This window comes from Amphibalanus amphitrite, unplaced genomic scaffold (genome assembly GCF_019059575.1).
Source record: "Amphibalanus amphitrite isolate SeventyFive unplaced genomic scaffold, NRLGWU_Aamphi_draft 000624F_arrow, whole genome shotgun sequence".
In the NCBI taxonomy this organism is placed as follows: Eukaryota; Metazoa; Arthropoda; class Thecostraca; order Balanomorpha; family Balanidae; genus Amphibalanus; species Amphibalanus amphitrite.
Genome location: NW_024882118.1, coordinates 66,580 through 188,475, shown reverse-complemented (window position 1 = coordinate 188,475; position 121,896 = coordinate 66,580). Strand labels below are relative to the sequence as shown.

The 121,896-nt window shown below is 51.3% G+C and overlaps 6 protein-coding genes across 35 annotated transcripts; 3 read left to right on the top strand and 3 right to left on the bottom strand.

Annotated features, from left to right (window-relative positions):
- The first annotated feature begins 3,434 nt into the window (after positions 1 to 3,434).
- Positions 3,435 to 10,635, top strand: LOC122363500. The gene is made up of 4 exons (XM_043332839.1): positions 3,435 to 3,529; positions 6,899 to 7,022; positions 8,948 to 9,198; positions 9,477 to 10,635. Exons 3-4 carry the CDS (start codon positions 8,984 to 8,986, stop codon positions 9,658 to 9,660), a joined length of 399 nt encoding a protein of 132 aa, XP_043188774.1. The 5' UTR covers positions 3,435 to 3,529; positions 6,899 to 7,022; positions 8,948 to 8,983; the 3' UTR covers positions 9,661 to 10,635.
- A 4,157-nt stretch (positions 10,636 to 14,792) lies between these two features.
- On the bottom strand, positions 14,793 to 73,893 carry LOC122363498 (nuclear migration protein nudC-like). 3 transcript variants are annotated; one of them, XM_043332834.1, is made up of 8 exons: positions 73,803 to 73,893; positions 72,544 to 72,648; positions 72,177 to 72,254; positions 69,332 to 69,550; positions 68,187 to 68,354; positions 30,227 to 30,415; positions 21,007 to 21,209; positions 14,793 to 15,009 (listed from the first exon to the last, which is right to left on the bottom strand). In XM_043332834.1, the coding sequence occupies exons 2-8, from the start codon at positions 72,610 to 72,612 to the stop codon at positions 14,958 to 14,960; spliced, it is 978 nt and encodes a 325-aa protein (XP_043188769.1). In that variant the 5' UTR covers positions 72,613 to 72,648; positions 73,803 to 73,893; the 3' UTR covers positions 14,793 to 14,957. The 3 variants fall into 3 exon arrangements, with proteins under 3 accessions (XP_043188769.1, XP_043188772.1, XP_043188770.1); XM_043332837.1 differs by having other exon boundaries at positions 73,761 to 73,807; XM_043332835.1 differs by lacking the exon at positions 73,803 to 73,893 and adding an exon at positions 73,707 to 73,743.
- On the top strand, positions 53,541 to 64,491 carry LOC122363499. Its single transcript, XM_043332838.1, has 4 exons — positions 53,541 to 53,915; positions 57,401 to 57,616; positions 60,751 to 60,958; positions 64,046 to 64,491. The coding sequence occupies exons 1-4, from the start codon at positions 53,853 to 53,855 to the stop codon at positions 64,066 to 64,068; spliced, it is 510 nt and encodes a 169-aa protein (XP_043188773.1). The 5' UTR covers positions 53,541 to 53,852; the 3' UTR covers positions 64,069 to 64,491.
- A 261-nt stretch (positions 73,894 to 74,154) lies between the features above and the next one.
- LOC122363496 (sorting nexin-12-like) lies at positions 74,155 to 79,144 on the top strand. 6 transcript variants are annotated; one of them, XM_043332832.1, is made up of 5 exons: positions 74,155 to 74,380; positions 76,100 to 76,272; positions 76,456 to 76,551; positions 76,866 to 76,990; positions 78,302 to 79,144. In XM_043332832.1, exons 2-5 carry the CDS (start codon positions 76,108 to 76,110, stop codon positions 78,405 to 78,407), a joined length of 492 nt encoding a protein of 163 aa, XP_043188767.1. In that variant the 5' UTR covers positions 74,155 to 74,380; positions 76,100 to 76,107; the 3' UTR covers positions 78,408 to 79,144. The 6 variants fall into 6 exon arrangements, with proteins under 6 accessions (XP_043188767.1, XP_043188764.1, XP_043188763.1 ...); XM_043332829.1 differs by having other exon boundaries at positions 74,187 to 74,537; XM_043332828.1 differs by having other exon boundaries at positions 74,187 to 74,571.
- A 718-nt stretch (positions 79,145 to 79,862) lies between these two features.
- LOC122363494 (serine/threonine-protein phosphatase 6 catalytic subunit-like) lies at positions 79,863 to 90,179 on the bottom strand. Of its 17 annotated transcripts, none has more exons than XM_043332810.1 (8): positions 90,162 to 90,179; positions 83,596 to 83,713; positions 82,965 to 83,099; positions 82,577 to 82,745; positions 82,335 to 82,414; positions 81,807 to 81,912; positions 81,251 to 81,412; positions 79,863 to 80,991 (listed from the first exon to the last, which is right to left on the bottom strand). In XM_043332810.1, the coding sequence occupies exons 2-8, from the start codon at positions 83,659 to 83,661 to the stop codon at positions 80,801 to 80,803; spliced, it is 909 nt and encodes a 302-aa protein (XP_043188745.1). In that variant the 5' UTR covers positions 83,662 to 83,713; positions 90,162 to 90,179; the 3' UTR covers positions 79,863 to 80,800. The 17 variants fall into 17 exon arrangements, with proteins under 17 accessions (XP_043188745.1, XP_043188753.1, XP_043188747.1 ...); XM_043332818.1 differs by lacking the exon at positions 90,162 to 90,179 and adding an exon at positions 85,849 to 85,941; XM_043332812.1 differs by lacking the exon at positions 90,162 to 90,179 and adding an exon at positions 85,704 to 85,769.
- On the bottom strand, positions 86,970 to 90,223 carry LOC122363495 (alpha-aspartyl dipeptidase-like). 7 transcript variants are annotated; one of them, XM_043332824.1, is made up of 2 exons: positions 90,212 to 90,223; positions 86,970 to 88,197 (listed from the first exon to the last, which is right to left on the bottom strand). In XM_043332824.1, exon 2 carries the CDS (start codon positions 88,147 to 88,149, stop codon positions 87,436 to 87,438), a length of 714 nt encoding a protein of 237 aa, XP_043188759.1. In that variant the 5' UTR covers positions 88,150 to 88,197; positions 90,212 to 90,223; the 3' UTR covers positions 86,970 to 87,435. The 7 variants fall into 7 exon arrangements, with proteins under 7 accessions (XP_043188759.1, XP_043188762.1, XP_043188755.1 ...); XM_043332827.1 differs by having other exon boundaries at positions 90,197 to 90,219; XM_043332820.1 differs by lacking the exon at positions 90,212 to 90,223 and adding an exon at positions 90,188 to 90,210.
- Between the last annotated feature and the right edge of the window lie 31,673 nt (positions 90,224 to 121,896).

Sequence of the window (121,896 nt, the reverse complement as noted above, 5' to 3'; positions counted from 1 at the left end):
GACGTTCATAGTAGGTAGGTACTAGCCTTAGATACTTACTTATACTTACCTTACTTACCTTATACCTACTTACCTTACCTTATACCTACTTGACTTATAGTCGGAGTCGATTATGGAAGTAAAGCCGGAGCCGGAGTCGGAGCCACCGAAAATCCATCAACTTCGCAGCCATTCAAGATCTCGCAGCCTCGCCGGCCTATACATAGAGACAATTAATAATATATGCGCCGAACGAGAGGGGGATGGGGCGGGTGCCGCCCCCCCCCAAAAGTTTTTTTCGCGATAGCTCCAACCACGCCGGCGATAAAAAGCTGAAACTTGGCATACCTGATCTTTGGTTCAAGCTGAATCTTGTGACACCAACCAAATTTTCAGGTCAGGTCAAGTCACTGACCTATGACGTCATAAGTGAACCTCTGCCCGGTCCCCAGATGTCGCAACTTCACAACGCCCCTAGTGCCAGAGCAGCTTTCATAGGGAGATGAAACTTGCAGAACCTAGTATCCTGAAGAGGTCTCACAACTTGTATACCTATCTCGGATTTTTCCTAAAGGTCACGTGAGGTCAGGTCGGTCATGTAGCCTCGCCATTAATGGGAAAAAATGGGGAAAATGAAACCTGCTATTTTGGCGCCGGGAACGATCTCAACTCTCCTATCTCAAGCACATGGAATCGTAATTCCATGCACTCCGTACAAGGTCCGATGCTTAAGTTTTGCATTGCTGACCTTGCGTGACGTCCTTTATGACGTCACTAGGGTCATAAGAGCTTTTCATCAATAACTCCCGAGCAAATTGGGCTAGCAAGTTGGTAAAGCCAACAATGAACTCAGGAAGACTCGCCGAATTGAATGATATGCGACATGACCTCTTTTGACCAGCTTCGTGACCTGGGGGACTCTGACCTGACCTTGAGCCGAAGTCAGCACCTTGACCCTCGCCGGGTCAGGGGGTTGATGCAACCCCCTAAGGTTTTCGCAAATAACCTAAAAACGGCGACGCATAGCGCCGCCAAATTTGGCACGCCCTTTGGGCGGCCTTTTGGAATCTTCCCTGAAAATCTCAGGTCTCTGTCATTTCAGGTCAGGTCACCAGGTCACCAAAACCGGCACAATGTCAGGGTAAAATTGGACTACGATAGCGGCAACGGAATTGCTGAGCTTATCGTTAACAGCGTAAGAACCCAGTGGCGGCGGAAGCAGGGGGGCAAGGGGGGCAGCTGCACCCTAAAGCTATGGAAAGGGGCGCCTCGAAAATCTGTAGAGGAGGCAGGAAGTTAAGAGGTGCGGCAGCCATAAAGCTGAGCAGTGCGAGGCGACACCGCAACTGATAAAGGCACTTGTGACGCGAAGAGGGTGGCAATGACGTGGGAAAAGTATCTTTTGATATGCTGAAGAGTGGAGGGCATCCTTATCTGAAACAAAGGCAGATGCTGCCGACCCTGTCGAATATAATCTTGCCAGGCGATAAAGGCTAGGAGGGCGCAGCTACTCGAGAAGCGCGCCATGCGGAAGAGGGGCGCCTGCATGCGAAAGAGGGGCGCCTGTGTGTGGGACGAAAAAGAAACATTTATGGAGACGTCTTTGAAGGCGATAGCCTCCGAACGCCAACACGAACATATGAGGGCTTATAGCGTTGCAGGCTCCATGCGACAAAAAGGGGCGCCTGATGGCCGATATGCGAGAGGAAATTAGTTTGTGTAACATTTATCGGGGGCGGTTTGCCGTTTACAACATATGAATGTTAAGGGAGGTCCGAGATTGGGGCCTGTAAAATTGCACTGTCCGTATGGGCGGTTACACCCCTAGTGCTAGGGCGTATTTTGCGTTTTTTTTTACTGGGGAGATAATTATGACCAGGAATAGCACTCTGCAAACTTCTATGGGCGCCTGTATAGGGGCGAAACTGATTTTCCAGTGCAGGGACGGCCATCGGCATGGTAAGGGGCGCCCAGCGGGAAGGGGCGCTTCAATATCGTTTGCACCCCTATCCTAGAATACCTTCCGCCGCCACTGTAAGAACCGAAAGACTTAGGGCCACAATATTTCAGACACAGTTTGGGGCAGCCATTTGACACGTGACCTAAGGATTTAGTGACCTCAGGTCAGGTCACAACGTCACGAAAACCGGTACATGGTCAAAATGGCACTGAAAATATGCTATTTTGTCAATGAAATCTAGAGTTGTTCATCGATTTGATTCAAACTGGCAGGATATGCTAAGATCACCGAGTTGTAGTTAGTTATAACCAACATCCAGGTATTCAATGCTCGGTTGACCTGAGGTCATCTAGAGGTCACGACAAATTTAAAGCAAATTTGTCTGAATAGCTCCCATCGTACAATGTGCTCCATTTCAACGTTTTTGTGTTGTTTTAGGTCCATTAAAGATGAATTCGGTGTTTGCTTGCTGAAAAAAGACACTTAGGTCAAGTCATCTGAGGTCAAATGAGGTCAAACTACGTTTTTGCTAATAACTTCTCACACAATAAGGCTAGAGCTTCAAAATTGTTGGCACTGTGTTCCTTGTGATCAGCCGAATCGAATGATATGCGGAATGATGCAATTTGGTTAGCTTGAACTTAATTAGATGATTTAAGTTCACGATTGACCTGAGACCTTTAACTCTTTGGCCGGCGCGTATGTAGAAAACCAACAGGTCCGGCGAGGGATAATCCACCGACCTGACTGAGCTGCGAAGATCTGTAGCCAGAAACATATAAAACGGATAAAGAAGGCATAAGCAACGTTTTTGCGGGCGGCAGAGCTATTTCCTGTTTCCTTCGCCAGCATGAGTTTCTTCACCTTTCGGAGCGGTTCGTTTACCCTTTATGCAAATGCCGATTTGATGTTTCAAAGGGATTAAAATTGCCTGTAATGTAATATCCCTTAGCGCCAGCCCATCCTTTTCCCTGATCACGATGCCCTGTCCCCAGTTGACGACTAGTGCCCCGAACATCCGGTGAGGACTAAACCTGCCCCTTGATTAGTTAGCTGCGCCCACACCTCAGCAAGTGGCACTGTAACAGATATGAATACGGAAGATGAAAATTAAAATGCATTGCTATTTTCTTCGACCGTTACAATTACAACATATAGGTTCGCAATGGCGACCGTTATTCCATTGAATTCCACTATGAGTCAACGCCCCCAGATTTCGCATTAGCTTGAAGATTCTCCGGAACAATCGGTCATGCGAACACCATTATCCAAGAACGCCATGCATGTCGCCGGTACCGGTGGCATTTCCCTATCCCAATGGTATTGTGTAAATAGTCAGCAGTTCCTATTTCGGACGCCGATGCGCGTCTCCAAGTCGACTGCGCGGCGCGTCTGTGGGCGCGTGCAGCACGGGTGTCGGAGCGTTCTGCCAGCGTGGGAGTCGGCCGGCGCCGCCTGGTTGGCTGCCGCTCGGAGGCGGGGCTTATAGCTCGAGCAGTCATACAGCAACTGAGCCGGCCGTCAGCAGCTTAGTTGTCCGCCAGTTCTGCTCGTGATACAGCAGTCCGCTCCTCAGGCTTTGCACCACAGGTGAGCTGCTGTCCGTGTCGGCCGACTCGACCCCCGACGCCACTCGGTAGTAAGGCGCGCCCTGGGGACTGTTGTCGGGATTTTGTGTACAACTGTGTGGTAGTCAGTGGTAAAGCACACCCTGGGGACTGTGTGCCGGGATCTTGTGCACAATTGTGCGTTACTTGCAGTGGTAAGATACGGCACGGGGATCGTGTGCCGGCATTTCTCGTATACGTCTATCAAATTTTTAATTCAAGCGTTAGGCATGCCTGGCAGTGAAGCCTTGGCACTTTTGGTGTACTTGCTTACACCAAAACATCAACGGTCCTTTGTATAGGTTTAAATGTAACGATGTAAATTGAATGCCTTCGATGCATCTACCCAGCGATAGCTGATTGCCTGTTGCTGCCCTTTTAAGTTTCTTTCGTTGGTCTTTTCCCTTTGGGTGTGTGGATATAATTTCACTAGGTTTTGGAATGACATGATCAAGTTGGGCTGTGTTGACCATCGAGCGGTGCGCCGCAGCAGCTCTGAGCGTATCCCGTTGGGACGGAAGTGCCCCGGTGGGACAGGCCACCTAGCCGCTCAAGCGATCGCCCTGGATGACTGTGCCTCTGTATTGGAACTGCCCTCGCCAGTTGCCCAGGCGTGGTGACCGTCGGTCATGGAACAGGGAGTTGAGATCAAGGATGAAAATTGGTTAGAGTTATTTCATTTTTTGTTTATCTCAACACAGTTCTACCTCACGCTGCGGCCTAGCGTGTGGCAATACTAGACCGGTCTCGAGTATAAAGATGCTATGGATGCACGTTATTTAGCTTGATTCAAATATTTCATTTCTGACAACTGGTCATTTGCCTCATGCCATGTTCCCGAAAATTTAATATGACAATCAGAGGCGTATGAATGGCCGGGGAGACCGGGGCTATTGTATCTGCCAAAATATTTTCTAAAAGTACTCACTCTTCCTTTTAAACAAACTTCAGATACGAACAGATTTAGCTTGGAGAGTGAGCACAACATTGAAAAGAGCTTGTCTTGGGCGAGTTGTGTGCCTCTGAAAGTGAGAAAGTATGTTTATCTGATCCATCTAAACATCTGCCTATGTGATACATAAGTGAAAAATTAGTGTGCTTGTTGCATCGGGCTGCACTTATGTTTAATAATGTGTAGCGGGGTTTGCTCTTATTCGTCTGACCTGTGCAAGAGGCGCTTTATTCGCATCGATGAGTATATTGTCCAAATTACCTATTGGCGTTTGTCATCGCTATTGAGAATGTTATCAGGGCAGGCAAAGGATTTATTGACCAGCTATAAAACCAACTTGTCCATTAACACATTAAATGGTGCATTTGAATAGTGTGCGCACAGTTAAATACCGATTTAATCCCGATAAAGTTATGATTCGTACAACGAGAGCATTAGTTACGATGCCGAAACCATACCTCGATTCTTTACGTAACCGCTGTAAACGCCAACAATACGCATTAGTGTGCTGTGAAGATTTTCATGGGTTTACCCATATCTGCTTACCCGGATGAGACATCATTTTGCGTTCATTGCGAAGAGGAGTAAGTAGGTAGTAACAGCAGCTGATATACCCCTGTAAGAAATAGAGGTGGAAAAATGCAAAATTGCCATGTTTGTGGTTTAAACGGAACTAGAGACGGTATGGTTCTGAGGCTTTGGGAACCAAATGAATTCGATACACGTCTGAATTGTGACCGTGGTGCAATCCGAATCAAAGGCAGCGCCGTGTAGGATTTATGGTTTTATAGGGTATGGATAAAACGATCATCTGGATCTACACCGCATTGATTCAGGGTTCCAAACCAAATAATGCGTAGGTAGGTATGTAAATATTTAATTTAGTCATGTTTTTTAGAGGTTGTAGGTTTTCATTACGGAGCGAGCGAAGCGAGCGGAGTCTTACGTAGAATAACGGAAATTTCTGAGTATGAGCGGCCGGCCGGCCGGCCGGCCGGCCGTGGGGACGCTCTTCAAAAGCTAATATCTTAGGAACGGGACATCCGATTGACAAGCGGTCTTCTTTACTGAATGTCACTTGGACGTAAAAGTTCTGTGGTGTGATGGCCACCATGCGTTCTTGCCAACCACCGCACGTGGCGCGTGGTAAAGTTGGACATTTTTTAAGAACCCCCAAAATTGCAACCTCAATAACGGCACAACGGCTGGGCCGATTGAATTGAAACTCGGTACACAGTTAGGTCTCCATCAGATAATTCATCTGCATGTGTTAGGGTTGGGGTGCTGCTGCACGTGCGCACGTGCAGGGGTCGTTTCCAGATCTCGAGAACGGCTGGGCCGATGGCGCTCAAATTTGGTACACGGTTAGGGACCAGTTAGTAGGGTGCCGTGCACAAGTCAGTTGGGACCCATTTTGCACGTGCGCACGTGCAGGGTGCCGCTTCCAGATCTCTAGAACGGCTGGGCCGATTGTACTCAAATTTGGCACATCGCTAGAGACCGGTTAGTAGGGTGCCGTGCACAAGTCAGTTGGAGGTACCCCCTCGAAATTTCGCACGTGCAAGGCCCACCCTCTCGCTCGCTCCGTTAGTCGCCCCATAAGGCGTTATACTGGTTTGTAGGTTATTAGAACCGGTGGTGCGGTAATTACTTCTCAGGACCGACTTACGCCTAAATCAGTCGAAATTACTTTCATAGACCGGTTCTTGGCTGTTAAGTAATTTTATTCCCTCGGAATTTTGCCTTACATTTTGTTGCCTCAAACTTAACTCTACATTTTCTTGCCTCAAAGTCTACAAAAGCTTCATTTTGTTACAATTTATAAGAACGGATTCGGTGCACCGAAATATTAGCATATCTTACAGCTAAATTGTACATAATGTTCGTTTCAAGCCACCTACGCCTAATATTTGCTTATTCTACCAGAACAAGCCTGAGCGCCTCATTATTCATCTCATGATTCATGACCTCTTGGAGGAGTTCCTTGGGGCCGTCTATGAGCCATTTGAAACAATTGCTCATCAGATGCCGATCCTTGACTTGAGAGCAATGCATCGGCATCTTCCACGTCCCACGCTCGTTACACATCCCATCTGCTGAATTTGCCGGCCATGCTCCATTTGTCCGACCAATGCTGAACACGTGTGCTGAAACCCTCAAACCGGATCCGGTTAATCGATCGAAAGAGGCTCTGTAATGCATGAATGTGTTCGAATATTCACCTGATCGTGCGTATCTAATCATATGTAAAGCTTCATTTAAGACAAATAAGCATGACCACCGAAATGATTGCATGGTGGTTCCGCTGTCAAACCATTCGTTCTGACCCAGTCGGCGTATCATGTACCCGCCGTTATGCCATGCGTGACCTAATCAATTGAAATTGCCTTGTGTTCACAGAGACTGAGCAGATCCTCGAGAGCTTTTGGTGGAGGTGCCCTTCGTTTATCAACTCATAACCACCGGACAACTCAGAGCACCGTTACCATCCACCTTCGAGGAAACGAAAAGGACCGCTAACCAAGTAATTACGCATCATCGCCGGGGGTTGGACGACTTATTTAAAGTTTCAATGTTATTCGTCATCTCATTTACGAGGTTCATCGATCTCTTAACGTTTTTGTTTTATCTAGGATAAGAAGGTTGCATAGGTAGCATAACAGGCATCAATAGAATGTAACTACACCTGCTAAATAATTGGACTGCTTTCAATAGAATTTCAATTAATATTCACAAGTCTATGATTAGATACATGAAATTGATACATAGGCATATGCCACTAGCACAAAATACTAATAAAATAGAATAACTGCAACATTGCAATAACATGCAACATTATGTGCATTGAGTTCAATTGGATCCTGTTAGAACGTACGGCAATTTTGACACTGCACCGAACAGTTAGTTGCCGGTGTTTGATTTCGGGCAAAAGAGCTGGACCATTGCTACCGAGAAGCCGACTGACCGGTCAGCGGTAACATGCCCGTCCTCCGGAACGTGACCCTATTTCTGTCTGCCACGCTTCACTGACTTTATCACCAAAAAGCCAACTAGAAGTCGGACTTAAGTCCCAGATACTGTCCAGAGTCGGAAGGGATGGAGAAGGTGGAATGGCTTCACCGTCTCTTGTTGGGACCCCAAGCAAACATTTGCATTTTTGGTGATGTGTATTTTTTCTCAGAGGGCATTTATTGATAAGTTTGTTGGCCGAACAAACCAAACAACTTAAGGATGGACACAAAATTATAGGCACACCATTTACAAGCCGTCAGAAGAACTACATTGGCAAGTTACGAATCATGATACCAGATGGCGTTGGCATCAAACGCCTGAAGGTATGCTGTACCGCAATACACCCGCAAGAGACCGCTGCTCTGGAGCGCAGGGTGGGCGTATAAGGGCTTAAAAGACAGGCCAAAAGTGGCGATTTCCGTTCTAACAATCTCATTTGATACAAAAAAGAGCTGCCGTTTCTTCACTACCGGCCGATGACAACGTTGTGACAGAGAGTTAGAAGCCATTTGCCTGTTGGTGAATAACAGTAGTACCTAAATAAATCATCCAGTCCACTTGGTTACAAGAAGTTCATTTAAATCGGTCCTCTGATCCATGATATACTTTCACCGACACATATCTCCACGACCGTAACGTCGGTATTGAACTAAGTGTTACATGCGAGCTAAAACCTACCCATATTCACCTGTTTTTCACTTTCCTGGACCACTGCAACCAAAAACGGCCGTCGACCAGTATCAGACATCATAGTTGCCCTCCTGAGCTGTTGCTAGGTCATCTCGATTATCAAGGAGAAAAGTTAGATGCTGGCCATCTGGCTTCTACTAACCTCATCTGTATGGATTGAGTGGCCGCCAAACTAGTCAGAAACTAATTTGTTGGATATACATATACGTGACCATGTCGGTAGGCGTGAAGTGGTTGAAATTCTAACGCACTTGACACACCGTGCCAGAAGCAAGCTCGATAACAAGGCAGTTTTAAACTCAGCTGGATGTTCTCACGCAATAATGACGTCCAGTTATACTCCTTTTTAAGTAGCTTTTTAAGTATACCTGTAAAACGGTCTGTTTCAGCGGACACAATGCAGTATAAATCATATTAACTGGGACTTAAGCATTTGCTTCAATGGACATCCAGTGGTACGGTGTATTTTTTATAGTGTCCCTTTGAAGTCATTACTCCTGTCGCGTCTGTCTTCCTAAGAGCCCCGAGGCTCCTGACCCACCCGACCACCATCCCTAACCTCCCAGCCACCAATCCTGGATGTCCGGTCTCCCAGTCCCATCCTGACCAATACGGTCGCTGCTTGCAATGCTGCTGCCGCCCCTGACCCCCTCCCCCCAGTTCTGGCTCCTGATCCACCCAGCCGTCGCTGCTTCTGACCGTCCGACCGTCACTATTTCTGACCGCCCGACCGCTCTCTGTCCACAGACCAGTGTGCTCGCACGCCGTCTCGGCTCGAACAGCATGCGCTGCAGCTGGGTGCTGCTGCTCGGGGCGGCCCTGCTGATGATCTGCCTCGGCCACTGCGCCGCCAAACGGTTCGACTGCGAGAACTTCTGCAAGACGACCCGGTTCAGCGGCGTGATCGGCGGCTGCCGCTGCGGCTTCACACTCTTCACGTCGAAGCGCAGCGGCCACGTGCACATGCGCGCGCCCAGCCCGCCGCTGCCCCTGGCGATGTGAGTGTGAGCCGGCCCACAGCACGAGCTGACAATGTAACCCTATTGCGGGGAAACAGTGTTCAATGTACTGTATGTCATATTAATGTATTTTGGATATCCTCACATTGAAAAATAGAACAAGGTTAGCTTACATACCTAACTTACGAGAGTAGAGTGTGATTAAAATGTGTGGCAGAGAGACGCCCTTGGGCAACTTATCGGTGTGAAGCATGGCGTGGTGGCCATGTCTGCTTTCGTGGCTGGAGGATATACAATGGAGCGTTGTCGTTCGGCAGATCGGAGCAGGGAGAGCGGCTGATGGAGCTGCCGCGGCACGCCGCCGTCCGAGAGGGCGACCTCAACGTGCTGATGCCCTACCTGTTCTTCCGGGACGTGCGCAATAGAGGACAGAAGGAGGTCATGGAGGACACCGACTTTCACGGAAAGAACGACCTCGTCTTCGGCAACATGTACCAATGATCAGGCCCCACGGCCGCTGCCTTCTCTACCTGAGTAAATTGATACACAAATATTCATGTGAAGTTCAGTTTGGGCGTCTTTGCGCTCTGCTGCTTCACATTGTTGACATTTAAGGCTGAACTTCGGCTTGATTTGTTACGAGACATATATGAATCTTACGATCGAAGTGTTTTTGTTATATAAACATAAAACGGCATCTGTTTATTATTGACCAGTATTTATTCCCATGCGAATATGTTAATTGTGCATGTCAACTCATTCAAGAACTTACCCATAAGGTAATTTTCGTTTTTATTGGCGAATAATACTCATTGTACGCGTAATGTGGACGTCATGCGCAGAGTGCGGCCGTCCTGTGGTGTTTTGTGACCGCAGGCCCGTTGCAGAGACAGCTCCCCCATTATTCGATCCAATAACGGACGGTGCAGGTGCGAGTGTGATGTTATAATTTGTCACTCGGCTATATCGTGCATGCATGGGAGGAGCCTTTGTTTTATAACACGAGCTCGCATTGAGATGGAGGTCGAGCGTTGTGAGATAGTGACCGTGCCAGATAGTCGCAGCCCGCTGGCAACGATGCAAATCACTTCCCAAACACTGGAGACGGATCTGTTACCCGTCATCAAAATCACTACGAGGCTGGACAACACTAATCGACTGGGCGGCAAAAAGTCTGTTAGATTTGGCACGTTGCCAGCGGTGCTTTGCGACGCAACTGGGCGGCTCTGGTGAGGCTCGATGTGCGAACCACCCGAGAACGAGACGGCTGGACGGTGACTCGGTGGCGAGTCGGCCCCTGTCGGCGCGGGGCGTGGCTCCCCCTGCCAATGTTCCTGGGACGCCGCGCCCGGCGGCCGGACCGCGCCGGCGCACCACCGATACGTGACGAGTGCAATAGCCAACTCCGATTGTTGGGAAATATATATAAACCGGGATTTACGACCTATGTCTTGCTGAATAAATGAATGCGCGAAAGATATGTTTTAACAAGGCTTCAACGGACGGGCGTTGAAGACATTGGACACATAGTTTTGTCAAATATATTTACTTTTAGTTTTTAGTTGTTTTCATTTTATAAAGAATCGATGCTCATTGATTTAGATCATCCGAGTCATCTTGACTACGGGTAACGATGGCGCTTTGCTTCCTCGCGACTATAGCGGCGACATCTCACAAGTCACATGGTCGAGCGACAGTAGCATTGGAAGCAGCCTTCGAACCCGGAACAGGAATATTTTCCGCATTTCCAATACCATCTATGACAATGCCAATAATCAAATAATTCCGTGGAAGGATATAGTTCCCTCGCTGGGAAGGATCGACCATGTATCTTCGCTCCATTTGAACTCCAAGTAAATATGAAAGTAGGCAAACACAGCGGTGCACCATAATGGGCGGCGAGCTGGTCTGCAACGAGAATTCACCAGTAACTGCACTGCACCATTGCGAAAGTAGGAGGCAATCATCTTGGAAAGCAGTAACGCCGTCTACTCATTAGCAAGTGACGCCTTCGTTGTCACTGCCGAAGAGACAAATGCCCACAATGCACGTGTCCAATGCATTTACATAGCCACACAGTCGATACAGAGCCGTTCATTGGCGGTACAAGGTGCCACTGCCAACGTACTCGTAAGTCACAGCGAACGAGCGACCATCTTCCAACGCAGCAATCGATACCAAGTAGAGGGATATTTGTGCACTTCATCTACGCCTCGGATAGCCGGCATGCACGTCCATTTTCCGTGTCCCAGTCCCAATCAACTCACGGAATGCAGATGCCGCCTTAGGGTTTCCCCGCCGACGTGACAGGCACGCGACTATCATTATAAGCTAGCAACCAAAACCGATCCACATAACTTCCACCAAAAGCGTCGCAAGCAACATCGGCCGGCTTTTATGCCTTTAATGAAGAGTCACACATGAGCAATAGGTGCTCTGCGCTATCGATGAGGGGCGGGCCCAGCGGCGCAGGCCGTTAGGGTGTTTTCCTCTCAGGACACGCACAAACCATCCTCTCGGAGCCACACCACCAGTCTCGGACAAAAACCAGCCGCGGGCGTCTGAGAGGCGGCCGCTAACCGGTACAAATCACCTGTCCCGCCATCAAATGGCTCGGCGAGAGGAGAGCAAAACAGCCGCCGCCCCGCCGACACACCAGCCAAATAAAACATAATGCGACCGTGCAAAGGACGTAAGGAGTTATCGTTTTTAAAACGCTCACACATGATATTAAGTGCTTCTTTGTTATTCAAAACATGCAAGCTTGACATAAGTGATTTCAACTTCGCTCTTTGGAGACGTATATGCTTGCTTGCTGTCCCCGGGTTATTCATTTGTCAGGGATGTAACATCCTTGTATTGACAAAAAGAAAAGAAAAAAGGAAAAATACAGTTCGCAATAACAAAATCGATTTCTCATTAAATGCAGGGCACGCAAATATTTGGATAATCATTAGATGTTTTGAATAAATTGATAGCTCTGATTACTAATGGGATCAAACAACAGTAACGTCGTAAGGAAGCTGTTCGACCACATAAGATAAGCTAAACGGCACTTATTCTAAACTCTGTCAAAAATGGTCGATAATTGCCTTCAGCACAAACGAAGGGATAAACCAGCCGAGCCTGCAGTGAGTTTAGGCATCATATTGCTCTTGGGATCGTGGGCATCACTGTAAATCAGGAACCCCAAAATGTCGTGTGTCGGCAGCACAACCAGAGAACAGCCGCTGCTTAGATGACGGCCATTGAATAGACCAATGTCAGTGAAAAGCTCAATTCACATAGTTTATGTACGATAAAAACAAACAGGAATCGATTTGGAAGCCATCACCCTCGGGCAGACGGTTCAGACACACGAAATACCAGTTCTTCTTCACAATGAGTGCTAAAAAGAGACACTGAGTCTATCAAATAGAACGAAATGGGTGAAATAAACCGTTTGATCGCATACGCTCCCTCATTCAGGGAGTTTAAAAATAGACGATCTTTCGATGCTTCAGTATTCAGAGGAGCTGAACCATTGTCAGCTAAAGAATCAGTCAATGAAGACTACCATTCACCATTCACCATCAGATCATGTGCTTGCTTTTGATGGGAGTGGGGATATGAATTATGACTAGTAGGGAACTATCTGATGACCGGAAATGTTCATTTAACGTGCGAGACATTGGAGCGAGTGATTCGCATCCGAGTCAGTCGCTGGGAGACAATTGCCATTAGAGCATTGCTCTAAATCATCAGCGCTAGTGCTTTGTATCAACGCCCCATTTGAACACAACTTGAACGTCAGCTGTAAGAACACTAATACAGGCTCTTTACGGATTTCAACGTTTTATACATTGGCAAGTAATAGCACATATCTTATATGCACATTATGCAATATGCATACAATTAGCGTTAACACTAAAACATTGTGACTACACGGGAGCAGCGAAATGTGACAAGGAAATCCCGAGTATCCGGAATAAGGCCGGTACAGCTCTCAGCGGAGTTAGTCAGCCGCGTCCACCTGTAGGTAGGCTCGCCGCGCTGGCAGACAGTGCAGCACAGTGCACTTTCTCATACGTGTACATAGAGATCAAGCCAGTTCGGCCCACCGACAATGCGTTAGAGCATTAGCATATGCCCTCACAGGCGTTCTCAGTCCGTATCAAGGCCAGCCAGCCCGCCGGCATTGCGGTACAGTATACCTTACCAGGCGTTCTCAGCGCCAGCCAGCATGTCGGCATTGCGGCACAGTATACCCTACCAGGCGTTCCCAGAGTCTGAGTCCGCCCGCCGCGCCAGCCGGCACTGTGGCACAGTATACCCTACCAGGCGTTCTACACGCCAGCCAGCCTGCCAGCATTGCGGTACAGTATACCCTACCAGGCGTTCTCAGCGCCAGTCAGCCTGCCGGCATTGCGGTGCAGTATACCCCACCAGGCGTTCCCAGAGTCTGCCCGCCGCGCCAGCCGGCACTGCGGCACAGTATACCCTACCGGGCGTACTCAGCGCCAGTCAGCCTGCCGGCATTGCGGCACAGTATACCCTACCAGGCGTTCCCAGAGTCTGAGTCCGCCCGGTGCGCCAGCCGGCACTGCGGTACAGTATACCCTACCAGGCGTTCTCAGCGCCAGCCCGTCAGCCGACGATACGCTCGGGTCCGGCGATACGAAGGCAAGTGGGTTGTCAAAAGCTGTACGATAAAGATATCTGAAGCCTGGTCGTTGCAGCTCCAGCTCCAGTGCACTTACGAAGTTGGCGTCATGACAGGGACAGCGATTAGCGCACCCGGTACCTTTACAATAAAGGTGAATGTAGTAATGGTGCGTGCCTTTGCGGTGGCTGATCCAGTAACAGCAATGCGAGCAATGTGGAATTGAGCTCTTCGCCTGGTTCTTTCCTCCAGGCTCCAGCGTCCGTTCATATAATGTGATAACCTGTGGGATCCATGGAACAATAATGTCGGGAAGGAAAGATGAGGCAGACGGCTACTTTGCTGCCAGCCTGCTAAACACAACTGAATGCATACATAAATGGAAGATAAATTCACTGGGACGACCAAGACAATCGGAGGCATTGAAGAGTAAGGTAGTGCTCTGGGTGCCAGCTGATCATATCCAAAGTCCCCCGACGAAAAATGCCGGGCAACAGGGCACATAGGCTTCTCTACGTCATCTGCGCCGTAATGTTGATATCTTTTAACCGAAAGTCAAATTAGTCCAGCCATAGATACAGTGCACAGAACCATGCACTTTTCACCATCTATCTACTGATATAACTTCAATTTGTGGTCTCGACCATCTTTCACAGTGTCCATTTTACAATAAAAATTTTCTGAAGAATTCGGTTCAATTGCACATTCGCATTCGCTCTCCTTGTTCGTTCAGTTGTGAAAACATCGATCGATGCGAGCCAGCGCGGCCATCGTCATTTGCCGTTGGTAGAGATGCAGCCATGTGGTCTTCGGCCAATGGAGTCGAATAACCGTCCACATGAAGCGAATCTGGGCTATGTCACCTTTTTATCCTTCAACTTAAGCTTAAAATGTTATTAAGAAAAGCTATTTCGCCATTTATTTCCAATCATTCCCAGTTCAATTCAGTGATTACCCATGGAGATGGAATGCGAAACGCAAACAAACCCAATAATAGGTACATGTGGAATCGTATATTGCAATGAGCAATGACAAAATATAAAATCACAATGTGCGCGTAACTGGAAACTGAACACGTGAGTCATCACACAGTTCGAGGTGTCTGCGTCTTCACGCTCGTGCTCAGGCAGCTGCAGCTCGACGGTTCCGTCCCGCCCTAGTTGAACTTGCATTTGGAGAAGTCCATCTCGGGATGCTGGGCCATGAACCTGCACGACAAAAACGCAAAACGTCAGATCACTGCAGAACACGTGCTCAACTTGCAATCACGCTCGTCAGCTATACCAAAACACCAGTCGTCGCATGATTCCATGTCCACTCAGTTCCACCTGCTCGTCTGTATAACCACGGACGCACCTGTGTCCCACCCGCGATAGCTCCCAGCAGATTGCCGATGTAATTTAATCGCCCACCCACGGACCAATTCTGTTCGCCAATCCGCAGTGGATCCGCCGTGTCATCCGCCGTCAGACTCGCCACGGGGAGCGCCGGCGGCTCGGCCGACAAATTGACAGCGGCTGCAGACCGAATCCACTGCCGTCACGGTGCATTTGGCGCCGCGGCCACGGAAGGGACGGGCTGCGTGCCGGCCGGCCCCACTTTGTAGCGGAGTAACTCGGGTCGGTGTGGGCCACAGAGGCGGTCTCCAGAGGTGATCGATAGGCCGGGCCTCCGCCCAAACCGCGGCGGCCCGCTCGCACCAGCCACCCCAACTGACCGGCCCGTGAACCGGGCTGCCGCTCTCAGAGTCCCACCGGACCCCTCCGTCCCAACCCATCGATTACATCAGCCGACCGACCCCTCTCAGTCATACCAGCCGTCACAGCCCCGAGTTTCCGACCAGCCCGGCCTGCAATGGCGCTCATTCAGCTCGACAGCACAGGGAGTTGCAGATGCCGGGGGACAAAGATGCTGTCCGCCCACAGTCGGCGCATCCTCCTGTATCCATCCGACAGAGATAGGCATTGCAACACCAAAGGATGACTGCGACCGGTATGAACATCAATCAAACAATCCAGCACAATCCAGCACAATGCTCGCCAATAAAACGCCTGAAATGTTTCGGAAGCGTCGATTTCATTACGCGCACACACGCATACACACAGGTGTCGATCGGTGTTCGAGAGTGGCTAATACAGGTGAGGCAGCGGACTGGAAGGAGCAACGTCCGGGCCGATAGCGCAGTCATACGGCGGCATACTGGCGGCAGCGCGGCGCGTGGCCGCCAATCTCCGCTGGCACGGCCGATCGCATTCCGTGGAGAGCGCGCTGAACCGGCCGGGAGGGACGCGTGCCACTCGACGCCGCGACCGAGTACCTCCACCGATCGCGATGGCGGTGATAGCGGGAGCTGCCACCGTGTGGAACAGAGCACCAAAGGAATGGTCCAGCCCAGATCCATGATACAGAGGAGAGCTCCTACATTTTTTCTTTTAATGTTTGTGAATTGCAACTCATTTGAGCAAATTGCTTAATTAAGTAAATTTCTAATGTTGATATACGACAAACAGTCATGAAAACTGTGTTTCATAATTCATCACCATGATCATAATTCAACGACACATTCACTCGTATTTACAACTGAATGGTGAAGACCATGTGTTACTGAGTGTGGTTTAGAAGATAGAAATATCGTTGAAGTTAGGCGCATGATCAAATTCACAAGAAATAAAAATGAAAAAAAAAACAGCATATCCTTAGTGGAATGAAAGGAGACTTAACATCCAGAAGAGGAAAGACTGAAGAGCAACTTGCTCATTTCCCGATTGCACAGTCAAACTTGTGAAATAAGCGGCAATGTCGCAAGACACATATCAAGCAAATGATGGTAAAATTCCAAGTGGCTTACATGACGTCAATGTTATGAAATCTGGTGTCTGGCTCCAGCCTGAGCTTTACCCAAAGGTCAAAATAGCGGCAGTAATTCATGGGAACAATTACAAGGCATGCAGTGGACAGGTAGCAGTAACACAAATGTAGTCCTCGACAGCACACAAGCTTGTGAATGAAACACATCTACTTTAGTCTAACGATAACTGCTGTTGCTGCTACCCGCTCATAACTAACATGGGCAGGAGCAGGAGCAGCCGGCACAGAGCTGGTGAGCCACAATGAGCTCCGCGGGCGTTAGACCAACTGTTCACAGCTCGGCCGTCTGCCACCTCCCGGGGAGGGCCAGCGACCCGGTACTGTCCCGTCCCGTCGCCGCCGGCCTCTGTTCAGCCCGATCGGGCGGCGGCGCAAGTTTGACGGGCGGCCACGGCGCGGTCTGACGCCTCCACCCAACTGTCAAACTGTCAGCCGAGCGTGTGTCTGCGCGTCTGTGTGTGCTCGCCGGCCGGCGTGTCGCCTCAGTGAGCCGCCGGCGTCGACAGAGAAGCGGCCTCTCGACAGACACGGGTCGGAGACAAGAGACCGACGGGGGGGGGGGGGCCACACATGAAGTCGCGATCATCAAAGCGCCGCGCCGCGTTCGATTGTGACCGCAAAACACAGCACGCCAGCTCAGTTATATCATCTCAAACACGGAACATCCCAACACTGTAGTCATGTTATACCGCCCAACCATTCACACACAATATCACACGAGACAAGCCACAACATATCAAACGAGACACTCCCACAGCGTCATAAACAAACACAGCCAGCCCCACATTCCGCACCAAAACACAAACAGCGAGGCGCCACCAAACCCTCCCCACGTCCCCGGATTCGGTTCAGAGCCGCCGCGACAGACCGCCCCGCCGCGCCCGCCGATGGCACTCAGACAGGGCGGCGCTAATGGCCGGCACGAATTGAAATGCATCGGGCGACAAACTGAATTAAAGCGGGCCTACAGACCGAGCGTCACCGCCGCGATTGATTCGGCCCGACATTGTCCAGATAGATACATGCCAGACAAAACAGTGGGTGAAGAGGCATGACTGCGCTACAGTATTCTATGAAGTGAAAATAATTGCAAGCACCACAAACTTCTCTCTTCAAAGGAAGTCTGTGCGTATGCATAAGAAATATATGTTCTTATCTTCAGGAATGAAGAGGCGACTTATGTCGTGAAGAAATAAGTCACCATACGAACCAGATCTATAGATTGCAAGGAGTGTCAGAACTCAGAGTAGCGTCAACAGTTCCCGAATTTGCCTATCATGCAGCTACCGGCAGCACAGAAATGCACGGGGTAGCTGGCTGCTAGGGCAGTATTGACGAATTCGCACCGCAGCAGCGCCAAACAAGCGCAGGAAATTATGATAATAAGTGGGTAGATTAGCGAGCAGGCACTGAAAATACGAGTTAGCCTTACTGCAGATTGACTTTCAAAAACGGTTCATCACATTCACAGGGTTGAACAGAAGCGCTTGTTGATCGTGTTTCTTTGCGACGCTCGATAACGTACTCATCTTGTATCAGTATCATCGCAGTAATAGTGAAATTTGAGTTGATTGTTCACTAATCGACATAAAACGCATCACGTTATTCATTTTTGATCATGTTTGTCTTGTGTGTGCGAGCTTTTTAAGGTCGTTAGCATACCCGTCCGGTGCGGTTATCTTTACTACCTGGCGCGATCGTTACACGAGGCCCGTTCGTACCGTACAAACACCCAGCGGGCGGGTTCGCCTTGTCAGGTCGCTCTACCAACGCTGGGTGACGGGATCTGTCAGGAACAGTACCATCCCATCCGGTACCATTCAGACAGTCCGATTTTAGTTGCGCGGCACAGCAACGCCGCTCTTCACAGAACAAACCCGCCCCCGAGCCAGAGTACTGCATACCTGTATCAGGCGCATCAGACGGCTTTTACTTTGAACCTGACTCAATAAGGCGAACCTGGTAACCGAAATAAAGGAGCTTGCTAGAAAGCTTCTGAGCATGGTATTTCTAATTATGGGCCTTAAAACAAGAGTACGCTTGCCTTTTTCAAAAGCCCTAGATAAAAATGAGCCGGCTCTCCCGGCGCGCAGACGTTCGCCGGTCCCGAGTTGAAACATAAGTTAGGATTGTAAATCTGAGTAGCCAAATAATGAAAATACAGGCTATTCTAAGCAAGGAGGTCACGATGAGATGAGGTCCATCGCCTTATTCTTACTGTAAGATGCAATTGCTTATTGATTCAAACAATGAGCTTGCAATGATTCAGTGTTCAATCGGTTGTCATATACAACAAGCAAGAGAGACGAGAACCATGCAAGAAAATGAAACACCAGTCTAAACACAAGACCTTGAAAACAGTACACCAAAAGGTCAACTATAAAAACACCAGCCTGTCGACAGGATCGGTTTCCATTCCGGTGCCGTCTGAGGCCCATGGGCCAGTCGTACCGCAGTCGGCCGGTATAGAGTCACGCTGCCATTTCAGATTTATACGACCGCCATCGGGCTGGCAAACGAGCTGGCTCGCGGCGCGCCGTCGGCCGCCGGACCCGACATCGCTTACGGCGGCGTCCCGGCGCGGCCGCCGCCCGTCGCCGATCTGTTTCACTAAGGAACGGAGCGCAGCTTTCAATAGCATGAGCGATCGCGCTGTATCGAAGTCAGACAGGCCCGACGTTTCAGCCGCCGGACGGTCACGGCCGGTCACCGGGGACAGCCACAGGAGGCCGACAGAAAATATACAGATGACACGGCCGCGGACAGATTCGGACGGCGCTCTGGGACGATTTTATGGGGTATAACAACGAGCACGGCGAGAGGCACCGGAAACGACGGCATGGAGAGCGGGCGGTGCAGCGAAAAAGATCGCAAATCAATCCTGAAGTGCCGCACAGCGGCGCAGTCGCCAGCATTCCCAGTCACACGAGATACCGGCTATGTCCGCCCTAGATCGCGCCGTAGTAGGCGGCGCTAAACCGTAGTCCGGGTTCGGGTAGGAGGTGTTTCCAATAACCTGAATTTTACGCAGCAGTCAGTTCAACACATACCACGACTTGAGTCTACATACCTACCGAATTATATTAAAATATCGCTAAAATCCTCCCCGCACACTGAGGCCCCACGTCGCGTTGGCGGTCTGGGGTGGCCGGATATCGAGCGATCGGCGGTCGGCCGGAGCCTGCGCCCATTGAAAAGTTTGTCCTCTGATGCATGCAGCCATGCCGTGACCGAGCTGCTCCATCTCCCCCGCTATCGAGCTGGCAGATGTTCCCAGCTTTCGGGTCGGCCATCTTCCCTGCTCTAAGGTAGGCCCATCTTCCTTGCTTTTAGGCCGGGTCCATACACCTCTGTCGCATCTTCTCGACAAAACTCTGACAGACACCCATCGTCCCAACAGAACATTGGCACACACCGACATCCCAACAAGCCTCAGAGGCACCGATCCCTTCGACATTTATCGCATTTCGGTAGGCCAGCCTCCCGACATATTCACACATCCCAGACCTGGAAATCACAGACTATTTCTGACGCTTAGGCAAATCTTTGTCAGTCCCTGGAAAGCCGACAAACGCCAGACAGCTTACAATAAATCGCCAACAGATTCAACCCATTCGACACCAGTTCACATATCTAAGCTCCCCGACAAGTCGACAAATCACCGTCGAATTCCAACAATTTTACAGCCAGCGGGAAACAAATGACTTCGCGGCGCATGACGTTCAGCACTTCAAATAATGGAATTGAAGCACAAAGAACAACACATTATCGGGTCCCATTGGCCGGCCGGCCATTTCCAGTTACGATGCGGACAATGGTCGGAGATTTCCAATGGAATATTCCGATCGGATTGCGTCATGTTTCCGGTTGCTAATGTGACGAGCATTCCCGGCCAGTATAGAGCACTGATAGCTTTATGACAGCATCTCAGCGAGAGGGAAAGGACCGGCATTGCTTCGTGAATGGGATGACATATGGCAATGAATAGGGAAACGGCTAGCATTTAAGTACAGGCGATGGGAACAGAACGTAAACGTGTACGAAAAGACAGCTTTTAGTGATTTGGTATAGTGGGGGACCAATTTGCGAAAAGGAGGGCCCAAGGAGTATTGGGGTACAGGGGAAAGGGTCGGATTAGAAGACCGAAGCTTACAAAATTAGAAGTTAAGCTACAGGTTGGCGGAGAAAGAATAATGAAGCAAAATAACTAGCATAGCTGAGGGTGCCCCAGGGCCCAGATACAATGTAATCGTGACGTTACCCAAAGACTTCGGTAACCAACGTGCCAGAAAATCCCGTATCCAACCCAGCCCCTCTGTCTCTGTCTCCCGACTCACTTTTTCATGACCTCCTGTTTCTTTTGGTCGTCGCTGGTGGGCAGTCCCATCTCCTTCTGCCGCTGGTCGTACATCATCTTCTCGACCATGCCGCGCGTCTCGCCGTCCAGGTCGGACAGCTTGGACGACTCGGGCTGCACCTTGCGCGTGTTGATCTCGGGGTCCGTCTCCACCAGCCGCGACCACCACTCCATCTGGTTCACCTGCGGGACGGAGCGGGGACAGGGGTCAGGGGACGGAACCATTCTCCACCAGCCGCAACCACCACTCCATCTGGGAGTGGTGGGGCCAAATAAAGCCATTACCTCACCTGAGGGACGGAGCGAGGGCGGGGGTCAGGGGACGGTCGGAGATCCAGGGATAAGTCTCTACCGATCATCACACCATCTGGTCCGCCTGGAGGACGGGGCAAAGGCGGTGTTCAGGGGACGGTCGGAGATCTAGGGGTCTGTTCCCACCGATGACCCTCTCCATCTAACTCTGTCTGTTTTACTGGATGGACAGAGCAGGGACGGGGGTCAGGGGACGATCAGGGATCTAGGGGTCTGTTTCCAACAGTGACACTCTCCGTCTGTGTCTCGTTTACTTGGTGAACAGAAGCCAGCATAGAGACGGCCGGGTGACGATTAAGTCTAGGGTGAGTCAGAGGTCGAACGTATGAGTAAAAGTACCAGCCAAGAGACAGCAATGCCAAATAAAGCCATTACCTCACCTTTAGCCCACTTATGTAAGTCATGCAGCTCATTATAGTAACGATATTAACAGCTCTGTAATATGTTTCAGAAAACACCAGATATATAACGGGTCCATCAAAGGTCGACCCATCACGCAAGGTTTCCAATTTTGGTGGCAGATGCTTCATGCTATCAGATATTTGATATTGACACCCAATTTTAGAACTTACTTACACCTTCTTTAAAACATTTGCGTTTGATGATTAGATGCTACCAGGTGTGTAACGTGTGTACTGCTTCACATTTCTGTTGTTGATGGGAACAGACCTTTTCGGTCTAATAAGATGCCTACAGAGCTATATCCCTCGCCCGCACATGCCATTTTCCCATCCTAGAACGCACATGGGGGGGGGGGGGGTGGTTGCCACCCCCGCGCCATTTCGTTCCTGTTGGAGATAGAGCTTAGCAGTAAAGACCAAAAAGATTCTTTGGGAAAAGACGAATCCAATGATACCCAGTTTTACCTTCTCAGGTCAGTCATTGACCTTCCAGGTCAGGTCAAACTAAAAAATGTTGCTGTTTTGGGTCACCGTTGGATATCAAGTGCGCTGCTTATCAAATACCGATGACGATGCTGTTTTCTGGTGCCAAGCCAGCTAGAACCTCTTTGTCACACTATCCGACCAGAATTTTGCTGCTGAGGTCATTTCAGGTCAAGTTAGGTCAAGGTCAATTATATGTGTTTGTATGTCTGTGTGTGTCTGTGTGTATACTGATGTGTGCACCGATTGTTTTTGGGTCCATATCACATGAAATCATGATCTGAGAAGCTTTTACCAAAAATGCAGTCAAAAAACTTCACAAAAAGTAAATTCAGCTTGCCTAAAACGCAATTATCTTAGATGACCTAGGTTGACCTTGACCCTGACCTTGACCCCTGTACATCGTCGAACAACATGTTCCATGATAGGTGGGAGGTAAGACTGGCAAAAAAGGCCGAAATCAGGGTGTCAAAAGCTCACAAGGCCCATGGCAAACGCAAGATGTTGAGAATTGGCCATTTGGGTCATGACATGACCTGAAAAACAAGGTCATATCTCCGAAACCAAAAATCACAGAAACTTGAAATTTTCAGTGGACATCAAAAAAGGATAGACGAGCAGCTATACGAAAAATCAGCGTTCTAGCTCTAAAAATGTTGAGTGCAGAGCAGAAAGACTGCCTGGGGGGGGGGGGTGGCAACCACCCCCCCCCATGTGCGGGCGAGGGATATGATAGAGGGTAGGACGGATAAATCTTGTGTAAGTACCTAGGTACTTCAGTGTAGTCTTGTCCTGGAAGAACAGTAGCGTCTTCTATTCACGACATTTTGTCCGTTTAATCATGTTCAGGCAAATGAATTATCAAGATTTACCAGCCAGTCAAAAAAAAAAAAAAAAAAACACAAAAAAAACAGAAGCATATACAGGCTAGCACCTGACCCTGACAACTCATTCGTCCCCACCCAATATGCTGCCACCTAGCCTGGAGCACTCCATGTTCCGAACTCCAGCCTCACGTCGGCCCGTAGAGATGGCGCTGTCGTCCAAGCTCCGGCGCGGAAGCCAGCCACAATATTCGATCACCTTGCAAGATACATGGGTGCTGCTGATTGGCAGCCATGTGAGACGCCATGTGCCAGTGCGCCAAGGCCGTCAGACAACGTTTCGAACACGCCAAACAGGAAGCACTCCTCCCAGGCAACCGGTCCTCGGAAGATCCTGGCTGCCATTGACCTGGTTCTTAGGCTGATCGACAACTGCAAGGACACTGGTGTTTCGACGAACGGCAATTCATTACGGACTTTTGCAAAACGTTTTGGAATGATGTCAAGCCAGGCATCTGAGTCTGGTAGCCAAAGTGCGCCAGGCAAAATACCTAGTGGATGGTTATCGACAAAATATTAAAGCACCGAACAGTCCGTGGATGCAGGCCTTTCCAACTTCTCTTATAAACATGACTTTATTCAGAGGTTACAGGGCCTAGCCCAATGTGCACGGTTCCCTGTGATAGCTTCCCAACCAACCAGCACTCAGTGTGCCAGTCTGCAGTGAATTACATTATCTGCCGCCGCAATGAAAAAGCGATCTTGACAGTTGACAAAGGCACGCAAAAAATGATCCAATCAAACCACAAAAGAGCCAATGATGGAGACTACTGCCGTCTGAGGCACCGTCAATGGCGGAGAGGCGTTTTTCACACGCTGCTGCAGAGATTAAGGCGGCAAAACTCTGCGAGACATTCCGGGAACGGGACCTGGCCGCGCCCGGTCTGGCGCCAGTGGGGCGCTGCCGATCAGCTCAGTAATGCCTCTACACGCAGAGCCGAGATCGCTGGCGGCGCTCTGCGAAGGAAAATATCACGATTCTACACCTGATACCGGAATCACTACCACGTACTGTGATATAACAGCATAAGCCAAATGCCAGCTTCAGATAATTAGACCAAACTCCCAATATCGATATCAGCTGACCAGAACACTAAGATTCTAAGCAATACCACGGAACAACATGCAGTACTGTAATGTGATACAATGAGTTTACAGACCAGAGTGATCTAGACATGGCTCCAGACTTCTCGACTCGGTACCTCCGAATACCATGATTCCGACAATGATAAACAATATCGGTCCGGAGTCACGACAAAAAGGGGAGAGCGGACCGATCAGTCATGAGACCGTGGCGGTCGGTTCGAAATCCGGCTGCACACCTGTGCCGGTGCACGACTTCCTCTCGGCGGAGAGCTGGTGCGTGAGTGGGCGGGGAGAGAGCTGACGGGCCCGCCCCGGGTCAGAGTGGGACCGGGGTGAGCCCCCACCCACACAGAAGACAGGGAGAGGCAATTCACGGCCGACCGCCCAGCCGGTCACGAGGGACAGTGGACACCCAGTCACTGTTGAGTCGGACAGGAGCACACTAGCAACTTGAGTACCCGGACGGGCTGTCAGACGGTCACAACTCACAAACAGACACCGCCGCTGGTCTGCAGTCTGCACCCGTTCAGCGCCCGCCCCCGTGCTCAGCTCCGGTCCGGGGATGCCCGAGTGTCCGCCCCTGTATTCACTATTCACCCCTGGGCCCGGGGGTGGCTGTTGCCGAGGCCGCCAGCCGCGGTCACCACCCCACCAGGGTCGAGCCGAGCTCCAACCACCGACACGGCTCAGGGGCGCCACCGGGGCACGGCAGGCAGCACGGAACGACCCGTGACACCGCGGGCCCGGCCCCGTGACGGCCGTGTCATATGCGGTCACAATTTATGGATTCATACTTCACAGGCGGCTGTTTGCAACGGTTGGAGAGCATTTAGGCATACGGTTAATTCGCAGCTTCCGCCATGAGTTGTAAGTTGTAACAATATGCCTGCACAGTGCACACTGCACAGGGCATAAGCACTATACAAAGCAAGGGAAAAACCAGAACAGAAACAATATGCATTGCAGCAACCATGGATGTTGAATAAAATATTGTCTTAGTTGGACCGTGGTAGACAAATGCGTAAGAAAACTCCATCCTGTAGCGAGACGGAAGCAATACGGATGATTAGAGTTCTCTGACGTAATAGACGTTTGAAGGCGCCACTGAACAATCGGCTGCTGTCGTAATGTGTCACCGTCTCACCAGAAACACTTCCGAAGACGCCCACACGGTTGCCGAAGAAATCGTTTCTACGACAGGGTAATTGGCAAATTGCGCCCCCGAGCAGCATTTTACCGCGTTGGTAACGTCAAACGCGGCGGGCCCGCATCCGGCGGACCCGGCGTTACGCGAACAATTACTGAACGGGCAGAAAATCCAGCCACAAGCCGATTGCTCCCGTTCTCGGGACAGCTTAAACCACTGTCTTTGTTTGTTTTACTCAAGTAGATATGATCCAGTTGGCAGTGAAAATAATCTCAACCACCTGCCGTTCTCAGATCAGTCAGCATGAGTAGCATCTAACCTGATCTTGAACATCGTCACAGGTCGCAGCATTCCGTTCGTGAATCCGACCACTCCTGGTACCGAGCCCCGAGTCACTGACACTCCGCATCCTACACCCATCCCGGAGCCTTGACCCGTCCGACGGCACGGCGCCGGGCACAGGTATGGAAATGCCCCCTGCAGGCGGCCGGGCCGGGGGCCGACCCCCGCCGGCCGTCACGGTCCGGCTGCCAGCCGACCTCGCCGCCGCCGCGCTGACCAAAACACAATGGCACGGACGCCCCATGGCACTGACGGCGGGCCGAGATAGGCGCAGATCTGTCGCCGCCCTCCGCCGCCCTCCGCGCCGGGCCGACAGGGGCGGTGGAGCGCGGCCGACCGACCGAGGTCCCAGCTCTGTCCTCCAGCTGACGTAACGCGGCCACGGGCCGTGACAGGGACACCGCCGCCGTCAGCGCAGACGAGTCGCCGTCGTTGAAGATCCAATGCTAACCCATCGTTCACACAGCGGTGCTTACGGCCGGTGCAAAGCTTCGCACCGACGGATCGCACATTTGCGGCGGGTCACGACCAGTCCAAGATTCGACAGAAACATGACAGAGGTAAATGTCAGCACCTCAAGCTGGACATAGACATGTCAGTAATGATAACGGTCTCACAAAAACACGAAAACATGCACTACATTTAGGCAGTGCAGTGGTAACGTACCTTTAAGGGCATCGATAGCACAAAATACTCGTATACGTACTAGTACACGATGCACATTCTAAACAGAGAAGGCACTGAAGGCTAACCAATATATTTCCGCGGAACTGCCGATAGTAAGGACGAGGTCACTGAAATCGAAATGTTGCGCATACATGTTTCACCAACAACCTGTCTTTGTTAAAAGCATGTGCGCCATTTATTGTGTGCCATGTATGTGCGCCATAACATCCCAACTATTTGCTTATGCATTCAAGTGATGACTTGTATCTTGGAAATCGCTACCATTAGGGGACACTCCGAGCATATAAAGCGCTGAATACAAATTCCCTCTTGTAACTGTTATCGGTAATAAATCACTCTATCCGCTGCCAAGCCGTCGATGCCAAATATTTTCCTTCCATCGCATTCGTAGGAAAACGGCAGTAAGTCCGGTTCCAGCAGCAGGTCAACCGGCCACTTTTTTAGCCTTTTGCGAGAGGTCACGTCACCAAGGCCGTTACGTGTGTCTCGGGTCATTCCGACTGACTGCTGCGGGCGCTTAGGCCGTCTCGAATGGCAGGAACGGCCCTGGTCAATCGCCGCTACCGGACGCCGTCGTGCTCAGCTCAGCCGTGACAGACGTCAACACAACACTCCAACAGGACATAAAGGCGCCGAGCGCAGCTCGCGGCGCAGTCGAACACGCGACTGCTAATTCACTGTCGGCATCCCAAGGCGACTGGTAAACCCATGCGAGCCCAATCTGCGTTGCATTCGGTCAAACCAGTCAAGGCCGTCAGGAGCCGGCATTTGCATCGGGTATGTGCGGTCCGCGCGCTGACCGGCCCCCGAGGCTGCACACGGATGTCGTCCTGTCCCTGAAATCACACCGATACTCGCTCCGTGCGCCAGGGGTGCCCCGTCCGACCGGAACGACCTCACGTGTTCGAGCGTCGCACACGGGCGCCGACGACGCGAGGGGCGAGACGTTCCGAGAACATCCACCCGATTCTCGCCACGTTCGGTGATCGCTGGTCTGACTTTCAAATTGCGGGGTGCTGTGGAGGGCGCTCAACACCGGGGAGGTTATGCCTCGGTGAGGGCCTCTTCTTCCTCTAGTCACGTCACGTGCTCGCATCCCCTCCCCCACTCTGACACGTGGCCATGACGACATGCGCATCACACGGTGGCACGTCACCACGCGCCGGCCCCGTCCCATCGGCGGGCGCTCACCATTTACCTGCACCCAGCGCGCACGGCACGCACACTACTACCCCGAGACACCGCTCACGTCACGTCAGAGGCGCCCGGCTCACGCAACACTCCTCCCTCCCTCCCTCCTGAAGCAAGACCGCATTAGCATCTGCACGAGCTCGGCGGCATTTCCGCGGCTCGGTTACACCAGCACCGGCGGCTGACCTGCACCCTGTCAGAGGCGGACGGGCGGAGATCACCTGACGCAACTCGTCCGTCAGGATGCGGTCCGGGGCGGCGCAGCAGGACGCGGACACAAAAATACCGGTAAAACCCCGGCGCGGCCCGACGTGATCGGCTCTCCGCCGGCTTTCTGATCGGAGGGGGACAATACACCGGCCTGCCCGGTCGGTGTTGACTCAGTAGCCCCACTGAGGCACTCCAGTGGAGGGTGGAGAAGGAATAAAAAGGAGTCCGTCCGCCCATCCGCGTGTCATCGCAGGTGGCGGATGGGCGCCGGGGGCACTCCCGTGATAGTCTGAGGGGCGGCGGAGTGGCTGGCGGTGCCAGGTGACCAGATCTGACCGTGAGCTCGGGTGTGAGTCGGCACACCTCGCCGGGTGTCTGCGCCGTGTCCCACGGAAAGCCAGCCGGCACGAGCGGCGCACGCCCAGCGGCACGACCGGCCGGTCACGCGGGGCACGGCGGCGACACCAGCCGTCAGCGCTGGGAGATCGCTGTCAGACCCTGCAGCAGCGCGGCCGACCGCCGACGTCCCGGCCCTATCAGTGGTAGTTATTCAGCGTGCATAGTTACAGCACCGGCCGAGTACAGATGACGAGCGGGGGGAGATGGCCGGCGCTACGTCCTTCCACTAGAGGTCATCTCGCTGGCCGCAGAGGTCATCTCACTGACCACAGAGGCCATCTCGCTGGCCGCAGAGGTCACCTCGCTGACCACAGAGGTCACCTCGCTGACCGCAGAGGTCATCCACCGCTGCAGGAGGGCACCAGGCAACTAGGCTTCTCCGGGCGGAAGAAGTGCATTCCTCTGGTCAGACACGGAGGGAACTGCGGACATCGAACCGAGTAAAACCCCTCGATGAGTCATCCCGCCAAACAAGGTTTGATCATACCCGAGAACAGTCTGAATGTTCGGAATGGCAGCGGAGAATGACCCGGACTTTCAGAATGGCGAGAAGTTGCTCAAGAGCGGTGGCTTCCCGAGTTATTTGTGGCCGATCTCGCTGCAGTCTGCACTCAAAAATGGTGCTTGGTGTTTGCAAACGAGCCAACGGAAGTTCTTGCTTTGCTCCCCACGCAACACCAGACTAAGTCGATCTGGACATATGCACTGCAGTCTGATAATCACCAGGAGACTACGGCTGGTCACTTCTGGTCTGCCCACACCGCTGCCACTGCGAGTCGACACAGAGAGACACTAACTGGGTCCCATTACCGGCCACCGACCGCCGCGGCCGGGACCGATCTGCCGCCCACCTGTCATCGTTCATCACTGGACACAGCGACGATAGAACAGGAATCCGAGAGCGGCAGCTTCGGGGACACGGACGACGACTTTGAGACGGCGGCAGCTCCTGAGGAACCTCAGCGCCCTGTCGTCCTCGCATTCCCTGCGTCAACCGTAACTGGAACTACTGAGGATTGGGCAAGAGTGCCGAACGACCTCCGTAATTATATGCAGCTGCGTCTGAAGACATTCCAGCTGACGGTGCAGGACGATACGGCTAGTCCTATCACGTAATGGCTACTCGGGGAGCAGGCAGGCTGCAATCGCATTACTGAAGTGACCTTCTGGCATGGAAGCCGAGACGGAGACCGATGACCCTGCGCGAGGCAGGTTCAAGGGCAGCATTGACGGTGACGCAGTTATGTCAGGTCAAACCGGAGTCAAAGTCAATGGTGTCTGGAGCCAGTAGCACATTCGATTTTTTGTATAATTACCAACAACAATATCGCCCTAGACAGTAGACAGGGAATGCCACAATGGCAAACCCAAGCCATAGTACAGATAGGCATAATTTACAGACACCAGGCGCATCTTGAGCGACATCACTTATAGGTGGTCGGTTATTGAGGATAAGAGGAAACGGGGAAATTCCCGGCAGAACTGCGCGCTGTTCACAAAAACCACAATGTTCGTAAATCACTGCTCCATTAGGGGACATCAAAGATTCGTGAGCCCGTGAACGCTCGGTTCTAGCGATACGAATTGTCTGGGGGCAGAGCAAAAACTCCCGACAGCGTCGTTGGCGGTGGATTTCACGTCAGACACGTTCCAGACAGTGTGTATTTCTTGTGTTGGCGGAAACCGCAGAAAGGGGAGCGACGTCCTCTGTTCGCCGTTACCTCGTGTTTAGAGGACGCAGCCGAGACGGTCGGACGAGCAAAACCCCCGCGGTCACTTACGGCAAAATATCCATCTATCTGACGGGGGAAAGCCAGCCGACTAACAGCCGAGGGATAACCACGGGGAGAACTGCGTGGATAGGGTGTTTCACTGTTCAGCCAGCAGTGTCTTTGTAAATGCGAATACATTTTAGAACTAGCCACTGTTATCTGTGTTATCTGTGTTATATCTGTGTTACTACTGTTATCTGTGAACTAGCGTTTTGGAGGAAATTATTACCCTATCACACTACATCGGCCCGAACAGAACACCTGTCTCAGTTCCCAGCGGACCCACCTTCTCCATGTGGATGAGCAGGGAGCGCTTGTCCTCGAGCAGCCAGGTGGACTCCTCCACCTTGATCTCGTGGTCGAGCCGGCCGTCGATGATGGCCGGGTGGCCCTTCAGAGAGACCTTCAGGTGCCGCCGCTGCATGTCCACGATCAGGTCCCGCGACTTGCACACGATCGGCAGAGGCACGCGCAGCTGCGGGAAGAAGAACAAATACGGTCACAAGACGTTCACAGTTACACCGAGTCAATCAGACAGCAAATACCATAACAACCAGCGCATTACGATAAAACAATATCAAAAGTTACATACATAATTATAAGTGTAATAAGGAAAAAATTATCAGCGGCTGCTTCATCACAACACTACTTTAAGCATGATTAGTGATACATATAAAAAGGATCACCGACAACTTGGAGCTTCCTTACATGTCGTCATCAAGGCGTTGGTTAGCCTAACCTAACATTAAGTGGGTACCCTCGCACGTTGCGGCGAGCCGATTAACCCGGAAAACCTTTCCGATGCTCGTGTACAAGTTTCACAATGACACGTGTCGGAGACCGCAGCCCTGAGGCAGGCATTAAAATGTACAGGTCAGGAATGCTGGAAGTAAGTCCCGATCGGGCACGATTCATTTCACCATTCTGCGGAACCCCGTCAAATATGCAGGTGCCGACTGGCAGACATCGAACTAAAAGAAAACGGCTAACGGAACTATCGCTACCGAAGCCGATCACTAGGACAAGGTCGTTGTGCGTCATTGTATAACGGCAGGAGCCAGAGCGGAGCGGCGCCCGATCCCGTCGAACAAACGCAGGAATTCTCCGTGAATGCGTACATGATCGCGCGGCATTCGGCGAGGCGCCGGCCGCGTACACGGTCACCTATTGTTCCTCTCTGTCCTCCAGTGGAGCGTCTGCCGTCGACAGGGCGACCTCGGCTCATGGGGGAGGCATCCCAGCCACGCCAGACCACCTCATGGGTGCGGGGGTGGGGCGGGGGAGGACACAAAAGCCACATAGTTCTACAGAAGAGGAAGCAGTAGTCACTTGCACACGACACAACGGCATTCCTCAATTTATGTAACACCCATTGACGATACTAAGCAGGTGAGTAAACATCACTCACAGCTGCCGTGGCTGAAATTCGGCACCGTTGGACAAGGTCGTAACGGACCGCTCAATGCTTCATTTGGACAAAGCCAGCTTCCCGTTCCTCCGACAAGTTTTAGGAACTGCTTTTCCGCCATAATGGTGACAAGGAACGGGCAGTTACGCCACGATCAAATGGTAGTCGTGGCTTTCCACTTTGCTGAAAGTGAAACTGAGAAGAATGTGGCGCATTTTTGCTGGTTAACCGTCAGCTATATTTGATAGCGTCATCATCGTAAACGACCAGAGATAACGATCATCATTCCAGGAAAACTCTGTAGGCAATATCAGGTATAATAAAAATCACTGGACCTGTTGGTAAAAAGTTTATCGCTGACGTCGACCACAATGCAAGCGCCTCAAGTCCCAGTTCAATATATAAAAAGGAGACGATGACATGGTGGCTCACCTTCAAACTAATAAAAAACAACGTTTATTTTGTGTCTTCTCTGGATTGCCAGCACATCCACAACGTCGCTAAAATACAAAACCAGGTGAAGGACAACGGGAAGCAAGTCTTAAGCCAGACAGGGAATGCCACTTTCGCCAAAGTTTGAGGAAATCACTTGAAGCAGATAAAACATCGTAAGCCTGATGCAAATTCGTCACCAATGATAAGATAAGCTGGACTAGACGTGTTTGTGCCATAATAGGTAAGTCGGCTTTGTAAATGTCAGTGCAGAAGATGAAGGGTTGTGTATGTTTTGTAAGTTGCGGGTTGTAATGCAATAGCTATCCACTGTGACATCCATAGGGAATTAACGGACGCAACCAAATCATTTGACCCGAGCGCATGAGCGTTGTTTTTTAGACTAGCAGAGGTAGTCACAGTCACCACCGTATTCCATCCAAACATTCAGCACTCAGCAGTGAAGCCTGCTATGGTCATGGTATCAGCCGCCTGAGCCACACAGTCACACCCCAAATGACCATGCTTCCCAAGCGTGCTCGTCCCTTTGAGGCCGGGCATTCCGGTGGCGGCGTGCGTGCCTCTCGGACCGAGGGAAACCCCAGCACGCCGGAATCCGTCCAGGATAGTCCCGTCGACCGCCGCGGGCGTACCGAGCTACGGTAACCACGGCCCGGCGGCGGTCGCCGACACGGTGGTTGGGGATGATGACGGAGCCCCCAGCCCCTCAGGGACTGCCGGAGAGACTGCTGACGGAGGTAGCGGCCCGAAACAGCGGCCGGCGGAGCAGCTGAGAACCCGGTAGGCCGGCGGTAGGGGAGCTGCGAGAGGCAGCACGGTAGCTGGGTCGGGGAGCACTGGAGCCAGACAGGTCTGTGAAGGGAGCTAACCCAAAAGGAGCGAGCCTCAGGAAAGCGAGCGCTATGAGCTACATAGTTCAGTTCAAGGCGGGGCAGTATGCAAATAATAAAAAGCTGGACAGTTACAAGCCATTACCGGCACGATCCATCCTATCTCACGCCCCGTAGTTGGACACTCTCGCTGCCTATTATCACCGTAACAGCGTAGTATTCAGCACCGCTCGGCAGGCGGCCTACTCCAACGTGTCGGCGTGCACGACTCAATACCGGCTGACGAGCTCTGAAGACAGCCCTCGGCACCAGTCGGCGCCCTTATCTGAGGCTATCGATGAACGCTTCGACTCTTAGCGATGATTTAGACGGGGTTGTAATGAGTCGCATCAGCACGAGTGCAGAGAGACCACTACGGTGAGACCACTACAGCAGGAGTGAGCTGCAATCTGGTCAAGGGTATGTGCTCAATCAGCGCTATTGAATTCAGAGCATTTGAATAGTGGCTACAGGAAAAGTGCACTTCTTCACTCTTACATTTCTGCAGTGAAATTCAATGAAGCAATAATTGGGTGAATCGATCGCGGAAGTCGGCAGCTATCAGGATTTCTCACGATATCGGTAGGCATGATAACGTCCATTATAGACAAATTGATGAACCGCTTTGACAATTAAAGATAAATTGAAGCGTCGTCGCCTTTTGATTTGCTTGTTCAAGCATATTGATGATAGAGCTGTAAAATGTGGCACTGAGTAATCGGCACATCTGATATGAAAAAGTCACGTTAGTTTGACATTTGACTACAATGGATATTGATATTGTGCATACCCAATGATTTATTGCATTTCTTTCCGGCAGCCGAACGACCACGGCACGGCATGGAACCAGACACGCCAAAGAATCATTAATGAATTCACGACTCGGCAAAATGCACCACCTAACCACAGTCCAATCGACTCAGACAGCTCCACTTCCAGGTGACCTCCCGGGGCGTGGGCCGCCCTCAGTCGAAGGGCGAGGGCGGGGGCGGGGGCGGGGGCGGGGCGGGGCGGTTCCGGGAGCAAACGCCGACCTCTGGCTGTTGGCGGCGGCGGCGCGGGACGGCCGAACCGCAGAACGGGCACCGGACGCAGTCGGCGCCGCATAAGGAGACAACACACAAACGGGGACTGATGGGCGCCGCATACTCGTAAGGAGACAACACAACAACTCGGGGACTGAGGGCGGGCGGTCGCAGGGTCACAGAGCGGCCCGACAGACAGACAGACAAACAGAGACATTCCACATTGACTGCGGCCAGCTCACGGAGACAGATCACAGCGATAAGGTCAGATAAGCCGTGATCTATCAAAAGTCTCATGAGATAACGTCAGTTTGGTCGATCACGAACTAAAATTCTGACCAAGCTGGTAACACATAAACATGAAAATTTCCATATCGTATTGTAACGTTGCGATGTAAATCATGTGATTCAGCAATTATGTCAAGTAAGAACTCCAGCAGATAGGTTTTCTTTTAAATAATTACCATGAGCAAGATATCTTGTCCGTGGGAAGGCGCTAGTTTGAACGGTGGGCTCGTTGTCGAAACAGTTATGCAAAACGTAAATTTATCATCGAAGCGGTTCAGCCACTGCAACATTTTCCCACCGCATATCACCGCCCTGTCATATGCCCGAGTCAGCACGCGACTCAGCTGTCCAGTTTTGGCACAGGAGCCGACCGCGGCACACCAGCCGCCAAATACGGGTCGGCAGGCCGGACGGTAGCGCGGCGCCTTACACGCGCTGTTCGCCGACGGGACTCGCGTTTCCGCGCAGGCGGAGGCCGCGGCCGTGGCGACGTCTCGCTCCGGTGTCCACCCCGAGCACCGAGTGGCAGGCCAGGTGCACGGCACGGCACGGCACAGGGTGTGCGATGGCCCGGGGCCTTGAGGTGTCACCGCCGGACCGAGATAACGCACTGAGTCAGTGGGCCGAGGACTGGCCGTGCACTTGCATGGATACGTGCAATCAATCCGCATTCACCAAGGAACAATTCAATCAAGAAACAGCGCTCGTTGTCCGGTGCATAATCTGGTTGTTGAGTGAGTGCTAGATGGTGAAGGCGATATCAACATCAGGCACACATTTACAAGCGTCCTGACCCCAAGGACATATGTTGGCAGTTTCTGTATCGACCAAAAAACTTCGCAGTTCTGTGATCGAAATCTCAGTTCAGGGTCAGGTCAGGACGAGACGCTCCAGCACAAACATAGCCCGATCTATTGTGACGGTGAAGGACCACCGAAGGAACGTCTCACAGACGTATCATTATCTCACATCCTGGTCGCAGGATTGGGAGAACGAGAGGGCGGCGCTCCGAGCTTGTCAACGCAAAAATTAGTCTCCTGGCACACCTCCGACGGACACTTCAGGGCCACGCGCGGCGAGCCGTCAGCTTTTGAAGCTCGAACATCTGAGCTGAATAGAACTTCAAGAAGCGTGGGTTCACCCGGGCCATGAATGAAGAACCGGTAAAATGAACTACTCGAGCTGACGGCGGCGGGAGCCGCCCCGTGACCCCGACCGGGGCCAGGGTCACGGTGGGCTCGGGCCTCCCTGGTAACAATCACTAGTCGGTGGCAACAAGTCAACAGGAGCGTGAAGTGGCTGGCAGCCGACACTGTGAAAATATGTCTCAATCATAGCTCAAAGAACAGTCTCGAGGTGAACGTCTTAGCGAACTCCTCAATTCAAACAAGTTCAAATAAGCTTCAATTGTGCTGCACTACTGTCTGCATGGTAACACCAGGAGCAGTCAGCTCTAACCTCCAACCAGAGCCGTGTAATTACATCTTCTGTTAAAAACATCTGGCAGTGGCGGCCTTCCCAGAGTCAGTACGGCCAATTAACATGCTAACTGGAAACGGTTCCACGCTACAGCAGTCTGGTGAAGTCCCTTCTAAACCACCAGGACTCGCCGCCACTTCGAATCATCCTAAACGTTCAGCCGCGTGCTACTCGCATAGTAACCATCGCTACTCTAATCGTACGCAGCCATCTTTCCTACATCTCCACTGTGCAAAGCGCAGGGCGCAGCAGCAGCAAGGTCAAAGATCAGCCCCGGCTCCAGGCGCGGCGCCAGACGCCAGTGACCGACAGGGCCAGCGACCTTGCAAGCCGCTCCACTGCCTTGTCTGAGTCTCCCAGTGGCTGCGGACGACCAGCTACGAGCGGTGCTGCTGCTGCTGCTGCTGCTGTTAGACGCGACCTCCGCAGTGTGGGGACCGCGGAATGGGACCATCGACCGGCAGAAGACCGGAACCACCGGCTGGTCAGGGACAGTTGGTCCGCTTCGCTGTTCCAGCCGCGAGTCAGTGTTCGCTTAGAGGGAGTTGATTTTAGAGCAAGGGGAACTTATAAAGTATCGTAATTCGCAAGTCTGACAAAAAAGTCGTCGAAAGAAGATAAGACCGTTTGACTTCTTCGGACCATCTGATCGACTGAGACTAAGGCTGACGAGCGGGTCATGCTTGCTGTACATATGTCTATGACGATAATAAAAAGAAAAGTGAGCTGTTATTTGCCAAAATAACGTAACTTACTAAAACGGCAAACCTTGAAGCTTTCAAAATTACGTGGCTCCGCTAAATTATGTAATCGAACGACTGCCGTCAGCGGAGCCATTCGGGTTAAAGTGCAGCCTGCTGCCAATCCGTCGCTGCCGAAACACTCAACGGCATACGAGCCGCAGCCCGGGCGGACGGTGGCCTTCGCTCCCATCCCCATACGGTGTCGTCCACTCGTGGTCCATGGGGTTGCCTCATCTCTCCCGGCGTGACCATGAATGAGCAGACTGCTGAGAAGACTGCATGCACCTGGTTGGCGTGACACAGCCCACGAATCCCGTGCATCAAACGGGCACGATAGCGTCAACACCATAAGCTATGCTAATCTTTGTTCTGTGAATATGTATCGATGAAAGATGACCCAAATGATACGTCGGACTCAGTCCGGTTTTAATCTAAACACAGGAAATTCATGACGTTATACAATTTTTTTGGATACAAGTCAAAACTAGGTCGAAACGCAGTGCCGTAACTGAAGAACTCAGAGACCAAAGAATTCAACTAATCTTAGCGAAAAGCTGGTTCATCAATTTTGTACGCTTGCTTTCGTCAACTGAAGCAAACAAAACCATTGAAACTCTTCAGCTCAGCCTTCAGCGGCGTGACTCACACACAACGCAAGCGAGACGTCTTTAAACTGCTCATCTGGCATACCTGGGCTAATGAGTACCTAGCACGGCTGTTTTTCATCCGGTCACCCGCGGCGCCTGCCAACAACAGGCCGATGACGTCAGCGGTGGGGGTGACGTCAGCGGCGGGCGGGCGGCGCTCCGGTTATCTCGGGACGCACATTTGGGCTGATGAGCGGAGCAGGAGCCGGCAGATCCGTGTCCGCAGCTGAGCCGCGGTCGGGATCGGCGTGAGGGCGGTGAACTGGTAGAGGCGGAACGGGAGCAGCGGCCTAGCCCGGCGGTGCAGGATGTGCCACTCCGACTGCCGATAGATTGCCTCAGATCAACACAATGCCCGGTGCCCGGGACCGTAACATCAGTGCCTCTGTCGAGCTCAGCTGGCCACAGCCCCAGTCTCCACACAAGTCACACGCAGATCACTGAAGAGTAAAAACTCGTGACAAATGATCATCCACGAGACCCCCAAACTACGTGATGGTTGATGCCTCCGTGTGAACCAGCAGAGATCGCACGTTTTTCTGAATTCATGGCGGGTCTGTCCCGACACGTGAGCTGTGCCCGGGGCGGAGCGGTCCCACGGGCCTGTCCTACAGCAAGGCTAGTGCGCCGAGGTCCCTCCGTAACCGTCAGTCCACGCTCAGTGGCAGGCCATAGCGGCAGGCCAGGGCCTCCAGCTGCAGCAGGTCAACGAAACGCAACGAGCAGAAGTTGATCTGCAGGCTCGTCAGTCATCACGCCATCCCGAAGCTCTTACATAAAAACCACACAAAGCGAGTTTCTAGTAGATCCGGAATGTCCAAACTCTAAGCTATGGGCACGGTAACACGCTACGCGCCAGATCAACATAAGCGCATTATTAGTTATGCAATAGGCGGTTCATTGCTGATATCTGCGTCGACATTCCGCACTTGGTTCTGCGAAACGCCATGTACCGAGGTCAGTCGGCGTAATCTGCTAACGCTCTTCGCTACATGTTTTCCTGTAACCGCTCGTTCCATCCACAGACAAGTTTGCTGACATCATAATACGGAAGACGATAGCATCCAACAACAGGCATAGATCTGGGTCATCGATGGCAGAGAGCCCAAGAATCCGTGGATAACACGCTTGTGTGGACGTAAGCACATGCATGGCACCATTCCACACCTGAGGGTGGCACGCCGAGCCACCTGCGTGCCGCGAGTAGTCCAATCCGATCCCCAAACCGAACCATCATCGCCTGTCGGAGGTCCACCGAACGGGACCGGGGAAATCCCAGTCACTACCGTCGGAGCCGGCGGGTCGCCCCGGGTCGGCTCCGGATCCGCTCCGGGTCGCTGGCCCCGTTAGAAGACACCGTCAGCTCTGACCCCGCCCACGCCACGTCCCACTGCCCGACCCACGGCTTTTCCATGGCAACGTCAATGGATCACGACCAGCCGAGCCCAGAGCGCGTGAGAGCGATCAGCAGCCTCAGTAGCACTTTCCATTCACCAGGCACGTCCGGCCGACACAACGGGCGGAGAGGGCCGGACAGAGGAGAGGAGAGGAGACATCACCGAGCGGCACAGAGGGCGGCGCCCCCGCACATCGGACCCAGCAGCGTCCTGGGCCACACGATGGCGGCACCCGACACGGATGCCCCCAGGCTCGGCCAGAGGTGCCAGGAGGCGGCCTGTCTCGGTCTCCCCCACCCCTCCTGGACAGAGGTAACACCCAGCTGGCGCCGGCTGCGGCCGCTGACCCGTCATTACCTCCACAGCCACACGGCTTTACCGGCTATCCACCGCTGCCATCACCGTCGCCGCCTCAGTGGCGGCACTTACCATCCACGGGCGAAAGAGCGGTCCGGCAGTGATGACAGGCTGATAACTTCGCCACCGTTTCAAAGAACGGACACCAGGCTCAGAGACGCCGTCGTTTATAGTAATGACCAGAGGCAAAACACGGGGAAAGGTGTCCCTTCTTTCCAGAGTAATGTCCTGTGATTGGTGAATCACGGAAAGGACATCCATGGTTAACTTATAGATGCTTCACAGCCCACGATATCTGTGAGCCAATAGAAGCAAGAATAAATGCTCGGGTCGGTTCATGACTTTACATGGGACTAGCCTGAACAATTTAGGCCAATTTGGGCACGATTATAGATCAACGGGATCGGCCAGCGCCAAGCAGCCTATCTTATCTCCGTTTATCACATAATATGAACCTAATATCAATCCATCATGGGACACCCTATGAAACCATCCGATCCGCCGGCGCTTAGCGCGGCTCGGGGAGGGAGCTGCGATGCCGACAGCCGCCGCTCTCTAACGGAACACGTGCTGTGCGACCCGGTCACGAGGCTGACCTGAAAGGTAAACCCAACAGACGACGGGCTCTTTTCACCCGGCGTAGTGATAAAAAGCAATCATGAATTGAATGAAATGCTTCAAAGAAGTCCAGCGTTTGAATGAAAAAAAGCATTTTCATAATAACGCCGTGCCCTTCGAAGTAAGCGGAATAAAACATCAAACAAAGCGGCTAGAGGCCAGCGGCAATCAAGCAGCTGATTTCAGATAGACCTTTTATCGAGAGACAACATAACAACCACCCTCCATGATTAACTGCGCCTGGAAGGCACAGCTGCCGGGCCGGCGGGACTGCGGGGGCGTCAATGGCCAGTGAAGGTCCCGGTGCTAAGTGGGGCCGCGGGCGGCTGGACTCACTGAGCCCCCATCTCCGCCGGCGGTGTGTGCCAGCAGGAGTGCTGTGGAGCGGGCGGGGGAGACACGGGCCGAGGCGGGGCCGTCCTCGCCGCCGGGCCCGCCACCACACCCGGAACCCGGCGGCCACAGCACCCGGCCCGGCCGGCGGCGGCGCGTGGCACACGGAGCCTTCACGGTCTGCTGACGGCGGGGCCACACCGACCGACGCCCTCAGAGACACATGAAACAACGGGGTCTGTGTACTGTCCGGTTCTGAGAGCCATTTCTCTGACATTTATACGTTGGAAAGATAAAATTCTGCAGCTTGTAATGCGACAAAAATTAGACGAGACAAAAGGAAACATGAACATGACGGTCGATAATCGTATTATTGGTTTTGCTAAGTGACCTTCACGCCTTTCTTCCTTACGTACAGGTGCAGGCAGTGGAAGGACCTACACCAACTTATTTAATAACCTCATGGAACTTCCTGGTTACCTGTCGCTAACGCCATTTCACTGCCATGATAAGCACCAGTAACAAATCAATGACGATGAAAAGGCCGCGAATGCGGTGGCGTGGACAAGTTTCCGTCACCAGTTGATAAATAAAATGCAAGTCACGTCTCTAAAAAGTCGGCGGACGGCAAATTGCGAAACTCTATTTGCCGTCGCCTCTCCCAGGTTCGTCTCTCCCTCTCCCTCCCTTCGTTCCCACCAGATTATCACGCCCACTCACATTCACTTCTGGGAAAACCGTGATGATTCAATCGCCGTTCCCACATTCCTCCTTCACGGCCGTTCATGCGCCTCCGAATTCATTTTTAGCCACCGTGCCAGTCCTGCCGCGGGTCATACGCCCCTGTCCGGTTCCGGATTCCATCCGAGGCCGTTGTGACGTCACGCGGAAGTGGCTCCGCCCGCGCCGGGCCGCTCCTCCGTGGGTTGTATGACCGTCTCATTGGGGCCATCGCGGCACCGTTAGCAGCGAGCTGCTGCATCCGGCCAGCAGCCGGCTCCGCCCACACCGTAGGACGTCACACCGGTATGACGTCACACCGGCCGCGGGTCGGGCAATGTCAGCGGGTTGCCAGGAGCAGCGGGGTCCGTGCTTCTGCCCTTTCACCCAGCACGCGGCTCAGACGACCACGATAAGATCATGAACTTTCTCAGGAAAAGGATCAACTGCTACCAACGAATATAGGACCATCTCTAAGGGCGCGTGCCTAAGAGACGTCACACCGCTACCACATAATTCCCGATAAGAGTCAGTACATTCACCTACCGGTTCAACACTGCCAATTAGGGTGCCCAAAACTCGAAAATGGTACCCTGTGGCCACCAAGCGGAGCTGAAAAAAGATACAGGGTCCGGCCACAAAGGTCAACAACTTTCAAAAACCATCCGCTGAATTACTTGGTTTTGCAGTTTCCTGTGAAAGATTTCAGCACGCATGGATACAGCATAGGAGAAATGCATCATGATACATGCCATGGTAATATGCTCACTGTTATCCACCTAGTTAGACCTGCACTGCCACCGACACATCCAGCCACCTTTGGGCGTCGCACTCAGCATCCCTAACAATCACCTCCCGCGGCCAGTGCACCTGACCCAAGCAAACATGATTTTACCACATTGCTGATGAACTTATAGCTGCACTCAGCTGTTTTTAATGGGACAATAGAACGTTGGAGCTGCGATAAGGGTTTCGACACCCAAGTGGGATATAATGTTACGGAGCGATCCTGGGTGCGATCAGCGTCCACTTGACCTGTCTCAGGGTACATAACAGCTAATCGCTGATACAGGTAAACATTAATGGAAGGCTATTCAAAGCTATTCCTAAGACAACCGCGGTGACACAGCCGGTTGTCTTGGATGACTAATGACCATTGAGCAGGCCTCAGCCACTGACAAGCTATTCATGAGAATATCTTCAATCTCACTCCAGCATCTAGAAAATAGTTTTAATAGCCTGTTTTCACTGTTGATGGCAAATTGTAATCATCATTGCGGACCCCCCCCCCCCCCAATAAAAACTGCGGCTAAGTTCAGCGGCATTTGGCAAAGTACGGTTCACCCCAATCGCGACGCTTGGTTTTCATTATCGGAAAATGTAAGGCTTAAATTACTATTTCCTAACCATTCCAAGTAAAACAATCGAACGCAATAAAAAGCTGATTGGGCCCAATAGGACAGGGACGAGCATCAATTCCTAATTTTAAGTCCAAGGACAATAGCTAATACTAACGAAAACAACTGACAGCATTAGACAGAGGCCAGTTGCGCAGTGTGACCTACTAAGAATAGCACAATAATCCCAGCAGATAATGCTCCTCGGACAATGAGACCTCTGGCTGGCCAGCCCCTCTAGCGACCACGCGTGGCCGAGGCCCACCACGTCACGGAGACCTCTGACCGACCCTGTGACCCAGGGTCATATGTCTGCGACCCGCGGTGACAGCCGAGGATGACGTCATCGGCCGGCAGAGGCGACAGTTTCCTTAGAGCGCGTGTCATCATTCGCAGAACTCGGGACACGGTGAATCACCAGCGGGGATTCTGCCATCATCGAGAAATCTCAGCATCCACATATGTACCTACCGACCGAGTCATCGAAATTAACATGGGATATTTACATTGTAGAATACCGAAATCAACCGTTCGGGTGGTCTTGGATGACCAATGACCATTGAGCAGGCCTTACCTAGCCACTGACAAGCTTTGGCTACTACGACTTATTTATGAAGGTTAAACTAGTCACCGATTATTAATTCCCCTCACATTTTCAGCACAAAAAAGCTAAATAGAAAACTGGAGCCATTGATATCAATGCCTAGCCAATCAGAATAGCTAATGCACGTCCTCGGCTGCACGACATTCACTGGGTACCTCGAACATGGGTGGCAGAACAATTGGACAACTTTATCAGTTATCGGCCTATCTCCTACAGTTCAGGACAAGGTAAATCGGCTCGACTGTCGCTGACGCACTGGACGTGGCTTTCCAGCGCTGTAACATGCCACGGCGCGCACCGGTTGTCTCGCGTCTTCTGCACGGGAGGGCGCCGACAGAGGTGGGCAGCGAGAGGCGCGGTGACTCCAGCCGACAGCATGGTCAGCTTCCGCACACCATGCTATCGACAATCAGTCAACGGGTGACCTATCATCGACAGGAACGGGTAAACGCCACTGAAAAACACCGGCTATTGTGAGCGGCGTGGGTCAGCGCAGCGGTGGCCGACCGACCACGTTACGCGCACGCACCGATCGAAACTGACCGAAAATCAATCATTCAATAGGAAATAGCGTGCGTAAGGAGTCACTCAGCAATGACCCCGTTACACAGTGCCGGGCGGAAATTTATGATCACCCATTAGCGGAGCCGCGCGTTTCCATTAACTTACCATTGCTCTGTCACTTTTTACAGACTTAATTTTTATGTGACTGTATTAGCAAGCCAGTCATTCATTACCTTCACTCCTAAAATAGCAGCGCACTTTAAAGATCGTATGTCCAATGTTCAGTAGATAGGAAATGGGGTCAATGGGTATTATTTTGATCATTATCCTTGTTTTATTTTCGCGACAGATCACTAAATCACATACATCAAAGGTAACCTGATATCCTTAGTCCTTACCAGTTACCATGTCATTGTTCCTGTCTAATATGAATTTCACACTAAAACTAAGATTTCACGGCTCAGATACTTACCTGTAAGATAATCTGTTTCACACCGTATCAAAACATTTGTCAGGTAGGTCGGCTCACCAGCCTATCACGGTCTCTGCAGACGGGACCGTTCAGATCTCTGGGTCACTAAGCACCCAGGGACACCGGTATTCAATGGCAAAGACAGGAGTGTGCCCTGGTGTCGCTGTCTTAGCAGCATGGCAACATGGGCGACACCGCGGCAACGGTGGGTTCGCAACTGACCGCTTTTGCTCAGAGTGGGGTGAATGTAATGACGGGTCAGGGTGATAAAATGATGCATCGATGATCAAATGGCATCTGTGCATTGCATATCCTTTTAGACACGCTGTACTAGCTATGTACTTACTTTGCATAATGCGAAAGATATGAAAGTCTACTTCATGACATGTAGCCTGTTCCGAAACGGCCATGAGCCAAGACTGGGCTTGCATCGTCTGAGGTAATTTTTTCGCATCCCCCTACAAAACTCATCGCGGTTTTCAACACAATGTAAGAAAGCCGCAGGTGCAACATCGGGCAACATTACCCTTTTCCCAGAGATCGAACATTTCTGCAGCTCAGTATACAGCACAACAACCAAGGACGTGCCAATCGATGGCTGACCCGACCGGGTGGCTTTCTCGACGTCTTGCTAAGCTATACCATCACACCACCAAAACACCTTTCAGCCTTTTGTCGAAGACCAACAGGCGACAGCTAAGCTCTGTCCAGGCGCGACTGTCCCATTCCTTAGCACCTAGGATCGATTGCCGGTACTAGCGGAGGAAGGGCATCAGGAGAACCCATAGCGCTGCGCCTCACCATCCGTCACGCGCCGCGCGGCCCCCGACCCAGCCGTCACCGGCTGGCGGAACAACGCACAGCGCCGGTCGGTCGGTCCCCGGTCAACGCACAGCGCTGCTTGGTCGGTCCCCGGAACAACGCACAGCGCCGGTCGGTCGGTCCCCGGTCAACGCACAGCGCTGCTTGGTCGGTCACCGGAACAACGCACAGCGCCGGTCGGTCGGTCCCCGGTCAACGCACAGCGCCGGTCGGTCGGTCCCCGGTCAACGCACAGCGCTGCTTGGTCGGTCCCCGGTCAACGCACAGCGCCGGCCGGTCGCCGATCCCGCTCCGCATCATTTACATCCGACCGACGTACCGCGCCGGGCCGACGACACCGCGGCGCCACCGCGCACCGTTACGGCTCATTCTCCGCGCGTGTGACGGCTGCGCAGTTCACGCACACACGCACACACACAGAGGCCGGTAATGGGCGTCACTCGGCGCCGCTGGCCACCAATGCCGACCGGCCGCCGCTTGTTTACGGCAGCGCGGTGCGCGAGCGGCCAGGTTATCCACCTTTACCAGCAGCCGGTGCCCGGGGAGGCGGTAAAAATTGCGGCCCCGGGCCACCGCCGCACGCAGGGTCACTGGCCGTGTGCGTTACCGCAGTCCGTGGGCTAGTGGAGATGTCACTGATCGCCTCACTACTGGGACAATGAGATGCGGACATGCTGGTAACGGGACGGATAATGAGGCTGTCGACCAGATAAATGAACTGTGAACTTGGCGGAGCGGAGAGATAAGGTGCTCAGTTGCGAATGACAACAACTGCACCTCGACAAAGGAGACCTACAAATGACTGCAGGACTAAAGCTCAATTGCGCATTTAATTACGAAGATTGAAAACCAGAAATTTGCAGTGTTGCGCTGTCGAGCTAACGATTTGTAAGAGGGGCAGCCGGTGTAACTGAACATACCAGAAGATTCTGCAGCCGACACGGCCAGTGGGCCGACAATGCAAGGTCACTAATCTAGAACTTCCTGCAGATCCGAACACTCACGATGAGAAAGCTTCCGATTAAGTCGATTATTACCGTGTTACTCATGCCGTCGCGATTAGAATTACGCTGCTCGCCAGAGGGAATCCGAGCCAGTCTGATGAGACAGGCAGCCGGCCGTTCAAAAAGTGGCCGCTAGCTCTGCCAGCGCTAATTGGCAACCAGCTGCGTAATTTTTTAAAATGGCCCTGGAATGCCGAACAGCCACACAAAGTATCATATAAAATATTACATAAATATATTGTTAACTTCCATGCCGGAAATTATTCACATTCTTCCCAAAAAGTTATCAATGGGAGCTCAAAACGCAGCCGAGGGAACTCAGGCACACCAACTGACTAGGTAACCAGACCCAGATTATCAGCAACTAATGCGATTGTTGCACGCGACGCCGATCGTTCAACGGCGAGCAGCAGCGGCCCACTCGCCTGCACACACTCTCAGTCAACAGCGGCACGCACACGCACTGACACGGGCACGCACACGCACAGGGCCGAGAACAATGTGAACCAGAAAGGGTAAGCACTGCTACTCAGGGAAAGTGGAGGCGATTTGTCAAACTAAATGTCCTCCGACGGAAATGGGCCTGCCACCGCTGAAAACTCAATCGGCGGCCGAGGCTCGCCTACGCCTCCAGTCCACATTATACCAGGGTTTCCGGGTAGCCGTCAAGACAGTGCGACTCTAGATTCAATAGTTGACGCAACATATAATTGCTCACAATTTATAACTGAGGTGGCAATGTCATTTTCATAAATATCATTTCATTAAAACACACGCTAAAATAATCAAAAGTACGAACAGTAAAAAAAAAAAAACACACAGCTATGCAATAGGTTGCATCATGCTAGCAAGTCCCACGCGTACGGCGAGTAATATATCCGAGACGATAAATAATTCATTCTGACTGGGATTCCCTCCATAGACACTCAAATAGGGAACAGGGTGCCGATGCTACCCGATAATGAACAACGAACTAGGTATAAATTAACATCCAGCTAAGGCGAGGTGAGTTTGTAACATGACACAGGCAGGTCACTGCACTGGTCAAGGCGCCCCCGTCCCCGATCGGGGCAATGGACAGGCGGCCCAGTAGGCGCGTATGGCAGACGAGGACGCTGGGACAGTTCCGCCCTCGACTGGCAGCTGACGAAAAGGCAGCGATGGGGGCTTTACCGTGTCAGATCACCAGGTTACATGTCGTACTGAAATCAGTAATTTGCTGAAATGAGCGCCACCCGAAATGCGGGCGGCCGGTATATCAAAACTGGCACAGGCCACACCGGCGGTATTGCTCCGACTGATTCCAGTACTCTGCAGAACTGCTCGTTGCGGCTCACTTGCAGCGTGCCTAACCTCCTAGGCCGCGCCGCGCCGCCGCGAGGAGCCCGCCTCCCGGTCAACAGGGCCCATTCAGCAGCACAAGGTCTGACTGGTTTCTGCATTCTGCAGTGGCCCCGTCCAGTCCCCTTAGGAACGCCCCGGCTTGTGAAAGTAAGGCCACGGCCTGTTGTGCCAGGGCACACCACCCGACGAAAAGGGAACTTTATAATTAATCCCCCAATGCAACAAGGGCAAATTCTATACGAGTCCGGGCCTCGCCAACTTATCATAGCACGCTTTATCCGGCCGAGCGTAATCAGAGTTTAGGAGACATAAGATGGCATTGGACAGATCAGTCATACGTTGTAAATTTTCCAAACTACATCATGTTGGCCTAGATGTCATTCTGCAGTCAGCATTGCTTAGGAAATCCAGAAAAACACGTTATCTTTTTAAGAATGAGCGGCCTATAACTTTTTTTTTTTAAGCCGGGCACGGTGTGGGGTCAGCGTACCTGGCACAAGATGTAAAGACAACAATGGCAGTGCCAGCCTAGGAATGTTAGGGCACGGCTAGTGATGCACCCACCGGGGATGCCCGGATGGGTGTGGGAAGGAGTGGGCCGGACCAAACCAGGTGCACATACCAGCTCAGCGCTAGATGCCCGACCACCTCCTCCACCCGAACCATATATGGTGTGCTGCTGGGGGGAAGCCAGCGCCTTACAGAACGGAGGGTGTCTATTCAGTGCCGTGTTTGTGTACCCGAGGCTGATACACAAACACGGTGGTCTGCCAGGTTCACGGACAGAGGTGAGACCATGGTCAGTGGGAAGGGTGCAGGGTCGGATCGACCTCTGCTGGCGCGGCTCACGACTGGCCGCCGACTCTGTAACCTCAGCGGCCGGTCAGCGGCACCCCCTGAAGCCGGCCAGTCAGCGGACGAGCGGCAGTCTATTCCGACGAACAAGAGCCGCTCACTGCTCAGAAGGTAGAAGAACGTTCGCACCAGCAGCCCGAACTTAAGGCAGATAGCAGGACCCAGACTTCTAAAAAGGTGATAATATGACAAAGCCAAAGATAACAGAATATGTACCTATCGGATAACTCTTAAGAGGTTCCATTGTTACGGAGCGAGCGAAGCGAGCGTAGTCTTTCCTTAGCTTAACGGAAATTTCTGAGTATGAGCGGCCGGCCGGCCGTGCGGACGCTTTTGCGAGGCTTATATCTCAGCAACCACTTAACCGATTTACATGCGGTAACTTTTGTAGGGTAGCTTCATTCCTTCTACCAAGTATTGGACTATTCCCGATGCATTTTGGTGACCCCTTATGCACGTGCCACGTGCAAAACGAAGAGGTGTCAGTTTTTTAATTGTTGCAATATCTCGGTAACTACTTGGCCGATTGCGCTGAAAGTTAGCATGTAGGTAGGCACCCACTAGGCACTGCATAGTGCATATCCATGTGCCAGAGTTGGGGTGTTGCTGCACGTGCGCACGTGCAGGGGTCGTTTCCAGATCTCGAGAACGGCTCGAACGATTGCACTCAAATTTGGTACACAGTTAGGGACCGGTTAGTAGGGTGCCGTGCACAAGTCAGTTGGGACCCATTTTGCACGTGCGCACGTGCAGGGTGCCGCTTCCAGATCTCGAGAACGGCTGGGCCGATTGTGCCCAAATTTGACACATCGCTAGAGACCGGTTAGTAGGGTGCCGTGCACAAGTCAGTTGGAGGTACCCCCTCGCAATTTCGCACGTGCAAGGCCCACCCTCTCGCTCGCTCCGTTAGTCGCCCCAAAAGGCGTTATACTGGTTATAACAAGCACGATAATGGCAATAAAATACTTCATTACTTCATACTTAGAGAGCTTACAAGGAAAATGTTGACTTCGGTTGCGCTCAGTAGAACTACTGATCTCAGCCTACGTGCCAAAATGAACATTACCGTTATAATGCGCATTGCATTTGAGAAATGATAAAAAGTGGTAGGTAACATGCATACACCTTACATAACACCTCTATGCGGTCTCAAAACACCTTCCAAGGCTCAAGACAGTGTCGGGAAATAGCTGTTTGGTAAAACCGAACGCAAGATAAGACGCAGAAATCAAGATCCGTGGAGCATGAGCCCCTCCGGAAACGGAAGGGAATGGTCGGCCAAAATAAAAAGACAGACAACAGGATAACTGAAGCACGCCCTGATCTGTAACCACATGCACACAACCTCCCGTTCACCGGATATACACCGGCCTAATCCCGGCTGATCTCTCGGTACACAGACACGAGGGCTGACATGCCCAAAGTTGCAGAGCCTTGTTTTCCCGATAAAAATGGACAGGATGAGGAGAACGCTGGCTACAAATTCCAGTAGGAGAGCCCATAGCTTGTGTCCTTGGTCTCTATGTGAAGCTGCTTAGCTTCATACTCTAACTAGTAGCCATCTAACATGAACACAAGGACCTGCTGAACGCACGCCAATCATCATCGTGATAACGATTTGGATTTGAGCGCGCCACCATATCAGAGTTGGAACGGTACTCCTTAGTTAATCGTTACCAATACCAACTGAGACCCACCCGACGACTGTAGGCATCTAATGACGGCCACTCCCGACACCCCGTCTCACGCCGGTGCCAGTCACGGAAAAACCGTGCCGGAGACACGGTCCCGGCCCGTCCCCGTCCCACCGGGTCACGGTTTGACGCCGCCGACCGCCACAGCCGTGGTTCCGGCGCGGCGCCGACACGACAGACGCGTTATAACAGTCTCAACCAGTCATCCAGGAGTGGGATGGGTGATGTAAGGTTTTCATGAGGAGTTGAGGAGTCGGTATCTATCTCCACTGAGTGATCTCGGAGCTCCTATACCCTTCTGAACTCTCCGTTTAAAACACATTTATTCTATGTTTTATTTTTTGTTCGTGTATTGGGTCTTTGGGGCGCGCCGACTACAAAGGTCGTTTTGCGCCCATTCGATAATGTCTCAAGTTCAGAAATATTTTAGCTGTCATCTCAATAATAGCAACATATTTCAGCATTTGATAGCCTGGTGGAGGTTGCAGCCGCAAAGACTGGCGAACCTGTGATTCAGCTCATGGCAGCCCCACCGGTCTAGGGAAGACACCGACACGGCTCGCAGGTATGACTCGAGGATCCGGTGCAGGAATATCTTGGCGCATGGCGTCCATGTCATTTCGCAGGCGCTCCAATACCCTACACTTCTACAGTGAGAACAGCTAAAAAACACTAGTTTCAAAAACAAAAGCAGCATACCATGCAGAACTATTATTTCCTTGTAGATTTCTAATGACAATACCGGCGAAGGCGGAGGAAAAGAACATCCCCCAAATAACAACAAAAAAGGCGAAAATGGGTCCACTGTCATCTTTCATAAAACTTCCCCAGGCATGAAATACTGATTGAAATGGAAATGCAACTCCCATCTCATCAAAACACCGGTGAAACAGCGTCACTTAAACGTCGGATATAACGTGCGCATCACTTTAGCATATTGAAACCATCATGCCGTTGAATCACGAATTTGCAGGTGATGTTGTACGACGTCCTCGCTCGGCGGTCACGTAAATCTCATCAGTCCAAGCTGCTAACCTCTTCCCTTCAGCCAGCTTAGCCAACAAATGTACAAATATAATATCGCAGCGATCTAAGATCGGGCGTGGGTATCACGTAGTTGTGCCTTCATATTCTACTTGCAGTGCGCTAAGTATCAATACTGGCGCTCGCCATGCCTCACTTTTGTCCTGAATAAAATCCCTCTGCGCTGCGCAGTTTGCACAAGCCATTAGTTGCTGCAGCATACCTACCTCACAGTGATGAGTACGGAGACACGTTAATTTGATGTAAAACTACGCACAGGTATCTGACATAATTTCAGCATCACTTAAAATAGCATCAGAAATTTAAATACCACATCTTAGCCGTGTCGTCGTCCTCTGCAGTAATTTTCTATTTAAAATTATTGCCCTCGATAAAAAATCGCCCCGATCAAAATGTGGTGAAGTGATTGCATACCACATACCTGTTCATTGTTAGACATTCTCTCTGCATAATCGAGCGCGTCCAACTGCAAATTTTCCGGGAAACGAGGGATCATCGGACGGGAAACGCGCCGTGCTGTCTCTATCGCTCCTAATCCGCACGCTCAGTGCCCACCCTCAGTGACCACCGCCCGGCGACTCTCACCAACTCTTCGTTGCCACCCGGCCGGAGCGGAGAACCGGCCGGTGGCGCATGGTCGGTATGTGCGTGTGTCGGCTCGCACCATCCCCGAACGACGGTAATCCGCCCGCTGTCAGCTGCTGAGAGCCGTCGACAGCCGGGCCGACGACTCGTCTGGTGGGAATCGGCCGCGCCGGGTCGACGACCGCCGCCGGAGACCCGCTGTCGACGGCACGGCGGCCGGGCGAGCAGGCAGACCGCGACACCGCGGAACGGGGCGGTCTGCGGAGCGCCGGCTGCCGCTGTCAAAGAACAGGGATCATCGCTACAGCCCGAGATGACAGTGCCGCCTCTCCGAGGCCACAAACGAGCGCTGGAAACGACTGATCCAGACAGAGTGGACAGAAGAGTTATCGGCTTATCCGCCGTCAATGCTGCAAATGGGTCACTCAGACCCAGACCAGTAGCAGAGTAATCCGCTCAGGAAAAGACGTCGTCACAGGAAGCGTCAGCTCACCACTCTGCGGGGTGTCAGCTCACCACTCTGGGCTCTCATGGCGGTCCGGTCCGGGCCGGACAGGCTCGGTCCGTCGCCGACCCCGGCTCCGGGCGGAGACAGAGGCGGGGAGCGGAACCGGACGTGTCCCGCCGCGGAAGTCGGGCTCACGGTGCGTCAGCCGACGGAGCGAGGCGTGGTCAGTGAGCCGCGGGGAGGCGGCACACAAGGGCGCCTCCAGCCGGCGGCATACTAAGCCTACATGACTTTCTGACGGACAGTCAGCCAGCGCGCAGCCCGCAGCGATCGGAATGAGGCCCCTCACAGGACCGCTGCAGGTTACTGGGGCAAACACGGCCACTTGACCACCCGGGCTGGGTGGTGTTGTGCAACACGCCATGTGCCACGCCAAGTGACACGCTTTGCCCGGAAAGTGCCATGGTATCTGCCCTCGTTTCAGTCAACACTGCGGTCCGCCCACTTTCAAGGAAATCTAATCGCTGCTGGAGCGGTTCAAATAATCCACCCATTGCCGGATCGGCCTCCATCAGATATCGGCTGCAAACACTGGCGGTGGCAAACAGCGGCTGGCGGTCGCAAAGGCCGCCCAGGTCCGGCCGGACCGGGGCGCGGCGACCGACACCTGGTACAGTCATCTCAGAACGGCCGCCGCCCCGGCAAATCCGGCCCGAACACACACGAACATACACACACACGCGGCTCACGGTCAGCGCGGGCCGGACACGAAAGGTCACTGTCAGAGCGGGCAGCGGGAGGGGCGGTTCAGACCGGGGATAATGTGGGCGGCTGACCGAGGCTGGGGGAGGGCGGCTCGGCAGCAACTCAGCCGGATATGGCACAGCGTGGGCCCGATACCAGAGAAACTGAAGAACGGCACAGCTAAGCTGCAGCATGGAGACGATGTTACAAGGGTTTGTGAGGTACCTGAGTTGCCACGACAGCTACCTGGGAAAGGTCAGAGCTGGTGGGTACGGCTCAGGAGGATCAGCCCAAACCGCCCGGATTACGGTCAAGCAGGCCGAAGGCTCTCCGATTCATGGACACGCGGCGACGTTATCAGAAACGTGCCTACTTGCAAAATAACCGGCGGACGAGGCGCAAGACAGGGACAGGCACGACGGTGTAGGTGCTACGGCCGGCGGCTCAGAGAGCGACCAGACTGGAACGCAGATAATGACCCCGCTCAGACAAAACGGCCAGTCATCACACCGAGCCAAAAACTTCACATGGAGCCGTTCCCACGCGAACGGTCAACGGACAGCGGCGCTTTATCAGAGTTATTGTACCGGCCTGCTGCGGCGAGCCACGTGCAAAAAGAAGCGGTGAGTGAGTGCACCTTGGTTGCCAACTGCCAACGGCAAGGACAACACTAGCAGCCACTAGTGTGATATATTCGGCCAAACACGGACTAGAATCAATCTACTTAGCACTATACTAACATCTAATCAAACTGCCGAGATAGCTATTAAACAGCTGTCGGTAAAAATACAGATTTGCTTTATTGGCGGCCTGACAAAAAGGCGGATGAGCCGGGACCCCGTCCTCAGAAGGCTGTCGGCAGAGGGGAGGGCTTTCCGTCCGAGGCCGCTGGAGATCGGCCAGCTGGCTGGCGGGGGCACGCTGCGCAGAATCCGCCGTCCTGCGCAATCGGTGCCTCCCGGCAGAGCTCTGCCGGGGACAAGGTCACGCCGACCGGCCGCGGAGGCGGAGGCTGTCAAAGGGTGGTCAGTGGTCACTGGTCCTGCAGCGGCGGCCGGCCGTCCCCTTTGCCGCCGGCGGCGCCGCCAGCAGCGGACGGGGTGCAGGGACCGGTGTGATTACACGGCCGGCGCGACGCCCCGTAAGGCCCCTGCTCGTCCCCCAGGGAGGGCCCCGACCTTGGCAGGCCGGCGCCGGCTCCGGTTGTGACATCGCCGCCACCCGACCCGGTGTCGGCGCGGGACGCCGTCGACGCAAGGTCAAGGTGCGCCCCTGACTGCCGGCGGCCCTCTTTGTCACGGTGTGTGTGTCCGTGCGACAGCCAGAGCAGTGTCACAATCTGACCTTGTCTCCGTGACCGGACATGGCGGTCACGGCGTCCCGACTGACCGACGCCCCAACCGCCCCTCACATCCTAACCGACTCATCGGTCACGCTTTGACCAACACCTCGGCCGCCAAAGAACGGCATGACGTGCTAGTTTGGCCTATTCACCGTGCAACAGCGCAAAATGTGCAGTGCGCAGCAGCCACGAGCCTGCATAATGAGTCTCAAACAACCAACCAAACAAAAAGACCTAGGGGCGCTACCCCCGTGCCCGGTCATCACCGGGTGACGCCAGTCGACCGTGACCTGTGTGACGCCACCGCTGGGTCAGCCGGAGGTCGGCCGACCTCCGGAGCCCGGTGTGAGTGTCCTGGTTACCGCCGGAAGGCTGCTGCTCGGTCAGAGGGGAGGCGTGTCGTCACGGTCGGGTCGCCGCCGCCGTCCGGGCGAGAAGGCTGCTGCCAGGGGGCGCCGCCGGCGCGGGTCGGGCCGCCCGGCCGGCCGGCCGCGCCGCTATGCCAGGCGGTGACGGCGGAGTTCAGCGCCAGTGTGCGCCGGACGGCCGACAGCGGTGGTTGGAGCGTCCAGCGCCGGACTTTGTGCGCGTGCCAACGTGCTGATTGAGAGTTCACTCCGAACTGCGATAGAGCACCGACGGAGAGGCGGCACGCCAGCGCCGACCGCCGAGAGGAACCCAGGACACACACGCACGCAGACTGACGGAAGAGCAGCATGGACGGAAGGGACAAGGCACGCAGCTCTCCCAGCAAGGCGTGGACCTCACGAGAGGGAACGGTGAGTGGCTGTTGACCCCTAGAAGCAACATAAGCGCCACAGGTGTGATCGAACATCTGGAGCTTATACCGAACGCCCATGTCCGATACAAACTTAATGGTTTACCAAATTTGTACGAGTACTTAAGGAGACTTCGCAACTAGGCATACAAGCAACGACTTCATGATCTTGGCCAATATGCTTGCCAAATCAATAAATCACTCGCTGATACAAAGACCTGTCAAACTCCGTATGTAATGTCCCAGTCCAACAAAGTAAACACTCCCAATCCCAAAGGCCCTAGGCCCGGTCCCCTTGCGACCCTTCGATGGACCTCTATCGCGGGACACCAATAGCGAACCCCAGGCTACAAAACGTCACATCAACAACAGCGCGAGAGCTGAGCCCCGCCACCGCCGCTGCCGTTTCTCAACCGGTCGGTGGCAGGTCGCCCCGAGCTTTCTCCTGCGGCAGTCACCGTGAGCACTCGGCTCCAGACAGGAGTGGCCACCAGAGGAGAGGGTCAGCACGCGGCCGGCCCGCCCCCGCCCGCAGAGCGCGCGCATTGTGCCCAGGGGCGCGGCCAGCCGCCGCCCGGCCCCACTCCCGCCACCACCACCCTCGGTGCCCCGGTTAACGATCGCGGCCGGCCGGTTGCCTCATCGCCCAGTCGGCTCGCACGCCAATTCAGAGCAATCAGCCGCGGCCGCACTCTGGCCCAGTCTGGGCAGCCCCGGGCCACCGCTGGCCGAGCAGTTATCGTCACGGTCACCGGCGACACTGAGCTGTCACGGCACGGGGTGATACTCGACCAGCTGTCCTCAGTCGGTACTCTGATCTCCAACCGGAGCCGCCCGCCCCGCCGCCAGCAGAGTCGCCGACGAAAGTGAAAACGGTGGCCCGGCCTTGACTGTGCGGGTGCAGTCGACGACCGCGGCCGCCGTTAAAAAACACAGTTCTGCTCTCGGTACACTACATACCGGAGCCGATCAATGCAGCCAGGCCGCCCGGCCGGAAACGCTGCAGAACAATCCCAGGCTGGCAGTCGGACTCGAGACGGATCGGACAGAGTGGGGCCGAATGAGGAAAGCCAAGTCAGGCTCGGGACAGTCGCCCAGCTGTGGACGATATAAGTAGTTCTCCATTAAGCACCATAATAGCGAACCATCCGAGCCCTACGCAGGCCGCCGTCGGCTTTCCTTGTCGATAAGCGGTACCCGAAGGCAGCCATCCCCGTTAGACGGTATTCCTGCGAGCAGGCCAGGTCTGGTGCAGCCGAGGATAGTCGGCCACACGGCAGCGCGGCTGACTGAGCGACTCGTCACCGCTCGGCAGAGAAGCATGTCAAGGCCCGTCCCCGAGCCGCCGTCAGTCGGGCCCCCACCCGGCCGGCGGCTCCCCCAACTCGCGGCGGTGGCCCAGCGGCGGGGGCAGTGCGCTCGAGGTGAACGGGGATCGACGCCAGCGGTACAGACGTAGATCCGAGGGTCCCGGCGACCCGCACACACAAGGCGGCACGGAGTTCCTCCAGTCGATATGACGTGTTTCCAGCGTCCTTCGCCCATCCCCAGCTTTATGGTGAAAACCGAGATTAGTCGACCTTCCCAATTTGGTCCAGCCTTGAGCCGAATCCAGTGTGTCGCCGGTAGCGGGCTGCTGTAGACGGGTTGGGGGACCGGTGGGACCGGCAGGGGCCAGTTTTGAGCACCGTAGATCCGATCCGGGGGAGGGTTCCGCCTTCCCAGCATGTCAGCTGTGAATGACAGGCAATCTCACACGCTAAAAGTTCCATCAGCGGATGGTGAAAATGGAATTGGTGAGGCGGTGTCAATCGGCCGCGCGTGGCACACCGCGCCCGCCCCGTGCCCGTCCCCGTGATACGTTTCTGTGCTACGATGGAGTTCCCGGTGCTAGCTTTAGTTCCACCAATGTAGTCACCGCGCCGCGCCGGCGACATGCACTGCGGGACAGTCTACCTGTCCAGCAGTAGCAGCTGGGAGCCCAGGCCCCAGTCCCGCTACCGAGTGTCAACTAGTCCCAGACGTTCACCTTCGGAACCGATCAGCCCAAACCGTCGTCCAACTCAAACGTCGTGAGTCGAATTCGTCGCGCGCCGCTGCATTTCACAGCCGAACATGTTTTCGTGGCCCCTGACCCGAAACGTGCCGCGGTATTTTGCTAGCTGCGCGAGAAAGGCACAGCTAATTCCCATAAAGCGGTCGACCCGTATTTTTCATCCACCAAATGTCAACAACCCTGTTAGGCGGCACGAGCAGCAACTATCTAACTTGACAATCATTGTGACAAATAATATTGGCGCAACAAAAGGAATGCACACCCACGGCGCGCGGCTGCAACAACACGCTGCAGCGGGCGGCGGAGGCGGCTGCAAGAGCGGTTCATCATCTCCCGAGGAGGCGGCCGCTTTTTGCAGGCCCCGGTTGGCTCTTTGTTCGGGCAGGTCGGCCGGTGACAGATGCGGCCGTGCCGGGCGGGGACCGGCACGGCGGGGGGCGGGGGGCGGCCGCGCACCGACCGGCTGCCGGGGGCTCACCGCCGACGGCAGAGGCCGCTGCCTCGCCCATCACCAGAACTCGAGGCACCGTTACTGCCCGGTCAACAAAAACCGGCCGGCCCGCCGCTGCTGCTGCCGATAACGAGCCTGTGTCGCCTCTCGGACGGGTTCGGAGCGGGCGGTGCAGCCCGGCCCGCTGAGCCGTGGTGGGGGAGGACCCCCCCCCCCTCCGCTGCAGATGAGCCACGGCCGGGGCGGGTCCGAGCCGCGGAGACAAATGAGACCACGCCCCAAAATCAGATCAACCAGCCTTTTTCAGTAAGATCATTCAATACCCTACCAGTCAACTAAGGTAGGTTTCCGAGACAAACTGATATCTCCAAACCCAGCATGGCACACCTGCCAAAATGCCTGGGATCAGACCATTAGTCAGAACACTCCCGTTAGCGCGGTCTTTCCCACTGCAGCACCACGCGCCCAGTCACGGGATCCGATGACCCTGAGACTTTTTCACGTTAACCACACCCGAATTGGCGGCTCTATCCTGGTACCATATCCTGCCTTCATCACGCACACGATCTGTTGCCAGGCTACCGAAAAAGTCCACATATCCAACGCGATCCAGACACCCTTATATAGTGTTCCGTTCAGCGGCTCTGGACATTTTTCGCGATTCATATCACCGTGTATTCCAACATCTCCCGCTAGAGCTAACGACAATTTCACGTCCCGTTTCTATGGTGGAGAGTATCTGCCTGAACCCGCAAGTGAAATAAATCGATACCAATTATGGAGTGTCGCACCAATGCTGATCTCCTGTCCCCCTTATAATGGCCCGTTTATCTGATCTCGTATGCTGCTGTTGCCAGTCCACTGTCTGTGCGTCCCCATCCCGTCTGAGCCGCCGTCTGTCAGTCCCCAGCCGCTGTCTGCATGTTTGTCCCCTGTCAGCACTGTCTCCCACCCTGACCCGTCGTCTCTCCATCCGCAGCCTCTGCGCTCGCTGCCCGGTTTCACAGTACCGACGGTGGAGACGGCGCCGTCGGGCCGGCCGTCGTTCTACCTGAGCCACCCGCAGCTAGAGAGCGCCCAGTCGTGGTTCGCCGCCGGACCGCGCTCGGCACGAGACTATGACGCCGAGAGCGGCGGCGCTAGCTCGGGCAGCGAGGACGCCGACTCCATCTCGTCATCCACCGGAGGACTGTTCGTAAGTGAACGGGGAGACGTGGGCGGAGGCTGTTTGTGCTGGGATACGAGCGGTGCACGCCGCGCAGGCATGTTTGGAGCGATATTCCTGAATAGCTCGATCGTAGGATCGATTATTTCGAATCTGTCATAAAGATACATGCAGTCACGACGGCCATATAACAGCATTAGTATTGCTGAGCGATCTCAGTAGACGACATTTTATGTCGAGTCACAATGATTGACGTTATTGTGACCATAGTTCAGTTTTCAAATTGAAGAGCGACAGCTTGGGAAAACAAGTTAGAGTTGGAGCCAAGCAGGTTGAACCCAAACCCGGGTGGCAGTGAACTGAGATGGGTCATCGCCCCACGAGTCAGACACTCCAAACCATGGGCGTGCCCGTTTCAGACCCGTTTTACTCAGAATTGTGTCCCCGACAATCAAACCAAGGGCAAAAAGGACGCCGACCACCGAAGGGCGAGCGTCCAAGGTTATATACCAGGTGTGAACGCTCACAGTTCGGCTTGCTAATAAACAACCGCGGTCGGTTAGTTCAGGCCAGACGGCCGCCTCATGAGATACATCGGTCACAAGTCGCGGGTCTAGTGAACCTTGACTGCTCAAACTGCAACCGCTAAAGAAAACGGCTGCGGCTGACGGAGCTCGTGCCGTGGCCGGCGGCGGTCCGCCCTCGCCGCTAATCACCACGCCATGACTGGAGAACCGCAGACGGTAACATACCTACACGAGGGCGTCAGTGAACCCCATCTCCGGCGGGCGCCACCCGAGCCGCCGCAGCCGCCGGGGGCAGCAATCAGCACGAGCGCCGGCGCCGACAGGGTTCCACACAGGAATCACCAACGTGTTAACGCCCGATCACCGCCCGCGGCGGCCGGCATCGGCAAAACACCGCCCTAAATCAGCCACCGCGGGCGCTGCGCGGCCGGCGGACACCGGCACCTGCCGCGGGGAGCAGCACGGCGGGCCGCCAGACAGCAGAGCGAGCCACCAGACAGCCCGGCAGGAGCCGCCGGCCCGGTCGGCACTGCAGACTCCACCGGAGAAAAACAGTCGACCAGGAGCAATCGGCGGTACTACACGCGGCGCGGATAGCCGCGGCACGCAGACGGCGTGCGTAAACAACTCCTCGGGCCGACAACTCCCTGGAGACCTGACCGACAGACCACCGGCTGCAGCCGCCGGCTAACGGGTCTCTCGCTGCTGTGAGACACTCCGCTGCCACCGCCGGCCATGGGTCCAGCAGGGTCGGCGTCACAGTGTGCGCTGCCAAGGCCGTGTCGGCGGAGGCAGAGCTCGGGTGTGGTTCGCCGGCTGGATTCACGGTCAGCGTCGGCCGACCGTGGCCACCGGTCACGCTCCGACGAAAACGTCACTCAGCGGGGACTGATGAGGTCGGTCTGAGTGACAACTGACCCTCGCCGGCAGCAGAGCACTGCTATGTGTCAACGGAGACACATATTGCAGCGTGTCGCCGGACCGGTCGGTTAGTTAAGCCCCTGCACTCAGCCACTCCGTGTTCTGCCGCTGCTGACGGCGGCTCATGTCACCGGCTGACGGATGGCCGCGCCGGACTGCGGCTGACCCAGCGGTCCGCGGCCGTGGTACGCGTTACCCAAGCCGGGCAGGGGCGAGCAGGGCGCGCCGGCAGACCAGCCCGCAACGACCCCCCAGCCGCCGGCGGCCGGCGCAGTTTCTTCACCCGCGCGTGGTGGTATGATGAAGCAATGCCGCTCTGCACGGAGCATCGCTAGGTCAAGGGTGCGCCCGGCGCACCTCAGGCCGCCTCTGACCCGGGCGGTGCCGCAGGGTCACCCAGGTCACAGCTCGCTCCCAGGCAGGTTGCAGCTCGGGTCACATTCATTGGATGAACGCGGTCAGGCCGAACCATCAGTCATTGCGTATCAAATCATAACCCGAACTGCATTGCCAGCCACATTCTGTGAAGATGCTTGCCGACATCTAACTGGTAACCCCATGACCATAATATTACACTGCACCCTTGCGTAAGATCGGCATCGGCTGACTACTTCCATATCAGATATTAGCAGCGGGCCGACTGGACTGCCACCTCTAATCTTTGTAGTCGATCATACCGTTCTCGGACACGTCACTGTTATTGTCCGGCCACGTGACTGCGTGTCGGCAGCACGCGCCCGGTCACGTGACCGGCCGAGACGAGGCCGGCCGGTTGGCGGTCCGGAGGCGGCTCCCGAGGGTGGTTGTGGGCGCGACCTTGTGGCCCGGCCCGCGAGCGCTGGTTACAACACGCGCCGCGGACGCCCCCGTCATAGACGGTATGTCCGGTGACCGTCCGACCCGACCTGACCCTGCCCGGCCTGCTACCCTTCCCGGAGCCGCCGGACCTCTAACGTGATCTGATCAGCTGCCCGGTCCACCGTGCCACCCGGCAGCCCCGTCTGTCACACTGACTGGGGTCGGTAGTTAGTGGCAAGAGACGGGGATCAGCGGACGGAGGACGTGCCGCACAAGGTCGGACGGCGTCACCAGTGTCACCAGCCGGCAGATAGTGTCGCCGTGTGTCATCATGCGTCACCATGTGTCATCGGACACGGCTCGCGTGACGTGGGACCAGTCAGAGCCGCCTAAGGCTCGGCGAAGGTCGCATTCCGAACCCTCGGTGGACGATTCGACCCCATCGCTCAGAAGGAGAGGAGCTCAGAAGGAGAGGAGGGGAAGAGTGGAGGGGAAGAGATGGAGGAGAGGAAAGAGACTGGGGAGGAATAGAGCTCAAATGCTTGAAACCCCAAAGCGCTTAGTGCTAACAAAGACGCGCATGCATCCCTTGAGTAATACGTAGAGCTCAAGAAAACCTGAAAGCAAACGTGCGAAGGTCCTCCGAATTAGCGAATCCAGCGAATTACTCTTACGTCATAAATTCGCTGATGACACTTCCGTTCCCGGGACCAATGATAGCCAAACATTTCGGTCATCAGCGGCCGCCGCCACTTGTCCCGTCCGGTTTCGACACTCTCCAATAACACAAACTACTCCAGTGCCGCAATCGCTGTACCAGCCAGCCAGATCTCGTGTGTGCGAACTGTGAGTCTGCCCACGCCCCGCTGATGCTCTCCTCTCGCCCCCGCTGACACCGCTCTCTCCCTCTGCCCACAGACAACCATCAGCGTGCCGACGCCGAAGCAGCCGATGAAGAAGTCACTCAGTCCGACGCCGTCCTTCACGTACATTGACGCTAAGGCGGCAATGGCGGCGCGCAAGCAGACCGTCAGCTGCTGTGCCTCAAAGTCCGTGCTCAAGATCACGCTAACGTTCTGCGTGTCCTTCCTCCTGGGCATGATTCTCACCGTCATCTATATGGAAGGTGAGTGCAGACTCGGGTCACGCCTGTATGAGAGGTGACGGGTTGAACGTCCTCAGTCAGTTGATCATCACGATGTGGGTTATGTGAGCGCGGAGTGTGCTAAGGGGGCGGTTTAGGGTCGCCTGCAGTGGGTTGTGGGAGGCTCTCACGGTGATCACACGCGTATGCTATATCTGGCGTGGGGACCTAACAATTTCCCACATTTGCCCGGTTACTCAATCGTCCCTCGGGAGTCAACGAGCCAAACAACAGTGTTCGGCCATGACCGTGAACTCCAGTCACAGCTGGACGTGCATTCAACACCATCGGCGCTACCGTCCAGTGATACACACATCAGGCCTTCCAAATACCTCAGATGAGGTCAGAATCGTGCTGAGCCCGGCACTCACGTACCGCTACCTCTCCCATCCACCCCGGTGGTAAGGGTCACGTTCCTGCAATACGCCCCTCCCTCTCGCTGCCCGGTACGGCCGGTCTGCACCTGGCCGCCGGCTGCTGCGTGCCGCCGGGTCGGATGTGCCGGCCGGCGGCAGGGACGGTGACGCCAGCGATCCGCTCACTCTCAGCCGGATCGCCTCCATCTCACGCAACTCCGGCCGCACGGCAGCGCCGCCCTTGGCGGAAGCGGCCGCTTGGGCGCCGGGTTGAGCGGATCGTGGCGGCCCCGCGGCTCCGCCCAGCGGCGCCGTGACGTCGTGTGCGGCCACCACGGCGCTCCACCCCCGCCCCTCCGGCCGTGGGCGGTCGTTGCATCACCCTCTGACCGTCTCGGCTCGGACGGGGCTGACCGGCGCCGTCAGCAGTCGGTCCGTGCCCGGTCCCGGCGGACAATACTCGGCGGCGCGCCGCGGGGAGCGGCCGAGGCTGGGTCACAGCGACAGCTGTCTGACATGACCGAGGGACTGAACAGCGGATGGGACAGCGCGGCCAGTTGCAGGCGCCGCCGCCGCCGGGCCTGGCCACAGCTGGTGGACTGATGGGCTGGGCGGCGGGCGGCCCCAGGACACCTCGATCATTGTCTGCCACGGCTTGGAATAGTTACAGCCACAGTACCCAGTGTCAGCCGCAGATAGATAGAGCACTGACAGACGGATAGCCCGTGCGCCTCTGCGATGTTCTGTCCTCTGTCTGGGCAGGCCGAGCGAAGTGTGCGGCCCGACAGCGGGCGGGGCCGGCCAGCCGCGCTCCGGTGACCCGGGTCGGCCGTCCTGTGTGCCGCCAACTCACCGGGGTTCCCACCAAACACGCCGGCCGGTCAAACACGGCCCACGGCGGCCAGCCCTGACCGAATTGGGCCGGCCGCTGCGGCGCAGGCTGGCACGGCGGCCGGCCGGCGCCGGCGGCGGCGCGGACCGACCCTGACCGAGCGGCCGCCGCGCCGCTGCGGGCCCACCGGCCGGCCGGCTATCTCGCACCGCGCCGCGCCGGTCCGGTTTCGTCAGGCGGAGGAGGTCCCTCCGGTGCGACACCGACGGTGACACGCACACCGACCGGTGCGGCGCGTGCGCACCGCCCACGCGCCCACCAAACTAGACCAAACACATACACGGAGATACGCGCACCGGCACACGCGCGCCGTCCGGTCCCAGCTGACCGTGACGTCACGGCGAGGATGACGTCACGGCGGCCGTCAGTGCCGGCTGGTGCGGCGCGCCATGTCCAAGGCTGCGACCCTGCCGGCGGCGCTGGGCCGTCAGGACAGGCTGGCGACGAGCACAAGGTGTACGACCCCGCCAGGCAGGCGACCCCGGCTCGGCTCGGCGGGGAGGCCGCACGGCTGCAGCCCGCCGCTGCACGGCTGCCCCAGCCGCTGCAGTCGCTGCAGCTCCCACAAGCTCAGAGTTCCACGGCCTTGAAGTGGCTTGAACACGAGTCCAGACGTGACCTCAAGCGGCACAGTGCGAGTCGAACCATAACGATTCGGTTGCAGCTGTTTCATCACACCGTGGGATTTTATGGGTATCTCAAGCATCCGGCTAATTTGCCTGGTCCACATTGTAATGATAAACAACCACACCGCAATGGTTACCACAGCCAGGTGTGCGGCCTATTTGCAGCGTGGGCTTATCTACTGCTGTGAACCACACTGCGCGACCGCAGCGGAGCCGCGCCGGGCCTCATGGCATTGACACTGGACACCGCTGCAAACAGAGTCCCATTGGCACCGCAAAACAGCTGCGTGCAAATGCTTGTCAAATGCACCGCACAGCAGCTGAGCGCAAAAGACTCCGCTAACAGTGAGCCGACTCCTAAAAATCAACTGAAAGAGACACTTATCCTCCCATTCGGCTCTTCTCGCGTCGATATGACGGCTTCCCACCGATGTCGATCGGAGCGGATTTCACCGGTGCGCCGCTGTTTACAAAGCCGGCTGTCGGCAGACAACCCGCTGATCCACGCCCGCTCGACAAGCACAGACCGCTTCTTTGAGCAGCGCGCTGAAGCCTTGGGCGCCGCCCATCTGTGTCACTTCCTGGCCGAGCTGCCGAGAGTCGCGCGTTGAACGGGGAGAGGTGGGCTGAGACCGCCATAAGTCGGCAGTCACTCAACAGTCAACAGTGGCCCGCAGTGCTTCAGAGGCCGCGTGTGCCGATGGCTTTGTTAGGACGTTAGTGATGGCGGTGTTATGACATTAGGTCGACGTCATGGCATGACGCGACCTCCGCCAGTCCCAAGCGGTGGTCTGGATGGTAGGTAAACCACCCGCTTCGGCGCTCCATCCGCTCAAGATGCCATGACCCTGGCGCGCCTGACGCCCTGCCCATAACAGGGCAGCTCCACGGGTCGGGAGATGGGCGGTGCGGGATCAGCATGGCTCAGTAGCCGCACCTCGATCGGCGCTGCTCGGTTCCTGCGCCTAAAATGGCGTCTGTCTGTAGTCAGAGCGCAATCACAGCCGTCACAACCGGCACAGGTCCTCACACTCGGAGAGACAAATTGCCTTCGTCGACCTTCACCACGATCTCTGGTCAAATCAGCCGCCCCACAACACCTACACAGCCAGAGATGCCCCGAGCGATGCCCCGACCTGACCGACCTAGCAGCGTCTGCCGCGGCCCTGACCTGACCCCGCCCTCTGCGTTCCAGTGTATCTGTGGCGGAGGAGATGAAGCGCTGGCGGTTTGCCTGCCGTCTAGCGCGCCCACTCCGCCGCGCCGGAGCCCACGCGGACCCAGTCCGCGACACCGACACCGCCGCCGGCCGGCCACCCAGGCGCCACCGCAGCCAGCCGGGGCGCACCGACGGGCATCGACACAGCCGACTCGACGACCACGCACGAGCTATTTATTGAGGGCGCTCGCGTGCGACAGAGGGACGAGCCACTCGCCGCCGAGCGAGGCGACCCGTGGATGGCCACACACTGCGTGTCTATATATTCATCCCGTGATCAGTGGTAATGCGAACTGGGACGGACAGCGTGTGCATCCCGGCGTAAGTGCGTCGAGATGAGACTGTATGTGTAAGTAACGACCTGAGCTTGCTCGCATTTTCTCCGAGTGTATGCGGTCGATGTAAATAAATCACTCATATCTTGGGAGACAGTGTGGAATGTCAGACGTGCCAGACATAATATCAGCCGGGGAAAAGATCAAATAATGTTACTTAGTTGCCAATAAGAAGACAGCATTTGGACAAGGAGCCGAATAGATAATGAGACTAAACCAGAATGGTCCGTTCTCAACAAGTATTCGTAATGATAGCCTAACACCGAATCACATTACACATCACACAATCACGCATAGGTAAAGGGATGATAAACACGGAAATACTGTGAACATGAAGAAGAAAAAAAGATAACGTGGAAAGTAAAGACAATATAATAGCTAAAAAGCACGGGGCGAACAGCTTTCGCGGGGAGACAGCAAACACACCTGTGTTTGAATGTACACAAAATGTATCTGTGAAGTCAGGACGATCACAGATCGCATACACAACAGGGGTCACCAGAGTACACATACAAGACATATGGGCAGGGTGTATACCAGTCACAAAGGAATCCATTTCTCCCAACGGAGTTGCATACCACACCACCTTCACAAAGGAACCTACGAACAACTGCGAGGGTCGATTTACTGTTTGCATCTGTGGGTCGAACGGTGCCACAGCTGGTCTTCTCAAGGCAAACGCGTACCAGTTCTGGTCGAACTAGTGACAGCGACAAAAAATAACAGAATGAGATACCTGAACAAAAGCGAGAGTCTAACAAAGGCAATGTTTGATCAGCGTCGCTCAGTCAAGAGCCTCGATCAAATGTGTACGCAAAAGGGCGTGACGCGATGAGTTATGTAACCCGACTCGAAAACGGTGGTCGGTTGGATTCTTCACCACGGCATTGTTTTGGGGCAGCTTTAGTTTGTCTTACGATATCCATATGTCTCGGTGAGGTCCGATGAAACTAACACACATCAACATGATAGTGTTATCAGTTATATGATAATGAATGGTGGACGGGATCGTATCAGCCATGCCCAATGCCCATACATCGGTTAGGTTTAGTAGCGATTTGCTTTTTTCTGAGACCGTTTTCAGTTCTGTCGAGCTTCAGTGGAACGCCCAGCAGTCTACCTCGATATACCTCTCTACCTAAACATCTCGATTTACAAACGTTAGTTGTCAACAATGAAATTACTTCAAGAGCCAAATATACGTGAAAAAGTGGCTGGCCTTTACACAGCGAAGTCCCTGGCGCTGCACTGTGGGGTCTTTGCCCCTCCTAGCACGACACTACTGCGGCGGCACGCCGCAGTCAGCTGACCGCCGCGGCGCCGGGCAGCGCGGCGGAGCGCTGAGAGCCGCGCGACATTTTCTGCTTTGATGTCTCGTAGTAGCTGTTTGGGCAAAATTGGGCAAAAGATAAGAGTTGGTTCCAATGCAGAATTTATGGGAGAATATTTTGATATGTGTTTCCACGCGTAACTCCTGCGGCGGTACGCCGCAGTCAGCTGACCGCCGCGGCGCCGGGCAGCGCGGCGGAGCGCTGGGAGCCACGCGACATCTTCTGCTTTGATGTCTCGTAGTAGCTGTTTGGGCAAAAGTGGGCAAAATATAAGAGTTGATTCCAATGCAGAATTTATGGGAGAATATTTTGATATGTGTTTCCACACGTAACACCGCGTAACTCACTTTGTAAGGCTATGATTTGCTGAGTCAAATCTCCGAGACAAGTGGCATATTAACATTTTTTGTATTTCATTCAAAAATCATACCTTTGGATTATTTTTCGAACTTTTCATGCATATGCTCGTATTCCTCATTAAATACATATTATAAAAACATGTCGCAACATCGAATTGGTGCTTGATTAAACGAGTGAGCAGGCGTTCCGTTGTCATGTAATTTTTCGCCTTATCCTAGGAGCACGGTGCTAGTCAGCGCAACCCTTCACTTTGTGACGTATTTTGATGTGTAAGTCATCATTTTTAAAGCGATTTAAGGTCGGATTCGGATACACTGGACAATTCTGCGTAGAAAGAATATAAAGAAAGAGGATATCAAAATACTCGTATTTGCCACTTATGTCGTGCTAGGATCGCAAAAGTCCCCACGGTGCGCTGGTTGGACAGAAGAGGCGTCCATTGAGACGAAGTCACAAAACAAAATGAAGGTGCCCATACTTAAAGCGCTCATCAAAGTTCAGGTCCCCCAAGTGGTTTGCAATCAGAGTATGTATGTCTCACACCGTGCACAATATCGTGCTGGCGATTCGTGTTGAATATTGGACGCCATCGGCAGGGGGCGGTGCTTCAGGCGGCGCTAATCGTCGCCGCTCAGACATAATCGTCTCTACGCTGTCGCCACGAAAACACTTAACGTTTAATGGAGGCTAAGGGCGATTAGCACAACACGATAATGGGGAGCCCCACAAGGTCATTCCCGGCATTTGCGGTTTAGACAATAAACAAAATGCCGGCAAGGTCTAATTCACAGTGCCAGGCTTCCAGGGGACTTCCCGGCTACAAGACCAGATTCAGTGAACGTCTTCCAACAATCAGCCATAACCTATGGGTAAAAAATATCACTTCATGTAAAAAGTCCGACATTCATCAATTCATACTCTTAATCTCTAATAGGGACGCAAAGAAAACGGACGCTTTATGTTTGAGCATCAGTAAATAATAATCAACCTCACCATTACTGTTATCCGCTGCGTGAAACGAATAAAATCTACGACTCCTTGTGAGTAAGCCACACCGGACCAATAGACGGGCGCGCGGCGCTGGCGGCTTATATCTGCCGGAGCACCACCTGTCGCTCGGCGCCCCGCCCGGTCCGATCGGGGCCATTTAATGAGCCGTTACGTGGCCCGCTCAATCCCCATCGATAACCTGATCTCGGTCCAGAGAGAATTCATCACTAATTATTAGAACACCCAGATTCCTACATAGTTTCGGTAACATTTTTCACAACGCCGCATAACCGCCTGTTACGTGACGTCGGCTTTAGAAAAGTGATAGTAAGCAGTTAAAACCATGGAGCAGGGCGTGCTGATTTCAAAGTTCCATGTTTAGAAAACCTAAGTAATACCAGCATCAATGCCAAACCAGTTTCCATATAAATGGTAAGCGTCATGAGTTTGCCATAACCAGTCCCAAAGTCCGTCATCGGGCACACCCTTGACTGGTACCTGGGGGACCGTGACCGGCGGTCCGCAGAGAGCCACCAGATGGCCAGCCGCCAGCGCCGTCCACAGGCTGACGACCTCCCATTGTATCAGAGTCCAGCGGCCCGGGGACAGGCGGCGCGGCCCGGCACCAGGGGAGGAAGAGGAGGGAGCACGGGAGTGACTCGGTCTCGACCCGGTGGGTGGGGTGGGACCGCTCAGAGCACCGCAACACAGAAACCCGGGAATGACGTCAAACGTCATGTAAAACTCTGCACAAGTGACAGAGGTGATCGTTGCCATGCTCAGTGACACGGCAGAGGAAATTCCAATCGTGCAGAGCCGTACAATTTCCTTCACCGCACCGCTGGAAGTCAGGTGATCGGACACTCAGCTGATGCGAACGATTTTATACCGCAAGCTTCAACCCACAAAAATATTGTTCAGGGTCTTCTTTAGACCGCAAAAGCGGCCCACCATTCACCTGCAGCAGAACTTCGCGGTAGCGAACGACGTAACCACGGTGAACGGTAAAAAGCGGTTGTTGGATCTCCCATCGATGTGCTGCCATCTGCAGATAATGCGTCGAACCTCTGTTTCGAATCCCCGCCGCCCTGCGGCACTTACCTCGACCTCCTGTAGCGTCTGAGTCCACTGGTACTTCTCCAGGTCGCAGCCGTTGCCAGCGTTGGGCTTCATCTTGCCCTTGGAGTCCTCGTCTTCCTCTTCGTCGTCAGCATCGGCCTTCTTCTTCTCCTCTTCTTCTTTGGCAGGCGCGTCACCGGTAGCCTTTGACTGAAAGCGGAAGCCGAGCGGGCGTTAGTTCGAGAAACAATAGTTCGGGTAAGAGGCGGACATACTAGGTGGATACGGACAAGCCGCAACTCAGTGAATCAAAGTACTGTACCTACTTTGATTAACTTATGGCACTTCAGTTACACGCATTCGACTAAATGAAAAGCAAGTCTACACTAGCTGAAAGAATTGCGTTGAGAGAAAGGTAGTTTGAGTACCACAGGAAAACGTTTTCTCGGATCTTGAATCATCAGGATATCAGAATCATATGCGGTTTCTGAGGTTTATTTGACCGTGACCCAGGGACAGTGCAAGATGCGTCATTCCGTCCATACGCAGATTCCCAGCACGGCAAATGTAGGTCACGGCGCCAAGAATGTGGTCGATGCGTCTGACGCACTACACACGTAACACGTTAACGGGAAAAGGCTGCCTGCAAACTGCCCATAATTTACCCTATACAAGCATTCGTGCAAAAAATATTGTTCACCTGAAAACCGCAAAAACATAAGCTACGGAGAAGGCTGGAAACGCATGTGTCCTCTGTATGAGACATATTGGAGGCGTCACAATTGTGCTTTCTAACGGACAATGTTGCAAATCAGGCAAACGTACGGATCAAGCAAATAAAAGTGATTCTGTTACAAAATCCTACTATGCTGTCACATACCTGTACCAAGCTGGGATATGCTATTTCTAGGATGTGAAGCAATTGCCAAGTGACTCAGTAAATGTAACCAGAAAATCCCAATCACAGTAATTCCTAACGCGCCCGCCTATCAGCGTATGGAGAAAGGCACCGATGCTTTTAGGAGCATGGGTCGATGTGAAGGTGAACAGAGTAGGATATTGATGCCTTGCGACTGATCATAGACCTGCATTTCAATGTCCTGCGATACGCTACTGCGCGTGTACTGGAACACCTTTACGCGAGTAAGCGCCGTCGCCCTCCCCGTCGGGTCGTCTCCCCGTCTCACCTTCTGTTCGATCTCCTTCTGGATCCGCTCGGCCTCCTCGTCAGTGACCTCTGTGATCTGCGCCTGCTGGGGCGGCGGCGGCGGCGGCGCCTGCTCCTGCTGCCGCTCGCGCTCCAGACGCTCGCGCCGCCGCCGGTCCGCCTCCTCGTTCCGTTTCCGTTTCTCGGCCGCTGCGTCCATCGCCTGCCGCCCGTGCTCGGTGAACTTGTCCAGGACCAGCTGGGGCGCAAAGAACAGAGGTCCGTGTGACACGCTGACACTGGTGGCTGGCAGAACACCAGTACGAGAGAGGGTTAACACGAGCAATAGCTTGAAAACGAGCTTGAATGCTCCAAAAAGCAGAAAAAAACGACCTATAGTCATGGATTGTCGACATATTCCGAATCCCGAGTCAAAACCCGACATCATCGGAGTTCCGAGTCGGAAATCGACAGCGACTCCGCCTCCGGCAAGATCTGTCGGTTCCGATCAAATCCGACTGTGCAAACCTGTTTATGCCACCTATCTTCATAGCAGCTTATTCTTATGCTTTTGCATACACATGTTGATTATCTATGCCATTTCTAAATTGCCTAGAGACTATGAAATGAAAATAATACTACCAAGGGGAATAACATTCTCTAGGTATGTATTAACCCGCGCCCCGTAGGGCTACCGGCGGACCCTACCACCCGTAGGGGGGGGGGGGGCGTTTCGGCCCCCCCCTAAGATCTCGGAAAGTTACCGGCCGATTTTCAAAATTCAAACGGCGTTCGATAGCCCCACCCGGGAACTACCTTGTGACCAAATTTCATTGACCTAGGTCAAACCGATGACGTCACAGGTCAGGTCAAAGGTCAGATTTTCACCGTTCACAGGCAATTTTCAAGAAATGTGCTGTGAAAGCGAGTAAATTGGTAATTTATTGAAAACCATCGATGGTACATTGTTCGTTAAACACATACTTTGCTATCTGAGGTCACTGATACCAGGTCAGGTCACAGCGAGGTCAGGTCACCGGGGGTCACAATATGAATGTGTCGTGTGATACATGTTTTATGGTCCATTTTACATGACAAATGCGATTATGTGGGTTAGGCAGCCTTTGGGGCCAGCCTAGGTCACGTTTTTGTGAAGGTCAGGTCAAGGTCAGGTCAAATTAGGTCAAATTTCAAAGTTTATATTTTTGCATAAAATGGGTATCGATTCGATGCAGCTCGTCACGGGGAGTCTAATGGTGGTCTTCGTTTTGCTCTACGAGTTCTAGAATTGCCAAAAATTGAGTTTGAAAATTTGAAGTCATCATTTTTGAACAGTTTTTTCGCTATAACTTGGCCAAAAAACGAGGTATCGATTTGAAATTTGGTATGTAGATAGAAGATGGTAGGCACTATCACATATATTCCGTTTTTTTTCGAAACTAAAAAAACTTTTTTGATTTTTTGGCGAATATATCCAAAAAAATGCTTTTTTGATTTTTGGGGGTCAAAACTCAAAAATTTTAAAAATTCGAGATAGCAGTTTTGTAGCCCTGTCAATTGTACACCTTTTATGTCCTGATCATTTTTCTGTATCTTCAAAGCTGTAGTCCTGACAGGTCTTCTCGCGAAGGTCTTTTTTCGGTCGAAAATGACAGAACATGACGTCACTCTGACGTCATTTGTGGCCAACCTATCATAGCCTCTGGAAAAATTTTTGGTCACAATGTGTAAAATTGATGCCCGGAGGGGTCCTGAAAGTTTGGTGGCGATATCTCTAGCCGTTTAGGAGATATCGACCGAAAAGGACAGGGGGGCCGTTTCGGCCCCCCCTACGGGGCGCGGGTTAACCCTATTCCTGGCGGGCTCCGCCGGGACAAGAAACTGGCGGGGGGGGGGGCCGATTCGGCCCCCCCCCCTGAGATCTCGAGAACGAAGCAAGATAGCGACAAGCGGTAAACGGCATCGGATACGCACGGTCAAGATCTACAATTTTTACGAAGGTCATTTTCAGGTCAGGTCAAAGATGACGTCACAGGGGTCGAAAAAGTCAAAATGGCGGCGCTAGATATGGAGAGTTTTTCTCGAATAACTTTCGAATTAGTCAAGATAGGAGCAAACTACGGGCATCATCGTGATCCTCTCATCAATCCGCATCGAATGATATATATGTTGACCTCGAAAGGTCAAGGTCAAAGGTTGACCTCACGTCACGTGACCTCGAGGTCATCATGTATATCATTCGATGCGTCTTGACGAGCTGAACACAATGAGACCATCCGCGCGTCTGTATCTTGTTCCTGTACGGAGTTATTGGCCAAAAACCTTTGGTGACCTTTGATGACGTCACATGACCTCACAGCTGCCCAACAGCAAAATAGACCTCAAGGTAGTGAAGGTTGATCGTATATGAAGTCATGCATGGTATATGGGGCCATTCCGACCCGTTTTAGTGGTAAAAACAGGGAGTTGATTTTTTCCCCATTGACTTATAATGGGGAGGTCGCGAAACTGACCTGACCTTAGGTCACCGATATCAAAATTCCGAGATATACAAATTGCACATACTGGTACCCTAACTAAAGCCTGAAGAGAAGAAATTGATCGGTCAAAAACTCTAGCTCTGGCGTGATTGCAAACTTTTCTGAGGTAGGGTCACCAAACCGCCTCTGGTGACCTGACCTGAGGTCAGATCAACTCAAAATTTTCAGACATGTTGCGTAGAAGCCTCTTAGGAAAAGTCAGAAAGTTTGAGCTTCCTAGCTCAACGCGTTTGGGAGAAATAACCAAAAAACCTCAGGGGGGGGCTCCTGAGGCCCCCCCCCCCCCGCCAGGAATAGGGTTAAGGGTTTGAACACCCCCAAAAAAAACTTGTCTGCTTGACTCACCTGTTTGGCAGTTTCTTCACTTACACCTGTGTAGAAGTCTGTCTTCCTGGCCAGAAAACTGAACACAGTGTCCAGCAGCTGAAGTGAAAGCAGAGCCAATGAGCAATGGATCAACATCATTGTGGTGTGTATATGGTAGCTCCATCATCATTGCCAAAAGTATACCCAGTAGTCAGTACACCTCATGCTGTATCAAATATGTCATGAATAAATGTCACACTCTTGCCATTTGGTCCAATATGGATCATTGTGAAAATCAAATCCAAAATGAGACACTTGTTATCCCTGACAAACATGTGTGATTGAATCTTTAAATTTGAAGATTGGAGACACTGATAATGAGCTGAGTGAATGCCACACCACTCACCTGAGGAATGCCCCCCTCATGCTGCTGAGCCATTGCCAGGAGCATTCCATCAAATTTTTCATTATCCATGGTAATGTGCTTGATGATTGGACTTTATGCTCAGACCTGAAAAAAAAAAACAAGAAAAATACTAGGCTGCAATGGAAAATAGCAGAACTGGCATTCTGCTAGTCAAAACTTATCAACCTATCTATCATACTCAGGTGAGGGGAAAAAATTAATGCCAGATAACATGATGCATCTGATCAGAACTACATAAGATACTTTTTATGACATAAGAAGTATATCATGAGGAACAAGCTGCTTCATGACACTTGTAAACACAATTTTTCCAGTGACTGAATTCAGCCATTACAGACCAATAATGTTATAGTAATGATAAAAGCACTATGATTGTGATAGCTAGAGTAAACTAACATCTATCCAGCTATCAAATACTGGAATGACCTTTCAGTCTGTTTCATCCTCTATGCCTCAATCAACAAAACAACTTAACTATATCCTCACTATAATAATGCATCAATTAACATCCTAGTTGCAGTCCAGGACTGAAATGCCATTAGGCAGGAGCTCAATGCGATTGAAACAACAAAGCCCAAGCCCCTAGTTTGGCTTTCAAAACCTAATGTGTGGAAGGGAACAGTGGGGTGGGATAACACTACGGAAAGGTGCCAGTACTAACACCTCTTAAAGAAGCACATGATAGATGTGGGTTATAGGTTAATCAAAAGAAAATGCAACTGGAATAAAAAGCTTCTGAAATATATTACTTTAACTTCCGACAAACACAACTCACAAGCAAACTTTTTGGGCATGGACTGGTTGAAATAGGTATGTAGGAGGTCGGTCAGGGTAGAACGATGCATGTCAATTAATTCTACTCGGTGGTTGCCGAACAAGTCCTACCATTCATCTATATTGCATTCATCCTAGCTAACAGGAAGAAAATTTAAACATCAATGAAACATTATAGGATAGCTCAAGCAGCCAGGCACAGGTATCACAAATCATTAGTGAATTGGAATGTCACAATTTGCATTGTATTTTGTCAGTATAGTTTAAGATTTCCGACTCCGCTCAGTTGCAGTGCTCAGTCCTTCCAAGTTCCAAGTTCCAGCTAACGACACTGACTGTGACACTACAATCAATTTCAATTTAGTCACTTTCTCGCTATACATAACAATAACATAAAAACAAATACGATGGACGCATGAAACCGTTCTAAAAATTCAGAAAATCCGCGAGGAACCGGCACCCACACTTTTGCCAGACACCACGCGCGCGCCCGTGCTCCAATCCGTGCACAAATTCCGTGCAGTGCCCGGCCCGTGCCGTGCCCGAGAACATTCCATGTTCTTTACTAATTACTGACTGTTGATGTAAGTTTTCTGCGTCATGCTCTTCATAAAGTGACGTCAAATCAATAGCTTTTTCTAAAAATTCATCACTTTTCTAAGCCTAATTAATATTAAACACTTTTTAAAATGATGAATATGATATCAAAAGATTTTTTAGCAATCTAATTGATTACATTCATGCAAATTTTCGGTTTAATTCTCATACCTTTCCTGCTCTTGATAAACGTAAGGTCATTCTTGAACACAAATGCTAATTTGATGACATTTGTGGCGCAATCATAAACGACGGAGTTTTGTCTGTGTTGTGTTGGGAGGTTTTGCTGCAAAATTCCGTATTTTTCGATATTTCTTTTTTGTCATCTGAGAGATCTTTACATTCTTGGTACATATACACCATTTGCTGTCTGCTCCTTTTCTTTCAAATCGTGGCTTACGTCACGGTACTGTGAAAGGTGGCTTCATCATCTCATTACAATTAGGTTGGTGGGGCGCAAATAAAACTCATCGATAAGTTGGACACGTTTTGTATTTTAACATAATATAGTCACCCTATGAGTTATCAAAAGTATTTTATTGTTCTTTCATCCACATTCCTCTATTTTACTGTTGTACTCTCGTCTCAGCTTTTAAGTGTAGGTAGGTTCCGTCCTACTCAGTAGGTGGTCAAAAGGTAGGTCTTAAGGAATGGAAACAGAGAATAATGTGTTGTGTGACATGCATGCAAAATTATGTGAGAGTAATGATGTGTTATCCTTTCTTATTCATCCTCATTCATTCCTAACATTCATCTCTGTTAACATCATGTCTGATCTCTGTTTCAGTTACATGCGCCTTGACATTGTCTATTGCTCTTGACAGATGACTTGTCTTGAATACAAACTGAGTGACAAATGGTCTTCATACCTTTCTACAATCCATGTACTAATCCAGAACCTAGGCACTCAACGAGATTAGGGCCTTCCGGCATAGTGCCTTTCAAAATCCTGATAAGTGTAGGTAAGGTAGGGTAAGGTATGTCTGATATTATTGGACTGCACCATGGTCTTGCTGATCAATCTGGTGAACATACATCATATGGTAACCAATCAGTCTTCTGCTGTAGCTCTGTTAATAAATGTTTTTAGCTCCATTAATAGATGGTTGTAGTTAAGGCTCATAATGGCCAGTGTATGATGCTTCTATGAGACTTCTGACAGGGATGGTCTGTGGTTGGTGGGTGCAGTGCAGTGACAACTCACAGCCAGTTGAAGACAGTTGTGTGGGATGGGACATGCTTGGTTTGGTTTTGGTGGGCACCTACAATTAACTGTGGCTAAACTTTTTCTGATTCATCCTGACATTGTCTGCTTGGTCAGTGTGGGGTCAGAGCCTTTTCAACAAGCTTTTTTAAGCATGACACATGGCTTTGTCTCATTGAAAAGTTTGCATCACTGCTAAATGTTGTCATTAATCTGTGAAAGAACCTTCTGAGCAAAAATGTGACTGATTGCAAATACTTGGCTATGTCCTTCTTCACCCCACTCAAGACAAGCTGACTATAACTGAATACATGAGTTACAACACTCAGTTCTTTCACAGATTTATGACAACATCTAGCAGTGATGATGTGAGTAGTACGTATGACCTCAGGTCACATGCATTAAGAATCACAAGCTATTGGAGCTGATAATATTGCACCCATTCAATCTTCAAAGTTCAAAACTAAAGAGATGATGACAGGACAAATTGGTTTTGGTTTTGTTTATTGGTTTTGGTTTATTGGTTTTGGAGGCAAGGTTACCAAACTAGAGCTGTTGAGTTGACCATTAGTGTACTGGGATGGGGGTGGGTCTAATAAATGCGAAGACAGCACACATAGGTACTACACAGCTGTTGTGCAGCCACTTCCAATGATGTGAAATATTTTCACACAAAAAGAAGTTAAAATAGGTAAATAGGTGAATGAACAATGCTCATGGTCTCTTTTTGTACCTAACTTATTCATCCTTATAGCTACCGCTTCAGTACACAATGCTTCTCAATCAATTACACCGTCAAGTGTCAACCATAGTGCACAATACCACACAATACCTACGTACCTACGTTAAAATGATAGCAGCCATGTGTTAAAAGTATTCCCTGGACCTTTTTCATGTGCTGTTTTGACCTTGTATTTTCTAAGCTAAGGCTAAGCTCATACCATGTCTTACACTCTGCAGGTGTCACGATGACCGACAACAGTTTGGATGCCACGCGGCGACTGGCAGCCAAGAAGCAGACTCTCGATGACGCGTATGCAGCGCCAGCCAACTTCCTGGAGATTGATGTCGTAAATCCAATCACCCACGGACTTGGCACCAAGCGGTACACCGACTACGAAGTTCGGATGAGGGTAAGCAGCCTTTATGTTCTTTTGTTGCTGCTCGGTTTTCGATTATAAACCTCATCATGCCAAGTATTTTCGCTCTATCGTTTCGTAGCTTATAGCGCACTGTCGTTGGTGGTTAGTCATACGATGTCTGATATCACGGCACTTGTCGCTGATCTGTGTAATGTGTATGTCGTTATGTTGCAGACGAATCTCCCCGTGTTTAAAGTGAAGGAGTCGAGCGTACGCCGGAGGTATAGCGAGTTTGAGTGGCTGAGGAGCGAACTGGAGCGGGACAGCAAGGTGAGAACATAATATACCGGAACTGTGACGAATGCTAGCGGTCACAACAGCTCAGGCATTGATGAGTTAAGTAGAGTGTCTTTGTCGGTAGTGTTGGTCCTAGGTAGTGTTACCTGGTCTTCTTGCCAAGGTCTATCAATATTTATTCACGTTATATTTCTCGTATTTCGTGTATCTTTCGCCACATAAAAGTTGTGACATTTTCACGCATGCGATGGTCAGCGTTTGTTGCCTTGTCTGGGTCACGTTCGTTCTGCGGCCGTGCCGCTGACGCTCGCCGCCGGCCTGACGCGGTTGTGTCTGTGTGCCCGCAGATCGTGGTGCCGACGCTGCCGGGAAAGGCGCTGAAGCGGCAGCTGCCGTTCCGCTCCGATGACGGCATCTACGAGGAGGGTTTCATCGAGGAGCGCCGCACTGCCCTCGAGGTGTTCATCAACAAGTGAGTCGGCTGGCTATTGATCCGGTGGCAATCTTCCTTGCTAGTGGCATTTCTACTGCCCGAAATATCGTCCTTGACATTGAAAATGTATACCAAAAGGCGTTTAAACTTCAGTTATGAACTTTTTCACAGGAGATGCTTATTTGACTGTGAAACAGAGCCTGGCTTTCACCCTGTCCTACGCTCACTGTTAAAACTGATTCTAAACTCAGTAAACTCTAGTCCGGACCATCTGCGGGGCCACTCCGCGCTCCAGACGCACGACGATCGATGCTGTTCGCTATGTTCGTGACTGTTTATAATTGAAAGCAGCCATCGAGCCTCCTTATTCCGACTGGGATAGGTAAGCGGTATGTGGCTGACAAGTGCCGTGATGCTCCTAATGGAATGATGCCCTTTTTATCAGTGTTTGCATTCGAAGTGTTGTTGCTTTACGTGGCATGTTGTGTAGGTACCCAAGTGAGCCCCACTGCCCGATCGTGAATCGTATGTTTATTGATGCAAGCTAAACCATTTATGCAAATGTCACTGTCCATTTGTTCTAGAAACTACTGCTATTGATAGGAAGGGTACGTTGTTTCTATCAAATGTAAAATAGTTGGAGCCAGGACGATTTTAACTCATTGTTTCCTACCTTATTTTCCTTATAAAAGTTCAATTTTATCTGGATTCGAGAAGCCGCCATTGTTAGCGGTGTTACCGAACCTCTTGACCCTTGCCAAAACTTTTTTCTCTCTTATTCCAGTGTGATGTCTGTCTTTCGGCATTCTAACCATAGTTACATTAGTGGTATGGCCGACCACTGGCCATGCCCTCGGTGTGTACTGGCAACTGGCGTCTGGCTGGAATGTAAACATTCCCCAGCCGGCATCCATTTATCCCTTGGTGACGAGCGTATGGTTAGCGCGGAGTAGAGGAGTCGGCTTCACAGAAAACTGGCGGCACCAGCCGTTTCTGTCAGCAAGGCCTTTTTGCTCGAGATCTTCATCAAGTTTCACAAATGTTCAATTTTTCACAAATGTTCCGTGGAGTTTTTGTTTCTTAAATCATCCGATTTTTAGTATGATTCCGTCCGTGCCTGCTAGTTCGCCGCACCAGCCATCCAACAATGCTCCGCTAATATGTCATCGGGATCAGCCCGTTGCTGCCGCCAGCTGTTCGGTCCCTGGTCCGGGCGCACCGGTCTCTCGGACGGCGGTGACGCCGGTCGTACCCTGACCGCTGCCCCCCCCCCCCCCCCCTCGCACCGCGTCTGGTCCCTGACCGCAGTCCTCGTGTCGGTGTCTGACGGCCGCGCTCTCTCTCCGGCAGGGTGGCCGGCCACCCGCTGGCCCAGAACGAGCGCTGCCTGCACATGTTCCTGCAGGAGCCGGTCATCGACAAAAACTACGTCCCCGGCAAGATCCGCAACATGTAGTGGGCAGCAGGCCCAGCGTCGAGCGCAGAGCTCTGGACCGGGGTCCCACCGGGCCAGAGCCAGTCACCACGGGAAGGGGCTGCCGTCAGCGGAGGAGCAGCTGCCGTCTGCGGGCAAAGGGGCGAGCAGCTGCCGTCACTGGGCAGAGGGACGGAACAGCTGCCGTCAGCGGGCAGAGGGACGGAGCGGTGTCGCCGGGCAGAGGCGGGCTGCCGCTGATCTGAGGGTCTGAGGACAGGCCCGGGTGGCGTCCCTGCCGCCCCTACCGCCATATGTGGCGCCGCGCCCCGTGCACTGGGTGTGAGAGCCGGCGGCGCCGTGCCCCGCACGCAGGGTGCGCCGGCGCCGCGCCCTGTTCGCTGCCCCGCACGTCAGCGGCGCGGCAGTCCTCCCGGCCGTGTCCAACGGTGAGTCGGCCCGAGACGCGGCGCCCCGCCCCGCCGGCCCATCTCGCAGGCCGTGATACCGTATTCCGCAGTGTGTAACCCTCAGTCGTATCCGTCACTACGTAATCCTTCTCTCGTGCGTATGCAGCCGGTTTACATTCGTTATTCGCTTGGCTTGGTTGTAAGTGCCGGGTGTGGCGGCGCGCCGGTCAGCGCGGGCACCCACCCTCGGCCACCGCTCGCCGGGTTCGGCGTCACATGACCCGCTGGCTTGGTGGAATGCTCTATTTATGTAAGGAATTATGCTAAGCAGTTGTTATGGTTGCATGCGAATACACTATGTGATAAGTACTTGTACGTAACATTTGGTCAGGCTTGGTCACTGCTGAACGCCACAAATCATATTGAAACCCGAGTGTATCGTGATGCACTGCACTGCTCACACCAAACCAGACGAACAGTCAGTGTCACGCCATTTACAATTTCGACCATTTTTGCATTGTGGAATATGACGTCTGCTTGCGCCTGGCCTATTGTTTATGTAAACGCGAGAAATTCTCAAAAAAGGATTGCCTATGCCCAGCTGGTGCCATTTGTCCTGTGGGTTGCAGCTCGGTCACTGTCGTGGTGATTTAAGTTCAAATAATTATGATGCATGATTTTGCAGTCGGAGTGACAGTTTCGTACTTGAGATTGAAATGTAACTTCAAATGCTTTCTGGACTTAGGACCCGATAGAGGCGATTCCGATTACAGGCTAATGCAACCGCAGCCCAGCTGGGCTATCATAAACAAATAGTTCATGCTGTGCTACCATATAGGTAAAACCAGGACCACGGCTGACCCTATTGCGCTTCTTCATTATCGAGCTATTACATGAGTACCTTATCTGCGATGGAACGGTTTATGCGATCCGATATATACGCATGCATCTATGAGTACGCATAGAATTCGATACCTAAAAAAATGTCTACGAACCCTCCCATATACCTGCCATAGATAATATTTCCCACATTCAACGCCTCTCAAGCAAAGCAAAATGAACGGGAGACCTGCCCATCAAGTCCGGGTACAAATTATGGACTGTATTTCTGCAGTTGACAGTGAGCGTCCCGGCGTCCCGCAGCAGCGAACACCGCGTCAGCAACTAACTAATAACGGTCCTGTCAATAAAACGGCGCCCGGCACAGCGCCGCGGGGCCAGGTACACACGGGTCAATCTCGGCGCAGGAGACTTACGTGGCGCAATACGACGCCGCGCACCACAGAGAGTACACATATAACCAGTCGATCGGCTCCCCGGTACGTACACGGCCAAACAGCACGGTACAGTGTCACATACTAACAGTTCAGTAGGGCACACGGGTGCGGCTCTGTAATCCACGTACGATTACAGAGCCGGGTGCGGCGCCCCGTGGTGGCAGTTGCCTCGTGCTGAGCGGAGCCTCCCGACCAGCCTCCACTCACCCAGTACAATGGATTATGAGCGGCATGCTCTCGCTTTGTTGTCACATCACGCGCTCGCTCGCCCGCCCGCTATGACAGCTCGCCAACACTGAGTCTGAGCGAGTCGACTCGGTCATCTCATCGCCCCTGCAGGCGATCTGTGGAACGAGGCACGGCCCGTCCGAGGTGTGAGCGCCGCGGCGCACACGGCTTCCTCCGCAGCCCACACCACATGGCATGAATCAATCGGCTCCGGCCACAGCTAGACACACTACACTGCTCTTCCTGCACACCGTGCCGCAGGGCTCCGACCGCCGCGGTATTATCTGCGCGGCCTCGCCGGCGGCAGTGCGTATTGGGCAGCGCCCGCCACCAGCCGCGGCGCCTCAGCACACACCGGTGACCTACCACCTCACCGGCTTGCCGCCCCGCCAGCGGCTCCCATCCTGCCGCAGTTCAGACCCGTGCTGTCACAGCGCGCTCCCTCGGCCCGCCGCCGTCTATGGACCGTCCCACGCGGGCGTCCCAGTGTCTCTCCTTTCCATACCGGCACGGCCGCGGCCTACAAGAAGTAGGGCGTGGTGATGCTGGGCGGCACCTTGCGCTGTTCCTCGGGTACCGCCTGGAATATCTTCACCTCCTTGCTGTTGATGTCGTTGAAGCAGAGCACGGCGGCCACGTTGCCGCAGCGGTAGCAGTAGTTGGGCGCCGACCACACCGTCACCAGCTTCTCGTCGAACACGTACTTGTACCCTGTCCAAACGAGAGCGGTCGCGGCTCAGTCAACTGCAGAATGGCATGACAGTCTGCATCTGAACTTGCGGAAAGACTAGTTAGCTTATTGAGCCAAGGCGAAACCAGTTCGAGTGTTGCTGACAACAAACATGACTTGTAGGAGTTCAAAGGAATTGGGCTAAACGATTTCATTTCATTCACTTGCTAGGCTGATACGCAAGGAGTAAAATAGACGGCTTTACCCATTTCAGACACCATCACGTCGCGACACACTTACCTTCATGTACGAGCTGATGTGCCCGGCAGATGAGTTTCAGGCTGTTCTCCGCCATGAACTCGTGTGTGACCTTGGCGCCGAAGAGCCAGCCGGCGCCGCGCGGACTGGTGGACCACGAGTCCACGTCATCGGGGTCTGACCAGACCAGGTCGCAGAACGCCCCTGAGACGGAGCACGGCACCGTCTGGTCAGACTAACTACTCGATGTCGGGGTCACGGGGCAACGCCCTCAAGTCAGACTACTCAATGTCGGATCACGGAACACCGCGAGGGGCGAGCAGGCCGGCCAAACACCGCTCGATATATACGCTGGTCATAGGAAATCGAAAACGCACATCAAACCTATCAAGAAGACCTTTTACTGATGTTTAAGCTGACTGTGCAATTGAACGCTATATCTGACAAGCAGTGATCTAGGTAAAGGCACTGCGCAAGCGACGAAACAAGGCAGTACACGGTGTATCCACCGGTGCATGTTCCGCCACGCCGGACACAGCACACTCCAGCAGGGCATGCCGTGGACAAGTCACTGACCTGACGTCCAGCGGTCACTTACCCTGGTGCGGGATCTCCTGGTTGCGGTCGATCACACGGATCTGGTCCAGCGAGCGTATGTACGGAGATAGACCTCCGTGTACACATAACACCTCGTCCTCAATTATCTGATGGATAGGTAGCACGCAGACGGACGACACGCCGTTAGAACATTATGGATTTCCGGTGGCACCAGTTATAATAGAAGCACAATAGTGAACTCAGCGTTTTAACGACTAATAAAATCATAGCCTATCAGGCATGTCAATTGTCATGGAAATATAAATAAGTTTTACGTGAGCTAAGAAAGTATTTCTTGTCAATGTCGATGAGAAATTACGTGTCCTTCAAATTTTCAATGCAATAAATATGAAGTTGCATGCGGCATTGGCCTCATTCACCGAGGTAGAGGTGAGACTAACATCATTATTCGAGTTCAGGGGCGCCGCAATGTAGCTAACTAACATATTTGACCCTAACTCTCACACCGACGTCGGGGCACTGATTCTCCAACGAATTGAGAACAAGCACACGTTGCGTAGGTACTCACCGCCGCGATAGTCAGTAGGTCAAACACCTTGCAGCAGTACTTCCAGGCGTTGGCGTTGCCGTACTTCTTCTGACACTCGTCTGCAAACAGGTATCCATCCGTCAGGCGGCACTACTCGGCTCACGGCTAGGTATGCCACCACTCATCGAGCCATACTCATTGCTGATTTAGCAGGTTCATCATGGATGGCAGGAGAGGCAGCATTGCCGTTTCACGACAGCTGACGGCTGAGCTGCGCTCACCGTAGAATCCGTAGACCTGGGTGATCTGCCGCGACTCGTGGTTGCCCCGCAGCAGCGTGATCTTGTCAGGCCACTTGGCCTTGAGCGTCAGCAGTCGGGTGAGCGTCTCCAGACTGTAGTAGCCGCGGTCCACAAAGTCGCCCAGGAACACGTAGTTGGTGTCGGGAACCTGGTGAAACGGCCAGAATAGACCAGACAGTTAACTATGAACGCCATTAATACTCCACCTTCTGCACAGCTTACACCATAAAGGAGTCTCAACTGCCAGGCTGAACACATTGATCATGTCCGGACAGACCTTTTACAAAAAAGGTATAGGTCTTCATCCACGCTGACTCCAGGCAGCAGGGCTACTGAATACTGATCTGCTGTGGAGTGGCTGACTGACCTGTCCTCCAGTCCTGAAGAGCTCCTCCAGGTCGTAGAACTGCCCGTGGATGTCCCCACAGACTGTCACTGGGCACGGCACTGGCTGAATGTTGGACTCCTCCATCAGCAGGTCACATACTGTGTCACATAGATTCTGAAAACCAGGGAGCATAGTCAGGCTCATAGTTATCTACACTGCGCATTTTGTGATATTGACATAAACTTGTACTGAAGAAAGGAAGATAAACAAAGGTCAAGGGAATGAACCAAGAAATGGTTGCATGTTACAACCAAAAATGGAGATTAATAATTTACATTTTTCCTCACAGCTGCATTGCAAATCCTGTAAAATTTCATTTCTCCTACCAACAATCTCTGTAAGATACTACCTAAATCATTCACTGAAATATTACCTAAGAATGTACCTGACTGATGACAATCCACATCCACCACTGTACCTTCATCAGCTACAGACTGCACAGTGATTGCTACTTTAGAAGCTAACATACTATCTGTCATTTACGTCAAAGAGTAAACTGCATACAATACAAAGAGCTGCCCATAGTATTTTTCTAGGCTTGCCAAGATTCTTTCAAAGCTTAGGTGGGTACATGGTCTACTGTCAGTCAATATGAACAGTTTCACTGTACCTTTAGGTCATTCTCTGGCAAGTACTTGCAGTCTTTTGCCACTTCAATCCATTTATCAACATCCATCTTGAGTAATCACCATGCAGAAATTGCAAGGATGTGATGATGCTATTAGATTCTGAAACATGAATACCCAAAATCAATATTTTTCCAGAAAACACCCTTAAAATACAAAATGCAATGTTTTTCATACCAGGGCCAAGGCTTGCAAGCTATTGCTGAGATGTTAATATTTGAGTGGGCACACACTGTTGAGGTCAGATATCAACAATCGCTATTATTATGTAGGTAGGTAACATCTTTACTCAGGCATGAATTGTTTTGGCCCAAGGCTATATGATTGTTTTGCTGATAAGTATGGTGTGATACAGGATGCACTAGAGTGGTGTGGTTAATACCTACAGCACTTACTGGATGCTGAAAAAAACAGAACAGCTAATAACTCTTATTTTACTACATGCCACATATACCTATTCCCTTTTAGATAAACTGATCACTGCCTTAACTTCCTGTTCAGTGATGTGGTGACAGGAAAGCTTGCATTCCATCAGCAGACATATAAAGTGCTGCTTATGGCATAGGTATACATACATAATTTTGCCTCCTTATATAGATAAGTTTGTGACTGCCACGAACTGAGTGGTAGGTACTGACATAACATAAGTCCATGATAATCTAACTATTAGCTCTGGATCATCAATCATGTCACATTTTTCAAGTCCAAGTGACTGATGACTTATCCATAAGACATGAAGTAAAAAATCATCAGATATGAACTTAAAAGGACTAAAGGAGACTCATACCAACCAGGCACTAGGCATAAAATTCACACCATCCAACTTCAAACAAGACCTATGGTTCTTAACTTTAGAATTATGGAAGCTGCACTTGTGCTAAGAAAAGCTACAAAAAATCCCTGTTGAACACCTCCCAAATCTCATACTGGCAGAATTAATTTCAATTTTCAACAGATAACTTAGTTTATAGTATTTCATTTAACCGCCATCGTGTCAAGTCAGCAATTTGCACCCATTGTTTCAACTGCAAAACAGCCCATTATGAGGAAAGTTACAGCAACGGCATAAAAGGAATATTCCAAAAGTTTCCATGGATACCAAACACCAACACCTGAGGGCTGTTCACAGGCCCTGTGTGTGGTAGGACCGAACACAGGCTCCAAGGTCCGCCCACAGCACTGCATCACTGCATGTGTCAGCCTTCTGTTACCACACACAGCAACCACTGCGATCGGTCAGACTCGCGACCGGCCATTGCAACCGAGACCGGCCCACCGCTGACTGCACGCAGCAGTGTGAGGTCATGCCAGCTACCCATCCCTTACGGTAAATGTCAGGTTTAAGTCCTAACAAGATTTCATTGATAAATGTTTCATATTTTTACATTATTTGACATCCTGAATCCAAAAATGATACTCATTTGTCTCGCAAATAAAAGAAAAAAACATAATCAAACCTGACCTAACCTTACCTACTTACCTATAGCCTACCAACCTACAACCTACAAACCTACCCTAACCTAACCTAACCTACAAACCTACCTACCTACAACCTAAAACCTACAAACCTACAACCTAACCTAACCTAAAACCTAAAATTTTTTCTGTTTAATATTCGTATCAACAGCGCCACAATTGTAGTTAGGACCTAAACTTGACATATACCTCCCTTACCCCCATGCCTGCTGCACACAAGGCCATATAAGAGGCTGCACATACCTCACACACTGCACTCAGCAGTTAAATAAAAAGAAAATCGCGTGACGCGTGTGCCTTACAGGGGTCATTTCCTTCTTTTTAAACTGAATAATTATTCCTATATCGATATTTAAATATAAAAATTAACTTTTTATAAAAAAGATTTATTTTTTTTGCTGATCATTTTGAGCATAAATATCATAAATCCATTGCAAAAAAAATAATTTCGTGAAAGTGAGCTATTTCCATTAAACTGTCAGCAATGGCAATTATGCATTACAATAAATCAGCCAAATGATAGTATATTGATAAAAATATTTAAGACAGGCAGGTACATGCCTCCCACAATTCACCCCAACAACACCACATAAACTGAAATTCATATCTACAATACAAAGGATAGCAAATCGCCACATATGCGTTCTATTTGGTTTCAAGAAATAGGCGTTATCGACACATCGGTAGCTGACGTCATACACTTGTAAAATCAGCTGAATTTCGGAGTCAATTGGTGCGACTGGAACTGTATGATGTCATACATTCCCCATGGCGACGAATCAGTTGTAAGATTTTAGTTACTGTGACAACGCGAGGAAAAATGGCTGCGTTGGCCAAACGCTGAACAGACGATTGAAAGCATTGTCAAGGATGGCTTTATTTACATACTGTTATCTAACTTATATTACTGCAAAATCATTATACGTAAGAACTTCTACCATAATATTTGCTTTTCGCTTTTCCTTCGGCCTTGCTTGGGCCTTGCCATGTCTTCAGTCTGTAGCAGATATAGGTAGGTACGCGTATCTATAGGAATCTTGGGTATGCGTCGCGAGCGTCCGAGTTTGTTGACCTTTCCGCCCCACGGAAGCGCAATACACTGATGCGCGTAGCGCGCTACTGCCGTAGTGCCGACTGCCGTCAAACAGGACCCATGCCTTGCAAAATGCGATGCATGACGGTACTATGCTAAGCCATGGCTAAGCGGAAATAAGCAGATTGAAGGTAAAAGTAAAGGACTTGCTTGCTTGCAACAAGCTTGGACGGGAAACTGCAGTCGACAGTGGCGAGGAATTTGCCTTGGGATAGGATTCATCCGGCCAGGACTGCAGCTGATCAGATGTTAGTGTTAGAAAATCAGGAGTAGATCCCAAGTCTTGCATGCGAAGCCTATGCAGCCTATGCGTGCGAACATGGGCGCGGAACGGGGAGGGCACCGTGCCCCCCCCCCCCTTTGATTTTGGCATTTATTTTGACATTAGCCCTATGAGCGTTGCATGGAAAGAATGGGACCAAAAGTCGGCAGTGCCCCCCCCCCTTAATTGAAGGTGTTCCGCCCGCTACTGCATGCGAAGATGCACCCCGCGGCCGCAATCCATCCTGATTGTACAGCTGGGTACCGCGACAACCCGGAAGACGGGCGGTAGGTAGGTACCCGGGGGTCGACCATCCAGCCCTTCCGAACTATCTGTAAGAATCTTGTCCCGAACCACGGACCAGCATCTTACCAGCCGCGCCACCTGTTGCAGCCAGTTGGTAGCCAGTAGTCCGCTGTTGTAGCTACTGCCTATTGCACAAGCATTTGTAATCACATTGCTGCATTCCAACTGTTTGTTCTGCACGTTTCAATCTGCGGAGTGCGGACCATGCATCACATACGACCTCACAGCAAATCATCCCTTTATTGTTAAGCATCCACAGTGAGTAGGTAAGTAATGTTGCCGATCGTATTCAACGATAACAAGGAAACAGCCAGCATAATAACTATGTGCTCGCGTGCATAAAAACGGCCGGTATATAGCAACTGAATGAAAACAAAATCTTGACATTCGATCACGACACCACGTTTGACATTTCCGCGCATGGCTGTATAAGACGGAAAACGCACAACCCAGTACAGAATCACATCTTCAACATTACCCCTACTATTTACCATACCCAAGGCGCCCACTCCAACCATGTCGATTGTACCATTTGTTGTTAAATTAGCCACTTTCCTGATAATACTCAAGACTGGAATAAAAATCTACTTTGATTTAGCAATATCAGGTGACAGTTACTATGAACATATTGAACAATCATGATCCTATTTGATTTATGACCAATCGACTTATCACATCGACATCGATTCACTTCAACAAGAAGCTCACATCGGACCCAGACTCAAACACCTCAGCTTCTTCCTTGGGCTTGAACAGCTTCGCGCCTGTCGGACCCTTCAGCACAGCCTTGTCCCCGAGTACCAGGAGCGCACTGCCCTCCCTGAGACCAAGCACGGGCGGCCGGTCGGCGTACATGTGGTACTCTCTGATGCGCTTCTCTCGCGTCTCGCCCATGTGCGTGCTGCTGGGATCGGGGTCGATGTAGTGCGGGTTGATGTTGAACGGCACCAGGGCCAGCGCCTCGAACGTCGGCGGGTGCACGATCGGCATGTCGTTGGTGGTGCAGATGCTCACCGTGGAGAGGTTGGTGCCGGCGCTGGAGCCGATGTACGGCATGCCGTCCTGCAGCACACGCTTGCGGACGGCGTCCACCAGCCGGTGGTCGTACATCGTCTTCAGTAGCCGGAAGCTGTTGCCGCCGCCGACGAAGATGGCCTGAGCCTGCTCCACGGCCTGCAGCGGGTTCTCCAGCTCGTGTATGCCATCCACCTCATAGCCGAGCTGCTTTAGCCGGTCTCGCACAGTCGTAGTGTACTCATTGTAGTCGAACAAGGCATATGGCACGAATAACACACGAGAAACCTCCTTCCCGAGGAACTCTGTAAGAAGATCACCGCACCATCCTAGGAACCCTTCAGCTCCGTGGTAGGAGGAACTTGACAGAAGAAGCAGCTTTCGCATTGCGACCAGGCTCAGGAAAGACCAGAAAAAATCAGTGATTAAGGGACCCTGAAAAATAACAATTAAGAGATAATTGGTCATTCTTATTATGTACAAGGTAAAAATGAATAATGATGGAAGGCATTAACCCGCGCCGGGCCGGTGTTCCACGACTTCCGCGCCGGGCCGGAGGGGGGGGGAGGGGGTGTCTGAACATCCCCCCCGTCTAACTCGGCTCCTGGGCCTTAGAGACACGCGGTAAGCGAGATTCGAAAGAGCGTCAACAATAATGACGGAAACACTTTAGTCATTTTTTGGGTCAGGTCAAAGGTCAGGTCGCCAGAATTCATCAAAGGTCAAACGAAGTCCATTTCAACAATTTTGGAAACTGCCAACGGCTAACTCGGGGGAACCAATAGAGCTACAGCACCGCGAAAAATCGCATTCAATAGTCCTTTTACAGATCTTTCTGACTAGTGTTCTCAGATTTGACCTCAGGTCAACGGTTTAGCCTCCCGAGGGCAAAAAACTGTAGAAATAGCCATTTTCACGAAAATGGTTTTTCGGGAATAACTTTTGATACGAGCAACCCACGAATTTACTTTTGCCAGCATCGTGTTCGTTTCGTTGAGACGCATCGAATGAACTTATAATGGATGAACATTGACTTATAATGGAGAGGTCGCAAAATTGACCTGGCCTGACTTTAGGTCACCGATATCAAAATTCCGAGGTATACATTTTGCACATACTGTTACTCATAACAATCGCTGAAAGTTTCAAGGGGATCGTTCAGTTGGTGTAGCTATGACAAGGATTGCAACTTTTTCTGGGGTGAGGTCACTTATGACTTAACATGACCAGGTGACCTGACCTTCAGAGCCCTGGGTCTGAAATTTTCACATGTGCGGAAAAGATGCATGAACAGGTGTGCCAAGCACGGCTGTTTTTAGATATCTGCGAAAAACCACATAGGGGGTGTTCAAACACCCCCGGCCCGGCGCGGGTTAATGCTCTACCCTCACATAATGTAGGCATCAGGACTGTGGACATGGGGCCATTTAGAAATGGAGTTAACATTTGTTTATTCATTAGGGCTAAGCTAAGTGCTAATTGGATTTAACAAAATCTTACTGATTCTGCCAGTCTGTTGACATTGAAACATGCATTGTTCAATGTTATTCTCTATTCCTGTATTTCGAGGACTATATTTGTTGACTTTCATAAGGCCAAGCAAAATCAAAGCCATGCTCCTATTAGGTATAGAGTGACAAGCATTCTTAAAATCGCAAACCGATATCAAGGGAGTCTCGCAATCACGGGTCTGCAGATCATGCACATAATTTCCTGAACGATCACTGATAATGTAGCTCAACCTTCAGAGTGAAAAGCCTGGAACCTGTGTTCAGGGACGCCGGTGAAAACAGGGCGCCGGAGGGCATATTATTCACGTGACATTTGAAAGTTCTCCCCTTCATGGGCCTTCTACATGTAAAACATCACGTGTAAATTTCACAAACCTTGATCAAATCGCCCCAGGCACCCTGTTTTCACCATCGTCCGTGTTCAGACCGTTCAGACCAAGTTCAGACAAGTATGTCGTTCAAGAGTATATCTGAATAATAAGGCCTAAGCACATCCAAAGAATTGCTCCAATCAAGATGAAGGACACCTCTTTCATTCCTGATTTATCAGGAGATAATCAATACCTAATCCCAATATCTGTGCCCGACAACCCCAGTATTTTACATTTCAATGCATTGAATTGAGCTGACATGGAGGTCAAGGTGATGCATGCAATCAAAAATATACAGCGACAGATTGCATTGTGAGTGTGATAGAGAGGCAGGTAACAACTTCATCTTGCCGATCTTGTCTATTTCACTTAAATACAATTGAAATGAGTCCTGAGATTACAATCACAATTATTAGATGCGGGGTTTGGCCAAGAGTTAAAAATTGGTTTTGCAGATGTTTTTCTGCAATAACACTTCTTTTAACAGGTACTTGCACCGCAGGCCGAGATCGAAGACCTTAAAAAATAAGAAATTTAAGATACCTTTCCCACCTTTCCCACGCATACCCAAACGACATTCGCTTCAATCGTATTGGTGTCACGTGCGCCGCCGTGGTCGACTAAATTTGGCAGCCCAAGACTGCTACCAACTGCCAATCTGAAGTTTTCTTTCACCCACACTGAAACAAAGGAATCTTGACTGAAACGACGCCCAAGTTACGCATCGTAAAGGCCCGGGCAGCGCTTGTCGAACAGCACTGCGGATCCGAAGGTTGGGACTTTAATTGTGAAAAACCGCCCGCCCGCCGCAAAACCGCAAAACGCGCAAAACGCACGCCCAAAACGCCAACGCAAACTTCGCAAAAAAACAATCGCCCGCGCGCCGAAAACCGCAGAAAAAACGCAAAAAAACGCCGCCAAACACCGCCCGTCCGCCGCAAAACGCAAACACCGCAAAAAACGCAAACAACGCCGCCGCAAAAAAACGCCCGCATCGCCCGCCGCCAACCGCGAAACGCCGCAAAAAACGGCCGCACGCCGCGAACCGCAAAACGCCGCAAAAAAAACGACCGCCCGCCGCCCGCCGCTAACCGCAAATAACGGCCGGCCGCCGGCAACCTCAAAACGCCGTAAAAAACGGCCGCCCGCCGCAAACCGCAAAACGCCGCAAAAAACGGCCGCCCGCCGCAAACCGCAAAACGCCGCAAAAAACGGCCGCCCGCCGCAAACCGCCGCTAAAACGGCCGCCCGCCGCCAAACACAAACAGCAAAAACACCCGCATCGCCCGCCCGCCCGCCGCCAAACACAAAAACCGCAAAAAAAACGCAAACACCGCCGCAAAAAAACGCCCGCAACGCACGCACGCCCGCCGCCAACCGCAAAACGCCGCAAAAAAACGGCCGCCCGCCGCCAAACGCAAACACCGCCAAAAACGCAAAAACGGCCGCCCGCCGTCAAACGCAAACCCCGAAAAAAAAAAACGCAAACGCCGCCGCAAAAAACGCCCGCCGTAGGCAAAACGCAAACACTGACGCATTAAGACAAATATGGCGCCCTGCGGCAAATGTGGTGCATTCATATCTGCCGTTTAAGCAGCCATCCTTTAATTACAGCGCATCCTAATCGTCCAATGTTCGACAAAGTTACGCACATTCTGCGCTTTGCGGCAAAAAATGGCGCTTTGAGACAAACGTGGCGCACTGCAACAAACGTGGCGCATTCGTTTATGTCGCTTAACAATTCATCCACCCACGAAATTCTAGCCCAATCGGACTTAAACTGAAAAAGTTATGTACATTTGAATATTTCACTATAAAATATCTCCGCAACGGAGGTGCCCAGATTTGCACGTGTGCCACGTGACCACCGGTGGTGCAAGCAGGACTTGTCCCCTCACTGATTGCACCATTTCAGTGTTCCTGGCTTGTGCTGTTTTCGTGCTATAAGGCCACAAATCGGCAAACACACGGTAATCTGGGAGGTACGCGACTCAAACACGTGGCCACGTGGCACGTGCCGGACCTCTGATAGCTTCACCGTTCACGCCACGTGATGACCCATCGACGTGGCCATAAGCATGTAAAAGATGACCCCGGCCGGTGTCACCGTCTCTGAACAGTGGACGGCTAAACTCGAAAAACTGGAAAATTTAGGGAAATTTCACCTTTCGAATATATAATTTCCCCAGAATTTTAAATTTTTCATTTCACAAAAAATCCGAGATAGCAGTTTTCTAGCCCCCTTCATTCTGTGCCTATACCCGTTTTCAGATTGACCCTATCATAAAAACTGACGGCCTGACGGGTATTTCCCCCATTCCTTGCATTTCACAATGCTAGTATATTTAAGCACAAAAATTGACCCCGTGCCACGGCACGTGCAATAGCACGTGCGCCACGTGACCACTGGTGCAACAAGCTGGACTCATCTGCTCACCGGCTGCGTTGATTTGGTGTCGCTAGGTGGAGTGGTTTCCACGCCATAGGACCCCCAGTTGGCCAATGTCGGATTTTCCCGGAGGTTACCCCATCAAACACGTTTGCACGTGGCACGTGCTTTTCAATCGCCCCATATCTGACCCATACCATGTGGTAGCCGACACCCCGGGGCACAACATATTGGAACATTTTCAAAATCTAACGTGGAAATTTTTTGCAAAATCCATTTGAAAATAATTTTTCGAATTCGCCATAGGCTCAACATGGGGTAACTGTTTGTGACGATTACCCGAAATTTTGTCAATTATATTTTAAATAATTACCACCGTCAGTTGGGGTGCCAGCCCGAGATCCGACCCTAAAAATATCAGCAAATATAATTGACGAAATTTTTCGCAAATCGAATTTTCAATTTTCCCCCATGTTAACCCTATGGGAAAATGCACGTGCCGATTACCCCAAAACGGGTTAATTATATTTCAAGCGACCGATGCCAGCCGGTAGCTCCCCGATACGGGACCAAACGCTGAAAATGGCAAGAAATTCTACCGTGCCGTTTCGGCGGCGATCAAAATGACCAAAATCGCGGCAGAAACGCTAAACACCCCCCTAGAGAGGTAGCTCAGGTTGGGATTTTCAATAGAAAATCACAATTCTAAAGAATAGTGATTGTTCTTAATTGAAAAGTCCCAACCTTCGGATAGGCCCGGGCAGCGCTTGTCGAACAGCTCTGCGGATCCGAAGGTTGGGACTTTAATTGTGAAAAACCGCCCGCCCGCCGCAAAACGCAAACACCGCAAAACGCGCAAAACGCACGCCCAAAACGCCAACGCAAATGCCGCAAAAAAAAACACGCCACGCCAAACACGCACGCCAAAAAACGCCCGTCCGCCGCAAAACACAAACACCGCAAAAAAACGCAAACACCGCCGCCGCAAAAAAAAACGCCCGCTGCCAACCGCAAAACGCCGCAAAAAAACGGCCGCCCGCCGCTAACCGCAAAACGCCGCAAAAAACGGCCGTCCGCCGCTAACCGCAAAACGCCGAAAAAAACGGCCGCCCACCGGCAACCGCAAAACGCTGCAAAAAAAACGGCCGCCCGCCGGCAACCGCAAACCGCAAAACGCCGCCCGCCTCAAACTGCCGCAAAAAAAACGGCCGCCCGCCGCGAACCGCCGCCCGCCGCCAAACACAAACAACGCAAAAAACGCTTATACCGTCGCAAAAACGCCCGCCCACCGGCAACCGCAAAACGCTGCAAAAAACGGCCGCCCGCCGCAAACCGCAAAACACCGCAAAAAACGGCCGCCCGCCGGCAACCGCAAACCGCAAAACGCCGCCCGCCTCAAACTGCCGCCCGCCGCCAAACACAAACAACGCAAAAAACGCAAATACCGTCGCAAAAACGCCCGCCCGCCGCCAACCGCAAAACGCCGCAAAAACGGCCGCCCGCCGCGAAACGCAAACACCACAAAAAAAACGGAAAAGTCCCGCCCGCCACCAAACGCAAACCCCGCCGCAAAAAACACACGCCGTCCGCAAAACGCAAACACTGACCTATTAAGACAAATATGGCGCCGCGCGGCAAGTGTGGTGCATTTATTTCTGCCGTTTAAGCAGCCACCCTCAATCAAAGCGCATCCTCGGATTTTCAACGAAGTTTCCCATCAAACACGTTTCCACGTGGCACGTGCTTTTCAATCGCCCCATATCTGACCCATACCATGTGGTAGCCGTATAAAAATGTCTTATTGTATTGCCCGGCAACGGTCTGTCCCGTCTGTCCTGGCACGTGGCATAATTTTGGAGATAGGTATATCCTGTATGCTATTTGCGTGTAGTAATGAATACAACAAACACTAAGAATAGCTTGAGATAGCGGGATACGTTTAGTGAGATGGTTGCGTGCGAAAGTTATTTTTAACAACAGTTAGCTGCTAGAAACGTGCTGGGTATCAACAATTATCAAGCGTCAAGAAGTCTCATTATAAAGCGCAATACAAGTCGTACATTTATGATCGTATGAGACGTTCTGCATTGATCTTATAACCACTTTTCAAACAGACAAAATAGAAACTAAAAAAGTAATTATGCAGCGAACTGCTATGTGAACTTCATTCGAAGTCAGGCAACCATCTCTCCGGGGGCGCCACGAGGAGGCATCCCACAGTGTGGCATATCGGCAAACACAGATCTGCTGTAGCAGGTGAATATTATTTACCCTGCCGATGGCATTGGCAGCAATAGCCGATATTCCCACTGTCCGCCCCCATAAATTTTGCCTGTGGCAATGCAAGCCACTCCATTCATTATGAATGGTTTACCTTATTGTTCAACATCAAAACTAATAATGGGTCAGCTACTCAGGACGAGTCAGCACCACCTAGCCTTACGTAACATACATTGCTTTTTAGCGAATAGTTGATGAATGCGTCTATAGCTTCAATTTAAAATCGGACGTCATTTACCTCAAGAAAAACTTTTAAAAGAATATTACTCAATTAGATAGTGACTACTTCAAATTTGGCGAAAAGTTTGCTGAATGGATATCAATGAGATAGGTCATTAGAACGCTTCTTTGAAGTTTCAGATTTAGACGTTGCAGCCACTAAAAACGGTTATATCGGGGATCAGAACCCAAACGGAGCTAGGAATCTGATGCAACTCGCTTTTGTACCTTTCTTGACGTAATTACACTTAGTTTGCATAATACGCTCGTGGAACTGGTTAAGATAAACTTATTATATTACTGACACGTTTATATTGGGGGATCAAAAGCCGAACGGAGATAACAGCCTGATGCAGCTGGTCATTGTACGTTTCTTGACGTAATTAGGATTAGCTTTCAAAAGAAATGGAACTGGTTCAAGTGTACATTTTTGCCCAAAGTCCAAGATATTGACGTCCCAAAACCTGCCATAACCAACAAATTTAACTAAAGAAGAAACGAGGTACATGCATTCTCAAATAGACCATGCGAGCACACATGCAGTACATGCAAGCACGTAAGTTTTTTTTTTTTTTTTGAGGGTGGCATGCAAGCACGGAAAGTTTTTTTGTGGAAAATGGCATGTGACTCAGGGCTGCGGAGTCGATGGATTTTCGGCGACTCTGACTCCGACTTTCAAAAACCAACTCCGACCCCGACTCCGACTCCGCGCAGAACTGTCGACTCCGACCGACTCCAACTCCCGACTCCGACTCCGCAGCACTGCCAGGACAGCGGAGTCGATTGATTTTCGGTGACTCCAACACCGACTCCAGATCCGGTTTCCAAAATCGACTCCGACTCCGACTCGACTCCGGGCAGATCTGTCGACTCCGACTATCAAAAACCAACTCCAACCCCGACTCCGACTCCGCGCAGAACTGTCGACTCCGACCGACTCCAACTCCCGACTCCGACTCCGCAGCACTGCCAGGACAGCGGAGTCGATTGATTTTCGGTGACTCAAACTCCGACTCCAGATCCGGTTTCAAAAATCGACTCCGACTCCGACTCGACTCAGGGCAGATCTGTCGACTCCGACCGACTCCGACTCCGACTCCGTAGCCCTGCCGGAAGCACACATGGAATCGTACACGCAAGCACATATATATTTTAAAAAATGAATTTAAGGTGGCATGCAAGCACACATGCAAGACATGCAAGCACGGAAAGTTTTTTTTTGTTTTTAATGGAAAATGACATGCAAGCACAAATGCAATCTCTGAGTGTTGGAATTGGAATAGATTGTTTCATGTCGTTTCGTTTTTAGCCTACCTAAGGTTCAGTAAACCCCCTCATCGGTTAATTAAGGCGACAGGGTGGGGAATAGCAGTCTCCAGGCAGAGCTTATGTTACCTCTCCACTAACCACCTACCTATATAGCATATATGTCGGCGTCACCAGCAAGGGCTCGGCGAACCAAGTCTCGCCCGGATCACCCGCATGTTACGAGCTAACGCAGCTCCCACGCCTGGACAAGGTTCCGTAAGCTCACACCTTGGAGACTGCTATGGGAGAAGAACAATGAGCGGGGACAGTGCAGCCTCGAGATTTTTTCACCTATGTACTTATTTTCAGGCTCTTTACATCCTCCTACCTAGGTATAATAGAATGAACGCCTAGCGACCTAGTATCACTTTTTTGACAGCTTCCTACCAGTGACGCGTATTGACCAGCTGGTGCATACACCATGAGCGTTATTAATGGCACCGGACCAGCGTAAAAATGTGCAGTTGTGCACTGCTGATGGGTGTGTTAAGGAAAGAAACTCCGGAAGCTCCTACGGTAGAAAGGGCTAAGGGCAGAAAGAAAGAAATACCGGTTGGCCTAGGCCTCCCAGACCCCGAATTCAACACCGACCTGTGTGATATTCTGCTTCCAAACACGTAACGTAACCACCTTGTGGAGCCCATTGACACGCGCGTGACATAGTGTCGGTCGTATTCTATCCGATGAAAAGATAGCATTACTGTGCAGGCCTACCAGTTTTGCGACCCCGCTTGGCGGGTCGTCCGCGACTAACTGAAGTGGACGCTGGCCTTTTAGCCCCGGTTGAAGACCGCTTACGCTTGGGAACACTCATCTCTAGCTGTCTGTGTTTGGACTGAGTCAAATAGATGGGCCTGGCGAGTATCAGGCTTTCTTCTGTAGCTAACATTTTGTTTATAACCGCTACGACTTCCACCATTTCTACATGTCTGCCGGAAGCAGCGAGACATTGCAAAACAATTTCACCTACGTCCTGAACATGATGCTGTCTCCACGCCCTGTGTACGTAATCTGCAATCAAATTTTGCTCCCGTGACCATTCAGCTCCGCCCTCTATCTCTACGTAAAGACGCCACGTTTTGGCGGCATTAATGCGCATTTGGCGCTCAAAAATTTCTGCTTCAATGACGTCATCATTAAGGCGCTGAACATTTATTTCCTGCGCGGTAGGCCATTCTGTCTCAGGAATGTACATGTGCTTTGGATGTTTAACGCGCGAAACTACGACAGTCCAAAAGCCCGGATTGCCCACCCATTCCTTTACTTTAACTTCTACCCGAGACAAAGTGGCACCCTGGCCTTTAAAGCCGGTAAACGCGCTGCCCCCCTCGAGCGGAAAACCTACGCGAAATTCAGAACAGTTATCTTCAGAAACAGCGCTGCCCTTTTTGCGAGATGCACGGCCGCGTTTCACTGCACGGATGGGAACAAGATCATCTGCGTCTTCTATGCCTAGAACGTTTTGACCACCGTTGGCGGTATAGCCAGGAACACGAACGACAATAAACTCGGGCAAATGAGGCGCACACTTTGGTGTGCGCAAAACTAGCTTAACAGGGTCCGCGGTGGCCACTAGTTCATCCAGACAGTTACCCTCTAAATCATTGCCATTTACTTTAACGATGACGCTTCCCACCGGCACCTGATAAACGTTTTCCCTATCTGAATGGGGCGTGTCGATAGGCTCCACAAGTGTCACACCTTCAACACGTACTTTTTCCGCAAAGTCGCGACGGCTAATAGTCACGAGCAAATCATCTTCTAGATATAGGGGACCCACAAACTCTACCTGAGACCCGTTAAATAGCCCGAAGCTGGGTGCTACATTTTCTAGCAGCATCAGCGGCAGACCCCTACACGCAAAGAGAACCGAAGGCACCGCGCGAAACTCTTTTGCCGATAATTTTTGTAATTTCTGAGCCTTCCTGGCTGGCATGTGCTGTGAATTTACGGCCATGACGTGAGCGCTCCTATCTGCAGCAAAATTAACCAGAGCACGAGCATTATCAGATTCTACTGTTGAACGGTTTGCAGCCCACTCACTAAACCAGTGATACCCATGTAACGTTATAGCACATTTCCACGCAGGATCGGCAGACAAATCCTCAGTTGTGGCACAGTTTTCCTTGAGCCACTGAATTTTCTCCGGGGTGGCCTTACCGTATCTCATAGACGGAAGAATCTCCTTAGTAAATTTTGCGGCTACCTCGTCATTTTCAACAGTACGACGCACCTCATTTAAATAAACAGTTTCATAGTCGCCGTCGTACGCGGCGGCGCGAAAACGAGCTACTTCCGCACGTACGCGGTCACTAAGATCAGCGCGGTTTACACCTAGCGTTTTTCTCCACGTTTCATACCCTGGCAAAGTGTCAAGCGCCGGCATTCTGAAAAGTTCACGGAAAGATGCCATACCCAAAATAGAGGCCTCACAGCATGCATTACCGTCGTCCGAGCGCTGACGCAAGCTCCAAATAGGAACATCCCCGATTGGAAAAATTTGCGCTGGATCACCGACAAACAGGACACCTATGTGATCCATGTTAACACCTGCCTGACCGAGACGCTGCATTACCCAACGTATCATGCGACGCTGAATCATTGAAAATTCGTCAAAAATTATCAAACCTAGCTCAGTACTAAGGCTATCACAAAGCTGCAAAAAGCGACGGCTATCCTCGGCCAGCGGCTCGTCCCCTGTTTGGCCCACGCTGATGGCGTATAAGCGGTGAATGGTAGTGGCGCCATGCGCCATGTGAAAAGACGCACATCCTGTCGGCGCCGACAATTTAACTACATCCGTCCACTTGGCAAAATCATCACCTAACATTTCACTGAGCTGATGCACGGCCGAACGCAAAGTAAAAGATTTGCCGGCACCGGGATCTCCTAGCAAGAACGCGCGCAGTGCCTTCGGCGGCGTTTGCCGCAAGTCTACAATATCCGGTCTGACGGGTGGGACCTGACGCGATGAGCCCGCCAGACGCCACTGCTTAACCTGCCTATCGTATGTATCCCACTGGCGACGCGAGCAAGCAAATTCCCTCTGTTGCGTTAAATAGCGCTTTAAAACCGCCGACAGCACGCGCTGACGCCCTGAGAGGGCAGCCAGCGGTGCGTGTGCGACGTCTCCTGTACCGCTAGCGACTAGCCTACGATAATTGCGACGCACTAGGTCGGGATTAACTGGCCTGTCTCCTAGCCAGTCTGCCTGAAAATCAAAACCAGCCGGATTGGCAATGCCGGCCGCGGCCACCCCTGGTACGCAATTTGCTTCCCCATCATCCGCCGACCTATCATCCCCCCGATTACCTAGCATGGCGTCTAGAGCCGTCTGATAAAAACGATCGGGCAAACGCGTCGCATTCGCCTCCGGCTCCACTGGTTCATTTTGTTCTAAAACAACTTCATATTCGGGATCCGGGTCGTCGCTATCCGACGACTCGGACGCACTCGAATCGTCGTTGGCGTCAGACGGGTGAAAGTGATTATAATACCGCCGCACAAAAGCCGGAACGTCTAAGCCTGTTGACAGCAGACGATGGTACCTACAGATCCAATGGATGCACACCTCAGCCGGTGAAGCCTGCTGAGACGGCATCAGGTCCTCTGCGAGCAAGCAGGGTTCACACCAAAGAACAATATCGCGGGCGTATTTCCAGAAGCCCTGCCTGGACGGATTGGCGCTACTTTTACCGTAGTGTGGCGTCAGACGGACGCACACACGTGACCCGCAAACCTGGTGACGCCGACGGCCAATTGTCATTACCTTTTGATCACCTATCTTTTTCTCAGAGACTACAAAAGTATCAAAAAATTGACGCACCGACATAACGCGCTGAAACTCGTCGGCAGCTATGCCGCCATGATGCACATTATCATTTAGACGCGCGTTGAAATGCTCCAGACGGCAAGCAAACACATACTCTCCGGCATCTTCCGCAGAAATTGGCCGCAGAAGGCGAGTACCACTAAAGCCGAAACCGCGCGCGCGAATATTCCTATACAGCAGAGGCAGCTGCCAATTTTTGTGCATTGCCTGAAAGATTGATTGACACCTAGCCGACGAAACTGCATTATACATTCTCATAACTACGCCAGCGTCTATATTTGCGGTGGCGCCGCGCGTCTCCAGAGCCGTAAGAAGAACATCGGCCGGAGTTCGCACGGGAGCAACTGGCTTAAAGCCGTACTTTAGCGCGTATTCTACGTTAGCATCACCTGACCCAATTGCCAACTGCATTGTGAAAGAAAAGGCTACACCATCGTCTGTAGTTACGCTTTCCCAAACGACAGACGGCGGCCGCGCCAGCCACGCCGGCACGACCGCTTTATCGTCTACGTTATTCAAAATGTGCAAGACGGCGAATGGATCATGCCCTCCCATCCACACGTCATTGCACGCCGTTTCACACTGTTTTATACGCCTATCGTGAGAGTCTGACGCAACGACCGATTCAGTCCGAAGACGACGAGGCATCCGCCTTTTGCACCGAACAACCTCTTTCTTCACTGGTGCCGCGTTAGGATTTACTCTACGTGCTTCCGCGGTGGCTGCCTTGTCGACTTTCAGACGTTTAACTGCACATCCGTCTTTCAGCGACGGTGCTGTACCCCTACCGCTGTGACCCGTGTGGCGAAGTGTACCGTTAATTACGCTCACATACAGCTGGTCAATATAAGCAAAGTCACCGGAGGACATGGCCCTATCGAGCTCGGCGGCCATTCGCGCGCGACAAACGGTTGTTTTCCTATCGTAGGCAAATTCAAATGTGCGCCGACCACCCTTAGTAAAGCCCGCGTTCCAATTTGTGTACATGTTCTCAATGCGCCTAATGTAGGACTGCTGACAAGACTGCCACGCCGCGCGCACCTGTGTCTCGACCGCGCTGCGGGACGTGTCCCGTGCCAGCGTTGGGTCCTCGTTGCGCGCCGCGCGGTCAATCCTTTCAGCCTCAATGCGAAGCTGAACCTGAAGACGATGCAAGAAAGTAGAAAACGATTCACTAATTATATTACGGTGAATGTGAGGATTGGCGTTCGCGCCCCACTCCGCACGCACAATATGGTACGTGGCGGAGTAACGCACGCGCGCCAACGCAAGGGTGTCCATTTCCCCAATGAACGCTGTGACCCACGAAACGATGCCCGGATGCTTAAGGGTGTTGGCAAATCGAGCGTGTAAATACTGCTCGTCACTAAGTGTTTCGCTGGCGGCTGCGCCGTCAGACAGACGATGAATAGCGGGATGGTGGTTATACGGGACGGCCCTAGTTTGCCAAAGATGAACTACGAGCGGAATGTCACCAACCCGCCATGACGGCGGGTCTTCTAGATCACGAATAGCGCCTATCATTTCGTGCTTGTGTGCACGCCAAAATGCATCCGAATCATCCAATTTTGTTTGAAAACAGAGCAGAGAGCGAGCCAGCGTGCGGCACAATTGGGGATCGTCTACTAGCTGCTGTTTTGTGGGGAGACCATCTGGAAAATCGGTCAGATTTAGAGCGACGGTGGCATCGCGATTTGAAGAGTCCCTACTCTTTTGGTTGCTTATTACAAATTGTAGCTCAATATTACCCTCGGATTCTGGCTGCTGGGCTAGCCAGTGCAAATACGTCTGACGCCAAGTCGTTATCGGTTGGCGAATAAGAACAGGCCGCTCCTGAAACGGGTCGGCATCACCAGTTAAAAAGACGTCTGGAAAACAGAGCTGAAAATAGCCGGGCGTCCACTCCGGCAATGGATGTTCGCGGTCGGCCGGAGGCATGCTAATACGGTGCAAGGCTGTCTGTGCCAGTCCTCGCTGACGAATGTCCTCCGGCCGTTCACTTTCGGGTGCGGCAACGCCGCCTACCGCCACGCCGCTGGCTCCGCCCTCGTCATTACCAAATTCACGGCTTAGAATTTCGAGTTCCTCGCAGCACATCAGCAGAAGCGTAGAACCGCGAGGAACAGTGCCTGCCGCCTCGTCTTCGACGGACGGCGCTAACAACCAGTGACGCTCCACCGCGCACTGAACTACGTGTCGTATCGTTACGTTAACATCGTCATCGTCTTCCGACCCGTCGTCCCGTGACTCCCTGACAGCATTGCGAATTTCATCCCAAAGATTTTTCAAGCAAGTCTCGCTCGTGTCCGCGCCCTCACCCCCGTGCTCCAGTGAGTAGCTGGTGCGGAGTATGTCCGCCATCGGAAAGCCCGACTCTAGCCAGTTAACAAACTGATTAAAATGTAAAACTTTATTGACGCGCGCGTGGACCTCATCTACGTTAAGCACGCGCAGACCGTGTGGCTGGCAGGGACGGTTGCGTTCGGGAAGGCGACTCTGAAGCTCCCGCAAATTTTCATTGGAAAATGGCACCCACTGCTCGGCCACGAAGCGATAGAACGGCCGCGTGTTTCGCGGATTGTACTTGCACGGCATTAGCCTTTCCATGAGGTGCCTAGCTTTTAGAATTGTCTCCATGTTAACCATAGCCTCGCAATGGGTGCCGTCACGCCTGTTTTGCTGAACGACAATGAACGGCAGCTGGGCAAAATCGTACCAAGGCAGACGCGCGGCTTGGACGGGACGCTTCATGGGATAGCAAATTGATCCGTGCTTTGTGAAAGGTACGTTATTCGCCCTGGATCTGAGCACGGCAACAGTAAGATGAACGGGGCGCAGAATCATGGTTTCCGCACGGGTCCACGAATTAACAAAGAGACGGTACTCATCATCACCATAAACGTCAGTAGACATTAAATTTCGTGCAGAATAGGGGCAAATGTGAGTACGGGGACCATTTAGCTCCTCAGAATCCTGACTATCGCCGGCAACGTCTGCCATATCGGCAGACGCACCGGCCTGTGAAGACGGCAGCGACTGGTCCGTGTCGGACACAAGTGGTCGCGGCACGATATTATTCAAAGGGTCAATTTGGAATGAGGGGGAGCACGTTACGCAGACGCCTAAGGCTTCGCGGTCGGTTAAAACGGTGCCGTTGGCACCGAAGAATTCCGGATCTAACCTAACCGTACACTTGTTATCTCTACGCAAAATTTCTGAATTTGACAGCGCGTCGTCTACGATACCTCCCGGCACGAGCTGGACCATGTTGCCGCGTTCCGGGACACGAACTACACAGCCCGGATGCGGCAGCCCTGGCGTTTGTTTTTTACAAATGATACAACGAACTTGACGAAGCGAATCATACACGGCATGCAAGTCTCTGAGCACCTGCAAAGAGCCTACGGTTAACTCTACCGACGGATCCTCGTGGTCAATGCCGTCCCCAATAGGATCGTGCCAAGCCTGACAACACTTGGCCTCGCGCGGAGTGGCCACCGTGAAGCGAGCGGCCGTGAAAGGTAAGTTCCGCATTGCCTGAAAACGTTTACGGCGCGACATTAAACCTACAGTTACTTTACCTACCGGTGAGGTCCGCGTCACGAGCGAGCCGCGGTCACGCCACACGACGGATCCCGAATCCCCGCGATGGCAGTAGGAGCCCATAATTTGATTTTCCTCCTTACAATCCCCAGAGTCCAGTACCCGCAATGTCTGTAGCCGGATGACGGCCGGCGGCAAATGGTCACCGAGCTCGCTGACAGCTAACGCTACCCATGTTGAGGGTTTCTCTTGGCGGCTGCACTGCGCAATGTCTATGGCTGTGCCGCAGGTAGTACCTACCAGACGGTCACAAGTGAACTTTATGGTTTGTTTCCCACCGGCGTAGGTGTAGGAGCCTAACGGATATTTGGCGGCAGCTCTGCCGTCTATCACGCGAAGTTTATCACATTCACAGCAGCGACGAATGAAAAAGGTGGGAATTCACGGACCTACATCGTCGCTGCTGACGTCTGCGGTCTGCTGAGAACCGGCGAGCGGCGAACAGTTACGACCGCCGCCCGGCGCCCTACCCTGATGTGATGTGAATTTAACGTCATACTCTACGCGAGCACTGTAAGCCCTATCCTCATTGCATTGGGGACCCGCAAAAGTTTGAAAGAGATGCGTGTGCCGGCCATGATTTTTCCCTATCTTTTCATGAACCTGCCTAAGCAGCTGCTCAAAGTGCTGCTCAGACACTGTGTCCGTCTGAGGATTGGCCTGAAATTGCTCCCACCCGTCCCGGCCGTAAACATTAGAAAACTCTTCCTGGAATGTAGTCTTTCTATAATACATATACCACCCCCTACCGTAATAATGAAGTTTAGCAAGTTGTACGTGTCCTCCCAACGTTGTGGGCCCTCTGTGCGGTTCTAGACCCTCCTGCTCTACATAGCGGGCGTGCATTGAATAGTAACGATTAATTTCACCAAGAATTTTCATGAAAGATATTCGCTGTCAAGGACGTCTGCCACTGAGTGACCAGACTTCTTTGCGAAATCTTTAAGCCTCAGCCAAGAATAAAACCTAAAGTTAACAAAACTACTACGAGACGGGTCGCAAAAGCCCCGCCTACAAAGATTTAACCAAGTGGTCCGGCGCCGTTCCCCTATCTCACCGGTTAAATAGGTGATAACCACCTTTTTACTATTCTTGTATGCCCAGGGACCGTTAAGATCGGATGTTGCGCCTAAAAGGTCAGTCTGAACGGATTCTATAACTATATCACTATTGCTGCGCTCTTCCAGCTCTTCGAGCATGGCGCGCGTCAAAAATGAAACTCTGTTCAATTCTAAGGGGTTGGTTGACCTAGATGACACGGGACGATTGACATCTGGTTCGCTGTGCACTGATGGTGCACTTTCCCTGTCGGACCCTACCTCAGGGGGTGTCTGGCACACGCTGTTTTCTAATCCCGCACCCTCCGCGAATGTGTCCACGGGTGTCTCCATGGCTGCGGCCAAGTTTTCAGTAGGAGCGCTGCCAGTCGAGGGGCCCCTCGTTCGCCACCCACGTTTCCCTCCCCTTCCCCTCCCACGTCGAACCTTATCAGACGAGGCCGATGGTTTATCCGCCAGGGAGTGATTAGCTGAAAGGCTAACGTTCAAATCATTGGGACTCACACTACGCGACGGCGCCCGCTTTGTCGGCTGCCTACCTTTCTTTCCCCTGCCACGAACCCCGAAAACTCCACGGGCCCTTCCCCTACCCGGAGGCCCAACTACAGCCCTTGCTTCTGGCTGAACCACTACTACCCGCGGGGGGAACTGTATCTGCGCGGCGCCGTCTTCAAGAATATCTACAGTTACAGCACGATTGGGAGAAAGTCCGCTTTGTTCAGCCCTCCCACCCCTGCCACGGCCACGCTTAACCCTACCAACCTCCACCCACGGCGCGTCAGCCGGCTTCTGAGCCTCGGAGCCGACAACGGTGATAGCTTCTGGCTCTTTTGCTGTAACCAGGGGGGACTGTGCACTATGTGCTGACGGCAGTGTCGGCACTGAGCTCGACACTTGGACGTCAATTTTTTCGGGGACCTCTACAGATGTGGTGGACATTACGGGGGAAGATACGACAGGCTCAGATGGAGCCGGGACCGCCTGATTGATGCCTACACTACCTATCACGAGATCGAACGCCTCCTTATGGGAGGCGAACGTCCTTTTCCCCCTACCCCGCATCGTTTTAACGGTCTTTGCGCGTTTGGAACGGCGCGAGGTAGACACTGGAGAGATCTTGCCGCTCTCAGTGGAGGGTTTCTCGACCTGCGTTTCGCGGGCCGCCTGAGATGGCTGAGGGGATGGTGACATCGGCGGCACAGCATAGAGGTCATAGTGACCTCCGTCGATTACACCCGTGTACCGCACGTGAATTTCGGGGTGGTCCGGGTTCCCATGGCGCTGCATAACCTGCCCATTGCGCCAGACAACGATCCGGCGCCTCACAACGGCAGCCGCCGCGGTCAGCTCTGGCTCGGCGCCCCACTCTGCCCTAGGCACCACCCTCCTGTTCAAGTACTCCCCAAAGTCTCCCACGATGAAGCCCTCAAAGTCGGCGCGGTTAGCCCACATGTAAGTAACCACCATGAAACGCAACATTTCCGCGTCGATGACCCCACCTCCGACGCCGCGCGAGATAGCATGGAACATACAGTCCCCATCCATGGGCATGTTGATGATGTTTAGGTTCTGGGGACCACTTCCCGTTTTGACTACCTCCGCATAGGTGTTGAGCGCCATTTTCTTTTCTTTTTATGGAAATGCAACTAGAACAAAAAGCCAACTGGCTAACTGATCTGCGAACAAGTGCAAATCCAAGCGAGAAAAGGTTCGAAAAAAACCAGGTGCGTGCAGAAAGAAACTAGAAACTGGCGCAACAGGCGCAACAACAAGAGGAAGTTTGCAGAGTGGCGTCTGGTGGTGAGCCTCTCAGCACTGCTCGGCAGATAGGACAGGACAGGCCTGGAAAAGGAAACATCCCATCAGGTGTTAGGACCGCTGATAGATGCATTCTCGTAGGGTGCTAGGTATCCGTGAAAGGAGAGGTGGGGCACTTGCTGTGAGTTTTAGACACAACTGCAAGAAGTATTAGTCGAATAGTGACCGTGTTGCGCACAAAATGCATACACAATACACATGAACAGACCTCTGTGAAGCAGCGTTATGATTTGCAGTGTCCTTGGACGGTGACGAGAGTCGAGAACTAACTGCTAGTATGAATCAGAGGGGTGTTCACGGGCACCGCACACTGCTGCGTGCGGTGTGTGCGGTGCGTCCAGCAGGCGTGGGGGTAGGGGATGGGTAGGCGGCTCTGACGTCACGGCTGCGTGCGGTGGACGGTCCGCTGTGGCCAGCCCCGACCGGCCACAGCGGTCGCTGTGTGCGGTGACGGAAGGCTGACGTAGGGACGCAGTGGGCGGAGCTTGGAGGCTGTGTGCGGTCCGACCGCACACAGGGCCCGTGAACAGCCCTCAGTATGCTGACTGACAAACATTTGCTAACAAAACGAGTAATTCAGCGAGTATTACAAATCAGTGATCAGTATCAGAAAAATCTCAGATACCGTAAAATGGGGTGTTAAGGGACAGTGGGGTGATAAGGGACAGTTGCGACTTGCGTGGGAGAAACTTTGAGTCATGTTAAGTTCCTAGTTTGAGAAGGTTAAATAAAAACTTGAGTGTGGTAGTTGACACTGTTTTGTCCTTGACTATAGGACAAAATGGCAATGTTTTTCATGCAAGAGATTTGGTTCAAAATGGTTATGAAAATAATGCTACATTTTCAAAAATTGAGACATCTCCAAAACTCTGTGTGTACCACATAAACTAGTAGGTGTACAGGTAAAATGAATGCATAGGTGTATTGTCACATGTATTGCACATGTTTCCTGAAAAACTTATACAAATCCACCCATTCATTCATCATCCTCTTCCTCTTTTCCGGACACATGCATATTTTGAGGTGGATGTGGGGTGCTAAGGGACAGGGAATAAAAAATAAAAAAAATATCTAAATATAATTTCATAAAGTTTTCTTACAGTAGGCATGGAAAATACCAAATTCCGCAAAAAATGCTGGCAAGTTCATGCTTTCATCTCTAACACATCTTAAATTATATGTATAACAAAACACCTCAAAACTCCCTTAACACTCTCTTTTACAATGATGGGTCAATGAAGACTGATGTAGGTAAATGTGATGTCATCATAGAAATGTCCAAACAAAGACTAGGGCAACATAGCGACAAGTGACTAGCTTCAAAATGGGTTTTTGTTGATGACAGAAGAGTACTTTTTGGTTTTGTTTACCTTATAATTAGCACATTTTCCAGAAGCGTAAACTGCATTACATGTAATTGGCTGAAAAGGCCATTAGTGGTCAATGAACCTGACTTGTTTTATGACAGAATATGCAAAACATTTCAATGAATAGATTTTGTGCCCATTCACACCCCAATTGTAGGAATTTGATGACCATTTCTTGGAATAATATAGGTGTCCCTTAACATCCCACATTGGGGTGCTAAGGGACAGTAATGAAAAATAAGAAAAAATAATATGCATGTATATATTTTTAAAACTTTAAAGTAGCAGGCATGTAAAGCACCAAATTCAACATAAAATGCTGACAAGTCAATGCTTCTATCCCCAACCCTTCTGGAGTTATATAACAAAACACCTCAAACTGTCCCTTAACACCCCATTTTACGGTAATAGGGGAACAGTTCAAGTCTGCACAATCTGGACAAGTTTTTGGTGATTTCCACCTCTGCACCCTTAAAAAAACTGAAGGAAATTCACAAAACAAGAACATGAACATAAGAGAACACATTCTTTAAAGCTTGAAAAGTGAGAGCACACATCAATACTTATGATACTTTTCACACAAAACATTTATAAGCTGCACCCAACCACACATCAAGTCAGGTAAGGTTATGTTATGTTAGGTAAGGTTAGGTCAGGTTAGATTAGATTTTGTATTTTCTGCTTGTAGGTACCTAGTGTATCTGATTTAGTTAGCAATAAAAACTGCATGAAGTTTTCTGGGTTGAAATATCATGCATTGTTACAATATGGTATGGGTTTTACTTAATTTTGAGCCTAGGGTGCAAAAGTGCAATTTCACCACTACCTTTTTGTGTTTTGCTTCAAAACTTTGTTACTTTTGCAGCAGCAGAAATAAGGTATACACAATGCAAATTTACCATTAGTTATTATAGGTAGGACTACTTAAGAAGGGTCTTAAGCAATATTCATGTTAACATCTCTAAAAGACAGTATCAGTAGGGCAGACATAGCATGAGGTTCCATATCTGCGAGAATGCATCTTTGTAACCAAGCCAAAATAAAACATACATAACCTGACCTACAACCTACAGCCTACTTTCTACAACCTAAAACCTATGGCATTAGTAGAGCAGACATCATACAAAAGGCTATGTATCTGCGAGAATGCATCTTTCTAACCAAGCCAAAATAAAACATACATAACCTGACCTACATCCTACAGCCTACTTTCTACAACCTTAAACCTATGGCATTAGTAGAGCAGACATCATACAAAAGGCTATGTCAGTTGGGCAAACTAGACTTTTGGAATCAAAATATGGAGGCATCAATAATTTGATTCTGGTGGGAGGAGCCATGATCAAATATGGGCATGGAATCAATTTTTTGATTCATTTGGGTACACTTTTGACTTCAAATGTATCGTTACGGTTGAAAAAAGGCCCATGACGGTGAGACTTTTCTTTAAAAAGGTAGAAAAATGTGGTAGGTTTGCAAAGTGTTACCTCAAAACTAAGAAATTGTCCCTTTGGCCTTGTGAATGGGAAAAAGACAGAGGCACTGTCCATCACGTAAAAGCTGTTTTGAGGAAATCACATTGTATGCTATTTTTGTATCATGAATCACATACTAAACAATCAGTATTTGTGTAAAATGGCAAAATGAAATTTTCAAACCTCTTATTATCATTGTTGTAGTGCTTTTACATTTATTATATGGTTTTTACCTGTTGCTTCAGTTTTTGCATTCTTGACATTTCAAAATTGTGAATTGTTATCAAATGTAGTGAAGGTAAAGTGCAACAATGCTATAGGTATCTGTTGTGGTGCTGAGGATACCACTAAATGAGAATAATAGCAAGATAAATGCTGTATTCTTGCAAGTCATTATTGCCTATCTGTTAACATTACCTGTGAATCAAAATAATGATTAGCCAGCTGACGGGGAATCAATATTATGATTATCTGTTTAAAGTGAATCAATTCCTTGATTTCCTTTCACTACCTATAGAATTCAAATTGTTGTGATAGGAGCAATATTATTTTGCTTAGGAGATACTTCCAGCATTTCTGTTCAAGATCAGGCATGCTCCTTCTTGAAACACTCTCTTATTTTTACATGTTTGGTAAGTTAGAAATGGTCTGCATTTATGCCCAAATATGGTCATAAGGAATCAATCTTTTGATGCCTCCATATTTTGATTCCAAAGGTCTAGTTTGCCCAACTGATGTATCTGCGAGAATGCATCTTTCTAACCAAGCCAAAATAAAACATACATAACCTGACCTACAACCTACAGCCTACTTTCTACAACCTAAAACCTATGGCATTAGTAGAGCAGACATCATACAAAAGGCTTTGAAAAGCTATTTAACAAATTTCAACATATAGACCAAAGTATGTAACAGTCGTAAGTCAGGCAGGCGTAGCACGAGCTGCCATATGCGATACCATGGATTAGGAATACTTCATCTATGGCGACACCATAGGTTGAAGGTTGTGGGTCAGCTTAGGTAAGGTTTGGTTAGAAAGACATTCCTGCACATATGGCAGCTTGTGCTACGTCTAACCTAGTGATACCCCCAAGTCCCAGTCTAGAGACCTAGATGTAGACTTTCAGCTGTGACTCGAGTGGCTACCCATCGTGACGTCTGCTCTACCAATTGCCAACCTACAACCTACGGTGTCGCATATGTCAGCTCATGCCATTAGTAATCATAAAGCAGGCGTCACACTTCTTTTTGCATCCAAGGCGAGGCTACCCAGAGGTGCTTTCTAAACAAACCAAACCTAGCCTAACCTACAGCCTAAACCTACCACCTAAAACTAAAAAAATACCACCTAACCTACAGCGCCTCTCCTTGGTTGCAGAAACAAGTGTGACGCCTGCTTTACTACAACCGTGCCGTCTGCGTTACAGTTACCTACTGCTACCTACCAAAAAGACTGGAGTCTAGCACTTTCATCACCTACTATAAGAATAGTTGCCCTAAATGCTTTACAAAAACTGACTACTGAGGCTAGCAATCTTTCACAAACATGGCAGCACCTGATACACCTGCTTTAGGAATACCTACCTACCTTAAATGCTTTATCTCAGCATTTTACATCAACATCCAGCATATTGTTCAACAAACCGGGTTGTGGTATTAACTGGATTATTTGCCAGCCTGCGCTGTACAATGGCACTAGCAGAACTTGTTGCATATCAATGCTAGATATAAAAGAGTGAATATCCACCTAGCAATTTCAGTTTTCAAGCCATTTTTAATGTTTATGTCCTTCATACCTTGCTATATCGCAGGTCGCCAGCTGGCTAGCCAGCTCACCCAATCCATATATTACCAAAGCCCAACGAACCAGGAAAATGTTTCAGTTTTAATACACCTAGCAACAACTGTGACAACTCGCTAAATGCTTTATTTCAGCATTTTAGATCATCATCCAGCACGTACCCAGTCCAACAAACCACGAAAAATAAGTGCTTTCATTTTAAACGCGTTATATGCGTCGCAATTGCCGCATCATAACCTTTTAGCCTGAAATAGCCTCAGCTTGGGAGAAAAGCGGGAAACAACATTATCCATGTTATGCGCAACCAATTCAAGAAATCCTGGCGGTGAAGATACACTGCATAGTAGCAAATTTCCACTTAAATAACTATCCGGAAAAAACGTCGACCACCTACCTTCGAGCTCAAGCAAAAGCAGACCGTTGGCCGTTAAAATTGGCGGGAAGTGGATATTCAAATTTTTGGTAGCAAAAAAAAAAGACCGTCAGAGCCTTATTTACTTGTACATATTCACATATTCCTTGAATTTATCGTTTTTTGAACAATCAAGGCAAAAAAGCATGAAACACCTGTCATATTTCAAAAAAAAAATCTACAAACCCCTTAAATTAGGTTATTATTTAAGTCCTTGATGAAATTACATGAGCTGTAACCTGGCGCATACGTTACAATAATGAACCATTGTAAACATTTTGACGGGTGCATATTTTTTAATCCCCCTACAAAATGACAAACAAGTTCTCTGCTGGGCCACACCCCAGGCGAGTGTCTAAAAAGCAGACGAGATAAGCAAACATGACAATGCTCCGAAACTACTGAACCGATGTCAATGACACCTTCACCATTCGACGCCACGTGCTCTGAAACGACGCGATGACATGGACGTGCATGGACGTAGCTAAGGGGGGGGGGGGGCAGTGGCGGCGGAAGGTAATTTTGGATGGGTGGCAAAGTTTTCTCAAGGGGCCCCTCTGGAAGTTTGGGCCCCCCTTTCATTTTTTAGAGTGATATTGTATCGAGCCCCACGAGGCGGCGTTCGAAAGGTCTCTACCAAGACCTTCCCAAAGCACTCTTAAGATTTTACAACTTTCGGGTCAAGATTAGGTCAAAGGTCAAATTCTGGGGTTTTGCATGATTAGGCTTACGGACAGTGGAATCGATAGCTGCTGCTCGAAACTCACCAACAATGACCTCAAAGACCTAGTGAAGGCACCATGTGCGTATAGAGGTAATACTAAGCACGGGTCAAGGTCAGGTCAGGTCACGAAAGGTCACGGTTTTCACTTTCTGCTACATGGGCGCGCGACACATGTTTTACGGCTTATTTTTCACGCCGAATCCGATGGTAATGGTTATATGTGACCCCAAGTCACTGTGCTGGTGAAAAGTGTACATTGAAAGCATAAAAAATCGTTTATACCATCCATACATAACTAAACGAGGGCTAAGGAAAAAGTCAATTTTTAACTTTTTATTTTTGACATAAAAAAATATACTTTCCTAGACGAGCTTTGTCCCAGAAATCCAGTGGTGCCATTTGTTTTCACATGCGATGTTAAGAAGTGCCTCTAATTCCCGAAAATGCTTATGACGTCACCATCCCTACCATGTTGCAGCTATTTTTTACAATTTGGGGTCAAAAATCAAGATAGAAAGTTGAAATTTGGAACATCTAATGTTCTAATAGAGCTCTAGAACATATATTCCGTTTTTTGGAAATTCTCAAAAAATTTGACTTTATTAGCTGTATTCCAAAAAATAAAGTTTTTTGGGAATTTTTAGGGGTGAAAAACGCGTGCATCTATTCATGTCCCTAATTTGCAATTTGATTAAAACCTTGATTTTTGGCTATTTTTAAACATTTACCACCTTTTGACTGGAAACGCCATGTAGTTACATCGCCACTGGCGGATCCAGGGGGGGGGGGCATTAGGGGCATATGCCCCCCCCCCCCGACAGGAGCCTGGGGAGGGCATTCAGTACAAGTATGCCCCCCCCCCCCCCCCGTTCAGACTTACACTTCTTACGCCTATAACGAGGAACTAAATAAAAATGGATTAGAAAGCCTTCCTAGTAGGTAACTACTTTTGTGATCAGAGTCGTTTTAGTATCCTCAATTTAGTTGTCATTACTTTATTTTGTCTAAAAATATGTTGCTTCTTAGTTCTTACCACAGGGGAGTCATGCCGCTTCAACCCTTTTGACCGTATTGTCTAACGATGGCACTCATATTGCGCAAACCAGGAATCGGCCGCCGCCTATATGCTTGGGAATAGGGACGGTTAGAATATGATTTACGTGTATGGCCGCAGCCAGTGCAGCGTAACCGGGGGGGGGGAGGAGGCACAAGGGGCGCGTGCCGCCTCATTATATGCATGGTGCCCTATGGGCCCGAGAGGCCCTGCAGTGCCAATTGGCCGCTCAGGGTCCAAGCGTGCCTTATTTCGACTGAGATAAGACCCGCAGGACTCGTGAGAGCACCTCACGGAGTCACGGGCTCCTGAGTCGCCACACATCACACATCTCCATAAGGGCCCCACTCCGGCTTCTGAGGGCCCTGTGCTGGCCTCTGAGTGACCTTGCTGACCTATTAAGCGTCAGCTCTAATTAGGGTCCTGGCCCATACCCGCATGGAACGGCTCCACACCTGCAGTGTCTCTGAGGGCCCATAACGGCGCCTGTGAGGGTCTCACACCGGCGCCTTTGAGGGCCCAACACCGCCAATCTGAGGGGCTTACACCAATATTTCTTAAGACCCTACATCGGCGGCGGCTCTGAGGGCCCCACACTGGCGCCTCTGAAGGTCTTACATAGGCGCATCTGACGGCTACCTACCTGCAACTCTGTGGGCCCCACACTGGTGACTCTGAGGGCTCCCAGTGACGCCTGAGAGTACCTGCACACCGGTCTCCAGGATCCCAAAGGGCTCCTGAAGGCCTCTGCTGGCCCTTACTGGTCTCTTGAAGACCCCTTGCCCCCATGCATGTGTCTCTGAGGAGTGAGGACTCCCACAACGATGCCTTTGAAAGTCTTCACCGGCGACTGTGAGGGCACCACACAGACACGTCTGAGGGCCCTACACCGCCACCTCTGAGACGCCAGTGTCTCCTGAGGCCCCACATCGGCGACGCTGAGGGTCCCACACCGGCGCCTCTGGGGCCCCACACCAGTGCCTCTGGCAGCCAGCCACCGGTAACTCTATAGGTCCTACACCGGTGACTCTGAGGGCCCCACCGGCGTCGCCGCCGTTTTTGGTACACCTTATCATACATCAATTCTGCACATGCTGTGAAAATTTCAGACCAAGGTCATTCAAGGTCAGGTCACCAGGTCACTTGAAGTGACCTCACCTCATAAAAACTTTCAATGTCTGTCATAGCTACACCGAGTGACCGATCACTTTGAAACTTTCAGCGATTGCTAAGAGCAATAGCATGTACAAAATGTATATCTCAGAATTTTGATATCGATGACCTAAGGTCAGGTCAATTTTGCGACCTCCCCATTCCCAGCCAGCAATTTTGCTCCGGGCCCAAGCAGGCTCAAGTGCGGATTGCCCGAGATTTTTAGTCGGGCTAAAGTCGGCTAGGGCTTGGGCTAAAGTCGGCGTATGACACAAATACGCCGACTAAAGCCCATGCTCTGCCGGAGGTATGCCCGCTCTGCGAGCTCCGGACAACCGTAGTTTAGCCCTAGTTCAGCGACGATTGGCGTTAGCCCGATTTAAGCCCGAGCAGTGAATCCATTTATATAATGGAGATTACTCTGGGCCCGAGCGGGCTGAACTCCGGCAAGCCCACTCTGTGTGCCCTGTCTATCCCGACTTAAGCCATAGAAGTGAATGGGATTTATACATTGCAAACTGCTGTGGCTTTGCTCGGGTTCGGCTCGAGTGATGGCTCCTGTTTTCTCAAGTCTCGGCTTGACTTCATCTTGCTTTTGCTTCACACTGGATCAAGTAGCAAGGAGCAGCCAATGCACTTTCAGCAGGTTGTGCGGTTTCAATGCATATTTAAAATTGTTACGGTCACTCATATGCTCTGTTAACCGGTCATCGAGGCTTGAGCATTGCAAAAGGAAAATAGTGGTTGACTTTGATTGAATGTATATTTCAAACGACTACAGACACGTCAAATGAAACACAAATACATGAAACAGTGGACTGCAAACTGCAGCAGTAATATGGCATGAGTCATGAAAAAACGCCATCAAAACTATAAAACAATCACAAGGCCCGCTAGCCTCCCTCCCCGTTCATAATACTTGGTTAAACACTCAACTGAAAGCATAAAGTAAGGACGGCAAGTAATCGCTCATAAGACAAAAAGCAATAAGCAAACAATCGTTTATAAGGAACTTCACTCTGGTGAATGGGAGCTTTGGAGGCGTCTGACTCCTCCACACACACACACATCTGCAGTAGGTGGTCGGCCATCTTTCGGCGCAGTTTCCATATATGTAGGTATACCTACTTAATTATAAGCAGGCAGTTTCCGCTAAACCACTTGGCGAGGGCGACTGCGGCGTCCACCCGGTCCTGGTTTGTATAACTATTCCATTTTTTGGAACCATTTGCTCTAATGGTACGTACCTGAAAAAGAGATTAATTGGTTTAATTTACATTGCATGTTTGCTTGAAAAATAACTTATTGATCCATTAATACTGTAAAAACACTTCTCATTGATCCGTATAAAATGTTCATTTGATTTTAAATGCGGACAGAGAATGAGCGTGCTCGGTGATAAGTAGATAAATATTTGTGTTTTGTATTTCATTTTCCTGGGTCAGAAGTGCTGGTATTTCACAAAGATATAAAGGCACGGAATGCAGCTTTTCTGAGCGAAGGTATAAGTCGCCAGGCTGAACAGCTACTCAGCTTCATGTTTGATGGCGTCAAACTCAGTCAAAATCATGACGTTTACATACGATCAAGCGCACCATTCAATACACTTACCTACCGTAAAACTCCATGCCAGTCCACTTGATAAGAGCAGTGAGCACTATCCCTTCTTCGCGCTGTCACGCGCGCCCAAACATCAACCACCAAATGCCCCAACACCGGTGTGTCGTTTCGTCGCACAGCGCACAGACTGTCACAAACGCTGCACATGATTGGCGCAGAACTGCGCATGCGCGAACAGCCGAACAAGTATGGCTAAGCTCGGGCTTTACTCCAGTTAGCCGAAGGACACAGCCAGCTTGATCAGCCCGCGCTCCGCCCAAGTTAAGGCTGTTTTGGATGCGCGGGCAGATGTCGGGCTGAGCTACTGCTATCCGCACGTGGGCATAGCTGCGGCATGCCCCAGCTCAGCCCTAGTAAAAAATGCATTGGTTTTGATCAAAGTGGGCAAACCCAAGCTAAGCCCAAGCTGCCCGACGCCTGCCACAGTTCAGCCCAAGCGAATTGCTGGCTGGGTTATACCTAACCCGCGCCCCGTAGGGCTACCGGCGGACCCTACCACCCGTAGGGGGGGGGGGGCCGTTTCGGCCCCCCCCCTAAGATCTCGGAAAGTTACCGGCCGATTTTCAAAATTCAAACGGCGTTTGATAGCCCTACCCGGGAACTACCTTTTGACCAAATTTCATTGACCTAGGTCAAACCGATGACGTCACAGGTCAGGTCAAAGGTCAGGTTTTCACCGTTCACAGGCAATTCAAGAAATGTGCTGTGAAATCGAGTAAATTGGTAATTTATTGAAAACCATCGATGGTATATTGTTCGTCAAACACATACTTTGCTATCTGAGGTCACTGATACCAGGTCAGGTCACAGCGAGGTCAGGTCACCGGGGGTCACAATATGAATGTGTCGTGTGATACATGTTTTATGGTCCATTTTACATGACAAATGCGATTATGTGGGTTAGGCAGCCCTTGGGGCCAGCCTACGTCACGTTTTGATGAAGGTCAGGTCAAGGTCAGGTCAAATTAGGTCAAATTTCAAAGTTGGTATTTTTGCATAAAATGGGTATCCATTCGATGCAGCTCGTCACGGGGAGTCTAATGGTGGTCTTTGTTTTGCTCTACGAGTTCTAGAATTGCCAAAAATTGAGTTTGAAAATTTGACGTCATCATTTTTGAACAGTTTTTTCGCTATAACTTGGCCAAAAAACGAGGTATCGATCTGAAATTTGGTATGTAGATAGAAGACGGTAGGTACTATCACATATATTCCGGTTTTTTCGAAACTCAAAAAACTTTTTGGATTTTTTGGCTAATATATCCAAAAAAATGCTTTTTTGATTTTTGGGGATCAAAACTCAAAAATTTCAAAAATCCGAGATAACAGTTTTGTAGCCCTGTCAATTCTACACCTTTTATGTCTTGATCATTTTTCTGTATCTTCAAAGCTGTAGGCCTGACAGGTCTTCTCGCGAAGGTCTTTTTTCGGTCGAAAATGACAGAACATGACGTCACTCTGACGTCATTTGTGGCCAACCTATCACAGCCTCTGGGAAAATTTTTGGTCACAATGTGTAAAATTGATGCCCGGAGGGGTCCTGAAAGTTTGGTGGCGATATCTCCAGCCGTTTAGGAGATATTGACCGAAAAGGACAGGGGGGGCCGTTTCGGCCCCCCCCTACGGGGCGCGGGCTAAGTCAATGGGAGAAAATTGAAATGCGACTCTTTTGGATGAAAGACATTATAAACACTCCCAAACACCGAATTACAAGTGGTTTAGACACACTGAACTTGAAAATGGTGTCCGTGACCCTTGTTTATGCCCTGAGGTCATCTTAGGTCACGAGTGGTATCTAACAGTTTTTCGCAAATAACTTTTTATAGAGGCATGCTAGAGCGATGAAAACGCCTTAGATGTGTTCAGCTCGACGATACGGATCGACTGATATGCAACATGACCCTTTCCGGTCAGGTCATGACCTTGACCTGAGGTCAAATTTTCAAGTTGACCTTTCAAGGTCAAGTTATAGTTCATTCGATGCGTCTTGACGAGAGGAACACGATGCCGGTAAAAGTAAGCTCGTACAAGGCTTGGGTCAAAAGTTATTGCAGAAAACTGTTTTCGAAAAAATCGGCTATTTTTGCAGTTTTTGCCCCCTGCAGGCAAAACCGTTGACGTTAGGTCAAATCTGAGAGAATTATTCAGAAAGGGCGTTAATAGGGCTATCGAATGCGCTTTTCCGCGGTGCTGTAGCTCTATTGGTTCCCGAGTTATGCGTTGGCTTCTTGGAAATTTTCGACATTCGACCTGGAAATCGGCGAAATTTTGCCTTCAATGACCTCTGGTGACCTGACCTTTGACCTGACCAAAAAATTGACCGAAGTGATTTCGTCATTATTTTTGACGCTCTTTCGAACGCCGCCTTCCAAGTATCGCTACGTGGCACAGGAGCCGAGTTACAAGGGGGGGGGGTGTTCAACCCCCCCCCCAGCAGGGCGTGGAAATCCAGGACCCCCAGCCGGGCGCGGGTTAAGGTTTCACACCGGCGGCCCTGGGTAGGCTCTATACATACATCAGTCATTCTGAGGGCCCCACCAATTTTCGTCGATTTCTGGCGGTGCCCGGGTTTTTGTCCCAAAAGCCTCCTCCTCCTGGATCTGCCAATGGGGGTCAGGTGTCCTACCATTTCTTTTTTTTTTTAGAAAAAAACTCGTGTCAGGGCTATGACCAAAAATAAGTGGCCTAAATCCGATGAGAAAACAGGATTTGGGGGTACCCTAGGTTTGGCTCCGTGACCTGGTATGCCCCCCCGCGCTGAAACCCTGGATCCGCCAGTGTACATCGCTAAAATCAATATATCTAAAAAGTTTTATAAAAAAAAAAATCTTAAAAATGACACAGGAGACGTCAAATTGATGGAGGAGAACATATGCCAAGTTTCAGGTTGATAGTGTAAGCGGTTCATGAGTTATTCAAGAAAAACGGAGGGGGTCGGATCCGACCCCCCCCCCCCCCCAGGCGGTCGCGGGTTAATAAGCGTGAATGCAAGGGACCCTCGGAAATCAGCCCGGGCATCGCCTGACTGCCGGCCGGCCGACCGATCCCGGCTGCTAGAAGCGGAGGCTAGTCACGGGTTTGCCCGGATGTGTATGAGCGGGGCAGCACCCCATTTTCACGCCAATTCGCGTATTTATTAAGGCATATCGACATGAGAAGTCATTACAATGATACGTGGCGAGATCACAGACCAGAGATTGTGAAAGTTTTTTCTTCTCACTTGTATTCCACAAACTACAAAGACACAATTTACAAAGACACCCAAGGTCACCGAGGTCACCTGAGATCACCATTTTCGAAACGGCTGATGAAATCGCATACGCTGAGTCGACTGGTGGCGTTTTCGTCTCGATCGGCCCAGTAGTTCCTGAGTTATAGAATGGCTGCAATAGGCGCGTCAATAGCCGTTTTCACGACGGCCATCTGGTACACATTTGGTGCAGATTAGGTGCAGATTTTGTCAAATTAGGTTCAGTGCATCTCTTAGTAGCTATCAGCTAGGGTTGCGCTAATTGCTTATACCTATGCCTGCTTTGTCATCAGAGAGTATCATCGATTAAAATACTTAAATAAATTCATAAAATGAAGATATTTGCTGCACCAGAGATTACGTGCAGATTTGGTCAAATAAGGTGCACTCGCCGGATAGCCCGTCGTGAAAACGGTTATGCCAAGTTGACCTTTTGAGGTTACCCAGGTCACATGTGGTCATCATCATCGAAACGGCTGATAAAATCGTATCCCCTAATTCGAATGGTGTTTCGTTCATTCCGATCGGTCCAGTGGTTCCTGAGTTATAGAATGCTGCAAGGGTGGCGGTCGAATAGTGTTGTCCCTATTTGGCAAAGTTGTGGACTGGTGCGTTTTGCGGCATAAATGGCGCACTGTTACAATTGTGGCGCATTGCGGCAAGGGCAGTCCTTTGCATGTGTTGCTTAAGCATGCATCCGTCCCCAAAATTGAATCCAAATCGGATCATGTTTGACAAAGTTACAAACATTTTGCGATTTCGGGCGATTATGGCGCATATAATGACAAATGTGGCGCGGTGCATCAAACGCGGCGCAGTTGTCATTGACGCTTTACAATGCAGCCACCCACCAAATTTGAACCCAATCGGACCATATTTGAGAAAGTTATGGACATTTGAATATTTCACGATAAAATATCTCCGCAAAGGAGGAGCCCAGCTGAACACGTGTGCCACGTGACCACTGGTGATGAAAGCAGGACCTGTCCCCTCACCGACTGACCCAATTTAGTGTTCTTAGCTGGTTCTGTTTCCACGCTATACGGCCACCAGTTGGCCAAAACACCATTATGTGGGAGGTACTCGGCTCAAACACGTGGCAACGTGGCACGTGCCGGACCTTTGACAGCTTAACGGCTCACGCCACGTCATGACCAATATAAGTGGCCATCGGCATGTAAAAGACGACCCCGGCCGGTGTCACCGTCTCTGAACAGTGGACGGCTAAACTTGAAAAACGAGAAAATTGAGGGAAATTTTACCTTTCAAATATAAAATTTCCCCAGAATTTTAAATTTTTCATTTTACAAAAAATCCGAGATAGCTGTTTTTTAGACCCCTTCATTTTGTGTCTATACCCGTTTTCAGATCGACCCTATCATAAAAACTGACGGCCTGACGGCCATTTCCCCCATTCCTTGCATTTTACAATGTTGGAGCATTTAAGCACAAAAATTGACCTCGTACCACGGCACGTGCAATAGCACGTGCGCCACGTGACCACTGGTGCGACAAGCTGGACTCATCTGCTCACCGGCTGCACTTATTTGGTGTCACTAGGTGGAGTGGTTTTTGAGCCATAGGACCCCAAGTTGGTCAATGTCGGATTTTCCACGAAGTTCCCCCATCAAACACGTTTGCACGTGGCACGTGCTTTTCAATCGCCCCATATCTGACTCATACCATGTGGTAGCCGACATCCCGGGCCACAACATATTGGAAAATTTTTAAAATCTAACGTGGATTTTTTTTGCAAAATCGATTTGAAAATAATTTTTCGAAATTGCCATAGGCTCAACATGGGGTAACTGTCGGCGTCGATTACCCGAAATTTTGTCATTTATATTTTAAATAATTACCCCAAGAAGGTGAGGTGCCAGCACAAGAACTGACCCTAAAAATGTGGACAAATATTACTGAACAGATTTTGCGCAAATCGCATTTTAAATTTTTCCCCATGTTAACCCTATGGGAAAATGCACGTGCCGATTACCCCAAAACGGGTTAATTATATTTCAAGCGACCGGTACCAGCCGGTAGCTCCCCCATACGGGACCAAACGCTGAAAATGGCAAGAAAATCTAACGAGCCGTTTTCGAGGGATTCAAAATGTCCCAATTTCCGGCAGAAACGCAAATGTCCCCCTAGAGAGGTAGCTCAGGTTGGGATTTTCAATAGAAAATCACAATTCTAAAGAATAGTGATTGTTCTTAATTGAAAAGTCCCAACCTTCGGATAGGCCCGGGCAGCGCTTGTCGAACAGCACTGCGGATCCGAAGGTTGGGACTTTAATTGTGAAAAACCGCCCGCCCGCCGCCAAACGCAAACACCGCAAAACGCGCAAAACGCACGCCTAAAACGCCAACGCAAACTTCGCAAAAAAAACAATCGCCCGCCCGCCGAAAACCGCAGAAAAAAAACGCACAAAATGCCGCAAAAAACGCGCGTCCGCCGCAAAACGCAAACACCGAAAAAACGCAAACACCGCCGCCGCAAAAAAAACGCCCGCATCACCCGCCGCCAACCGCGAAATGCCGCAAAAAAAACGGCCGCACGCCGCGAACCGCAAAACGCCGCAAAAACGGCCACACGCCGCAAACCGCAAAACGCCGCAAAAAACGGCCGCCCGCCGCAAACCGCAAAACGCCGCAAAAAACGGCCGCCCGCCGCAAACCGCCACTAAAACGGCCGCCCGCCGCCAAACGCAAACAGCAAAAACACCCGCATCGCCTGCCCGCCCGCCGCCAAACACAAAAACCGCAAACACCGCCGCAAAAAACTTCGCAACGCACGCACGCCCGCCGCCAACCGCAAAACACCGCAAAAAACGGCCGCCCGCCGCCAAACACAAACACCGCCAAAAACGCAAAAACGGCCGCCCGCCGTCAAACGC

Excerpts from the sequence above, each read along its gene's own strand:
- LOC122363494 (XM_043332810.1), bottom strand. The coding sequence starts at position 83,661 with ATGGATGTTGATAAATGGATTGAAGTGGCAAAAGACTGCAAGTACTTG. Across the intron at positions 82,746-82,964 it reads TCTTCAGGACTGGAGGACAG|GTTCCCGACACCAACTACGT; the intron begins GTCAGTCAGCCA and ends CCGTTTCACCAG. Across the intron at positions 82,415-82,576 it reads CCAGGTCTACGGATTCTACG|ACGAGTGTCAGAAGAAGTAC; the intron begins GTGAGCGCAGCT and ends ACCTGTTTGCAG.
- LOC122363499 (XM_043332838.1), top strand. The coding sequence starts at position 53,853 with ATGGACGGAAGGGACAAGGCACGCAGCTCTCCCAGCAAGGCGTGGACC. Across the intron at positions 53,916-57,400 it reads GGACCTCACGAGAGGGAACG|CCTCTGCGCTCGCTGCCCGG; the intron begins GTGAGTGGCTGT and ends CTCCATCCGCAG. Across the intron at positions 57,617-60,750 it reads CATCCACCGGAGGACTGTTC|ACAACCATCAGCGTGCCGAC; the intron begins GTAAGTGAACGG and ends CTCTGCCCACAG.
- LOC122363498 (XM_043332834.1), bottom strand. The coding sequence starts at position 72,612 with ATGGATAATGAAAAATTTGATGGAATGCTCCTGGCAATGGCTCAGCAG. Across the intron at positions 21,210-30,226 it reads TGCTCATCCACATGGAGAAG|GTGAACCAGATGGAGTGGTG; the intron begins GTGGGTCCGCTG and ends TCCGTCCCGCAG. Across the intron at positions 15,010-21,006 it reads AAACAGGAGGTCATGAAAAA|GTTCATGGCCCAGCATCCCG; the intron begins GTGAGTCGGGAG and ends TTTGTCGTGCAG.
- LOC122363496 (XM_043332831.1), top strand. The coding sequence starts at position 74,792 with ATGGTCTTCATACCTTTCTACAATCCATGTACTAATCCAGAACCTAGG. Across the intron at positions 74,898-76,099 it reads CAAAATCCTGATAAGTGTAG|GTGTCACGATGACCGACAAC; the intron begins GTAAGGTAGGGT and ends TACACTCTGCAG. Across the intron at positions 76,273-76,455 it reads ACTACGAAGTTCGGATGAGG|ACGAATCTCCCCGTGTTTAA; the intron begins GTAAGCAGCCTT and ends GTTATGTTGCAG.
- LOC122363495 (XM_043332822.1), bottom strand. The coding sequence starts at position 89,924 with ATGCATCACCTTGACCTCCAT. Across the intron at positions 88,198-89,903 it reads TGCATCACCTTGACCTCCAT|GGTCCCTTAATCACTGATTT; the intron begins GTCAGCTCAATT and ends GTTATTTTTCAG.
- LOC122363500 (XM_043332839.1), top strand. The coding sequence starts at position 8,984 with ATGCGCTGCAGCTGGGTGCTGCTGCTCGGGGCGGCCCTGCTGATGATC. Across the intron at positions 9,199-9,476 it reads CCGCCGCTGCCCCTGGCGAT|ATCGGAGCAGGGAGAGCGGC; the intron begins GTGAGTGTGAGC and ends GTCGTTCGGCAG.